General features: G+C 41.6%; 11 protein-coding genes across 20 annotated transcripts; 6 read left to right on the top strand and 5 right to left on the bottom strand.

Annotated features, from left to right (window-relative positions):
* Window positions 1-6,809: 6,809 nt before the first annotated feature.
* On the bottom strand, window positions 6,810-7,916 carry LOC127764977 (uncharacterized). Its single transcript, XM_052289755.1, has 2 exons — window positions 7,213-7,916; window positions 6,810-7,140 (listed from the first exon to the last, which is right to left on the bottom strand). The coding sequence occupies exons 1-2, from the start codon at window positions 7,314-7,316 to the stop codon at window positions 6,900-6,902; spliced, it is 345 nt and encodes a 114-aa protein (XP_052145715.1). The 5' UTR covers window positions 7,317-7,916; the 3' UTR covers window positions 6,810-6,899.
* Window positions 7,917-13,442: 5,526 nt separating this feature from the next.
* Window positions 13,443-15,147, top strand: LOC127768316 (protein TIFY 11g). 3 transcript variants are annotated; one of them, XM_052293872.1, is made up of 3 exons: window positions 13,443-14,037; window positions 14,131-14,466; window positions 14,804-15,147. In XM_052293872.1, the coding sequence occupies exons 1-3, from the start codon at window positions 13,766-13,768 to the stop codon at window positions 14,814-14,816; spliced, it is 621 nt and encodes a 206-aa protein (XP_052149832.1). In that variant the 5' UTR covers window positions 13,443-13,765; the 3' UTR covers window positions 14,817-15,147. The 3 variants fall into 3 exon arrangements, with proteins under 3 accessions (XP_052149832.1, XP_052149830.1, XP_052149833.1); XM_052293870.1 differs by having other exon boundaries at window positions 13,446-14,037; window positions 14,822-15,147; XM_052293873.1 differs by having other exon boundaries at window positions 13,446-14,037; window positions 14,813-15,147.
* A 5,662-nt stretch (window positions 15,148-20,809) lies between these two features.
* LOC127769037 (pentatricopeptide repeat-containing protein At4g33990) lies at window positions 20,810-26,688 on the top strand. Of its 3 annotated transcripts, XM_052294736.1 has the most exons (5): window positions 20,810-24,976; window positions 25,157-25,422; window positions 25,672-25,840; window positions 26,005-26,199; window positions 26,296-26,688. In XM_052294736.1, exon 1 carries the CDS (start codon window positions 20,952-20,954, stop codon window positions 23,196-23,198), a length of 2,247 nt encoding a protein of 748 aa, XP_052150696.1. In that variant the 5' UTR covers window positions 20,810-20,951; the 3' UTR covers window positions 23,199-24,976; window positions 25,157-25,422; window positions 25,672-25,840; window positions 26,005-26,199; window positions 26,296-26,688. The 3 variants fall into 3 exon arrangements, with proteins under 3 accessions (XP_052150696.1, XP_052150695.1, XP_052150694.1); XM_052294735.1 differs by having other exon boundaries at window positions 25,732-25,840; window positions 26,005-26,688; XM_052294734.1 differs by having other exon boundaries at window positions 26,005-26,688.
* A 2,210-nt stretch (window positions 26,689-28,898) lies between these two features.
* On the bottom strand, window positions 28,899-30,400 carry LOC127765545 (uncharacterized). Its single transcript, XM_052290461.1, has one exon. The coding sequence runs from the start codon at window positions 30,269-30,271 to the stop codon at window positions 29,096-29,098; it is 1,176 nt and encodes a 391-aa protein (XP_052146421.1). The 5' UTR covers window positions 30,272-30,400; the 3' UTR covers window positions 28,899-29,095.
* Window positions 30,401-36,876: 6,476 nt separating this feature from the next.
* LOC127765544 (uncharacterized) lies at window positions 36,877-43,209 on the bottom strand. Its single transcript, XM_052290460.1, has 13 exons — window positions 42,874-43,209; window positions 41,607-41,645; window positions 41,391-41,539; window positions 41,133-41,208; window positions 39,197-39,491; window positions 39,015-39,121; window positions 38,868-38,915; window positions 38,583-38,789; window positions 38,171-38,272; window positions 37,802-37,929; window positions 37,568-37,691; window positions 37,210-37,308; window positions 36,877-37,114 (listed from the first exon to the last, which is right to left on the bottom strand). Exons 1-13 carry the CDS (start codon window positions 43,068-43,070, stop codon window positions 37,090-37,092), a joined length of 1,596 nt encoding a protein of 531 aa, XP_052146420.1. The 5' UTR covers window positions 43,071-43,209; the 3' UTR covers window positions 36,877-37,089.
* A 14,911-nt stretch (window positions 43,210-58,120) lies between these two features.
* Window positions 58,121-59,701, top strand: LOC127767462 (uncharacterized). 3 transcript variants are annotated; one of them, XM_052292813.1, is made up of 5 exons: window positions 58,121-58,141; window positions 58,335-58,502; window positions 58,587-58,830; window positions 59,131-59,265; window positions 59,358-59,701. In XM_052292813.1, exons 1-5 carry the CDS (start codon window positions 58,139-58,141, stop codon window positions 59,507-59,509), a joined length of 702 nt encoding a protein of 233 aa, XP_052148773.1. In that variant the 5' UTR covers window positions 58,121-58,138; the 3' UTR covers window positions 59,510-59,701. The 3 variants fall into 3 exon arrangements, with proteins under 3 accessions (XP_052148773.1, XP_052148771.1, XP_052148774.1); XM_052292811.1 differs by having other exon boundaries at window positions 58,127-58,227; XM_052292814.1 differs by having other exon boundaries at window positions 58,127-58,227; window positions 59,165-59,265; window positions 59,358-59,700.
* Window positions 59,702-60,374: 673 nt separating this feature from the next.
* On the bottom strand, window positions 60,375-70,259 carry LOC127767461 (uncharacterized). Of its 2 annotated transcripts, none has more exons than XM_052292810.1 (7): window positions 65,445-70,259; window positions 65,117-65,358; window positions 64,901-65,042; window positions 63,399-63,582; window positions 62,975-63,316; window positions 62,221-62,888; window positions 60,375-61,476 (listed from the first exon to the last, which is right to left on the bottom strand). In XM_052292810.1, exons 1-7 carry the CDS (start codon window positions 70,035-70,037, stop codon window positions 60,784-60,786), a joined length of 6,864 nt encoding a protein of 2,287 aa, XP_052148770.1. In that variant the 5' UTR covers window positions 70,038-70,259; the 3' UTR covers window positions 60,375-60,783. The 2 variants fall into 2 exon arrangements, with proteins under 2 accessions (XP_052148770.1, XP_052148769.1); XM_052292809.1 differs by having other exon boundaries at window positions 62,975-63,322; window positions 65,445-70,258.
* A 9,975-nt stretch (window positions 70,260-80,234) lies between these two features.
* LOC127766642 (protein WEAK CHLOROPLAST MOVEMENT UNDER BLUE LIGHT 1-like) lies at window positions 80,235-84,562 on the top strand. Its single transcript, XM_052291751.1, has 3 exons — window positions 80,235-80,441; window positions 81,621-82,240; window positions 82,466-84,562. The coding sequence occupies exons 2-3, from the start codon at window positions 81,719-81,721 to the stop codon at window positions 84,272-84,274; spliced, it is 2,331 nt and encodes a 776-aa protein (XP_052147711.1). The 5' UTR covers window positions 80,235-80,441; window positions 81,621-81,718; the 3' UTR covers window positions 84,275-84,562.
* Window positions 84,563-84,679: 117 nt separating this feature from the next.
* LOC127766643 (probable protein phosphatase 2C 12) lies at window positions 84,680-91,746 on the bottom strand. 2 transcript variants are annotated; one of them, XM_052291752.1, is made up of 9 exons: window positions 91,031-91,746; window positions 90,121-90,292; window positions 89,786-89,939; window positions 89,645-89,708; window positions 89,355-89,462; window positions 89,054-89,179; window positions 88,727-88,959; window positions 88,229-88,431; window positions 84,680-87,882 (listed from the first exon to the last, which is right to left on the bottom strand). In XM_052291752.1, exons 1-9 carry the CDS (start codon window positions 91,268-91,270, stop codon window positions 87,839-87,841), a joined length of 1,344 nt encoding a protein of 447 aa, XP_052147712.1. In that variant the 5' UTR covers window positions 91,271-91,746; the 3' UTR covers window positions 84,680-87,838. The 2 variants fall into 2 exon arrangements, with proteins under 2 accessions (XP_052147712.1, XP_052147713.1); XM_052291753.1 differs by having other exon boundaries at window positions 84,680-88,143; window positions 91,031-91,744.
* A 5,141-nt stretch (window positions 91,747-96,887) lies between these two features.
* LOC127765082 (probable inactive heme oxygenase 2, chloroplastic) lies at window positions 96,888-100,479 on the top strand. 2 transcript variants are annotated; one of them, XM_052289885.1, is made up of 4 exons: window positions 96,888-97,465; window positions 98,298-98,521; window positions 99,365-99,472; window positions 99,564-100,479. In XM_052289885.1, the coding sequence occupies exons 1-4, from the start codon at window positions 96,904-96,906 to the stop codon at window positions 99,675-99,677; spliced, it is 1,008 nt and encodes a 335-aa protein (XP_052145845.1). In that variant the 5' UTR covers window positions 96,888-96,903; the 3' UTR covers window positions 99,678-100,479. The 2 variants fall into 2 exon arrangements, with proteins under 2 accessions (XP_052145845.1, XP_052145846.1); XM_052289886.1 differs by having other exon boundaries at window positions 96,889-97,465; window positions 99,585-100,479.
* A 12,231-nt stretch (window positions 100,480-112,710) lies between these two features.
* On the top strand, window positions 112,711-117,095 carry LOC127768905 (uncharacterized). Its single transcript, XM_052294577.1, has 6 exons — window positions 112,711-113,177; window positions 114,349-114,584; window positions 114,664-114,922; window positions 115,993-116,172; window positions 116,257-116,412; window positions 116,506-117,095. Exons 1-6 carry the CDS (start codon window positions 113,094-113,096, stop codon window positions 116,677-116,679), a joined length of 1,089 nt encoding a protein of 362 aa, XP_052150537.1. The 5' UTR covers window positions 112,711-113,093; the 3' UTR covers window positions 116,680-117,095.
* The last annotated feature ends 19,513 nt before the right edge of the window (window positions 117,096-136,608 follow it).

Below are 136,608 nucleotides of genomic sequence, written 5' to 3'. Positions count from 1 at the left end.
GGCCTCTTGCCTCCCTGAGCTGAAGTGTGCTTGCGGGCGACCGGCCGTTCTGGGCACATCGACGACCACGAGGAATCCGGGATGTCGATGGCTACAATGAGGAGCAAAGGTGAGGTTAATCGTGTTTTGGTGGTATTTTTTCAGTTGATTTGAGTTGGCTTTTGTCTGTTTTATCCCCAATCCCCATTTCTTTTGCTTCTTAAAGGTTGGGAGATGTTACTTATGGATCTGGGAGGACCTCCTCAACCGGTATGTCGAGGAGATGGTGGCATATTACCACGCCGGCGAGTATGATAGCCTACGTGAGACGTGTGATGCGCTATGATGGCAATTGGTAGATGAGAAGGCTCGGAACAACAAGTTCTATGGTGTTCTAGATCAAGAGGAGGTGAAATTGCTCATGTGTAGAGATGAGCTCAATCAGTCTAAGAGCAAGTATAATAGTAGGCTATAAGCCGGCTAAATGCTGAGGTGGAGGAGAGAAGAGAGGAGAGAGAGGAGAAGCTCTGTACACAAGAACCAAGAAACTCTGTGAGAGAGACAAGTGGGCCCTATATTAATTGTAAAGAGCTAACTATTATATGGGTAGGCTAAGAGAAGGCTACAAAGAACCTTATAGACAACAGGTTGGCTGTATTACTAGCTGTTGACAAAAAAATCGAACACACCGGCCTGGGAGATCTGCTTAACTCCTGTGCAGTTCCAAAGATTGATAAGATACAGGCGTGCCAGTCAGTTTGATTCTGCAACTGACAAGATATGCAAATAATAGACAAAACAGCCGATCGGCTGACAAGCCGATGGAGTAGTTCCAGCCGATAGCCGATAATAGCCGATACCGATACCAGCCGATAGCGATAGGGTTTAAGCAATCGGCTATATATCTAATGTAGATAATGATATAAAGGCAATCGGCTGATGATGATGTAATAAAATAACAATATAATCCAGTATAAACCAATCGGCAAATAATGATATGATAAATAAGCATCGATCTGAAGGTTAAAGCACACATCGGCTGGAGGTCCGATGTCATGGAATCCATAAGATTATATTAAACAGTGAAACCTTTGTTGTCATCGGCTAAATCCAACTTTTATGTATATGCAATCCTTATGAGCCGATGCAACGTCCAGATAACTCACCGGCTGAAACCCGATGAAACCCTTATTAGCAATCAAGAAGCAGGCTAGAGATTATGGTTGTAAGCATGACTTAGTAGATCAAACTTAACTGATGCAGCACTAAGTACGAAAAGAAATATAATATCTAGACAATCAAGCCGTTGACTGATTTTCAGGGTGGTAGATGCCTAGGCTAATCTAATCTAGCAAGGCGATTTAGCCGATACCGGCAGAAAACCTAAAGCGAGAGACAGCCGATAGAGCTAAATTAAGATGCTAGGACTAGATTAACATAGACATATGATAAAGAGCTAGGCAAATATATTATCCAAACCAGAGTAATCCAAGAGGTCGAATGTCCTGATGCAGCCTTGAACAACGCTGACGTAGACACAATTGCCTGGATCGGCGGAACATTGGACTTATCCCTTCACCGGAGATCGAAGACGATGCAGCCCCGCGTCGGGTGCCAAGTTCCGCTGGAACGTAAAAACAAAAGTAGAAGTAAAAAGGGTGGCGATGTGCCGAATTGTATTGATCGTAGAGATAGATTACATAGACCCCGGGTGTACATATTTATACCCATGGGTTGATACAAGTCCTTGTCGGACAAGAAAGAAACTTTCCTAAAGATAAAAGGAAAAGATAAAGTCCTTATGGGACACTAAACACACTTTTCTAAAAGATAAAAGGAAACTAACAAACTATTCCTAATTAATAGATAACTTGCCATGCCATATTCTCTTTGAACTCGGTCTCTTCTGGATAAGCTTCCTTTAGTAGATCAATTTCCTTAACCGAATATAGCAAGAATCCGACAATTGACGACTTGACAGCTCTTATCGGCTAATCTCAGGACTTCGAAGCCGATGCTGATTCTAAGCCGATGACTAGTCCGAGCCTACCAAATTTCACTGTTAACACTAGCCTTGCTCTAAGAGAGAACATACAGAGATGAAGAAAAATTTGGAAGTAGAGAAGTCCCTGCGGCAATGGGTTGTGTACATGCTATTGTTAATGTGTGTTGTCTGTGTGTCCATGGCTGGAGGGAAGAAGTACCTTGGGTGAAATGTGTTGGCTGTGAATTGTGACTTGTGTTGATGTAAGGAGGGAAGACTTTGCGTGTATGAATCAATGAAATTTGCTGAAGTTGTAACTTGTGTTTATGCCTCATGCATGAATGAATCTGACTTTGTAATGTCTTTATGCTAAAATTGAGCAGCAATATGTTTTTGAATTAAAAGTAGATAAAACTTAGCGGAAATATGAGAAATATGTTTCTGAATTGAAAGTAGCTAAAACTGAGCAAAATGCAATAGAATGGAAATGTGCGATCTGAATTTTCAGCAGCAATTGTGTGTATGAATTGAAAATTGCTATAATTCAGCAGAATTCAATAGAATGGAATGCTGAATTGAAATATGTCTAGAATTCAGCAGCAATCTATTTAAAACTGAGCAAAATGCAATAGAATGGACATATGTTTATAACTGAGCAGAATGCAATAGATAAGTAGCCAACTCCAGCCATCAGACATCAACCACATATGCTGCTGTGAATGCTTGTAGAACAAAAGTGCCATTACATCAGGGAGACATCAACCACATCACAAGTCAGCATTATTGTTGGAGACATCAACCACACAAGATCAGACATATGGAGCAAAAGAGTAATATTTGATTAGCTAAATAACCACATCACAAGTCAGAATTATTGCTGGAGATATCAACCACATCAACCACACAAGATCAGACATATATGGAGCAAAAGAGTAATATTTGGACATCTAAACAACCACATTACAATTCAGAATGCTTGCATAACCAATGTGCCATTAGACCATTCAGCTCCTAGGGCCATTCAGTAGTATTACACGGAGCAAGCTAGTTAATGCTTGCACAGTAAAAGAACAAGCAACCACATTACAAGTTCTTAGGGCTAAGTTACTAAGTGTTGGCGGTTGTTAAATGCCAAATCTATGTTGGATCTAGGTTTTGGTGTGGACGCTCCGGATGCTCTCCTGATGACGGTTGAGGGGCAGTTCAGACAATTCGCATTATTCCAACCGTCATACCTGTCATGTAAATAGACTTCACTTTCTTCACTTCTTCACACACTTCCAAGCTTGAGCTGAATTACAAGAGGCTCTATTATACTATTTGTAGAATTAGGAAGAGAGTAGAGTAGAAGAAGTCGGAGGAATTCCGGGGCTGTCGGTAATCCTCTCATGTTTCTTTTATTCTGTTTATTACTTTGATATTAATAGAATTATCTTCCTGAGTAATTTAGATTTACCTCGTGAGAATTATTTCTTGGTTAGTTCCTAATCAGCATACGGGATTATTGTTCACTATAATTATCTAAAGGAAAAAGTATGAATTACCCCCCTGAACTATCGCGGTCGTCCGAATTACCCCCCCTAAACTACAAAACCGGATATTCTTCACCCCCAACTATACAAACCGGACGAATTACCCCCCTCGACCCAATCCGCGGTGGTTTTGGTCTACGTGGTGTATACATGGCATCCTAGTCAGCGTTTTTTAATTAAAAACATGGTGGGACCCGCCTATCATACTCTACTACCTCTCTCTCCCGCACTTTCCTCTCAATCTCTCTCTCTTCCCCTCTTCCTCTCAATATCTCTCTCTCTCTCTGCAGGCGTGCACGGGGGCGTGGCGCGGCGCACGGGGTGGGCAGCGGACGGCGGTGTCGCGGCGACGGCCGAGCGGAGGCGACTGCGGTGGCGGCTGCAGGCGCAACACACGGGGACGGGTAGCGAACGGCGGCTGCGGGCGCGGAGCACAGGGGCGGGCGGCGGACGGCGGCGTCGCGGCAACGTCCAAGCGGAGGTGACTACGGCGGCGGCTGTGGGCGCGGCGCACGGGGGTCTTGTTGTTCTTCCCGAACTCCGGCGTGATCTCCCCCATAGTAGGTTCCTCGCCAGCGAGAGGCTCTCCAGCTCCTGGAACAGCGTGGCATTGCCCAAGTAGTTAGGGAAGCCACCGACGAAGTGGACGTTCACAGCGGAGAAGCTCCGCAGGCTGGGGCATGACGTCACGTCGTACGGGATCGATGGCTTCAAGGTCAACATCTCTTGTTGTTGTCGAGGTTGAAGGTCTCGAGCACCGGGAAGGCGGCGAAGAAGCTGTCGGTGATGGTGAAGAAGGAGTTGGAGCGGAGGTCGAGGGTGCGGAGGCCGCCGAGCGGCTACGGCAGCACGGGGAGGTCGTCGCGGAGGGCATTGAAGCTGAGGTCGAGTTCGGAGAGGGACGCGAGCATGCTGAGGTCGGCGCCGACGAGGTGGCTGGTGAGACCGCCGCGGCTGGCGTTGATGGCAGTGACGCGCCCCTCGCCATTGCAGGTCACGCTGACCCAGGTGCTGCTGCATGGGTCCGGCGAGCTCGCGCCTCCGCTCGGCCGTCGCTGCGACACCGCCGTCCGCCGCGCCCGTAGCCGCCGTCCGCCGCCCGCCCCCGTGCACGCCTACAAAGAGAGAGAGAGAGAGATTGAGAGGAAGAGGGGAAGAGAGAGATTGAGAGGAAAGTGGGGAAGAGAGAGAGGTGGGAGAGTATGACAAGCGGGTCCCACCATTTTTTTATTAAAAAAACGCTGACTGGGATGCCACGTGTACGCTACGTATACCAAAACCACCGTGGATTGGGTTGAGGGGGTTATTCGTCTGGTTTGTATAGTTGGGAGTGAAGAATGTCCGTTTTGTGGTTCAGGGGGTAATTCGGACGACCGCGATAAATCAGGGGGGTAATTCGTACTTTTTCATTATCTAAAGTATAGTGATTGCTTTCGTGAGTTATAAACACTAAAGTAGATATTAATTGCTTAGACATGGTGTTTAGGTAATTATTATCCAGTAATTGCAGCGTATCCCTGTTGATGACCAAATTTGGTAAGATATGAACCAAGTTCGATATTGGGATAGAGGCGGATTTGGTAAAGAGATTGATTCAAAGAACAGAGAATGTATCGATTGCGAAGGCATCGGCTGAGATGGATCGGACAGAAGACAGCCGATAAAGGTGATGCAGCCGATTCTGATGACGATGGTTTCAAGGATGTTTCTAGAGTCGATCAAAGTGCTTCACAAGGATTGCCACGATGGAGATAAAGCTCTCAGATAGGCAATTATACCTATTAATTAGGATATTTTGTGTAATTTCCTTAGAGATATGTTTGGACAAAAGTCTGCCGTAGAGACTTATGGTATCTTAGAGTTTGTTAGAGATAAGAGTCGTGTCCGGCAAGGACATATTTTGTAATCTCGGGTATAAATAGAACCCGAACCCATGTAATCAATTAACAATAGTTCAATACAATCTTGGCGCATCGCCACCCTTTTTTACTTTCGTTCTATTTCGACGAGTTATTGCTTTCGGGTTGAGCTGCATCGATTCGATCTTCAACTGGAGGTAAACTTGTCATGACAGCTTGCGTTGTCGGGATTAGTGCTTCCATCTTTATGACACTCTAATCATGATTATGTAATCCATCGAGCTATCATATACACTTTGCAATCTTTGTTAGTTGCGCCATAAAACTTGTCATCGGCTGGTTCTTATTGTTAGGAAGCAATCAGTAGAGTTATATTTTGTTATTAATCTGGATTGTATCGTATATCTACCATCTCTTGTAGGTTTTCATCATCTTGCCTAGATCTTATACTTGTTTTAATGCTTAATACTGCATCGGTTGAGTTCGATCTATTAAGCAATATCTATAATTATGGTATCTGGCTTGTTTTATGATTATCAAGAGAGATAGTATCGGGGTTTCAGCCGATCTTACCTGATTTAGCTACTTTTTATGTTATGTGCTTGATTGATATGCTAAGTCTGCCCTTTATATTAAGACCCTATTGCAATAAAGTATATTAGGCTCCTTGTTTGATATATTCTACTTGTTTTAATATCTTAATATAGAGTTGTATCGGAGTACTAGCCGATACATGCTAGATCTATCTGATCGGCTATGCTATAAGCGTTTATAATCTTTGAGTTAATGTATACTTCGATCTAAGTGATTTATACTGTCTCGGCATGGCGTCCGATCTATCCCAATCACTTGGTTTAAATATACATCGACAGAAGGATTACATAGCGGTAATATCTACAGCCGATCGAGTAGATTTAGTCTTATCTTGCTTATTTATAACTGCCGATCGATTCACATATGACATCAGCTTGAAGATAAATGATATTTCATCGGCGACTGGCCGATCGGCTATGGTTTATGGATTTAACCGCGATTTTTCCTGTCTTTCTTTCTTGTTGATTGCAGGATCAAATCAACTGGCACGCTCACGAACCTAAAAGCAAGATTTTGGACCTGCACTGAAGTTAAGCAGATCTTCTAGGCCAGTGTGTGTTTTTCGCATCAACAATCCCACAGTACGTTTGAGGTGGGTGTAGAGGTAGTGACAGTCCTCAAGAACACTTAAGTCCTCCCTGTCCGGGTACGGAGCAGAGCGACATCTGGGAACAATGGGTTGCCAATGCCTGAAGTGTTGCGTTAGGATTAAAATTAAGCTTTCCCTAGACACCGTTTCTCACCCGTAAATCATTTCTATCCTAGCCTACCTTTGCTTGGTGTCCTTGGATGAGCCGGGAGAAGAAATAATCACACTCGTTCCCTTGGACTCGATACCCTTGGAATACTCCGGAGGGGAAGTGCTACATCGGTATATCCGTGCGCTTGCGGATTCTATCTGTAATCGTAAGAATTACCAACACTAAGCAGTACTTAGGGCCAACTAGGCCATTATATTACAAAATGAGTAGTCTTGGCCATTATATTATAAACGGTGATGAGCATATGCATCTTGTTGGTTGGCTGAGCTAGACCAAGCAAATCTGACAACCTTGTAGCTACTCTTGCTGGTGGAGCACTGCAAGAAACAAGATTCCTCCTCTTATGTGGTGTTTTCTTCTTTTTTGGAGTCCTCTTCTTCTCGTTTGGTGCAGATGAGCTAGCTGCAGTAGCATCCACATTTACTAGTCTCCTGCAAATGTAAATAATTGAGGTTAGATCACTTAATAAAACATGGTGAAGAAACTGCAGAGTTGATACATACCTCTTTCTGGGTGTTGATTGGCTGGCCATGGCATCCTCATCAAGTGGTTCAGCTAGCTTGCAAGTTTTCTCGAAGTGCCGAAAACACTTGCATCTCTCTTGCATCTCACCTTCTTTCTCCCAGGCTCAAGGCAACCCCTAGTCCTCTGGACTCTGGGCTTGCCAGCTCCTCTTCTGAGTCTTGGAGGATGCACCTTGAAACCAAGATCAACTGAAGGCCATTGTGTCCTATCAGTCATTGTTGGGATCCTCCTTGCATATGCTGCTCTAAAGGATTGCATGGAGTAAAAATGGTTGACAAAATCCTGAATCTTGCCCCTATTGGTGCAAATCCAAGCCAAGGCATGCTTGCATGGCTTTCTTGTGACCTGCCATACTCTACAAGAGCAGTGCTGGCTATCCAAGTCCACAATATGTCTCTTAGTGCTGTTATCACTCTTAACCAGTGTAACTTCAGCAAATACATCATCATTTCTAGGCATCTTGATAACCTTCAGATTACCAGTTGAATTGTTTAACTCCTTCATCATATTTGGTAGGATACCATCTTCCATCTTTTTGCCACAATCTCTCCTAAGTGCAAATTTCTCCATTATCATCTCTCTAATTCCATCAACCATCTCATGTACCAACAATCCTTTCAGGCCCTTGGTCTTCATCTGGTTGTTGAAACTCTCTAATGCATTGTTGGTCACATAAGAGCATGTTTAATAAAGCTCCGATTGCTGGCGATAGCAGTTACACGTAGGATCAGATGATGACTCAGCAAAGAAAAAGCATGAGAGAGAGGGCAAGCCAGCGACTATTTAGCAGCCGGGCAGCACACAAGCCCCAAGAAAAGGTGGGGTCCGCTAACTGGGCTGGGAGAGGAGGTAATGGCGTCACATGCAGCTACTACTGTGAGAGAATTGAATAAACAAATAATAAAATATTACTATTGTGAAAAGTAGCACCGATACATTATTGGTAGCTTATTTTACATGTGGACTGTAAAACTAGCTAAGATGATGTGGAAACAGTTATAGTAAGCAATGGGTTATACTATTAAACTTGCTCTAATCACACTTGCTAACCTTTGAGAAGCCACATATGTACCAGATCCTAGTGTGGTGCTTCTCTAGGTACTCCATTGTATAAGGTCTTGCCTCCCATATGTGCTTCAAATGCCCTTGAAACCTATCCTCGGTGTAGCATCTAGCAGTTGGGTACAAATGGTCATTGAAGACTGGCCCTTAGTATTTCTTCATGAAATTAGCATAGAGATGTCTCATGCATTCCCTATGCTCAACCTTTTCAAAAGCAGCATCACATGCTTTCTTCAACCCCTTGCAAGCATCTGTTAAAATAACTAGACCTTCTGGGTTCCTATGTTTTTATTGAGTTGTCGCATAAACCAGAGCCAGTTGTTATTTGTCTCTGAGTCAAATATAGCATATGCTACATAGTACAGCCAGTTGTGACCATCTACACCAGTTGCAGAAGCTAACAGACCAGTATATTTACCAGTTAATCTAGTTGCATCTACACCTAAATATGGTCTACAGCCAGCCAAAAAACCATCCATGCAAGCCTTCAATGCAACATAAATCCTCTTAAAACACATTTTCGCTCCGCTACGGCAGAAGCTGGCCTTTATTAAGTGCAAATGAATTTGGATCACAACTCAACAAACTCCACCTTGAGACAAATTCCTTCTTGTAGCATGAATCAATCCTTCACCCTGAACACAACAAAGACAAAAACACTTTCGGCGCCAAATAGCCTCTTGGGCTAAACCACTATACCAACTAAGCTTGAGCAAAGCTCAAACTTAGCAACAGGAACATGCTTTGTCATCATATCAGCAGGATTATCATGAGTACTTATCTTGCATACCTTTAGCTTACCTCGCGCGACTACATCGCGAACATAATGGTACTTGATATCAATGTGCTTTGACCTCTCATGAAACATCTGATCTTTAGGGAGGCAGATAGCACTTTGACTGTCACAAAACAAGTTAATGCAAGAATCAACTCCACAAAGCTTAGCAAACAATCCTTTCAACCAAACTGATTCTTTACGTGCTTCAGCAATAGCCATGTATTCTGCTTCAGTGGTAGACTGGGCAACAACAGGCTGCAATGTTGCCTTCCAACTCACAACACAACTACCAATGGTAAACACATAACCTGTGAGTGACCTTCTCTTATCCAAATCTGCAGCAAAATCAGAATCCACATATCCAACAAGCCCCTTATCAGTCCTGCCAAACTTCAAGCAAGAATCAGCTGTGCCTCTGAGGTACCTGAAAATCCATTGAACAGCTTTCCAGTGTTCTTTACCAGGATTCGCCATGTATCTACTAACCAAACTCATAGCATGAGATAAATCTGGACGGGAACAAACCATGGAATACATCAAAGAACCAATGGCACTAGAATATGGAACTCTAGACATGTATTCTACATCCTCATCAGTACTAGCACATTGTAAAGCTGATAATTTAAAATGAGGTGCAATAGGAGTACTAACAGGCTTTGCATCATGCATGTTAAAACGCTGAAGAAACTTCTTAATGTAGCTTTGCTGACTAAGAAATAACAAACCAGAATTTCTGTCTCTAGTGATTTCCATACCTAGAATTTTCTTAGCAGCACCAAGATCCTTCATATCAAACTCACTACTCAACTGTTTCTTCAATGTAGTGATTTGTTCCTTGCTCTTGGCAGCAATCAGCATATCATCAACATATAACAGCAAGTATATAGGTGATCCATTAACAAATTTAATATACACACATCTATCAAATTCAGACCTCTTAAAGCCATGTGACAACATAAATGAATCAAACCTTTTATACCATTGACGAGGAGACTGTTTCAAACCATACAAAGATCTTTTCAACTTGCAAACATAATCCTCCTTGCCAGGTACTATGAACCCTTCTGGCTGGTCCATGTATATCTCCTCCTCAAGCTCTCCATGTAAAAATGCTGTCTTCACATCTAACTGCTCAAGCTCAAGATCATGCATAGCAACAATACTGAAGAATGTGCGAATTGAACTATGCTTTACAACTGGAGAGAACACATCATTATAATCAACACCAGCAATTTGACTGAAACCTTTTGCTACTAACCTTGCCTTAAACCTTGGAGGCTCACTAGAAGATAAGCCCTCCTTTCTCTTAAAGATCCATTTACAACGAACAGGCTTCTTCTGTTTTGGCAAGTGCACAAGCTCCCATGTGCCATTCTTCTCAAGAGACTGCATCTCCTCCTGCATAGCTGAGATCCACTTCTCACGGTCTCCAGAAACAACAGCTTCAGTATATGTGGCTGGCTCAAGAGTATTCCCCACCTGTTCAGCACAACTAAAAGCATAATAAACCATATCACATTCCTCAATAAGGCGGACTGGAGCTCCACAACTCCTCTTTGTTCTGCGATGTGCAATAGGTTCATCTTGTGGCTGCAAAACAGGAGGTGAGTGCTGAACAGTATCATTAACATCATTACCAACAATTTCAGTTTCCTGATCATCCACGTGCTCCACCTGCACGCTAACATATTGCTGCTCCTCATCAGAACCACCTGGTATGACATCTGTGGGCAAGCTGTCATTAAACATAACAGATTCATTGAAAACAACACTCCTTCTCATGAAGGTCTTATTAGTTTCAGGATTCCATAACTTATATCTTTTTACTCCTGAACCATAACCAAGAAACAGACACTTAATAGCTCTAGGCTCTAATTTTCCATTATCAACATGAGCATAAGCAGTGCATCCAAAAACTCTCAATTGTGAATAATCAGCAGGCATACCAGACCATACCTCAATGGAAGTTTTCTTATTAAGTGGGATAGAAGGCGACCTGTTGATCAAGTAACAGGCGGTGTTAGCAGCCTCTGCCCAAAAACGCTTGTTCATGCAAGCGTTGGACAGCATACAACGAGCCTTGGAGATGATGGTTCTGTTCATGCGCTCAGCCACACCATTCTGCTGTGGAGTATACGGGATGGTGTGATGCCTAACAATGCCTTCCTTCCTGCAATAATCATCAAAAGCATCCGAACAGAATTCACCACCATTGTCAGTGCGAAGTACTTTTACCTCCTTTTCAGTTTGCCTTTCTATCATGACTTTCCACTCTTTAAAAGCAGCAAATGTATCATCTTTATATTTCAGGAAATAAGGCCACACTTTTCTAGAGTAATCATCAATAATGGTAAGCATATAACGAGCACCATCAAGATAGGGCTTACGAGAAGGCCCCCACAAATCAGCATGTACATAATCAAGTATACCTTTGGTGCGATGAACTGAGGTATTGAATTTTACCCTCTTGTGCTTACCAAAAACACAGTGCTCATAGAACTTCATGTTACCCTGAGTGCAGCCATCCAGCAGGTTCCTCTTCATCAATTCTGCCATACCAAGTTCACTCATATGTCCAAGACGCATATGCCACAGGTTAGTCTTAATAGGTTCATCTTTAGAAACAGCAGCAGCGGTAACAGAACCATGTAATTTACTTCCTCTAAGGACATATAAGTTTGCAGAATTCATATCACCAATCATATAAACGAGAGAACCTTTCGATACCTTTACAACTCCACCTGAACTGGAGTATTTGTATCCTTCTGCATCAAGTGTGCTGAGAGAGATGAGATTTCTCGCCATCCATGGTATGTGTCTCACATCTTTCAGCGTGCGTGTCATGCCATCATGTGTCTTGATCTGTACGGAGCCAATGCCCACAATCTCACGTGGGTTATCATCTCCCATGCGCACAACATCTCCATTTTGCACAGACTTGTAAGAACTAAACCAATCTCTGTTAATGCAGATATGAAACGAACATGCAGTATCAAGAATCCATTCATCATGACTAGCAACACAACCAGCAAAAACGACAAGACAATCTCCTGAATCAGAGTTTTCAGCACTGGTAACAACAGAGGCCTTACCATCAGATTTCCTTTTCTCCTTATTCTGCAGCTTCCAACATTCTTCAATGAAGTGATTTTTCTTTTTGCAATACTTACAGAACTTTTTACCTCTGGACTTGGAATGGCCTCTACTCTGGCTTTTGTCACGATCATTGCTGTCGTTGTAGGTTCTCTGCTCAGATCTGCCTTTGACCTGCAATGTTTCGCCCTTAGAGGACGACGCATCAGACTGAACCATACCTTTCATCTTTTCCCTGTTTTGGAGCGCCTCATAAACTTCCGCTAGGGTTAGTTCATCACGGCTTAAAAATATGGTGTCACGAAAATTTGCATATGAACTAGGCAGTGAGCATAACAGTAAAAGACCTAAATCTTCATCATCAAACTGTACCTCCATCGACACTAGGTCGGCAACGATCTCCTTGAAGATCGATATGTGGTTCAACACAGAACCACTCTCCTGCAACTTGTGCGAGAACAACTTCATCTTGATATGCATCTTACTGGTTAGGTCTTTAGACATGCAGATCGATTCCAGTTTGAGCCAAAGTTCTGCAGCAGTCTTTTCCTGCAACACTTCTTGCAAAATATCATTAGATAGATGAAGTCTGATCAGCGACAGAGCCTTACGATCTTTCCGCTTCTCCTCAGCGGTCCATTCAGTCGATTTCTTCTTCCCGAAGCTTTCCAGCGCCTCATCAAGATCCGAAGTTTGCGCCAGAACAGCCCGCATCTTGACTTGCCACAGCGAGAATCTCGTCTTGTAGTCTAGCAGCGGTAGATCATACTTCATCGACGCCATCGCGAAACCCTAATATGGGAACAAGCTCTAATACCACTTGTTAGGAAACGATAAGCGAACAAACGATAAAGAACAATAGATCAATCACAGAAGACACGAGATTTAACGTGGAAAACCCTCCCAAAACAGGAGAGAAAAAAACCACGGGCGCTAGCCAGCAAAATATCTTCACTATATCTGAGGTGAGGTTACATCGCCGCACGGTGGCTTACCAGAGGTATATATATGGTGGAACCCTAAAAGGGAAGACGATATTAAGTGCAAATGAATTTGGATCACAACTCAACAGCGGAGACCGGCGGTTGAGGGATGACGACATGATGTGAGGAGAGAGGAACACCAAATTTAGCGTCTCTCTCCCAGATGAAGGATGTACTAAATTTAGAGGCTAGAATGGAGTATCCGCTGGATCGTGTTTTTCTTCTCCCAACCGTTATTTTATCGATGGAGGTACGGATAGGATAGCATATGAGCTTATCTGCTGGGAAACGTGAAGGATGTACTAAATTTAGAGGTTGGAATAGAGTATCCTTTGGATCGCGTTTTATCTCCCAACCGTTATTTTATCGATGGAGGTTCGGATAGGATAGCACTCTCACGTGCCCCCTGTGCGCGCGCATACATGCACGGCAAGGTTTAATCCGGACCGCGAGAGAGCCGCGCCAAAGAAAACAAAAGAAAAGAAAATCCACCCCCACACCGTACCGTACGTACAGTCGTCCCATCCTCGGAACCCACGCAGCTTCGCCAACACAAGAGATGGTAAGCTAGCTAGGTATAGTACGTTCAAGGAGGAGAAAGGCCGGACGCGAGAGATGGACGCCGTCGGCTCAGCTGGCGGTGGCGCCATGCTCCCCGCCGCCGCCAGGCGCGGCCAGCCGCCGCAGCCACCGTGCATGACGACGGCGCCGGAGCAGCAGGCCGCCGCCGGAGGCGCCGTGATCTGGCCGGCGGCGGCGGCGGCGGCGGAGGCCAAGGAGAAGATGGTCGTCGACGCCCGGACCATGCAGCTCTTCCCCACGCGATCCGCAGACGGCGTCGTCGTGTCGCCGGCTCCGGCGCCGGCGGCGGCCCAAGAACGACGACGGTGAACATATATTACAAATTAAAGGCCTCTTAATTTCCGGTATCGCCTAATGTACGATCATCTCTCTTAATTTGCTTGGTCGTGTACATGCAGGCCGGAAGTGCATGTGACGCCGTCGGTGCCGGCGACGGCGCCGACGGCGCCATTGACCATCGTCTACGGCGGCCAGGTGCTGGTGTTCGAGCACTACACGGCGGAGGCGGCCGAGAAGCTGGTGCAGCGCACGCAGCATCTGCTGGCTGCGGCCGCCGCCGGCGTCGGTGGGAACAAAAACAATAATGTCACCGTTGTGACTCCCCCGCCGGACGAGCCGCCCATGCTGCTGCCGCCGCCGCAGATGCCGGCTGCCTCGGGGGTCTCCGCCGGCGGCGTGATGCCGATCGCCAGGAAGGCGTCGCTGCAGCGATTCCTCCAAAAGAGGAAGCAAAAGTGAGCCTTCTGAGTTCTCACACGCATAAATATACTACTAATACGATCATGAATGCATGTAACATCAATTTCTTTTAGTTAATCGAGTTTATAGAAAAATTATAAAAATATTTCAACACAAAACAAACATATTGTTTTGATATACTCAATGGTACGTTTAATTAAACTAATTTAGTAGTACTGTAGATGTTATTATTATTTTCTATAAAATTGATGCGACCGAAATAAGTTTAACTATGAAAAAGATTTTACTAGCTTAATCAAACAAAAGATATAGAAAATTTTCATGCATGAAGAGAAGCTTAATAATTTTTCGATGATATATGACATGATTCAGATATATTAGTTGACACAGGATCAAAGAAAGATAGAGAGAGATATCCATGCAAAGCTAGGATGCTGATGTCGATGGAGGAGGACGGCGACGGCCCTCAAACGGTCGCAGGTGAAAGATTGACATCTATATGCATATATAAAATACGAGATGATTAAAGGGTACGTAGTTCCTGTTTGCGAATTATGTAATTTCTTCCAAATAATTCTTATTCTGCTGCTGCTGCTGCTGCTAATAATTACAAAGATGCCACCTAATTAAGCTAGTGTTCTAGCTTGAATAAGCACACATCATATGTGTTAATTATTGAATATATTATTATTGTTGTTGTTGTTTTCTTTTATCAAGGCTTATCTGTTTATTTGATGTGGTATCATTTAATTGTTTTCGAAAGCTCTATCCACATTGCGTATTGTTACGTACTCCTAAACGCACCAATAAAGATTTTTGTTTTTTTATGTAAATGATACTGTATATAAATATCACCATGATACATTATTTTAACTTTTTAGATAATTAATATACTGGCATTTTTCTTAAAAAATAATCTACAAACCACTTATTATAAAGTACATGATAAATCTTCACCTAAAGTTGGTAAAGATTTTCAGGACAGCTGTCTCCAAACTTTGGCGCATTCTCTAAATGAGTTTTTTTTTTCCATGTCAGACCTTTGTAACTAGGACTAAAACCGTAGCTAACATATTGCTTTAAAATAGCCACATATATATAATATTTAGTTGAAGTTTCATAAGAACCATATTATTCCTAGTAATGTATAAAGTCCAACATAAAACAGATGGCCATTCTAAAACATGCTCTTTTTTTTTAATCTTGAGTCAATGGCAATAATTGTCATAAATTATTTGGTGGTTCCAGTTGGAAAGAAACATGAACAATTCTCGATATAAATTTAGCAAAGTGAAAAATAAAAAAAAACAAATGTTGGATAGATTCATCATGTAAACAAAAGCAATATTTGTTTACTGATATTTCAATTACCTCATGCCAAATTATCCTTGTTTAACATCACAACCTTTAATAAATATCACGTAAAGATCTTTATTTTATTTTATTTTAAGAGGCATCTTCAGGTTTTTCTCTCTATATAAGCATTGTTTATCAAGGCTAAATATATATAACAAACCAAGAATGGTTTACCTAGATTCTGTCTAAATATATCTTTATCATTATTTAGAGTAATATGTACAATCTTTGCAACCAGGTTATTATGCCAAAGAACGAGATTCTGACCCATTAATAACATCCTTATCCATTTAGTGGCACAAACTCAAAATAGGTGTCACTACTACGAAAACCATCTTTCATGGCGGCCATTTTGGGTTTTCGTTGGCGGAAATCACAGCCGCCACAAAGTAAAGGCCAGTGAAAATGTAGATCTTCGCTACCGCCAGCAATAATTCATTTTCGCTAGCGGTTGTCTTAAGCCAGCCACCAGCAAAAATCCATTTTCGCTGGCGGGTGCCTTAAGACGGCCGCCAGCGAAAATGAATTATCGCTGGCGGGTTCCAGGTACCAGTCGCTAGTGTTAATACTGGCTAAGTTTAAAAAAAAAACGACGGACGGAGCAACATCACTCCGTCTGCCTCCATCAACGCTCCACCATTCAAAAATTTTACAGAAATTTACCCAAGCATTCAAAATTCCACACAAACTTACATTAAAGAACTTTCATTCACCCAAGCATTCAAGCATCACAAAAATCAACACAATAACAAAAAAAATTGAAGTCCCCTCGCCACCGCCGCTGCATCTCCTCCTTGGCTACATCGGCGAGCAGGACGCCTCGCCGGAGCTGGTCGTGCTGATGCCTGATGGCCTCTCACCGCCGCATCTTCTCGTTCTTCCTCACCCACAGCGCCTTCGTTACCTCTGCGCATCCACCACCACCACACACGGATTTCAGATTGCCGCGTCAACAAAAATGGCAAATCGAAGCGCAAGAACGGATGGGTGCTGACCTTGGAAGGTGATGAGGCGGTAGACCTGGACGAGGAGTAGCTCCACCGGCATTGGGCTTGTCCCCCGCGGTGGCGGCGGCCTTGTCCCCGCGGCGGATCCGGCCTCCCCGCGGCGCGGCGGCGGCGGATCATGCCTCCCCGTGGCCCGGCGGCACCGGATCTGGCCTCCCCGCCCGCGCCCGAGCGCCGCCAACCGCCGCGCTCGAGCTTCGCCCCCGCCCTCCCTGTTGCCCGCGCCCGAGCTCGCCACCGCCCTCCCTGTTGCCCGCGACCGAGCTCGCAGCCGCCCGCGCTAGCCCTCTCCTTCGCCCTCCCTTTCGCCCGCGCCCGAGCTCGCCGCTCACGCTTGTGGTTGGAGGGAGAGAGGGAGTGGAAAGAGGAGATAAGATAAGAATGGGTAGGTGGAGTGAACGGAGGAGGAGATAAGGATGGGTAGGTGGATTTTTAATGCCGTGATTTTTTTCAAGGGCCAGAGCGGCGCGGTCCCCGCCAGCGAAAATAGATTTTCGTTGGCGGTAGGATAAGTGGTCCGTCAGCAAAAATATGGATATTTTTGCATGCGGACTTCTAAACTCACTGCCAGCGAAAATAGATTTTCACTAGCGGTCCTAAACCCACTATCCCTCATTAGAATTTTGCAAGCGGATTTCTTATATAACCAACAACGAAAAAATATGATACTGCCATGAAAAATCATTTTTCTAGTAGTGTGCAACTAGTGTAATTTTTTTTACAAACAATATTATATTTTTTTTAAATGAACAATATGATAGTGCAAGGTTTCATATTGATATAGCAGGAAAAATATTACAAGAAAATAACTCTGAGAGGCTATAATTAGGAAACAAACAAAAGGCCAGCCAAGCCAAGCGCCTACGACACAAACACCCGTTACTGGGAGCAAACAAGAGCACGACACCCAACACACTCCTCTCTATCCACATCTAACAGTTGAAGGGGGGAGAGGGTGAGAGAGAAGAATGAATCCGCTCTTTCCCAATAGGAACGCCAACGTTGGCAACTTGAGGCAACTTATATGCCGCCATAAGAGGACAAAGTCTAGACAGGAGTTTGGCTGGAAAGACCTCCAAACGACGCATTCAATAAGGTTACGATGCTGATGGTGCCGCCATCCGCCACCCTGGAAACCAGGGTGTGGTTTTCACCTAAGGATTCCACCATGGACGGGAGAGGTGCCACGACAATGCCCCCAGCGGGGTTACGGTGGTGTTCCAGAGCATCCCCACTGTCGGCCCTGAAAGGACTTGGCTTCCTCCCGAAATCTCCCAACCCTCGCATGTCAAAACGTCACTGTAAAAACTAGCGGCCCCACCCTCCGAACACCTTCGGCGCACGGCAACCGACCAACACCCCACTGTCCCCCGGCAAGCAAGCAAGAGGTCACTTTGAAGGGCCGCCTCCACACTTCCTTCCACAAACCCCACTAACATAGCCGCCTCTCCACTGCCTCGGGAGACCCAGCCTCACCGGCAAGCAAGCACAAGAGGAAGGAGACAAATATCGATGGACACTCGGTCGTCGTCGAAGCCATTCCCTCCCAACTGCAGTGCAACCAACAACGTCATCCTCCCTTCGACGAGAGGAGAGGAGCAGCCACCACCATTGTGGCAAGTTGCCACAGTTGCTCCCACCGATCCCTCACCTTGATGGTGGTGGCCACGCCGTCTACGAACACCATTGCCATCAGTCACCACTCCACCATGCGCTAGGCCACGAGGATGCTGGATATGGCCTCGCTAGCACCAGATCTGGTGATGCTAGTGTCTGTCGTTGCAGCAGCCGCCGTCATCATCGCCGTCGTCGCCATTATTGTCGATCTCCCGCTAAGCGGATCTGAGTAGGTCCAGCCTGGATGACCTCAGCCACCGAATATGTGGTCCAACCTCGACGAGCATGTCGCGCCAGCCTTCCTCCACCGTCGGCCACATCCCTCACCCCGCCGCACCGCACGACCACCAACTCGCTACTATTGTCTCGATCCGCTGATGGAAGCAATCACGAGGGACCAGATGCGACCAAGCCGACGCTAGATCTAGACACCAGTGTCCCTGCCTGCTGCTAGTCCTAAAGCACCGGCCTTGTTGGTGCCCTGGCTGCCGTGACTATGAGCGAGGAGGGAGAGCCCTGCCGCCGCCATCCTTGCAACCGACTGGCTTTGCCGACGGCGAGGCGGATGAGAGGATGGGGAGGGAGGAGGTGGCATGGCTGCTTATATTTCGACTTGTATGGATATTGTGACTTGTAACTTATATTTTGCTTTTGTCTATGGATGTGTTTAGGCTTATGTGCGTGGATGGGTGTAATTATGAATCTTGTGATGCATGTGGATGTGATGGATGTGTATGTATTAGGATGGATGAATGTGTATGGACTTTGGATGCTACGGGAGGAGCTGGCTAGGATTATGGATTTTGGATGCAGGTGAAGACTGGGCAGAGAGCTAGCTGCGAGCTTTCTACCAGGGGCCATATCTCAACGCTAGCGCTGAGCTTTATGACCTTAGCATCAATACAGCTGGCGCTGACCTCTTAGCGCCAGAACAGTGCCCAACATAGGAGCGGTGGTGAGCAGCTAAGTCCCAAAGCTCAGCGCCATTACGCCTAGCGCTGAACTTAGCGTGTAAGCGCCAATTTATTTGGCGCTGAGCCCCTGCCATGTCAGCGAGGGGGATCAGACCTTGGCTCCACGTGAATAGAGGGTCAGCGCTAATGATGCTGGCGCTCGTACGTACTACCTTAGAGCATGCCCAGCAGCTCTTCTATCCGGCCATCCATCCTTTGTTTAGCGTATGGAGGGGATAAATCATGCTCTAGCAAACACTCCATCACATACGCCATTTTTAGACATCCTCCAAATAGAGCCCTCTCCATGCCAAATTTGGCGTTTCTCTCTCCTCACGCCATCCCCCCAACTGCCTAGCTCCAACGACTCGCGCCACCATTCGGATTGTACCATGGGGGAATAGAGATGATGGACATACCGGGTCTGCCATTGGAGATCGCCGGAGTGGAGGCCCCACCGTCCGCGCCGCCCCACCGCTCGCACCGCTGCTCCTCCGCCGCGTCGCCCTCATCGGGACTCCTCTGCGCGCAGCCTCCACGGCCACCGCGTGCCTCCTTCCTATCCAGATGCGCCCTCGCCGGTTGTCTGCCGCCGCCCCTCACCGCTCGACCGTCGCCGCTCGACCGTCGCCGCTCCTCGGCTGCATAGCCGCTGCCGCCCCTCGCCCGCCCAACCGCCGCCACCTCTCGGCTGCACAGCCGCTGCCGCCCCTCGCCCGCCCGACCACCGTCGCCCCTCGGCTGCATAGCCACCGCCGCCCCTCGGCTCGCCCACAAGCTCCTGAGCTCGATGTAGAGAAGTAGTACTAGTAGGAACAAAGAAGAAATAGTTGAGCTCGATGCAGAGTAGTACTAGTAGTAAAAAGAAGAAATAGTTGAACAGTAGTACTAGTAGACAATAAATATAATAGTACATGTTACTTGCATTGCTTTTATACTCATTTTAAATATATCAGTTAAAAATTACCATTAAAAATATATCAGTTAAAATTTATTCATTTCGAAATATTATCATGATAAATAACACCGTTAAATTAAGTCATTCAAAATATATCCCTTCAAATACAAATGTAAAGTTAGTTAGAAGATATTACTAAAATATAGAAGAATGTGATATGGAGGATGTAATTTGGATGATCTGCTGAAGTGAGAAGAGATATGGAAGAGGAATCTTTTTGGATGGCCATCCATATGGGAATATGGAGGATCAAATTTGGATGAGTTGCTGGGATGCTCTTAGCGTCAACGGCCTTAGCGCTGAGCCCGTGATCTATTTTTGACTGAAGTTTTTTATATGGTCTAGTTTCACAATAAGTTTTTTAAAAGGACCAATTTGTAAAAAATGGTTTTAATAGCCTACACGTTTTTTTAACCAAACAAATCGAGCTCCTTTGGTTAATTTGTACCACGTCAGATATAATCTCAGCGTCAATGATGGTGTCACGATGACGTCGAGGTTACGGATTATTTTTAAAATTAGTTTTCGACGCGGTTTATTTTTAAATAAGTTCTATAGAAGGACCAATTTGTCAAATTTTCGGCAAAAACGTCCCGCGCGGGGGGCGGGACCAACCACCCATTCCACCAATGCGGACACCGGCGCTCCTCCCCCGCGGCGTGGAAGCCGTCGTCGTCACCTCCGGCCACCTCCGCCGCCTCGACCCGCACGTCCATGCGCCGCTGCTCCTCGCCAACACCCTCATCTCCGCCTTCTCCCGCGCCTCCCTCCCCCGCCTCGCCCTCCCGCTCCTCCGCCACCTCCTCCTCTCCTCCCCGTTCCTCCCCCTCCGCCCCGACGCCTTCACCTTCCCGCCGCTCCTCCGCGCCGCCCAGGGCCCGGGCACCGCCGCGCAGCTCCACGCGTGCGCGCTCCGCCTCGGCCTCCTCCACGGCGACGCCTTCGCCTCGGGAGCACTCGTGCACGCCTACCTCCGCTTCAGCCGCGTCCGCGACGCCTACAGGGCGTTCGACGAAATGCGCCACCGTGACGTGCCCGCCTGGAACGCCATGCTGTCAGGGCTCTGCCGCAACGCGCGCGCGGCCGAGGCGGTGGGCCTGTTCGGGAGGATGGTCACGGAGGGCGTCGCCGGGGACGCGGTGACGGTCTCCAGCGTGCTGCCCATGTGCGTCCTGCTTGGGGACAGGGCGCTCGCCCTGGCCATGCACTTGTATGCGATGAAGCACGGGCTGGATGACGAGCTGTTCGTCTGTAACGCGATGATCGATGTGTATGGGAAGCTGGGGATGCTGGAGGAGGCACGGAAGGTGTTCGATGGAATGTCGTCGCGGGATCTTGTGACATGGAATTCAATCATTTCAGGGCATGAGCAGGGCGGGCAGGTTGCTTCTGCTGTCGAGATGTTCTGTGGTATGAGGGACAGTGGGGTCTCCCCTGATGTTCTAACGCTTTTGAGCCTGGCATCTGCTATTGCTCAATGTGGGGATATCTGTGGTGGGAGATCAGTGCATTGCTATATGGTAAGGCGGGGGTGGGATGTCGGTGACATCATTGCAGGAAACGCTATTGTTGATATGTATGCCAAGCTATCAAAGATTGAGGCTGCCCAGAGGATGTTTGACAGCATGCCAGTTCGAGATGCTGTATCCTGGAACACGCTGATCACAGGGTATATGCAGAATGGACTTGCCAGTGAGGCAATCCATGTATATGACCATATGCAGAAGCATGAGGGTCTGAAGCCGATTCAAGGAACCTTTGTCAGTGTTTTGCCTGCATACTCACATCTTGGTGCCTTGCAGCAGGGCACACAAATGCATGCACTCTCTATTAAGACTGGATTAAACCTAGATGTATATGTCGGCACTTGTGTGATAGACTTATATGCTAAATGTGGGAAATTGGATGAGGCAATGCTTTTGTTTGAACAAACGCCTAGGAGGAGTACAGGCCCCTGGAACGCCGTCATATCTGGCGTTGGAGTTCATGGACATGGTGCAAAGGCACTCAGTCTCTTCTCGCAAATGCAGCAGGAAGGAATCAGTCCTGATCATGTCACATTTGTTTCACTATTGGCTGCTTGTAGTCATGCTGGCTTAGTTGACCAAGGCCGGAATTTCTTTAATATGATGCAAACTGCATATGGTATTAAGCCAATTGCAAAACATTATGCTTGCATGGTAGACATGTTTGGAAGAGCTGGTCAGTTGGATGATGCTTTTGATTTCATTCGGAACATGCCAATTAAACCTGATTCTGCTATTTGGGGTGCTCTGCTGGGTGCTTGTAGGATCCATGGAAATGTTGAAATGGGAAAAGTGGCCTCACAAAACTTGTTTGAACTTGATCCAGAGAACGTTGGATATTACGTTCTAATGTCTAATATGTATGCAAAGGTTGGGAAGTGGGATGGAGTTGATGAAGTAAGATCTTTGGTCAGACGTCAGAATTTGCAAAAAACCCCTGGATGGAGTTCAATTGAGGTGAAAAGATCAGTGAACGTATTTTACAGTGGTAACCAGATGAACATCCACCCTCAACATGAAGAGATCCAGAGAGAGCTACTTGATCTGTTGGCAAAGATGAGAAGTCTAGGTTATGTTCCTGACTATAGTTTTGTTCTACAGGATGTGGAGGAGGATGAAAAGGAACAGATATTGAATAATCATAGTGAGAGATTGGCTATAGCCTTTGGCATTATAAATACTCCTCCTAGAACTCCGCTCCATATATACAAGAATTTGCGGGTGTGTGGTGATTGCCATAATGCTACCAAGTATATATCAAAAATAACTGAGAGGGAGATCATTGTCCGTGATTCAAATCGGTTTCACCACTTTAAAGATGGTTACTGTTCATGTGGGGATTTTTGGTAAAATTTTATACAATATTTCCCCTGTACAACATTTTTTTTCTAGTGCTCTAGCTGGAATTGATTGAAAAAGACACGCTTTGTCAAAAGGTAGAATTATTTAGTTCTTTAACTAGGCTGATATCCTTCCATTGCAAATACAGTATTTAATGTTTTTGAAAACGTTGTTGTTACTTAACAATAATAAGTCTGAACAATAAAATGCGCCATAAACTTCTCAGGGCAGGCTTGATTGCTGGGTCACTTATTGTCTTGAACATGAGAAATTAAATTACCTTTTTTTTTACAGCAAGTCTCAATAAAGGAGACTTCTCTTACCAGGTTTAATTGGGTCACTTCTGGTATTGAAACATGAAAAAATGAATTGCTTTTGTACACTAAGATTTTAATAGATAGTTGGAAGTAGATTACATATTTTCATCTTGCCTTATTATTTGTTACTCTCTTCGAAATTTTGTCACATTTTTTGTGCTTGGGATTATTTGTTCTTGAGATGATGCAGGTGATTGATTCAGGAGAATAGAAGAATCTTAACTTCTGCTGAATCAATATGTGTTTCTGGCTCTACATGGTATATGTTTGTGAAGGAATGCTTCAACAATTACTGCATAATTCTATTGCAAAAAAAAAATACTGCATAATTTTAACAAAATCAATCAATGAATTGACATGTCAGATGTGGAAAGCAACCCAATGGCAAATCTGTTCATTTATTAGGAACACAAAAAAGAGGATAGCAGCTTCACACCCAAGGTGTATCATTTCTTGACTGTTTGCTGCTTATGAATTGCACAAATCCCACTCAGATAGTCAGATTGCAACTCCATATATCACTTTCTATTGCTTTAAATATGAAATCATTGGTCAGATCAATTATATTTTCAATATGGCTTTGAATTCATTCTTATTATGGGTTACCCAATATCAAATTTATGTCAACCTTTCTATGTAAGTGGTGAAGTCTTAATGTTGTATTTACTTTCTAAGGATGCAAACTACAACAAGTGTACAAAAGCAACAAATATTACCTTTGGTATTCCACTGCAATTTCCGTTTTCCATGGCAACTTGCAGGTAGTTAATTATTCATTGGTTGAGGAAGTGCTAGTCTTAGAAAGAAGACAGAAAAAAAATAGAAAGAACTTTTTGCAACAATGCCATCCCCTCCTTAATCCTTATCGATGAGAACTGTTGCAGGACATCCAAATGCTGTATCGTGCATAGTTTGGTGATGTGACATGTTATAGAGAATTCTTGCAGTGGTAGAAGACAGGCCCAAATGGAGATGCTTCTGCTGCTTGCTTGTAATGGGACATTGATGACTATATGATATGCAACCAAGTGAGCTAGCTGCCACATTGATCTCGTATCCTGGATCTTAGCTATGTATTTTGAAATAGCAATGTCGAAGACCATGTTAGATGTTTTCAACTTTTCATGTTGAATTGTTCTAGAAGGCCCTACATTATAACACAATAGGACAAATGTGTCTGAGAAAGGACAATCCTGCTTTTAAAGGAGCACATTATGAAAAATTGTTACAAACTAGCACACACAAGTGCTTCTTTAAGGTGAAAGGTAAGTTCTAAAAACCCATGTTTATTGTCAGTCCCCTCAAGTATGATGGTAACTGTTTGTTTGCATTTGCAATGTGGAATGCTAAGTGTGCAGAACAGCAGAACTTCCCTCTTGGTGATTGTCTGAAGAAGATGTTGGAGTACCACATCCTTGTTATTATTATATCAAGAGTGTTGAAAAGAGGATTGCTTTACTACTAAATCTGGTAATCCACAACCTGACCTAAATATCAGAAGGATGAAAGTTATTTGTTATATTTGTTAATTTTTTATGAAGCGATGAACTCAAGCTTTGACAATTGTGATGAAACCTTTTACCGCATCGTCCTTGGCTACATTTATCGCAGGTGTAGCTACTAATGTCATTACATTTTTCATTTGCTCAGCTGCTCCCTGGATAAATAGCCATGGGAATAGAAGTATTACAGCTACCAGTTTCGTTGACCATACAAGCAGGGGATTCAATGAAAACAAAGGTAATACTACATCTCATAGTGCCTGAAGTATTAAACTGTATTACCGAACAGAGGATCATGCTTCTGGTGTTTTGTCGGTGATCTTGTGATTCTGGAGAGCTTCAAGAGAAAGCACTGGTCAGTGGTCATTGTCTTTGGGGACAGGGAGTTCGATGATCAGCTTCTTGTTGCTTGAGGTAAATACTACACTCTCTTTTCTGTTTACAAACTACCACCTTTTATTATAGTGTCCAGGGTAAGATATCATAGTGCCCATATATTTTTGACGCAAATAGTGTCCATATATCGTTGGAACAACTGTCGGCGTGTGTCTGATCGCCGTGTAAACTAGCCCTTTTTGGACCTGATGACCTCCTGGACTCACGCTCTCCTGATGAAGTAACGATGCTTACTCGATCGGCCCCGTTGTGATTTGCTCCCTGTAGGCTCGCCCAGTCTTATCCATGGTCGGCTGACGTGATGTTTCTTTGGTGAATTCTCCATAGAAGCAGCAGCAGCAGCAGCAGAAGGAACTCTGCATAGAAGAAGATGCTGGTACAAGGCAAAGCCGACAAGAGGCACGAGCACGAGGCACCTCCCCGTTTAGTAGGAAAGGTATGCAATGCATAGTGGTAAATCATTTGTTCATCGTCCTGGGGCTTGAATTACCAATGCATGTCTTCATTTTGAGACTATCAATCCAAGGAGTTTTTGGACGCCGGCCTTTGGTGGTTGTTACTACTGCATTGCGTTGAGTGAGTTGCTGCTTTTATTTACAGGGTGCCTGCTGTTACACGAGACAAGCCATGTCCGAGCGACCCAAAGATTGAAGAAGATTGTCAAGGTAGAGTGGAACAGTGGCACATGGCGCAGAGTATGTGCCTGATTACCTCTCTTGTCCGGAGACCCAGATTAAGGGGGGCCTACGCCGCAACAACCCATGTACGCTGCTGACCGAGATCGCAGCAACTTCGGTAGGAGATGTCTTTGGTTTTTTGCTGGGTTTCACTGGTGATAGTACAGCGTTGCCACTGTTTTGATCGTAGTGGTGATTATTGATTTCTTATTAGGTGGGTGGATTTGTTGCAAAGGTTCAGTGCTAAAATCGCTCATGTTACTGTTGCGAGCGCTGTGGCAAAGTGTCAGCACATGTTAGTAGTACTACGTGTCAAGAGCTGAGATAGAGAGGGTCAGAGGGTGCTGCACCAGGTCAGGTGCAGTGTTCTGAAAACACTCTCGTTCTCGTTATCCGGGCGTTTGTATTGGCCCAAGAGTCAAACCAAGTGCACTTTGTTACTTTGGCAGTTGACAGTTTGACACAACTTGCTGACCGGCTACCGTTTCTCCGTTTTAGTACTTGTGCTTGTGTAATATCAGCTTCTGTTTGTTTATTTATTTGTAGTACTAAGTTGCTGCATAAATTTGCCGTTTGTTAATATCACAAACTTATCTTTTTATGTTCAGAAAACCTAGACAATGGTATCCCATTGGAACGTGATATCCTTCTATAAGACAGTACCTGATACCTATTGTGGTACCAGTCGCATGGTACCTGATACCTGTGATACCTGTTACCCGGTACCTGTGATACCTAGAACCTGATACCTAGGGGTGGGCAGAATAAGACTGAACCGAAGAACCGAACCAAAAAGACCGAGACCGAGACCGAAAAGACTGAGACCGAGAAATTCGGTTAGTAATTCGGTCTCAGCCTGTCAAATACTGAAATTTATTCGGGTAATTCGGTCATTGGTCTCGGTTAACCGAAAAACCAAATTGTAGCCCAATATACTGAGGCCCAGAGGCCCAGTAAACCAAAACCCTAGAATCCAACCTAACTCCCACTCAGCCACTCCCTCACAGCCGCACGCCCGCACTCCCTCACGCCCGCACTCCCTCACACCCGCACAGCGCCGCCGCCGCACTCCCCACCAGCCACCATCGCACTAGCCACCTCCTGCCTCCACGACCACCGCGCCGGCGCCGCCTCCGCCCGTCCTCCGCCTCCTCCGCCGCCGACCAATCACTCTTCCCTCTTCAAGCCACTCCTCGCCCTCTCCTCCCTCCTCCGTTGCCGCCTTGCCGCCGCCTTTTGCCACCACCGCGGCCGGAACGCGCCGCCGGCAAGCAGCCACGTCGTCCCTCCTCCTCCGTCGCCCCCGCCGAACGGTGGTGGTGGACGTGGAAGCGTGGCTACTGCTGCGGCAGCCGATGGACGCATTCACCTTCTTCATGGTCGTCGCCGTCGAGGCCGGCGGGTTCCTCCGGGGTCTCCTGCTGCTCGTCTACCCGCTGTTGTCCCTCGTCGTCGGCGGCGCGCTGGGGAGGGCCTTGGCGACGGTGGCGCTCGTGGGGCTGGAGGAGAGGGAGGTGACGAAGGGTTGGCCGGGTTGAAATAATTCGGGGTCAGACCGAGACTGAAACCGAAAAGACCGAGACTGAATTTGCCGGTTCTGAGTTTTTTTTTTTTATGAAATTCGGTCCTGAGTTTTCAAAGACCGAAATAACCGAGACCGAATTTTTCGGTCTGACCGAACGCCCACCCCTACTGATACCTATGATACTCGTAGACACGAGATAAGTGGATAATGTTTTACTCTTATCCATTCCTTTTTTTTCTCTCTTCCCGATCCTTCGTTATCCTCCTCTATCGCCTCTCCTTATTCGCCCCTCCTTTTCATCTCCCCCTACTCTCCGCAAAAGAGCTTCTACGTAGACATGGCGATGGTAGAGCAACCCCGAAAAATGAATCTAGCGTACTATGCCCTTCTCACTGCTAGATCCAGAGCAAGTGCATGTTGGCAACAACGACGCGTAGGCAACACCAATCTCATGGCCTCCTCCGTCTCATGCTTTTGAGGCATGGTGTTACCCACTGTATCTAGCTCCCATGGCGGACGGGGGCAACTTAGAAGAAGCGAGGTCATCGGGAACTGGAAGAATGAGGCCCAATGCATGCTCCTCGGCCTCCTCCTTCTACATGCGTTGTCGATGGTGATGAAAGGGCAACGTGATGGTGAGCCATCATGCTCCTTGCCCGAGTGTGTGCAGGTATGTCTACAATGCATCATCAACAGCCAGTACTCATAAGTATCATGCCTGATACCTGTGGTATTACGTCTGATACCTAGACATCAGACTCGGTACCCCGTATCATGCTTGGTACCTGTGAATATCATGACTGATACCTAGGTATCAGACCTGGTACCCGTAGGTATCAGGCCTAGTACTTGGGTATCATGGTTAGGTATCAGACGTGGTACTCATAGGTATCAGGCCTGATACCTGGGTATGACGGTTGGTACCCACACGTATCAGACCTGGTACTTAGGTATCAGGGCTAGGGCTGGTACCTGCAAAGTTTCAAGTATCAACAATTCCTCTCCTCTTTTCCCTTCCTCTCGGCTCAAGCCTTGTTCCTTGCTGTTGTGACCAGTATCGTTATCCACGATACTGCGGACACTAGCTCGAGGAGAAGGGATGTGAGCACGTGGAAGTTGGAGGGAGGGATGACGCTAGACTTACAGGGAGAAAGCTGATATGCTAGCCTCTATAAAGTATCCCGTTTGAACGGTATCCCGTTCTCTAGCAGCCCTCTTATTGTAGCCTGAACAGCCTTCGAGAATCTCTTAGTTTTGGAAGTAAAATAATAAACACCCAGGATTATTTGGGACTTAGTAGTTTGTTGTATTAACATGGGAAATGGTGAGTACTGAGTACAAAGGCACATGCAAACAGTGCCTCCTGTACGATTACCACTAGTAGTACTATTCAAGTACACAGAGAACACAGCGCTAGCTACCGCTGTCTGCTAAACTACAGGGAGAAGAGAAAGGAAAAAAAAAAAAAAAAAAGGGGCTTTCCCGGATTTCAAAATGGCCTCTTGGCGGGTTCCGGGTTGCCGCCGGATCCGGACCCGGACCCGGTAAACACCGCCCGCGAGACGGCCTCGGCGAGCCTCCCCACCCGCGCCGCCACGTCCGGCGGCAGCGCCACCGCCGGCCTCTTCCTCGTCCTCGGCCCCAGCAGCGCCCCCAGCGCCTCCACCACCTCCTCCGCTCCCCACCCCGCCCGACCCAGCTCGCCGCAGCACCTGTCCACCGTCAGCGCCAACGCCACCGCCTCCTCGCCGCCGCCGCCGCTTCCCGTCGTCATCTCCTCCACCTCGCCGCCGCCCCACCCGCCGCGCCGCAGCACGGACCCCGCCCACTCCAGGTACGACCTCACCCACTGCGGCGCCGCGTTCGCGCGGGTGCTGGTGCACGTGCTGACCTCCACGAAGCGGTCGCCGGCGGCCGCGGCGTCGGTCCAGAACTCGATCCAGCGCGGGGCCTTCCCGGTGGCGGAGTCCAGGCTGCGGCGGGCGGTGGAGGGCGCGGGAGACGGCGCCGGCGGGGGCATCGGCGCGGAGAGCTGGCGGCGGAGGGGCGCGCCGCGGGGCGGCTCTGCGGCGAAGGCGCGGAGGAGGAACGCTGCGATGTTGGCGCCGGCGACGGCGACGCCGGTGTCCGAGACGTGGAACACCGGGTTCCCGGCGAGGCAGGGCACGGCCGGCACGTAATGCCGCCCGTATAGCGGGACGAGAGGCGGCGGGGAGGAGGAGCACCACCGCCCCCGCCCCCCCGCCCGGCGGCCGGGCAGCGCGGCGGCGACGGCGGCGGGGACCTCCTCGGCGGCGAAGCGGAGGAGGCGGAGGCCCGCCGGGGAGCGGTAGTCCGGGAAGCCGTCCCCGGACGGGACGCCGATCGCGAGGAGGTCGCGGAGGTCGGGAGGGAGCTGGAGGCCGCCGAGCGCGGCCTCGGCGTGGGCGAGCTCCGGGTCGGAGAGGCCCGGGAGGACGGAGACGCCGGCGGCGGCGAGGTGGGCGAGGAGGGCGGAAGGGGAGGGAGCGGCGGCGGCGGAGGAGGAGGGAGACGGCGTGGCGGGCGAGGCGCGCGGGGTGGTGGGGGCGGAGGCGCGGGTGGAGAGGCGGCGGAGGCCGGCGGCGTGGGAGGGCGGGCGCGGGAGGCCGTGCGGCAGCGGCGGGCGGCGGTCGACGTCGACCATCTGGCGAAGTCGGTGGCGAGGAAAGAGAGGTGGATCAAATGGATGTGGTCGTTGCGGAGGAAGCGCAAGGTGAACGTTAATAATAATAATACTAGTGTGTGGGGGGGGCCTCGAGTCTCTGAGCTTGTGGGGTCGCCCAGGGGTTAGGGGGTGGCCCACTATGATGCTGTTTTAGTACTACGTTGTATATTTCAGGACTGTTTACTGTAGCAAAAATAAATCTTGCCAAATTTTTAGTAAGATGGTAATATTATCAAAATATTAGTAGGATTTTTTATGTATTTACCAAATTTAGTAACAAAATAAACGTAAATAATTTTTTTTGACAACTTAAAAAAAATGGTATGGTTAAAAATAGCATCAAAATTCATCCTTCCCTCTACCATGGAGTTTGAACAACATAGTACACCAACACGAGAATATGCACGTTTTCTATGATTTGAGTCATTACTTTTGCACCCTAAAAATTAAAATAAGATAGCTACTACCTCTGTCTCAAATATGATAACTTTTAACTATGAATCTAATACATAAATTATTTAGATTCATAACTCAAAATATTTATATTTCGGAACGGAGATAGTACATTTAGCATAGATAATTTAATACAATATAGAGTAATTACTATATAATAACGCCTGAATTATCCCAATAACACAAACTACTACCTCCTACATTCTAAAATATTATTAACCTATAATGCAATTAGACTCGCGGTAGGACTATGAACATGAAAAGCTCTTAGATTGCAATATTTTGGTACGGAGGGAGTACTTTGAACATAGGAGTGTTTAGGCGTAATTTTCCCAATAACTCAACCACACCATAGTTTGAGTGAACTCTGGAAAAACACTAAAACCTGGTCATTAATTAAAACCTTACATTTGATTCGGCATCACCGCGCGAGAGAACTGACATTACCTGGCCGTTACCAACTGGCTGAGTGTACTAATGATAAACCCGATCCTGATCTAACTCTACTAAATGATTTAGATTAGTCAACGATAAAAGATTTGGCTTATTACCGAGGGTAGCCGTTGGGACTTGGAGATTCGGCATAGGCTGAATGGCAGGGTCGTCTGATCTACTCTCTCCGTTATAAAATAAATTAGACACTGTTAAACTCATGTACTAAATAATATCCCAACCTATAAATAGGAAATAATGGCAGAGCAGACTCTAGTCAAGAAAGCATAAAAACAAAAGGGTATTTTTCAAAAGAGGGATAAAGTGACTGTAAAAACAAAACGAAACGAAACAAAAAGGGGGCTTTTGATTCACCCCAAGCGAAGTGTCTGCTAGTGGCCTGTCTTTTATAGGAGTATTTTTACCCGTGCATTGACAGTCGGAACCCCATCTGCCCTGGGATTCCGTGATAATATGCTGTCAGCTCTGTGTTAAAACTACTCAAAGGCTGCCAAGGTACAAGCCTTTTGGGAGCACAAATTATTCTCAGGTTATTTATGGAAACATGGTGAATTTCTTTAATTTTACATGCTTGTAAAAAAAGAATTGTTTTGTGTGGAATTTATATATTGTTGGATTTATGCATTCAAAGAATTTTCAGTGCTTCCTCCATCTTAAATTAATTGTCGTTCTTCCTTTGTCTCAATTTCTAAAAACTCATATAGCCTTTATGTTTTTAGATTAGTCATGAGAAATATTTTCATGAAATATAATTCATGTGTTGCTCAGCTATACAAAATTTCAGAAATTTAATGGTCAAAGATATAAATGTTTGACTTATAAGAAGCTGTGTGGCACAGCTCTAACTCCCAATACCAACTTACCTAGAGCCGAAGCTATGCCAAACGGTCCAAATCCTATGTTTTTTTAGTGGAGTTTGTAGAGTTGCTCCTAAAAAATGATTTCTAAGTTCAGTGCCATACGATTTAGTGCTAAACAAAAGGGTCATTTTTAAAATAAGTTTTGCCCAAGGTTCATTTACGAAATTAGTTTTCGGGAAGGGTCGAATTGTCAAATTTTATGTGCGGAAGAGTGGAGGATATTGACTCAATCATGGGGATGATGACGCCCACTTAGCAATATAATATAAAAGATGAAGCGGAGGGAAGAAAGAAAAAATGGATAATAAATTCAATATTGCACAGATTGATTAAAAAGAAGATGGGCTAACACTTCGAGCCTTGGCACCGCTCGTCGACAGAACCAGTAACATAGCCAAAAAGATTTTTGAACTGGACAAACTAAAATATACATTTTACCTCGTATTTGCTACAAGGTTATCAACTTTAAATCCCTTTAACAAATAATTATTTAATGATGTATTCGATGCCAAGCCCGGGTGGCTGCCCGTGGTTAGGGGTGGATAGTGAGCCGGCTCGGCTCGGTCTAGCTCGTTAGGATAAAGAGCTGGCTCGGCTTGGCTCGTTACCTAACGAGCTAGAAACCCAGCTTAGCTCGGCTCGTTTGAAAACTCGAGCTAACTCGTTAGGCTCATGAGCCAAACCATCGGTGGGCGCCTGGGCAGTGGGCGGCGTGTGGCACGGGGTGGCGGCCCGCGGGGGCAGGGTAGGCGGCGGCTGGCAGGGGCGGGGTAGGCGGTGGCCGGTGGGGGCGGGGTAGGCGGTCGGTCTTTGGTGGAAGAAGACGGTCGACGGCGGCGCGGCGAGAGGTGAGGAGAGGAGAGCTTCTGGCGCTGGCTAGGGAAGTGCACGGCGGCCCTAGAAGCTGGCAGCAGCGAGGAGAGCTTCTTCGGTGGAAGAGGACGGCCGGGCAGCGTCGCGGCGAGAGGTGAGGAGAGGAGAGCGACTGGCGGCGGCACACTGCTCCACTGTGGAAGCCAGAGAGAGGGATCGAGGAATCGAGCGGAGCTAGAGACAGATGCGGTATGCGATCGTGTACTCGTGCGGTGCGGATGAGCCGCCGACGCCGATGCGATGAGGAGTGAAGAGAGAACTACGGTTTTGCTGTTGTCTTGGGCTTGGGCTTTTGCTGTTGTCTTGGGCTAGGCCTTTGCTGTTAGGCCTTTGCTGTTGTCTGTTGGAGTCCTGGCTCGTTAAGGCTCAGGAGCCAGCTCGAGCTAGCTCGTTATCTCTAACGAGCTAAAATGTTAGCTCAGCTCGTTAGGAAAATCAAACGAGCCGAGCCGAGCTAACGAGCCACAAGCTTCCTGTCCACTCTACCCATGATAGCCAGATGGTGGCTCCATCCCCGGATAGATCAATATAAAACCAGTCCCAACCCAAGACACTTGACATAATTTCCATAAACTACACATCATGAAGAACTAGTACTAGACACTACTCTTTCAATGCAAACATCATTGTTCCATACTTAAATTTAATGCTACTTATCTCACATGATGTATTGAATGTGCAGAAACCATGTCTCATGCAAGATCTGGTTTCCTTCTCTTGATTCTATGTGACAGCTTATTTAGGCCTTGTTTAGTTCCCAAAACAAAAACTGTTCACCCATCACATTGAATGTTTGGACACATGTATGAAGTATTAAATGTAGATAAAAAAAATTAATTACACAGTTTGCGTGTAAATTGCGAGACGAATATTTTAAACCTAATTGCGCCATGATTTGACAATGTGGTGCTACAGTAAACATTTACTAATGACGGATTAATTGGGCTTAATATATTCGCCTCGCAGTTTTCTGGTGGAATCTATAATATATTTTGTTATTAGACTACGTTTAATACTTCAAATGTGTGTCCGAATATCCGATGTGACAACTAAACCCAAAAATTTCCCAACTAAACAAGACCTTAATACTATTAACACCATTCTAGTCATTGGGTTAGGACCGACCTAACTAGAATAATCTTTTCTCATACATTATAAATATTAACTTAACCCCACCCGACGAAATATTTATTAACCTTGTTCACGCTTTTGCTAATTGATTTTAACTTGTGATTCCTTTAGTTTTCAAACACTATAAATGGTCTGACACTGTTTAAATATCTAATCAGGCCACTTTTATGCTACTATTCAGATATCTTAATATTATTATAGTATTTTATTGGATCAAGGTTACCAAGACAAAATGAAAGGAAACCGTCCGTACGATTCATTAATTTTTTGCTGTCTAGCTGCTACGAGCCAAGAGGATCCTACAAAACTAAGACAGGAGATTTGGATCTATGCAAGAAGTGCATAAGGGCTGTGGATATCATAGTTATATCATAGTTAAGTTAATGATTCCCTAGCTAATTATCTGTAATCTAAGTCCAGGACCACTCCTCTCGAGATCAACGGTCACAGCTCCCAACTCTCAGATAGAGATATGGATGGCACCAATAGAACAAGTTAATGAGGACAAACAAATATGGAGCAAGAGGAATGGCGTAGAGACAAAGGCACTCCCTGCTCGTACTACGGTGTGGTGTGTGCACTCCCATGTTTCCCTCGTGTTTTGAGTTTTCCCTCAAATTCCACACCCCTTGTTGATTTGTTTGTTTGCTTTAAGGGTGTACCATCACCATATATTATTTCAAGGCAAATTTTGCTCTATGATACTAGACATTGAAAAACATATCATGATTTAAGGAGGGCGACATTCCTCAAAGAGACGAGAATGCTCCTAGGACCACAAGCCTCTAAATTGACGCTAGCTAGAGTGAAGATGACATATGAGGTATGGATGTGCTTCGGATGATGAAAAATTAAGAGTTGTACAATTTCTAAATTTTCACTCCAACAGCCCCAAGGATACTCATCTTTTTGAAGAAGTTTTCTTTCCGATTGGGCCAAAAAATGTCTTCAAACAAATCACTAGCTTTTTAGTGTTATCTAGTCTCAGACATGTTTTTGCAATATCCATCAGCAAATTATACCAAATTTAAGTGCCATGTAGCAAAATTTATCTTATTTTGACATTGTTCTCTAGGAATTCTCAAACTTACTAGTACAAATTTGTAAAGTTTTCAAACTTAACTGAAATCCGTATGGTAAAGCAAACCTCATCTCAATCACCAGTGGATCCACCATCTAACCTTCGGTCGCCTTAATCCATCGGTTCCATATTGTAAGATGGCTAGTATCACGATGGATTAATTCATCAAAAGTACTTATCTATGTAATGGTAGAGCCAACAGCACCGTTAAGCTCGGGTGACTGAAAGTGTTTTTCCGATGATCGACTAGTTACGGTAAAGATGGTAGTAATGGAGCCTGAACGGTCGCCCGTCTGAAGACTAGTTATTATGGGAACCCATTTCAATCCGTTATACACTAATCCTCCAACTCCTCCATCTCGTTTTCCGCACACATATTTTTCAAACTAATAAACGGTGTGTTTTTTACAAAAAAGTTTCTATACGAAAGTTGCTTAAAAAATCATATTGATCCATTTTTTTTAAAAAAATAGCTAATACTTAATTAATCACGTGCTAATGGACCACTTCGTTTTCTGTGCGAAGAAGATAGGTTCTCATCCTCCAGTACCGAACACAGCCTTAGAGCAAGGATAATAATAGAGCTCACTTCCTACTATTAACCCATCATAAAGCCAACATATATAATGGATTAGCTATAAGGTTGGCTACAATTTTCTTTTCCTCTCTTACCTATACATTTAATGTATGTACCTAGGAGCTTGTGTTAAGCTAGCTCTTGCATGAGAGCCAACATCCTTGACCTTTTGTTATATCTTTCCTCCACATAAGCTTATAGTAGGCTTATAGCTCACTATTATACTTGCTCTTAGGCCTTGTTTAGATAAAAAAATTTTAGCCAAAAACATCACATCAAATGTTTGGGCACATGCATAGAGCATTAAATGTGAGGAAAAAAAAACAATTGCACGGTTTGCATGTGAATTGCGAGACGAATCTTTTGAGCCTAATTACACCATGATTTGACAATATGATGCTACAGTAAACATTTACTAATGACAGATTAATTAAGCTTAATAAATTCATCTCCCAGTTTACAGGCGGAATCTATAATTTGTTTTGTTATTAGTCTATGTTTAATACTTCAAATGTGTATCCATATACTTTAAAAACTTTAAACCCAAAGAAACAAAAAACACCCTTACTACTTCGTTATATGCTTGCTGATTCGCGAGTATGCATTTACTGTTATGTGAAATAGATATTTCCTATTTACTCTCCTCGTCTCTAATTGAGTGTGTCCGGTTCATAACTAAAAGACATTCCTGATCAATACAACGGCATAACCAACCTTTTTCTTTTTTGAGAAGACGCTACTCGCACTTAATAAATTTGGACTGTTAAGCTTTCAATCATCACCTAAAATTGAACTAATAAAACCTGGAGCAATGTAACCAATCTTTTTGGGTCCAAAGCATGGGTATCGAGCCTCTCTTTATTATATTCTTTTTTCTTAGAAAAAAAATATTAGGATGCATCAGGCAAAAAACATTTAGAGCACGCGGACAAACAGGCAATTGGGAAAGAGACATACCATGGCATGTAGTCTCGCCTATCGTACCACTTTTTTTTTTTTGATTGAAGGATGGCTACTCCATGAGAGCGAGCACCCTCTCTCGTTTATCAGTATCACTCTCCATCTATCTATGATATCAACTCCAAGTTGTAAAATTGTGCCTCGTGCTCAATAAAAAGCCGTACCCTAAAGCTGATAAGTGACAAGTGCATGCGTCTTGTAGCCAAGGGACCCTCTTATTTAAACCAAGAGATACAGCTACGTACACCAAGCAAGGTTGAAAGGGATACAGGGTGCTTCTAACAGTCAAGAAGAATTAAAACATAATAACGTGGAGAAGCAAAAGCAAATAAAATCTAAAAAACACCACAATGTGAATATATAGAGTACAGAGACGGGTTACTTCATTGGTGATTGGTGCAGCTGGTATTCAGTGCCTTGACCTGCTTCTGTACCTGCAGGGCCATATTTACTATTTCAGATGCTATCTAGTAACAAGTAGCAGGGATGTTCGGCATCTGATTCGAAATAACTACGCTTGCTAAATTACCTTGGAGAGCGAGAAGGCGAACGGGAATGAGACTGGGATCGTGAATGGTACCTCCTTGGACTTCTACTCCTACTACGGCTTCTGCTATAATGTCGCCTTCTGCACCAGGTACCATGATATTTTTTTCATGACAATGTATCAATCAGCATCAGGTGTTCTTGTCAAAATCATATTTTGTTAAGAAAATATAATGAATCTGTAGTATTCTAAAAATACAAATATCCTTTTGGCAAATTCGTCATTTCGTGAACTGTGAAACAGCTTGAATTATTTAGGAAGCAAGCAGATTCTATCACAGCCCTACAGTTTCATGCCCAAGATTGCATTGATGTGATGAATACTGATTCAATTCAATTACCTTGGTGGAGATCGGCTAAGGCTCCTGCTTCGACCCCTGTACCGACCTACCTCCGCAAGTTTTTCCTGCCTTTGGCGTTCCTGTTCTCGTTTCTTTGCTATCTCAGCAGCAGTGTCCTTTCGAACTGTACAGACAAACAAAAACTGAGTATGCTTCATTGCATGCATGGACTAAGAGATGGATAGCATTGTTCAAATTCGTTAGTGCATACAGAAGAATGGAATAAAAACATACTTTGCTTGTTAAGTTGTTTGCTCATTATTCTTTTAAGTCGTTCTTGTGGTGTTTCTTTCTTTTCAGTCTGGACGGTTTTGCCAGGCCCCCCAGCGGCACCCTTGCTTAGTTTGACTAGTGCTGATGTGCTGTCAACAGAAAATAGTTGACTAGTTAGTAAACACATTCGTAAATGATGAAGATACAGGACAATACCCTGGAATCAGGTACATGCTCAAGCTAAGACAGACTAGAGACAGTTGTATGATAACTCAGAGTAGTGTAAAACAATCGCAGAGAAATAAGGATAACATCTGTTAGAAACTCAGTGCTGTTAGAAATAAGGGATTCTCTCTTGTTTTTCATGGCATTGTAATCATGTTGACAAACCTGGTGGGCGCTTTCAAATTTTTTGTACTTTTTTCCTGCTCCACAGACAAAGAAGATGCAGGATCACTGTGAAGTGCCTCAAGAATTTGGCCACCTGATGACCTGCAGGAAAGAAATGGTATTATAGGCAAATCGAATTGGAAGAGTAAACAAACTTAGGCCAGAAGCTCCACACGAGCTAAATCATCTTCCTGCTCAGTAAACATATGCCACCTATTGCTTCACATGTCTACCTACAAATCCAATATCATTTTACAGTTTATAGCATATAAATGCCATCTTGACCCTGTCTTCAACTATCCTACTCTTTGACATGTTCAGCTTTTAGAATACCAGGACCATGACAATATGCTGCAGCAGAGAAAGATGGCCCAATGTATCTTTGCAAATATTAAAGGTCGAGTTCCCCGACCGGTTAGGTATGCCAACTCGTATTGGAGATGAAGGTGGAGATATCCCTGCAACTTTCAGGTCACTGGTGTCATCTGAACCTCCAAATTCAGTGATGTATTCAACCCTTGGAGTCTTTGGCTTGCTTCGGTAGTTGCTTTCAGCATGTGTACCACGGCCATGGCGTCTAGAATACGAAGGTGAACGAGATCTTGATCTTGACCTTGATCTGCCATCATGAAATAATTGCAGGTTAATCAACGCAAAGATTTTACATCTAAAAAATTAAAGTGAAAGTTGAGCACACCTTCTGCCCCTTGAATACGAATCATATGACGGACTTCTCCTTTGTTCCCTATAAATTTAATATGTTGAGCATATGAATATTGTAATAACAATACTTGTCATTCTGTTACTTCATCTTCCCAATTATAGAGCGAACAAGCAACATTACCTATAAGGATCACGATAAGATACCCTTCCAACAGAACGTGCTGCTTCCCGCTCTCTTTCCCTCTCAATTTGAGAAACTTTTCTTCTCTCTCTGCGGCTCAGCTTTTTCTGCATAGTGTATTTTGTCAGCTCTCACTACAGGCAAGCAACATACGCTATATTTAAAACTACAAATGTACTAACAATGGAAGGATCGCCTTTGATAATCTCTTTCTGGCGCTTTTCCTCTTCCTTGGCCTTCTTGTCCATGTAAACAAGCCAGTTATATCGTTTTACACCAAATTCCTTGGCTATACTTTCCATTCGTTCATCACTGCTGTCATCACTACTGAAGCCCTTTTCATCCTCTTCATCTTCTTCCTCTTCATCCTCATCATCACTGTTTAGATCTTCAGATTCTTCATTTCCATCCCCTTTATATGAGTAACCCACCTGTGAATATGTGCCTTTGCTAGCAGGGGTCTGTGAGGATTGAGGTCTGCCAGAAACAAGTGAAAAAAAATAGAATCAATCAAATAATGCAAGTCTAAAAAACTGCATCTATTAATGAAAATTGTAGGGATAAAAACATAAATTGTATGAAGGCCTACAAAAACAGAACCAATTGACAGAAATTCTGGGCCTCATAAAAATAAAATCTATCTAAAGCAGTGCATATAATCATAAGCTCGTTTACAATTCTTATGTGTAAACTTCTGAAAATTTCAGCATGAATTAGAAATGTTTGCCAGCTTTTGAGCCATGACTTGTAAGATAAACTTTCTGGCCTTTTTGCTGGCATGTGCACCTACTAATAATTGAGATTATTTGGTCCACCAAACTTTTTTCTATAACCAAAGCTTATAAGCGTAACCATTTTAAATCCCGCAGGAGTCAGGACATCTCAAAGGAACCCTCTACACAATGTGACACCTAAACTCAAGTTGTACCACAAAACAAGTGATTGCCTAGCTCCTAGCTTAAGCATGTTTTGCTGATTTGCCTATAGTTGATTTAGGCAGCGTTTGAATCAGCTCTTTGGCTGAGCTTATTGATGGCATGTGAAACGAGAAAGATCGTTAGCGCAAGATTAATTAAGCATTTGCTATTATAAATTTGGAAAATGGGTTTATTTGATTTTCTTTTTAAAGAAACTTCTGTATAAAAATTATTTGAAAGAAAAACATTGTTTAACAGTTTAGGAAGCATACTACTCCCTCCGTTTTGTAATATAAGACTTTCTAGCATTGCCCATATACATATAGATGTTAATGAATCTAAACACATACATATATCTAGATTCATTAACATCTAAATGAATGTGGGCAATGCTAGAAAGTCTTACATTGTGAAACGGAGGAAGTAACAAAAAACAGGGAAGTAGCTGCCCCAAAGAAGAACGGTGCCTTATGTTAGTCAGTAGTCAAGGCACCAGAAAATAAGCACCTACATATCTCCTTCCTTAAGTACGCTAAGAAATTTATGCAAATAAGGGGTCTCATACACACTATACATGTGAATGTCAACTTTAATTCCAAAAGTTGGACTAAACATACCAATGTTCCATTTTCAGGCAAACATGAATATACTTTGACAGGCAGGTAGTCACATATTAATTTAGAACTATATGAAATATTAATACCACTTTAATAAATTATTCAATATATACTAAGAAAAATATTAAAAGAAGGCGACTCTTTCATAGTTGGGCACTCTGCAGTAGGCACATGTTTGTACATCAAACCAAAACAGGTATCTGTGCATTTATTCGGCTGGTCCTGTGAGATGTGAAAAATATAGACAAAAATTACAGCTTTCACATTGTGGTTTCCAGAAATTTGCAAGGATATCACCATATATAATCATCAACTGCCAGTATATTTTGTTTGTAAGTTCACAACATGCCACACAAACATGCTCTTCCAGAACAAAAATTACTAACCAATATTTTTGTGTAAGGAATGATAATAAGCTTGACAAAGTACAAAAAGTAATTGTGGTCTGTTGGTCATCAAATATGTATGCTAGGATTTGCCGTCCTTTGCAGAAAGCACAAGCAGTCAACTTAACTTTTCCAATTATAGGTTATGAACCTTAAGAAACGCATGTAAGAAGTGAGGCATAGTAAAAGTAGACCTACTTCTCAAAGCTAAAAGGAAGAATAGCCTTTGCCTCCAACTCTTGCGAAACATGCTGCAAACCCGCCTCATCAGAAACTGCAGATGAAAACTAGGTAATGTAAATACTTAGGGAACCAAAATTAGGAGCTGACAAGGCCATGCAGAGAGAGAGAGAGAGATGCGCCAAGACAAACCAATAAACACAAAAGAAAATGAACAAAGACAGCAAACTCCTACAAATAATAGCAATATAGCAGAGAAACCAAAAAGGTACCGACATCCTCTACGTCGATGCTTAATCAAATCCCGGTAACGTTCAAAATTAACAAACTCCTCTAACTCTTCCTCTTCTTCAGACTTCTCTTGGACCCGGAAAGGCCGAGAGCTAGAGTCACGGATGAAGTCAAGTAGTGCGCGGCCATCAAATCTGCAATCATGAGGAATAATATCAATTGTATTGTTATGAAATATTTAGATGACTCAGGAAAAAGTACCTGTCAATCAAAACATCTTGTTTTCCATTCCATGGTATCCTGCAAGGTATAGAGTATAGTCAATAATTAGTACCATTCAGATGAAACAGTCATGGTAGTAAACTTCCTTTCTCATGATCAAAACACTTTCTTACTTATATATCACAAGTAGGAAGACAATATAAGCACCATAGAAACGTGTATAATGTTTCTTAGACCAATCAAATCACTAGCATCAACACATGGTGATAAAACACCAACACGGTGATGTTGCACTTTCAGACAATACCAACACAATCAAGGAAATGAAACAAGAAAAAAAATAGAGTTGTTAAACCATATGTATATTGTTCTGAATAATTTAACTGGTATGTCCAACATTGTATTGCAGTTATGTGCAAACTAATGTCAAACAAAACATTATCTCTTACACTCCTCCAAAACATGCCAATTGGAGTGTTAATGCCACGTTAGTGTGTTATGCTATAAATGTGCGAAACATGTACACTTCCAGAACTTCTGCAGCACCTGTCAATCCTGTGTTTGGATCGCAGTACATGCTGCAACGTATTTGCGACTCAATATGGTTTGGATGCGATGGTATCTAGGCAAATCTGGTCTACAAAACCAGTGATCCTCGAAGAACTATGTTAGATTCAACAGATATACATCCAAGATATTCTCCAAACCAAACAGACTGCATTGAACATCCATTTAAGCAATGAAGAAGATAAAGAAACTGTGCAGCGCGTAAGAAACTCAACCGTGGATCAACATCCAGGCTGTTGCTCCAACTATGCAATACATAAAACCTATAGCATTGTCCGAATAAGAAACTAATTGATGAAACCGTCGACAAAGGTACCAGACCGACTAACCCATCGCAGAAATAGAATCACTAGCAGTTAGCCTAACTACATCAGGAACAAGCACTCAATCACATCCAACTGAACCAAACAATTAGCTGCAAACTGGAACTGTCATTAACATGAACTAATCCCCATCCCTTCACACAATGGCGCGGCCCACACAAACAGATCCTACCCAAACCCAACAAATAGATGATCAGTTGTCACAGGAAGCATCAACGAGTTGAATTATCAGTAAACGAGATACGCAACTATCACACTGTATTGTCAATTCAATCAAATCCAGCGCACTGGTAAAACTATAAGCGAGCATCGCATTCGCATATACGGTGGCACCACATCAAAGACATCAAATCAAACTGGAGACTGGAGAGGCATATAAATATATATAGGGGGTGAGGGGAGAAGTAGCAACGCACAGTCCCTGCTGGTCCTCGGTGGCCTGGTAGAGCGCGTCGTCGCGGTGGACGCGGCAGCGCGCGCCGGAGACCTGGAGGGACTGGTGCGGGTCCCCGCGGCGGCGCGCGAGGTAGGCGGCCCGGCGCTGCGCCCGCCGCCGCGCGGCGTCCATGAGGTCGTGGACCTTCCGCTCCGACTTCCGCGCCTCGTGCCACATCGCGGCGGGGGTCGGTTGGTTTCCTTCTGGAAGGTTCTGGAAGGGCGAGAGGGTTGGGTTGGGCGTTGGGAGGGGGGGAACCTAACCCTAGACGAGACGAAGGTGCTGGAAGCTGCGGTGCGGGGGAATAATACCAACACGAAGCCAAAGGGAGGGAGGAAGATGACTCGGCTCGGCCTCTGCAACCGTGGGTCCACCCGCCTGTCGAACATGACTCAAGTTAGGCTGTGTTTAGTCGACGGGGTTGTTCGGTTTCCTCCCAAACATTGCCAAACCTTCTTCTCAAATCTAGCTAAATATGTGACTTATAAATTAACGGCCACACCTTAGGCATGGTTTGGCTAAAAAAGGTTGTATAACATGTGGGTCTTTGAATTTAAAAAGTTTGGAAGTGAAACAAACATATGTCTTAAAAAGTGTGGCAAAGTTTGGTAAAGTAAGGGAGTGAACCAAACAGCCCCGACAATTCTAATTCGCGCATGTGTTGCCGGGGCGCATTTCCTGCCCACAAGACCCATGCACGTGCGCGTTTGTACTTCTCTTTTTTTTTCTTTTTTTCGCTGATTGTTGTTCCTGCCCTGCCGTACGGATGGATAGGATAATTAGTTTAGAGTAGTTTCCTATTTTTTACAAGTAATTAGTTTACTAGTAATTTTTAAATCTTAACTTTAAAATTTTCAAATCGAGTTGAAAGTTTTCAAATCTCGAGTTGAAAATTTTTAAATATTAAGTTGAAAGTTTTCAAAATTTTCAAATCTGGACTTGAAAGTTTTCGAATCGAGTTGAAAGTTTTCAAATCTCGAATTGAAAATTTTCAAATCTCAAGTTAAAAGTTTTCAAATTTTTAAATCTAGACTTGAAAGTTTTCGACTCTCGAGTTGAAAATTTTCAAATCTGAGTTGAAAGTTTTCAAAATTTTCAAATCTGAACTTGAAAGTTTTCGAATCTGAGTTGAAAGTTTTCAAATCTCGAGTTGAAAGTTTTCAAATCTGAGTTGAATGTCTTCAAAATTTGACTTCAAAATTTAAATCTTAAATCGAAAGTTTCTAAATCTAACTTAATAAATTTTCAATCTGTTACTAAAAAATTCTCAAAAAAATCTTTAAAATCTTTCCTAATTACTGTCACTAGTTAACTAATAGTATAGATAGTTAGACGTGAGCGCTAGCGGCGCGTACACACTAGCTAGAAACCCCCGTGTTAAGTTCCTTTCAAACTTCCAAAAATTCTATCACATCAAATATTTGGATATATGCATGGAGCATTAAATTTGGATGAAAAAAATCAATTGCATAGTTTGCATGTAAATTGCAAGACGAATCTTTTGAGCCTAATTATGTCACGATTTGACAATGTGGTGCTACAGTAAACATTTACTAATGACGGATTAATTCGGCTTAATAAATTCGTCTCGCATTTTATAGACGAAATCTGTAATTTATTTTGTTATTAGTCTAGTTAAAACTTCAAATGTATGTCCGCATACTTAAAGAAAAAGTTGGCTGTGGAACTAAACACGGCCTTATTATACTTTTTTTTACTCCAAAGAAAAAACAGTATTAACTTTTATCTTATTTTAGAAATTTAAGTAAATATCTTTTATTTTATTATATAGCTTGATTTTAAGCATTACTTATATTTTTAAGATTTGTACAACTATTTTGAATAATACTAATTATCGAAGGGTTCTAAGAAAAGTCAACGGCATTGTATATTAACAAGCAGAGAGAATACAACCTTATAGGATAAGGAAAAACATAATTTTAGGCCTATAAATGAGAAAATTCGACTTCACAGGACAACTTTTAGTTGTGTTCGGGAGGAGTGTTGAAAAATTCTCCCTCGTGCACGAAGAACAATGTGCCTCGTTAGCGCGTAAATAGTAGTGGATCCATGCTACTACAAATATGTTATTTTAGATAAACATCACTACTATTCATGATATTGGGTACATGCTTCTGGAATTTGGGAAAATTGGAAACGTGCCACTCCGTCGCGTTTTCCGTCAGACCCTTAGACGTGGGACCCACATGTCAGTCCCATCTTCCTCCATCCCCCTCCTTTCTTCCCCACATACAACGTAGATTTTTGACGGAAAATATGACGGAGTGGCACGGTGCCAGTTTCCCTAAATGCCAGTAGCACGTAGTCGATACCGTAAATAGTAGTAGCATTTATCTAAAGTGACATATTTATAGTGGCATAGATCCAATTAGCCCTTAATTAAATGTTACTCCAGCTTAAAAGCTTAGAAAGTAGATTAATATTTTTTTACATCAACTTCCCTGTAAATTTTTTTAAAAAAAACATCATTTAGTAATTCACAAAACATACACATGAAAAATAATAGAGTATATGATGTCAAAGGTGAGTATAGAACACATGCCATTTAAAATAGTACTAGTGTACTACCCCATCCCATAATGTACGACATTGGTTACTTCAGGCCTTGTTTAGGGGGGTGTTTAGATTCATGAGTGTAAAGTTTTGGCGTGTCACATCAGATATACGGACACACATTTGAAATATTAAATGTAGACTAATAACAAAATAAATTATAGATTCCGCCTGTAAACTGCTTGACGAATTTATTAAGCCTAATTAATCCGTCATTAGTAAATGTTTACTGCAGCACCACATTGTCAAATCATGGAGCAATTAAGCTTAAAAGATTCGTCTCGCAATTTATACGCAATCTGTGTAATTAGTTGTTTTTCGGTTATATTTAATACTCTATGCACGTGTCCAAACATTCGATGTGACATGGTGAAAAATTTTGCCAGGAGATCTAAATAGGGCCTTATTCCCAAAACAAAAACTTTTCGCCCATCACATCGAGTGTTTGGACATATGCATAGAGTATTAAATGTGGACAAAATACCAATTACACAAATTGCGTGTAAATTGCAAGAAGAATCATTTAAGCCTATTTGCGCCATGATTTGACAATGTGGTGCTATGGTAAAATTTGCTAATGACAGATTAATTAGGTTTAATAAATTCGTCTCGCAGTTTCTTGGTGGAATCTGTAATTTGTTTTATTATTAGACTACGTTTAATAATTTAAATGTGTGTCTGTATATCTGATGTGATAACCAAACCCAACAATTTTCCTCAAATAAACAAGGCCTCAGTTTTCAACTAACTAACGACATAAAAAAGTAATGGAGGGAGTACTTCTCATTACCATGGACCTCCTTTTCGATCTGTGGCCGAGTTTAGTTTCAAAATTTTTCTTCAAACTTCCAACTTTTCCATCACATCAAAACTTTTAACTTTTCCATCACATCATTCCAATTTCAACAAAACTTCCAATTTTGGTGTGAACTAAACACACCCTGTACCGTACTTTCGTTCAGTGGCGGAGGCAGCATGGGGGCTAGGGGGTTAAGACCCCCCTACCCCTAATGAATCATTAGAGCCCCCATTAAGATCCCACTAAAATTTAAATCCCATGTATCTATTGCAAGGGGACTAAAATAGATTTTGTCTGTGATTGTTAGAAGGCCCAAAAGGCTGAGGAGCCCCCACTATAATTTTATTCAGCCACTGCTTTCGTTACTCTGTTTCAATTTTTATCACATCCGTTGAACCTCCCATATCCATCTCGTCAATCAAAGCGAAAGGGAAAAAGCAGTTGCGCCACCACTTCTTCAACAAGCAACATCTCCATCCTTCTCCTTCGTTCTTCGTCCTTCCAGCGCAAATATCTACATAAAGTTTTAAAGAACCTACCAAACACAATCTGGTGTTGCAACAAACCAAACCATAAATCTTTTTTGTTAAAAAAAAAGAAGCTTGCTTCTAAGTTTCTTTTAGCCCTTACGCCTATAGTACACTCGTTTTGAATCGTCCTTGATATACAACATGAATAACAACCTCCGGTTCACAATCCGAACATTTTATCAATGAAGAGGTAGGCCAATAGAGTGTTGTGTCCAGCTGAAGTGCTCTTGTTTTGACCCAGAGAGCCAATAAGTGGAGCTTGACGACGTATGAGGTTTGCAGCAGGAGAGGTTCGGGTGGATCAAGCGCCACGCGCGCGCCAACGATGAGGTATGAGATCCATATGCGGTGACGAGGAAGGAATTGCTCTTCGTGGCTGCATGCATGGCTAGATTGAAACGGAAGGGTAAGGGAGATCAGAGGGGAGATCGAGAAAGATGAATGGGAGTTTCTCCCTTCCACTTCAATTAGAGCCTGTTCGGTTGGGCCGGAAACGGCCGGGATCGGGGCCTAATCCCCGTGGATCACCTCGGCGAGAAAAAAATCCTGGCCTATGTGAAATTGTGCGTTCGATTAAGCTCTAGTATGGATTTTAGCATGGCCCACCACGGGGTTTCCCTCTTCTCTATGCCCGGGAATAAATCAGAGCAGGGGGGATCGAGAAAGATGAATGGGAGTTTCAGGGGCGTCTAATACGCGGACGTTCGCGGCCCGCGAACGTTGCAACAACCTATGTCTTGTACATCCGCATGTGGTAACTAGCGTGCATCGCTGCAAAGCTAGAAAAGCCAGCCTATGGGCTTCAACCTGTCTTTTATTTTTTTTCTACCAGGCTTTAGCCCAACAACGTGTTGATGAACTCTCTGTCAAAAAAAAAAAAAAACGTCTTGATCAACTCAAAATATATTTATGCCTAGAATATATTCATATATGTAAAATTTATACATAGAAAGTTTATACATGTAAATTTTGTACATACAAGGTGTGTAATCCCTTTCTAAAAAAATATTTATACGTGAAAAAAAATCTATACATATAAACTTTATACATATATATTTTATACATATAAACTTTATGCATAGAAAGTTTTTGCATATAAATTCTGCACCTATAAACTTTGCACATATAAATTTCAACCGAATTAACAATTTGTAGAGACTTTCTATTAGGATCATTAAGGTCCATTGGCCACTCCAGATAAAAATAACAAAGATCAGATTTGCCCATAGGCCCATAGGCCCATTTTCAGCGTGGGAGCATGCAGGTCGCGGGGTGAAAGGAAAAATACGTTCGCTGGTAGCGAACGTTCGCGCATTAGTCCCCCCGGGGAGTTTCTCCCTTCCACTTCAATTAACGAGATGCCAACTGACGTGGTAAAATTCGGAATGGGACGATGAAATTGTAGTATAGGCCAATATGTAGGATCGTGTAGTATTTTTAGGAATTGGCCTAGAGATGGAAGTACCAATTAAATTTTCTCACAAGAAATAATTACTCACGTAGACCCAAATTTTTAAGATTTTTTGTGTGGCTTTTCTTGAAAATTAGAGTTGGATAAAATTTTGGATACTCGTGGCACGTTTTTCAAATTGTTAAATGGTGTGTTTCGTACGAAAACTTTCTATATAAAAGTTGCTCTAAAATATCAGATTAATCCATTTTTTAAGTTTGTAATTAAAACTCAATTAATCGCACGTTACTACCGTCTCGTTTTGCATGAAACACTTAATCTTTATCTTCAGGAGATTCAAACACCACCTTAGACAGACTATAATATAGGATATTAGGCTACAATGTACAGCGTTACCTTGTAGCATGCCTGAGACTATTTTATTTGCTGTAAGAAATAGCCTGGTTGCATGATATCGCTGCACCAGGCAGTCGAATATGAGAAAGTTACGGTACTTACCACTATGCTATAAAAGAGAATTTATGTTTGAGCTTTGAATGTTGTGAGAGAGAAGACGAGCGCAACCATATTATTTTGAGAAGTTTTACAGTGTTTGCGAGATACGTAGAGGTATTGAGAGGTAGAGTTCTGTGGACCGTTGATCGAGAGAGGGGTAAGGTACGGAATAAAATTATTGTAACCGATAGCGGTGGAGTAATTAGCTAGTAAAAAATAGGCATTGATTGGAATTGGATCAGATTACACCAGACACAGAGCCAAATCACTCTACTTCGTCATATCACCAGATGTTTGATCACCGACGGAATCACACGCTGTACAATGTCGTCGTCATCGTGGCACTTAGGATATCCAGCCATGGATTGAACCGACTAACACCAAAGTAGATGTATGCAAATGCACCATGAGAAGCAAGTTACATATGACTAATCGAATATTTAATTTGCAGGTTTTACTTGTTTGCCGGCGCCGAGGAGGATGGCAAGGACGAGCTTGCAGAGCGCAGGGAGCCGCCATGCGAGGTCGGATAGCACAGCAAACAATGTAAATCTTCTCAACCATTGTATGCGTGCAAATAGCAGCCGATAAAATAGGCCTCAATTAGGGGGTTGTTTCCGTATTTATGTGCGGAAAGATGGCAAGATGGCTTTATTGAGGATTAAAACCGTGTCTTGCCGTCCAGCACAAAAATATTCTTATTTCAGTTTATTAATTATAGTTTTTTCAGAAGTGATATTTTATCAAGATTACACGTTCTTTGGATAAAATATAAATCTTCAAACAGCCATGCAAACATTCGGTGATATTTTAACCGATCATTTTTGTTATGAACAAAATGTAAATATAAGGGAAATATGCAAATAGCGTAAAACAGAATTAGAGATAGAGATAAACTACCGACATGGTACCTATGTACCTACAACTAACCGTAAAGACAATTCTATCCCTTTTCATCTCCTAGCAAAATTATCTATTTACCCTCTCTACCTAAGTACCTATGTGAATACTTAAATATCTTTTAGATAGTACCTTTTATTAAGAACCTATTTTTGAAATACAAACACCGTAAAACCTCTCTATGATTAATCAACTTTAACACATGTAAAAGTACATAAATGAGTATATATGTTGTTTACGTCATACAAATGAGTACACATGTAATTTCCGTCCTTTGGTAGATCAGTAAACAAGTCAATAATATGGATCCTAATTCCAACACTTCACTTGAAAGTTGAAACATTCGTAACCGACGGGCAGCTTAATAAGCTTGGTTTCCACCAATAAGAAATACAAAAGATAAAAGAGTTCTAAACAAATCAATTGCTACATACACTAGAAAAGATAAAGGATCATATTCTGTTCGAGCGTCCGGACCTGGCAAAGTATGCCACTACTCCCTCCTGTCATGTTACTCTCTCTACTACATGCATGTAGCGATCTTCAAAATATTTTTTCTTTTAAACTACTTATCAGGTCTATAATCCAATCACGACGGTGTATGTTGTAATTAAATCTCTCCAACAAAATATCACATAATTATATCCTGATGAAAGAAAAATATATGTTTCATCCATTAAAACTCAATGTTTCATACAAAACAGCATTGTGTTTCAACGTGTGTTTTACTATGTGTCATAAAATTTTTAAATATTTAGTGACTAAATTTTTTTACAACGTATAACTTAATTAATGTTTCACCGTGGTCAACTGAAACATTTAACTGTCCGTTTTTTTTTAAGAACCGGACACCCGTTTTGTAGTTTCCTCCAAAGATATATAAATCCTATACTATCTTATAGATATAATAAGTGAAAAAAAGTCTAAATACCCATATAAATCACTTCTCTTTCCACTCTCCTCTACAACTCGCCTTTGCGTAAAACACTCTCATAAGTTCAGTTTCTCTTATATTTTTTCCCATGCCACTAGTTGCGAGTGTTCTCTATTTCTTGTGCCGTGTAGGTGACTAATATGCACAGATGGAGTTACTACCCCCATGCCCATCTTGGCGAGGGCAGGTTCCTACATTCACCTTCTTCGGGGAATGCAGTAGCGGGAGATGTCAAACCTCAACGTAAAACACAACAATCTGTCAATCGGTCACTTGCTTGCACGGTCACCCCACCGCGTCTATATCGCTACGATTGAAAAGTGCAACAAGAAAAATGATATCTCTCTTACTTTCTCGATCTACCCTTTATCCTTCTCTCTCTCTCTCTTCCTTTTAGCAATTTGGCAGGACACATCCAGTGTTGTACTACATGGCATGCAGGAGTCATCCGAGCAACGAAGCACCAAAAGAATAGGATGATGTTAACATCAAACTTATAGCACAGTACTGTCATGCGTGAAAGCTCTATGTAACAAACAGATAGCCTCGATCACGGCCGTATGTGCATATTTTATTGCCATGCGATTTGGGCCTAACAAGAAAAAAGGGAGAATATTTTGACATGCATATATACCACTCCTGCATTTTCCCCCTTTTTGCCTAGAAAAGAAAACTGACAACGGATCATATATACACTTGTGCAAATGCTAATATAGGCTGGGTTTACCGGCTCATCATCTAATTAATTAATTAATTAATAATCTCAACCAAATCGTTTTTCTGTGCGTGTGCCATTCTTCTTCTCTCCTTTCCCTTTTGTGTATTTTTGTGTACCGGCTCTATAGAAGACTAAGATACGTATGTCGATAAGACTATGAGTCAAATATAAATCATTACTCGTTATACTATGTTAATTAGCTGGTGTAACTTAGGACCTTCGTTAATTAGTAGATTAGCTTGTAGTGAGTGAGTTTTAAGACAGATCAGTTTATATACCCAAAATATACGTTTGATAACATTGGATAATGAAAATTTATGAGTTTAGAAGAGAGGGTTGATAGGGATTGGTCACATCAGTTCTACTTTTATTCTTGCCAATATAAGAATCATGTTAAGTTCTAGCGGCTATTAGGTTTCAAATGATGATAGAAGATCAGATTTAGTGGATGAGAATTCTCTCTCATAACTCACACCCCTCACCTAGGTATTAAAAATAGAAAAATTGTATGAATTGCCCCTATGAACTATTGCGGTCATTTGAATTACCCCCTAAACTCAAATACCATATATTTAATACCTGAACTTCTAAAACTAGATGAATTATCCCCCCTAGTTCAATCTGAAATGATTTCGGTACAACGTGAGATACATGTGACAGTACAGTCAACAAAATAATAACTAAAAATCTATTAGCCCTACCCCTCCGTCCTTAAAAAAAAAAAGTCCAATCCCAGCTACAAATCTGGACGCATGCGTCCAGATTCATAGCTAGAGTTTGCCTTCTTTTTTTTTGACATAGTACCTATTAGCGATTCTTCATTTTTTTTTCTCTTCCACGGCTTGAGTACAGTAGGTAGGGATGAAACTGATACTTTCCGACCGTTCGGATATTTTTTTTTTTGGAATCAGATAGGTTCAGATATTTTCGAACTAAGAAACTAATTCAGATTTTTTTTCTCAGAATTGGAAACGAATATAGGAAGGACACTATCCATCAGAATGGGAAAATAGTCAGAAACTATCTTAGCATCTTTCTCGGATATCCGCAGACAGGGATCGATTTTTAGAAAAAAAAAACACATATGTATATACTTAACTTTTTCATATGAAGGTAGATGAAGACAAACTATATATCACAATTGTAGAGCTCAATAAGATCTATAACTTTGTTGCTGGTAATTTTATTACTTTGTTGTTGGCACAATTAATTAAGTATTATAAAAGAACTTGAAAAATATATTAATATGGTTTTTTTACAGTAATTTTCCTGCAATTTTTTTGAAAAAAATAATCATTTAGTAGTTTGCAAACGTGCATGTAAAAGATGAGAGTAGAAGTTATAAAAGGTGAGTATAGAACACATTAGTCCAGTTAAATAATACTACGTACCCGATCCCTTCATGTACGGCATTGGTTAGTTCGATTCTCAAACTAACCAACGTCGTAAAAAAAATAGGGGGAGTACAACTCATGTCCAGGGGTCTCCTTTTCGATCATACATAGGCTGCGTTCGAGAGTTGAGGTTGGGAACTCACCTCCCGCGCACGTAAAATGGAGCAACTTATTTTCTTATGATTAATTAAGTATTAATAATTATTTTTTAAAAAATGAATTAATATGATTTTTTTAACTCTTGTATAGAAACCTTTTATTAAAAAACACGTTGTTCAGCAGTTTAAAAAGCATGCGTGTAGAGAGAGCGATTTCTCGGACACGGGGCTTGTTTAGTTGGGGAAAAAAATTGGGTTTGGTTGTCACATTGGATATACGAACACACATTTGTAGTATTAAACGTAGTATAATAAGAAAACAAATTACAAATTCCGCCTGTAAACTGCGAGACGAATTTATTAAGCCTAATTAATCTGTCATTAGCAAATATTTACTGTAGCACCACATTGTTAAATCATGGTGTAATTAAGTTTAAAAGATTCGTCTCGCAATTAACACGCAAACTGTGGAATTTATTTTTTTCCACAATTAATATTTTATGTATATGTCCAAACATTCATGTGATGGGTGAAAAATTTTTGTTTTGGGAACTCAACAAGGCCTAAGGCGAATTGCTACGCTCACCCAAGCTTGTGTACCTTCAGATTGTCGCTTCGTGCACATACCAAGGAAATTAATCACATGCATTGCTTTGGTTCTGTTTGGTTAAATCAAATTTGGATTCAGCTTTTGCTATGCTCACATGCCAGTTTACTAGGAGGATTTTATAAAGATCAAAATGCTTTGTTTTTACACCCAGTGTATCGTGTCTCTGCTAGGTTCATACAGGCCAATAGATTCAGGATTTATTTCCAATGATGTGTTTGAAGTATACCTCTTATTGATTAAGAGTGTTACGGTTTTATAACCCAAGTGACTATTGGACACACAATGATTTTGTCACATCATGAGGTTCTTGGAAGATTGAAGATTTTTATACTACAAGAGCAAATTCGTCTCAAGATGGAGTTGTAAAATATGTGATCCAAATTTCAGTATACAATATATTTGGGTTAGTTACCTAATAGGACTTTGTATTACATGATTAGTTTTCTAATAGGATTTCGAGTCTTTGCATATTAGGACTCATAAATTTCCACTTTATATATCTCTTGCATGCCACACAGGAAAGGTGCGACACCCAATGTATCCTCTACGATTGTATCCCACTTCTCTATACTGATCATTACCGGTCGGCGCCCATTATTTTTTTCCCATAAGGATTTTCCATATAAAATTCATTTATCCGTTATTTATTTATTTTCATAACAAGGAAGACTTAACTGTTTAACCGGCTATTATAAAGCATTTATTTTCATAACAAGGAAGACTTAACTGTCTAACTGACTATTATAATTGAATTCTTGCGTGTAGGTTGTGCATGGATGCAAAAATCATAGCAGGGCTCCTATTTTCATCGAGCAAATAATCACCAGCTCTTTTTATCAACCTTGAGCTTCCTTTATAGAGTAGAATATCCTGCGGATGTGGACTTAAGCAATATGTAAGATTAAAATTCCCTTAACCCGTTGCAACGTACATGCATTTTCTCTAATGAGGATATATGTTGTTTATGTCATACAAATCAGTACACATGTAATTTCCGCCCTTTGATAGATCAGCAATTCGACATCACTAAACAAGTCAATATGGATCCTAATCCCAACACTTCAGTTGAAGCATTGATAACCGACGGACAACTTGTAAGCTTGGCTTCGGCCAGTAAGAAATAGAAAAATTAAAGAGCTCTAATCTAATCAATTGCTATGAGCACTATAAAAGATAAAGGATCATATTTTGTCGAGCGTCCAACCCTGGCAAAGTATGCTACTACTCTCCTGTCGTACTGCTCTCTCTATTTCATGCATGCATGCATATAGTAATTTTCAAAATAATTTTTCTTCTAAACATTGGTGGAGAAACCATCTTTGGTCGGTCGGCCAAAATCCACAATAGTCCCGCGGTTCCACTAAAAACCGGGACTAAAAATAATCTTTAGTCCCGGTTGGTGGCTACAACGGGCATATGTGATCTTTAGTCCCGGTTCTAAAGATCATACCCATGGTTACTTATCCAGTCTGCGATCAGATCATACCCATGTTGTAATTAAATCTTTACAATAAAACATCGTACATTCTAATGGAAGAAAAATATATGTTTCAATAATTAAAACTTAATGTTTCGTACAAAACAATATCATATTTCAATGTGTGCTTTACTATGTGTCACAAAATTTATAGATATTATAATGACTAAATTGTTTTTACTATGACTTTTAACTGTCCATTTCTTTAGAAAACCGGACACCCTATTTCATTTTCTTAGAAAACCGGACACCCTATTTGTAGTTTTCTCCAAAGATAAATCCTATAGATATAATAAGTGAAAAAAAGTCTAAATACCCATATAAATAACTTCTCTTTCCACTCTCCTTTACAACTCGCTTTTGTGTAAAATCCTATCATAAGTTCAATATCTCTTCTAATTTTTCACTTGCCACTAGTTTTGAGTGCTCTATCGCTATTCCCTCAAATTCCTGTATTGTGTAGGTGTCCAATATGCACAGATGCAGTTACGCACTTACGCCCGAGATGTCAAACCTCAATGCAAAACACAACAATCGGCCACTTGCTCGCACAGTCACACCACCGTGTCCATATCACTACGATTAATTAATTAATATCATTGTCGCCCCGTAACTCGTTGAAAAGTACGATTAGTTAATATCTCTTACTTTCTGGATCTTCTCTTTTCCTTCTCTCTCTCTCTTAGTCTCTTCCTTTTGGTAATTTGGCAGGAGACATCCAGTGTTGTACATGGCATCCAGGAGTCATCCGAGCAACGAAGCACCAAAAGAACAGAACGATATATGTTAACATCAAGCTTGTAGCACAGTGTCATGCATGAAAGCTCTATGTAACAAACAGATAGCTCGATCACCATATGTGCTTATTTATTGCCATGCGCTTTGGGCCTAACAAAAAGAGGAGGATAGTACACATGTGCAAATGCTGGGTTTACCGATTCATCGTCTAATGATAATCTCAACCAAATGGCAAAATCTAAATCAAGAGGCCTCTCGTTTTAGTGCTAATGAGAGACCCTATCTAGATGCCTTAACTGTAGTACTAGTCCTATCAAGTAAGTAGAAAATATATTCCTACCATCTATGTTCGTAAGAATTAAATCTTTATAACAAGATCTCACATGATTATATTTTGATGAAAAATTACAAATTACTTTTATAGTATATCTAAATTAGTTTTAGATTTCACTAAATTACTTCTTAGACATATAAAAATAATTTCAGTAAAGCTTAAAAGTAATTTACATAATATTATAGAAGTAACTTAAGAAAAAAAGGAAGTAACTTTGTCGTGACATTAAAAGTAGATCCGTTATGAAGGTAAAAACATGAGTCTATCTAAAAATTAAATTTAATCACACAAATTATGGAATTGACTAAAAAGATAATAAAATAAACAACTCACAACATTATGATTGTATAATAAGTAATTTAATCAAATCGAAAAGTAATTTATATATATGATAAAAGTAACTTACATATATAATAAAAGTAATTTACAACATAGATATTTCTTTTATCAAAATATAGTCATGTAAGATCTTGTTGTAAAGATTTAATTGCAACGAACACAATGGTATAATCGGATTATAAATCGGATAAATAATTTAAAAGAAAAATTTATAAGAAGAAAAAAAAACATGTATCATTTGGTGTACTAGTATACAATCAGGTCTAAGAGGAGTCTCTGGTTAAGACAATATAGGGTGCGGTCTCTATCTAGTCATGTCCCAACCAAATCGTTTTTTTCTATGCGTGTGCCATTCTTTCTCCTTTCCCTTTTCCAGTACCAAACCAGCACAATCACAATCACAAGTATGCAATTGTCTGAGAAATCTCTCAAACAAAATTTCTCCCAGTATATATAAGGCCGTTAATTTACAAATATAAATATAATTCGATTTTTTTAGCAACTCTTACATAGTGGGGAAGTCTGGGTTATATGGTGTCTTAGGCAAGTGTGTATACTAATAAGCATCGAGGCGTGGTTAGATCTTTGTAGCTATCTTGAAATCAAGCAAACAACACGACCACTTTTGGGTATCGGCTCTATATAGAAGACAATGAGTCAAATATAAATCATTACTTATTATCCTATATATGTTAGCTGGTGTTAAACTGATTAGGACCTTCGTTAATTAGTAGATTAGCTTGTATTGAGTTTTAAGCTAAATCAGTTTACCCAAAAGATACGTTTGATAACATTGGATAATGAAAATTTATGAGTTTAGAAGCGAGGGTTGATAGGGATTGGTCACATCAGTTTTCTTTTTATTCTTGTCAATATAAGAATCACGTTAGCGAAGTGAGTGTAGTTCAACCGATTAGATTTCTTGTGGTGGAACCAACCCACCCGGGTTCAAATCTTTAGAAATTGGATTTGTGTATTTTCATTTCTTTTCCTTTGGCTATTTTTCTTATGAATATTTTTTTAGATTTATCTCAAAATTAAGCACCTCCATGTGGCCCAATAAGATGCCTCGAGACAAGCCAGCTTTAGAAAGATAGATGAGCTTAGGGGATAATTAATGGTTTGCGAGTGTAGACATGAACATCGATAAATAAGATGGCTCGAGACAAGCCAGCTTTAGAAAGATAGATGAGCTTAGGGGATGATTAATGGTTTGCGAGTGTGGACATGAACATCGATAAATAACCAATTAAGTGTGATGAGAAATAGGGATATTATATCCGAGTGGAATTTAACAAATGATGTTATAATTTAGATTTTATTATACGTGCTCCATTGTTCCATATTTCCCTTCAATTTTCTTTTCTTTTTTTTTTGCTGGAATGGACGTAGAAAAATGGCCATCCATCCAAATGTATCCCAAAATTATTCATTCTGACTGTTCACTTTCTCATTCCTTCAGTCTTGGAAATTTTTCATCTAGCAACGTTACGAGAGTCGTGCCTTCTATTAGGCACGGTTGGCTTTTGGCATTAACTTGCCATCTTGATATTGCATTATTTCTTAATACTACTACAGGACTTGATCATCTTAGTGATGGCACCATATGTGGATCATCTTGCTTTCGTAGTAAAATCTCTTCATTCCAAAAACTGTAGTTTAGCCTCTTCACCAAGGCATGACTTCAATGCCGATCATCAGGAAAGTTTGCAAACTGGGGGTGAAAGGGGCAGGTGTGATATGTTCCTGTGAGCTGTCCCTCATCTAATTACCCTTGTAAAATCTTGGCTACTGAAGCTTCTGACAATGACATTGCTTTCTCATTTACCTATATAAATCCTGACATGATTTCAGTCGAAGAATCAAATAGATGTGTGCCTACATCTCTTAGATCATGGTGGGCTTGTATTGTCCTGCAGTCCTGCTTGTTTTACTATCTTATGTATTACGTTTATGTGTGCTCCTTTTCAATCTCAAAAAAGGGTATTAATATTACGGAGAAGAATGATGGGAACAAAATACCGTTCAGTACTTCAGTTTTTTAGGGATCAATTTAATTGTTGTATTCCTATTTCTTTTTCTTCCTCCAGGACATAATGGGAGATGGTTCATCAACTGGATGGACAGACGAAAAGCACATGCTGTATATTAACTCATTGGAGGAATCATTTGTTACTCAACTAAATGATGGTAAAGTCAGCTCAAAAGGGGGCCACGATATTTGTGAAGGAAATCGTACAGATACAATAGTTGCTCAGGTATGGGCAATGCTGAGCTTTACTCTATAGCAATATCTGCAATGTGTGAAATTTTCTCTTGTTCCAAACTGGCACATCGATCAGGTATACTTGGGGATGGATGAGGTTGGTGGAGCTGCATCCAGAGCATCACAAGCTGAGTTCTGTATTGGATCAGCTTCATGTTATCGGCATCAGGAAGATAGCAAATCCTATTTTATGGGTGGTGATGCATCAACTACTGAGCCAATACAAGAAAGAATCAGTTACCATGCAAAACAAAAGAGCCATGGAGCCTCTTCTGCCTCCAGTTTCCACTGGCACGGGCAATCTCCTTCTTGGACAACAGGTAGGTTACCACCTCCAGGATGTTTCTGCGAAAAATGGTTTTAATTGTTTTCAGTAAAAGAAAAAAAAAGAAAGAGTATTTTCATATGAAGAACTGCCATGGTAGTGTTTTTTTTTTTCAGAAGTCTCATCAGTGGGTTGTCTTAGATAGCCACCACCATTAGATTCATGGTAGTGTTGTAACACCATTGCTGGCTCAGTTTCGATAAATAATACCGTTGTATGTTGAACAGTAGTAATACCTGTATGAGCCATCCCAACACACGATTTCACTCTCTCATTTGATATTTCTCACCAGCAGCTTACCAGAGATGTGTGCCCTTGTCTTTCTTCAGAGTTACCAGAGCAAAACTTGGATACAGAAGTTCGAAGGGAACAAAGCGTAGCATGTGGCAACAAGCGACTGAAACATGCTGCTACTACAAACAGTGGCCTGGTAATTTGAACATCTGTATCCAAGTATTTTTCTTCCTGTTGCTGCCCTCAAGTGTACAAGTGCTAACCTGTCAAGATATATGGTGTGATTAGGTTGTATCACCTGGAAACGCAAATTTGGAAGGATATTACAGTGGCAGCTCATCAGATTGCGACATTGGATTACTGAAGGCAGATACTGCTTCACCCTCGTGGAAAGCCCAGGCACTGAGAACTTGGTCCGAGTGAGGTTTAGGATTGAGTAGATAGCTGCACAAATTTGTAGAAAAAAAAATAGCAGCTTGCTTCAGGGTAAATGCAGTAGAGTCTTTTGTGTAGAAATAAAAAATTACTCCCTCCGTTTCAAGTTATAAGACGTTTTGACTTCGGTAAAAAATTTGACTAAATTTATAGAAAAAATTAAAAACATTTTCAACTCAAGACAAATTTATTATAAAAATATATTCAATTTTGATTTGATGAAACTATTTAGTATTATAAATATTACTATATTTGTCTATAAACTTAGTCAAACTTAAAATTAGTTGACTTTGACTAAAATCAAAATGTCTTATTACCTAAAACTTATAATCTGAAACGGAGGGAGTATGTAGCTTGTTCGACAATCGACACAGCTTGGTAAGCTCTGGTGAAAGGCAACGCATTGATTTGCTATATCCAACAAAACAAAAAACTAAATCGCCATATCCAACAAAATATGGACCGCCATATCCCATCCAACCTTGACCGTGAACCAAACACATCCTTACACATCGCTTCCAACAAGCACAACCAGGATTACAACACATCGATTCCAGATTTTTCACTGACTACACTAAAGCAGCAGCTGGGGCCCTGGACTCGTCAATGTTGTTCTATATATACTTGTATCCTGTGCCGTAAAAGAAATTGCTTCAGGATGTTAATTTTACCTCATAACCTGTGCTGTGAAAGAACCTGTTTCGTAAAGTTAACTATCATCATGGAGAATGGATTAACCGAACAACAGCAAGCAAAAATGACATCTGAAGGAAGATTTAACATCTCTCATCCCAGTGTGGTTAAAACAGGCTAGTACCATGTAAGTGCATGATTAAAATATAAAAAAGCATCGAATGGAATATGGACACATTCACAAGGCATGTTTTCATCCCTATTATAGCAATCTCCGAGGCTGTTTAAACCTCCAGAGTCCGGAAAAATAATAATGATAATGATAATAGTATTAACAATTCAGACGGCACACCATCGACTTACACAACAGCATATTTTGAAGGTTGCAAATTTTATCCAGGCATGTCACGATATCACTATAAAGTTTTGACACTGCAACCACACTCCCTTTTTCTTTTCTCTATGCAAGACAATGAACCAAAAATAGATAAATGATCAGCACAGGCTATAATCGCCAAAGAAAACAAAAAGGATAGACAGACATGGAGTGAAAACACATTTCGCATGTGTCTGGTGCAAATATGCTCGAGTCGAGCTGTTGCGGCCTCCTGATTGACGCAGGCTTTGCAAAAGAGCATTTGTGCTTCTAACCAGATGGGGCATGGCCACTTGCTGATGATGATTTTGCAACATAGATCTGCTTCATCCTACCAGTGCCCAAGTTCTTGTCAGAACCGGAATTTTGATTCCTTCCCTGGTATCCTGAACGGCGTTGCCATTCATTGACAGCTCCAGTCTTTTGGGTCACCCGAGACCGACGATCTTGATTATTAACTTGATGTTGGTACTGTTGACCCGATGATGATGAAGATTGGTGGGGCTTGGAAGGCATGCTGGCAACCTGACTTCCATTTGAGTTGCTGACCCCTGTAGCAATCCCAGGGTTAACATTTGGTGTGTTCGACGACCTACCCATAACTTTGGCACTGTTTGGGACTTCATTGCTGATCATGCCTACCCGGGCAAACGAAGGCTGAACAGTTTGAGCATTTGAACTTGTGGAGGCTGGCTGTTCAACAAGGCCTAAATCATCTGTGAACTGAGTAGCAGATGCATTTGGAATGTTCTTGCTGTTATCTGCTGGAACAACAGAAGCAGAGGGCTCCTGGAACCGGTTATTCGAACTCGCTTTGTTGTCCACTTGGATGTTATGAACAAACTGCGCTGCAGCTGTGCCGTCCATTGGATGCTGCTGTAGTGGCACTGATAATGGGACGGTGTGTAGTGGTGCTACAGGCATATGTGGCCAACAAGGCTGCATCTGTATATCTGTAGATGACTGGAATGGCAATGTGTTGAGGTTAGTTCAAAATGCAAATGGAAAAAGTCATGCTGTCACATTATCTTATCTCTACTATCATAAAAATTGAAGATGTTTTTGCCGTTACTTTAGAACGTCATTCGTGTATGAGTTGGTTTTTAATTTCGTTTGCTTTTGGAAATACATATCCGTATTTACGTCGGTTTTTAAGTTCGTTTGTTTTTGGAAATACAGAAAGGACACCTAATTGCAGCTCATGATTTTCTAAATATATATATATATATATATATATCCAATCGAATTCTCACAGTGAATTTCATATTAATAAACCATATAACAATAATAAGATTAAAATAACCTTCATCTGTTGCAACGCACGGGCATTTTTTCTAGTATATATATAAAGAAAGAATCGTGAATTTGACCATCTGTACCTATATACAAACTCAAGTAGGATAGCAATTTCCATTTTTCAAATTTATTGATAATGACTATGTGAATTGTTTAACCATCAAACTGATAGATATAAAACTTCAATTTTCTTGCCATAAAGAAAAGCAGAGAGAGAGAGAGAGAGAGGGAGGAGGAAAATTAAAATAGAAGGGTGACAATAAATATTCAACTCTCAATAATGTAGCACACTTTCAGATCTCAGTAATGTATCTTTTACTTATGCGTAAATAACAATGTAACGTACAAGCATAAAGCATGAATCAACTCAGCTCTATATGTATGGCACGATGTGGGACCATTATGTCATACCTGGAATGGAGCAATATCAAACATGGTCAGTGGAGATGGAATTGGCATGATGGAGGTTGGGCGTAGATGCTGTACTGGAGTAGGAACACTGGGCGAGCTTACTTGACCAGGTACCATATTTTGGTTGTTTGGATCACTCTGGCTAACACCAACAACCGGAGGTCCTTGGTTTTGCTTCCAGTCAGGCTGCTTGTCACCAGGAATATAAGTGGTTCCCATGAAACCAAGTCCCATTTGACTAAACTGCCCTACAGGAGCAAAGTGATTGTAGACCACCATATGTGGAGGACCTTGTACGCCTGGTATCCCTCCAGGGCTAATGAAAGGACCAGCAAACCCAGTGGGAGGACGATAAAATGACTCAACCCCAGAGTGGCATTGTGGCCAAGCTCCCAATGGTGCTGAAGGTAAAGCATTGCTTCTTTGAGGCTGCTGACCCTGAGAACCAGCACATTCATCACTTGGTCCAAATGCAAAAATCTGCCCTCCTAACATTGTGTTCATCTCAAAGCAGGAAAAGTGGGATGGCTGTGCACCAGGAAATTGAGAAAGCATCGGTCCTGATGCCTGTGGACTTGGCAGAGGGTGCCACAGGGACATTGGTGGAGTATCAACTGACAAGTCTGCTGGAAGAGCGACGCTGAGTGGTTCATCTGTGGATGATTGACCTGCAATTGCTTCAGTGTTATCAAATACATCTGCATGCACAGAGGCTAAATTTTCAATTCAAATAACTAAAGCCGAAAGATCATACCTCCTGATGCTAATCCAGCAAGATTCTTATTGCCGAAACTTTTGTTGTCTGAAGCAGAAGCTGCCGTTGCATCAGCTCCAGATCCAACTATCTCATCACTACTAATAGCTGCAACAGCCACAGCAGAGGCAGCTGCTTCAGCCTCAGCTTCAGCTTCAACATCATCGGAGTTTGGTGATGGTTCCTTTGTTGTAGACGTCTCCTTATCAAACAAAATGGCAGTACTATTGCTATCACCAGGCAAGTTGCGATCAATCTTCATATCAGGCCTAGATGAACCTGGAGGACCAAGCCCACTTGTAATAGTTCGGCTGACTGGAGGCAGTACAGTTGGTGAGGTAACTGCTCCTGAATATTGTTTTTAATTTCATTATCATCAGTCAAGCAACAGGAAACATTCTACAAGCTAATACAAAGTGCTTACCAAACTGAATCTTCTCCCCGGCAAGAAGAGAATTAATAGGGCTAGCAGATGAAGGGAATGCTTTTTCAGAACCTAGTGTGGGAGACAGAGCATTGTTGGGCTCCAAAGAAAAGCCAGAACCAGCTTGTTCAAACTTCCCTGGTTTCATAGCTTCTTCAAGTTGAGTTTGAGTTAATGGCATAACCTAGAATACACAAGTGGCCAAAAAATCATATTGCATGCAATATAATTATAAAATATCCACATTTTAGTAAGAACAGATAATGCAAGTATGCAAAAGACAAACAAATTTTTTTTTCCAAAGTTTCTTTTACCATCACTTCTCTAGTGCAGTTTTCTTTTTTGCTAGTTCCACTGAATCCCATTGAGCTCATGCACATTTACCAGATTTAAGATGTAGTTTTTTTTTGAAAGGCAACTATATCCCCAGTTTGCTGTGGCATCACCACTCTGATTCTCTACATGTTTCCATCATCATCATCTGTTCATATGTGTAATGCCTTTTCTTGGTGCAAGGTGTCATAGTTCAGCTCTGGCCACCCTCGATCAAGACGGAAAGCTTCATTTGCCTCCTCTCCACATCCATGGAGAACAAGAAAAGAAACAAAACCAATAGCAAGGCCAATAGGTCATGTGGGAGTTTTAAGGGATACATCAGCATGTGGCATCATTGAGGAAAGAAGTGGGGCAGGAGGGCAGACAGTATTCTGGTACTGACACTGTCATCACAGAGCACGCTAACTGAGATCCCAGGGATCAGTCAAACTGGCAAAAATAATAATCTCTCTACAGATGGATGGACAAAGGATGATAATGCTATCTCTTAGAGACGAAAACAATTTTCACAAACCAAGATGCAGAGTGTCTGTATTTATAGATAAATCAATATTTGTTAGAAAACTTTGCAGCTCCATGTCTTCAACACATGGCAGAAGGCAAAATAATTTTGATGGTAGAGACCAAAGCTGGTGCATTTTATTTTACAACTAGAAGTAAGAGTAGTACAACTATCATGGCTATAAATCGAACACTGAGACTGAAAAAATGATAAAGCTATTCAATTAAGCTTTCACTTTTCAGAGAGTATTTTTCCTCTAGCTCTACTGCTGTAAGCAAAGTAGTTAAGTTGCCATCATTTGTACAGAAAATACGAAGATGGTCTAGCTTGCATCCATGTACACAAATTTAAGCATCAGGAGGTTTTAGAAGGGAATAAAATGTATTGGTCTCACATAACATACAGATAGAGTAGTGTTGTCTGAACATTATTTTGCGTATGAAAATTGAAGCCAGTGCAAACAACAAAATATAGGTTCCTAAAGGCAATCTATACACTATGTAGAACTATTTGTTTGCATAAAAGTACTGTTATCATTTCAACTCTCAAAAGAGATTAATGGGAACAAATGAAGTGATGATCAACAACTGGAAGCAATGTTTGTCCCAATAAAAGAATAACGGCATGCACCATATGAACATGAATACGATTGTAAAAAAAATACCTGCTGGTTTAATTGTGAATTATCCCAGGTGCCTATGTTAAATGGAGTGCTAATGGGCATCGTTTTATTGTTTTCTTCAGATAGGCTTGTCACGAGCTTTCCTGAATTGACCGCATCTGAGGATGGCTGGCTATGGATAGGCCTGTATAGGTTTTGTGAATAAAAACCTCAAGAATCCTGACAAATAAATAGCATAGACATGATTAAGAGACATACTTCTTTGCGTAGTAGTTTGTATGAGATTCTGCGTTGACCAAAGGTTGCCCTATGGGTGTCATGGAAGCTTTATCACCCTTCAGTGCAACAGATGATTCAGCAGGGTCAATGACTCTGCTTTCAACAGCCATGACAGAATCCAAAGAAGCTTTCTTTGCAGGTTCTGCCAAAGAAACAGTTCCCTTGTTCAAATTTGGACTACTAGAACTGTGCAGAGAAACTTGATGCTGTTTGCGGGGAGCCTGGTTCAGCCAATACCAAAGCATTAGTTTAAGGAAGACAAGAATATTATAAGGTTTCAAGTATGTAAAAGATAAAAATTGGGCACCTTTGCTATCCTCATCTTGGATCTATTTTCTTTCTCCCTCAGTTCTCTCCTGACACTCATGATCTGCCTCTTAGACCTTACTTCAATAAAACCATCTGCATCAACAGGGATTTCGATGCCCTGCTGCCTAACAACACGTGCAACTGCAGCCTGTGATGAAGCATTAACATCTCCTTCAGGGATAGCACCACCTGCTCTCGATTTCTTGTTCCCACTATGAGATCTCTCGTAAGATGGAGCCTTGTGTGTACTTCTCTCTGTCTTGCTGTAATAATTAGCACATGTAGATGGACCTGCACTAAGATCGATTGCTTCATTAGCCCTAAATGACTTATCACCTTCCCTTCTGTTTGGATTTTTCAAAGGAATTTCTCTTGCTGTTCCATTGGAATATGGCTTCTCGTTCTGCTCACTGTGACTAAATGACTCATCTTGAATGTGGTTCTTTTCGACATTTTCCCGAACTCTAAATTCAGTTCTTCTTATGTTCCTACGAGACCTCCTCTGTAATCCTCTTGAATCTTTATTAGAATGGTCAACTGAACTTGTTGACCTTATATTAGATTCCTTGACAGCATAACCGTATTTTCTCCCTCTTCCACCAGGTACAGCACCTGGAGCCTTTGGACCACTCACAATTTTTGCATCTGAATTAACTTGAGAAGATTCTCTGTTGTTAGAAGTAGGTCTGTAATTCCTCTTCAGAGAGATATCATGATTCCTGTGACTTTCAGGTTTTGAAACTCTGCACATGTTTTCCCCCAGGGAAGATCTATCCAGCAGGTTGTGAAATCCCTCTGCATCAACCATCTGGTTGATTGCAGGTGCACCAAGCTTCTGAGAATCTGAATGCTGCAACATAAAGGAAAGATTGGCTGCAGACACCACAGATTTCTCAATAGAGCTGGACTGAGCTGCCTCTCTTGGGATATTCTGGTGAGTGTGTTGATTAATTTCATTTGGGAGACCACTTGAACCATACTGGTTCAATATATAAGGAGCTGGTGCAGATGAATGAATTGAAGGCATCGCCTGAGAAACCGACTGAACATTCTGGGCAATAGGGCGCACATACCTCAACTGGCCAAACTGGAACAATGGAGCTGGTGAAGGGTGTACTTGAGATAGGGATGGATTAATCTGGTTGTGGAGATTTATAGGCATTTGAATGGAACCAATCTGAATGGCTGGAACAGGAGTTGGTATCAAAGAAGGCCCAGAAAATAAACCAAACTGGAGATTGACAGGGACTTCACTCCGGCCACTAACTGCTGAAGCTGGTGGCATAATAGGATCAGTGGAAGGTGCTTGATGTAACTTGGAGCCTGGCGCAGATGCTACTAAGCTATTGGATGGCTCATTGTTAGTTTCATCTGTCAAAGCATTTATTTGATCAAGAGCCAAATTCCGCAGTGCCTTCTCTGCTTCAGTAACCAAGTCAGAAGGACAAACTGAACTACTGCCCACCTGCTGCTCCATGACACCTGAGTGTGTGTTCTTCATGGATACTAACTCAACCTCAGGATTTGGGGGGATTTCAACCTGTACACCCTCATCAAATCCAAGTATAACCGGTTCCATTTCTATATGTGTACTATGCCCCTCTGCAAACTCATCATCCAAGTCAAGATTTTCATCGTCACCTTCATTGATTTCATCTTCCTGGTAGCTATTGCTTTCTTCGTCATACTCATCTTGCTTTTGACGATTTTCATTATTTTCACTTGGCCATTCATCATCCTCCAAGTGAGAAACTGTGCTTGAGGTATTGATTCTGCTTGTGTTGGCTGCATCTAAGGTTGAAGCCGCATGGTCAATGTCAGACATCACAGTTCGATCACCATCAGCAGAAGTTGGCAACGCAGGTGAATCACCAGAAACATCCATCTCATCATGTGAAACATGTGGAGGTGAACTAGGAGGGCTCGAAACAGACACAGAAGATTGTGAGCCCAATATAGGGTTTTCCCTATCCCCATTTTGCTGTTCATCGAGACCAATGCCTTCAGCTGATGTCCCATGCTGGTGAGATGCCTCTTGGTATACACGTCCATATTCGGTCTGCATAGTATGCTCTTCCCTACTAGAACTCTCTCTCAACCCACTTTCCACAAAAGAAGAATTCGCATGTTGAGTGGAAGGACCAACCGTACTTCTGGCCACAGCTGGGGGTGGGGGTACACGTGGTTGCCGCATCGAGTAACGGGGCCTTGTAAAAGGGAACTCATTATCCTCAGAGCTATGAAACATCTTCTCTCCTTGGTGACGATTGGGGCCCTCATGTGAACTACTGGGCAGCCAAGCTGGATCTCCAAATCTGTCGCTACTAAAAAACTCAGTGTCGAAGTCAGATTGCTTGTCAAACCTATCGTTCTCCCTTGGTGCATCCCACCTTGGAGCCCTTCCATGATGGTACTCTTCTGATGCCCAAGGTGAATCGTTAGTCCGGCCTCTCGAAGATGGCCTGACTGTCACAGTCGCAAAACCATCATAAGAATCTTTCTTAGGGTAATTTCCCCTCCTTGCAGTGAAAGTTTCACGCCGTGGACTGTAGTGAGCACTTTCCTGGTCTTGAAATGATGTCCTTCCACTAAAATGTGCATGTTCTCTATCAACAAGCGATGAGTGTCCATCTCTCAAAGTGTGCACTCTTGGAACTGTATCATTGTACCTGTTGTTACTAGAGGACTCCGATGATGCAGAGGTATTGATGCGCTCACCCATTCTATCAAAATCATGTCTGTCGTCAGTATTAGCAGATTGTGGCACATCTTTATCCTTCACGGCTCCAGGCAAAAGTTCATCATTGATACATGAAGCAAGATCCCCATCCCTAATGTTCGATTCTGCTTGTCGTCTAGCAATCCTTGCCTCCAACTCTTGGAGTTTTTTGCGTGCACCTTCTTTACGCCGCTCCTCCTCAATAGCGGCCTTCCTTTTCTCCTCCTCCCTAGCAATTCTCTGCTCCTCAGCTCTTTTAGCAGCTTCCAATCTTTCTTGCTCCGCAAGCCACGCAGCATGTCTTGCCTCTTCTTCCACCAACCGTTGCCTCTCTTCCTCCTCTCTTATTAGTCTCTCCCTCTCCTCCTCTTGTTTCCGAACAATTTCTCTGGCCCTTGCCTGTTCTTCCAGTACACGTTGCCTTTCTTGCTCCTGTAACCTCAAGATTCTATCAAGCTCTGCCTCAAACGATTCCCTTACTGGGTCGTGGAAATCAGCTGGTTTGGCCGCCTCCTTTTTCTTCTTTATTGCACTTAAATTAACAGCTGTAATACTATCGAAACCTCCATCCTCAATTAAAGGCTTCGCAGGGGTTCCGGTGAGACGCTTCTCCCTGCCAAAATTTGCAGGTGGCTCATTATTTAAAGGCCCTTTATTACCAGGGAATGGTTGCACCTTGGAAACAAAACTATTCTGGAAAGGATTCCCTCTGTACCAGTTATTTGAAATGTTGCCATAACGTTCACCAGGAGTCTCCCCCACACGTGCATTCCTATACGGTTCTGCCCCATTCTGTCCATATACACGCACACCTGGCTCCCTACTTGTATTCCAGGAATCCTTGGAAGCATCACCATTCATGCTTTCACGATAAGATGATTGCGCACTGCTTCCTCTCCCTGCGCTGTATGGCCGTCCGTCTGTCCGTTCTCTATCTTGTTGGCTCGACATAGGAGATCGCCACGCCGCATCCTGGCCACCCTCTTTGCTGCTAGCAATCAAATCTTTTACAAAGGGCTCTTTTTTGAAGGGATCCCTCATGCCCCCATAAATGTCACGGCCTGCAACCGCAGGCTCGCTCCTACCGAATCCCCTCTCCCTACTGTCACGCTCTGGGAGGGTCAACCCCGTATCACGCTCATCATCAGCCCAGTCGGAATCGTACCTAAGCCGGACAAGTGGAAGTGGCCCCAAATCATTCCTTTGCGCCTTCTCCGCAGATACATGATCACCAGTGCCGGTGCCACCAGTAGAGGACAAGGGCTCAGCGGCACGAGACGGCGTCACCTGCGGTCGCATGCCCAGCGGCGGCCGTGTCTCCGGAGTGGCGACCCGCACCCCATCAGCGTCCTTGTGACGTTGCGCGGGCGGCGGAGGCGGCGGCGCGACGGCCGCTTTCAGGGAAGGGAAGTCCTCCCCACGCAAGACGACGGCGGCGGCGGCAGCCTTCTCCGGGAATCCATAGGGCGGGGGCCTGGGGCGGCCGCCAGGGAGCGGCACGGAAGCGGGAGGCAGCGGCTTCTCGACGGCCGGGGCGGGCTTGGTCCAGCCGGCCGTGGGCGCCCCGGATCGGACGGGCGCGGAGGCGGCCCCGCCGCCCGCGGCCGCGGCGGCGCCATCGAACCGCTCGTGCTCCTTGCGGAGCGAGGGGAGGTTCAGCGGCGGCGGGACGGAGAGCTTGGGCGGCTGGGGCTTGGACACGGAGGAGCCACGGGAGCGGGAGAGCACGACCATGCCGCCACCCCCACCCCCGCCGCCGCCGCCACCGGATGAGGCGGAGGGGCGCGAGGGGCGGGCTCCATGGTGCGAGGGCGCGGGCTGGCCGTAGGATCGGTTGAGGTTAACGGAGACGAACTTGCCGGGGTGCGACATCGGAGGCGGGGGCGCGCCCGCATGAAACCCTAGCCAGCCGCAGCCAAGGTCCGGCGCGCGCCCGCGTGGGCCCCCTGGGAGTGGGGGTGGTATTATTACTACCCACGCGGCCGCGAGGTGCGGAAGGTGGCGGCGGCGGCGGAGGTGGGGGGGGACACGCCGCCGACGAGGAGGCGGCGACGGCGCGGCGGTGGCGTGGGGGATTTGGGGGGGAGGAGTTTGGTGTCGGGCCCGAGGAGGAAAGGGAGGGGAAGGGAGCCCTAGAGAGTAGAGAGAGAGAGGAGGAGCACGGTGGCACGAATCTCAAAGTCGCTGGTTCGGTTCGGTTCGGTTCGGTTCGGTGCGCGCTGTGCTGTTGGATGCCGGACGAGGCCAGGTCGGCAAGGAGGAGTGGTGGCCTACAACTGAATCAGGAAAGAGAGAAGAAACCTCAACCCACTACCAAAGAGGTAAAATTAGATTTACGACCCTGGCTGCGCCCACTATCAATCTTCATGGAACATGAACAATACTATATAGTGAGCCCAAGCAATCCAAATAGATATACTCCCTCCTTCCCTAAATATTTGACGCTGTTGACTTTTTTAAACATGTTTAACCATTCTTCTTATTCAAAAACTTTTATAAAATGTGTAAAACTATATGTATACATAAAAGTATATTTAACAATAAATCAAATGATAGGAAAAGAATTAATAATTACTTAAATTTTTTGAATAAGACGAACAGTCAAACATTTTTAAAAAAGTCAACGGCGTCAAACATTTTAGGATGAAGGGAGTATTATATAGTAGATGGTATTAGTTGTGGCAAACACTAGGGTGTAGGGCAAACGCCCAGCCGACCGGCCATTAGAGCGGCGAGCGCGCAGCAATATATGGCTAGCTAGGGAATAGCAACGTAAACATGTTTTAAGATGGTGTTGATGTAAAAAACATGAGGCCTGGGAGATCTGCTTAACTCTAATGCATGTCCAAAAATGTTGCCTTTTAGATTCATGAGCATGCCAGATGATTTGATCCTGCAATCAACAAGAAATAAAGACAAAGAAACCTTGGTTAAATCCATAAATGATAGCCGATCGGCTAGGTGCCGATGACATATCATTTATCTCTGAGCCGATGTCATATGTGAATCGATTGGCAGATATAAATAAATAAGAAAGGACTAAACCTACTCGATCGGCTGTAGATATTAACAATATATAATCCTTATGTCAATATATACTTAAATCAAGTAATTAGGATAGATCGGTCACCATGCCAAGACAATATAAATCACTTAGATCGAAGTATATATTAATAGTGAGATTATAGATGTTCATAGCATAGCCGATTAGGTAGATCTAGCATGTATAGGCTAATACTCCGATACCACTCCATATTAAGATATTAAGGCAAGTAAAATATATCAAACAAAAGCCTAATATACCTAAATGCAACAAGATCTTAACATAGAGGGCAGATCTAGCATGTCAATTAAGCACATACGATATAAAACTAAATCAGGTAAGATCGGCTGAAATCCCAATACTATTCTAATCAACAACCAAAAGCAGGCTAGAGATTGAGATTCTAATCATGACTTATAAGGTCAAACTCAACTGATGCAATTATAAGTATGAAAAAAAGAACAATATCGAGACAATCAAGCCGTTGGATGTTTCATAGAGTGGTGGATATCCTGTATAATCTAAGCTAACATAGATATTTAACCTAATCGGCTGCCTTCTAATAATAGATGTTAGCTGGTTGGAGGTTAGATAACGATATTGTCGAAGATTATACAGAATATATGATAACTCGACGAATTACATAAACAAGATTAGAGTATCATGAAGATGGAAGCACTAATCCCGAGAACACAAGCCACCATAACAAGTTTTACCTCTAGTTGAAGATTGAAACCGATGCAGCTCAACCCGAAAGCAAGAACTTGTCGAAACAAAACGAAAGTAAAAGAGTGGCGATGGGCCGAGATTATATTGAACGTGTGTTGTTGTATTACATGGGGCTCGGGGTCTATTTATACTCAAAAATATGTCCGTGTCAGACACGACTCTTATCTCTAACAAACTCTAAGATACCATAAGTCTTTACGGCAGACTTTTGCCCAAACATATCTCTAAGGAAATTACATGAAATATCCTAATTAATAGATACAATTGCCTTTTGAGGACTCAATCCGTGCATGGCAATCCTCATGAAGCACATTAACTCAACCCGACAACGTGTACCGAGTCACTTTGTCGGAATCGGCTTAATCGACCGACCTTGTCCGACTCGAACTCTGCCGATCCTGATCGTAGCCGATTCGGACTTTTAGCCTATTCTTGCTCTGTTTCCGGAACGATCTCTATCTTGGATTCCGCCTCGATTTAACTCCATCTCCGATACTTGAATTACCAAATTTGGTTGTTAACAGATGGATGGTTACTTTCTTCTTTGTGAAGAATCCTAGTACTAAAGCACTCAATAATAATACTAAGCGACGAACCCGCAACGATGGGAATGTATCTCACTTAAGCAAGTAAATTAAATACCAAAAGGGAAATCACGAATACTTAGGGTGTGTTTGAGGAGATTGGGGAGATACGCAAAACGAGGTGAGCCATTAGCTCATGATTAATTGAGTATTAACTATTTTAAATTTCAAAAATAGATTAATATGATTTTTTAAAGCAACTTTCCTATAGATTTTTTTTTGCAAAAAACGCACCGTTTAGTAGTTTGAAAAGCGTGCACGCGGAAAACGAGAATCAATCTCCCCTATCTCCCCAGAACGAATAGAGCCTTACTTTATTAAAGAAGCATCCGTTGAGGTAAAAGAGAGAAGAGAGTGACGATAGCTCTGGCACTCCTCTAGACCTTCTCCTCACTCTTTACCTATTTCCTCCACACTACTAAAGTTATGTCTAAGATATGAACTTAAGTTGTACTCCATTTTGTTGTGTATTTTGGAAATGAGTGAGCTCCTTCTTTTATAGCCTCCAATGACGGTTGTGGAGGTCGGAGCACCACAATTGTCATTGGGAGGTGATCCAGAGCCTACACGTGGAAGGTGGTGATGGATGGAGGCAAGGTCTGTTCAGTCGACCTGTGGGCCCCACCTCCTAGTTGCTTCTTCAACTGGAGGTTGATTGGTGGGCCCCTATGCCGGTGCACTACGGTTGGGCTCATATTTTAAGTTGGTTTTGACTGTCATGTGGGCCCTTCGATCCTTGTGCTCGCGTATGATTGGTCGGAGGTATATTTCGTCGCATGGCAGTGTGTTTTCGTCCGTAATTCACCTGCATAGCAATATTTACCAATACTAGTGAAAATGGTTAGTAATAAACCCCTACCACTAAGTTTGATATTATATTTTGTATTCTTTTATTTAGGAGTTGACAGTTAAAGTTTGCACTTAACACCGTCAACAGAGCTCAAGCCAACAAGCAGTTGACAGTTGCCATCCAACGGATCAATGCGGCCATGCACCAACTGTTTTCAGTTTCATATTCATTTCTAATTAGTGAATTTAAAATGTAATATGTTCTACTGTCTTGTGGCCAACACATATGGTTATGGACTATTTTAGTAATTAATGCTATAAGGACTACCTTCATAGTGTATAGAGTCAGCCCATATGGCTTCATATATTGCACAATAGCCACTTTTGTAATACATCGTGGATGCCCTTATAAGATTGCAATGTTTACAAATTTGCAATGCCATCACTTTCCATCATCGTTTTCATATTTGTTCATGTCGTTCTCCAAATGTGAAATGTTTGCATTGTCCTATGCTCCTTCCTCTAAGCTCGATCTAATATTTCCCTAGCACCTCTTCTCTTGGTCATCTCGCACCTGACTTCTCACACGCCACCTCCACCAAGGAGGACTGCCTGCCATCCCACTCTCTTTACTACTATACGCTGAAACCCACCGTTGTTATTGTTCTATTCTGAATCCCACCGCTACCACACTGTCTCCTTGACCAATTATTGCTTGTTCATTGGACTAGAACATCAAGACTATTATAAAAGTTAGTTGATATAGCGGAAAGACGACTAACCCTCCTGATCGCTTCAATCATTGATCACCCAAGACATGCCAGATGACGACACAGGAACGCACGATATTTGTTAACGAGCTTTAGCCGAAGCCTACATCCCCGGGGCTCTGATTATGGGCGCTCCTCCCCAACCAATATAGCTCCTAGCCGCTACGAGTCCATGGCCACGCCGCCATCCTCTCCCTGCGTGTCTATGCTACATTGTAGTCGCCATGGTTACATTGTGGTGCCCCCCTCTCTATTTAAGAGAGATGACGGGTTACAAAGTCCGACTCTAACTCCACCCCCTAACACCTATTACAACTTCAAGTCCAACTGTAACCAAATAGGACTAGTATATTCGACACCTAATCTAACAAAGACATTTTGCCATGTCATGTTATATGATGGTTATAGCTGCAACAAATTCTAGACACCTTTTTCACATTGTTCCAGCCAGTCGTGTAGCAGATCAACAAGATTAAAGCAGTGCGTTGGCATGAATCAACGTGTGGCGGTGGGAATTGACATGCAGTAGTAGCCGTTGACAGTGGTGGGAATCAACATGCATGCCGTAGTTAGAATCAACCTCGGATAGCATAGGTTGGCCTAATCAGTGTCAGGTGAAAGCAGTGAAAATCAACGTTGTCAACTGGTGGGAATTGACGATAAAAGGTTGGAATCAAGGGTAGGAGGTGGAAATCATAAAGGAGGTGGATATGGCGGCATAGGCCAAGGGGAGAGGAATAGAGCTTAGCACAAAGGTGAGGGAAATATATTGAGTCAATAAAAGGCAATGAAGATATTTTGCATTCGTAAGAACGAGAAAAATTCCAATGCAGGAAAACATGGAAAGAAGGTGACAAAATGTTAAATTTCTAAACGCTGAAGTATTTAGATGGTATCATTGTGTACTGAATGAAGCTTTTTTTTTCTATATTTCTAAAAACATATTATTTCCATATCGCCAATCCAATTGCCCTCCAAAAAAAGAGATATATAAAGTTTGTCTTGAAAAACTTTGAAATTATGGCATTTCTTGGTTAACTAAGTTTGAGATGAGATCACAAGTGACAGAAATATTATATTACAATAAAGGGAAATGACGTCATTTGTGCCTATTGTATATTCGTTTTTAATATTTCCTTTTTAAAAAAACCTGACCATCAATCTAAATTACTCCTCAAAACATAAAGTGTGTAACTCAATTGGTTAGCTTTCTTATGGTGGAACCTATTTACCAAGGTTCAAATTTGGACTTAGTACAAGTGCTTTTGTATTTAAGGTTAATTATTCTTTCAGTGATAGGCGACGTATCCGTGATCACTTCGTTAATTTTAAGATATGTCGGTACAACCTCTTGGAGGTGGTTTGAGGGATACGGGTGGATCCAAAATGTTCCGAGTAAACGCGTGCATAAAAGAATGCAAAACCTATCATAATCATCTCTGTATCAGTTGGTTCAGTAAGTAAGAAGGGTGCAAGAGCTCTTTTGTGCTCTTGGCAGCCGCACACGCCCGTGGAAGCATGCTGTCAATTCGATATGATTTAATTTGCTTTGTCACATTTTTGCAGAAGGTGATATTCGATGGTATAAGGGCAACCATAGTGTGCTAAAAGTAACCTTAATGAATAAATATATTGTTGAGGTGTACCTTATATATTGTGCAAGTTAGCAATAGGAAAAAAAAATTTTGGTGCACCTCAAGATTACAATTAGCCACAGTGAATAAACCAATATTTTTTTCTCCACTACTTACTCTCTCTCTCCCCCACTATCTCAAAGAAGTTGGCAGCTATCTTATACCTTTATTTTATATAGTGGGGCCCATGTTAAAGACCATGGATCTGTAAGTATCAATGTAACGTGCGGCTGCTGTAGCCGCAGCCGCAAACCGACCTTCCAAACACACCCCATATACATTGTGCATCATACCATAATAATGGCTACTATTTATAGGTCCCACCTTAAAATGTGTATCCATATTATATATTGCCCTTGCCCTAAGGTCATGATCCGTATTTTTCCCTTGGCCACCCTTGCTTCTAAGACTAAGTTCTAGGCAACTATATTCGAAACAACTATTTCATCGTTCTCCGCGATCACATTTTTTTAACAGTTAAACGGTATGTCCCATGTAAAAAAAATTTATAAATAAGTTTCTTAAAAATAATAAATCCATTCTTAAAATTTTTAGTAATTGATACTCGATTAACCATATACTAATGTCCTATCTCGTTTTGTATGCCGTCAAAAAATCCCAGCAGAACAGTTGGTTCGAACGAAGCCTAATTGTGGTAGTGGTAAAACCACGCACCTCCCATCTAGCTTAATTTTGATTTTATGGGTTGATTTTATAGAAATCACCCAACAAATTAAAAGGCATTGTTTCAAGAATATGGTTTATGGTTAAACTTGAGAAGGAACTAATATTACACATTGTTTGACACTTGGTCGCAAATTTCTATCTTAAAAATATCAATTAATCGATTAATAACAAATTTTGAAATCCTACTTTAGTGTACTATATATAGATTTTCATGAGAATAACGTATAACTATGATACCAGTCCACATCTACACTACTTTAAATGGTGGTAGTAATGGTGGCAGTGAATCTGTCACCACCACTCTGACACGTGGATCCCTTGTCTATCCTATTTTAAATAAATGTTGGTAGTGGTCCACCACTCCTATCACTAACATATGGACCCCTATTTGTCAGTGAAAAAAAATCAAACTTTCCTCCTGCTGTGAGAGCTTGAGAGATAGAGAGCAGACTTGGGCTAGCTAGCTGAGAGACAGAGAGCAGACTTGGCTAGCTGTCACACTCTCTCCGTCCCATAATATAAGGGATTTGGAGAGGATATGACATATCCTAGTACAATGAATCTGGGCAAACTGTCAGCCCAGATTCATTGTCCTAGGATGTGTCACATCCACCCAAAATCTCTTATATTATGGGACGGAAGGAGTAACTGCTTTTTAATTGTAGGTAGATAGACTGAGCTTTTCTTTTTTCCACTGTAGCAAGATGAACTTGGGTCTTTGGAGTGGATGGGAATGATTAAAATAAACAATGGTCACAGCCCACAATGAAGTCACGGTGATTATTTTTTGCAGCATGCACATCCAATTAATACTGATATACTCTATATTCAATTTAAAAAATACAATGATAAGCAATATACACATCATTTGATTCTTTTTAATCCCATAACAAAGCACGGACATTCTGCTAGTTTTATTTAAGATTCATATAGACTAGCTTGATTTAATTCTAGTTATATTGCTTCATCAATCTTGTGTGGATATCCACGGTAAATTTCCTGGCTTCACCACTACCCTACACATATTGAATCCCAAGATTTGCCATTTTAGCTATGGAAGTCAAGCCTCAAGCCCACACGCATCCCCCGCGCGTTGTAGTAAGCTAAATATCATTTAAGTTCCCTTTAAGGTTGTATAACTTTGTTAGACGATTTTCTTGGAGTCATGCCAATCATGAAACTATAGTAATAATAAAGATAGTAGTAATATATACAAAGTCAAATTAATTGAAAGAATATTGAAGTTATCTAAGGTCTATGGAGAAAAGTACATCATATCCAATCCATGCACATCAAACTAAACCAACTTATCAATATTGTTTCATCAATCCGAAGTCTTATATAGACAAGGCAGGTATGCAACTTTTTGAAAAGGTAAGACAAGACACCTAAATCCAAACCACAACGAGAAAGCAAATCAGCAATGAGCCTAGAGCACACTACTAGAGAAATGATTTTTCTGGACGCCGGCCCCGGTAGATTCCAGACGGGCCGTAAGTAGCGTTGTCTGGAAAAACCGGGCGACCGGTGCCAGGCTATCGCCCGCATAGGAAAATGCATTATCCCGTGCAGGCGTCTTAATCCGACCGTACGGGATAATCCTTGTTATCTTGTGCGGTCGACTTAAGAGGACCGCACGGGAAAATACCTCTCCCTCTTTTCCCTCTTACCCACTTCAAAATTTTCACATCATCACTCTTCCTTTTCCCTCTCACCTACTTCAAAATTTTTCACATCCTCTCTCTTCCTTTTACCTTTTATTCTCCCTCACTCACTCCTCTCTCTCTCCCTTTCCTCTCCTCTCCCCCTCCCATCTCTCTCTACCTCTTTCTTCTCCTCCCCTCCCCACTGAGCGCACGGGGCGTCGCCACCGCCGCCGCCGGTGGCGCAGGAAGCGGCAACGGCTGCTGGTGGAGGCGGCGCAGCGGTGACGGCGGACGGTCGTGGCGGAGGCCGAGAGCGGCGATGGCGCGACGACGGCGACCACGAGCGGCGGCAGTGCGGCAACGGTGACAACGACAGGAGCAGCGGCAGCGCAACGACGGTGGCCATGAGCGGCGGTGGGGAGCGGCGGCTGCGCGACGACGGGAGCGGTAGCGGTGCAACGACGGCGACGACGAGGACGATGGCGACCATGAGCGGCGGCTGCGCGACCACGGCGACGACGGGATTTTTTTGATTTTATTTTTTTTCGGTTTTTTTTCGTGCGGGTGGTATAATTTGACCGCACAGGATAGTCGACTTAACACAACCGCACAGGATAATCAATTATCCCATACGGTTGGGCCGCCTGCATGCAAAAAATATTGATTTTCACAGACCCTGGATGCAGACGGGCGCTACTTATGTACGGAAAAATGGATAGTAACAACATGAAAAAATGGATTCTGTACCAGTGGCAGTACTAACAAACCATACTGCCGTTAGTATTAATATTAATATTAATGATACCAATGGTCCATCGAGTTTGTTTTTCAACTCCCTTATCTACCTTGACAATATAACTTATTTTTAAATATAACTTTTAGACAAAGGCCGACCAGCGGTGAAGTTTAAGTTTAAATAATTTTAATAACAATTATTAAAAACCGAGCACGCGATTACTCTCTAATGCGCGCTCTAACAAAATGAAAAATTCTACGGGATGTTTTTCCTCCGTATGATAAAAGCATATTCCGCTGCTGCCTGCTGGCACGTAAAAGTGGAAAAAGAAAAGAAGAAAGAAAAAGTAAGTGGTCGCCAACTGCAGCGGGGCTCACGTACGCAGGCATCACAGGCAGCGACGGTGTCTCCCTAAAAAGTCAGCGGGACTAGCTTGTCACAGTCCACATTCCAACCCCTTGTCCTGCACAGTAAACGCCGTCCTCTTGTGGAATTTTTCCACCCGCTCTGCATCCGCTATAGGAGGGTAAACATGCGGTACGAACCCTAACCTATGTAAAAATTTGTGTAAACTCCCGATCAAAAAGTCATGTAAATTCGTTAACCAAATCACACATGTTAGATATATAAGGGGATGTTACACCACCACATAGAATTTCTTATTCAAGTCAACTTCATTTAATGTGAGATATAAAAATAATAAATTTTGAACTGCTACTTCTTTTGGTAAATATAAATGACTTTTTTTTATCAAGGTTTACACGAGTTTTTATCTAGATAGGTTAGAGCTTACGCTATATATTGGGCTGGGATAAAATGGTTTCTGGATAATAACCGAAGTCTGTCTCTTCATGGCGTTTTTTCGCACTACTCCTTTTATACTTGCTTACAATTATGCATACTGTATAATGATAAACTGTTGGGCGAATTATTAGTGTAGATTACCTGCTTGAATATAACGATAAATAAATATTACAAGTAGTAGTTGAAGGTTATTTTTGGAGTGTGGAGTAGCGCCCACACTCCAAAATATAATACTTCTCGGTATCTTTTTATGATGGTAAAATTACCCTTTCGTTTATATATATATATATATATATATATATATCCATTATAAATTTAGTGCTAAAATAGTTTTTTTTTTGCTAACAAAAATTGGCCCATCAGAATTTCATTAAGATTGTGAGGGGGTTGTTACACAGATTGGTTACGTTTCGTGTTAAACTGTCGAGTTGGGGGATTGTTTAGTGCAATTTACCCTTTCCTTTTTCTTTTCCAGCAAAATAAAAGACCAAGCACCTTGTACATACATTTTCATTAAACCAAGGGGCGTTTACGCAAAACCCCCCATAATAATAACAAACAAAACCTAATCCTCCACGGTTTACCGCTAATCCGGAGCTGAGGGCGGCGCGCGGTGACGCGAGCCGAGCCCAAGCAAAGCAACAAAACCAACAAGGACACGGACACACACACCCACTCCTCCATCTTCCTCTTCCTCTTCTAGAAACACGACGCGCACAGGCAGACAAAGAGGAGAAGAAGAAAAGCGGCAAAAGCCGGAAAAGAATCTCCTAATCGGCGGAAAATAAAAAAGAGAGAGTAGTTCTTGCAATCTTGCTTCGCCTGCAAGGAATCCTCTCCGGCTCTCCGCCCTGGTAAGAATCCCTCTCTCTCTCTCTGCAATCGATGCTTGATTTTGGTCTGTTTTTATCCAAGAAGGTCAAGCAGAGCTGGTCTTGCTGTGTTGTGTTGGACTTGGATAGATGAGATGAGCGGTTTCTTGATTTCTTTGCCTGGGATGGGGTAGGGAGCGTTGTGTTCTTGGGGGGGAATTGGGAGGGTTTTGGGTCTAATTGGTGTCACTTTCCTGATCACCGAGTCGTCGTCCGCGGAGAAGACTGACCTGGTATTCGACTGTTCATTCATCCTGTGGTCTGAGATGAGACAAGTAACTTGTTTTTTCTTTTTTTTAAAAAAAAAAATCTGTGTGTTATTCAGAAACCGGATTGTTCAATCTGATATCCACGCGATTAATCATCTGTAGACGGTACAGTAGTAATCTGATAGTCATGTGATTAATCATCTGTAGATGATGAAGATAATATCAATTGCGAAATCCTGTGCTTTAGCAGTTACTAGTACATCTGGTGCATTCAGTCTTTGTGTCATTTATCGATTAGGAATTGATTGGAGGTACTTCTGCTAAGCTGTTTGCTTGCTTTGCAATGCCCTTATGAAAATTCCAGTACTAAAGTTATGCCGAAAACTTAAAGAAACTTCAGGACATGCAATGCTCGATAGTTTCTTCAGTTCTTGGTGGGCAAATTAAGAAGATGTCTGTACAATAACTTGAGCTAGCTGGCTCAGCCTTACTTAATCATGATGTTTTTCTTTTCTTAAAATAAGAAGGAAGGAAAGTTAGCAATTTTGTTAATTTTGTTTAATTTTTGGGCAAATATGATTTATATTATGGAAGTAGTACTTGGTAGGGCGGCTGCTCAATAGCTGCAGCCATGAAAAGTGGGTTCATGACTTCAATCAGTGGCAATGATTAATGAATACATGCACAGGTCATAGTTCCCTTGAGCTTGCTGTTATGCCTACATCCCTATTGACTAATGCAAGCTTTAGTCTCTTCATATTATACTGGGAAAAAAAAAAAGGCTAATTCCTTAGTTTCTTCATATTATACTGAAAAAAAGGGCTAAGTCCTCATCACGGATAGGCCTGTCAAATGTAATTCTATAGGCGAAAGTTCTGCTTAATTTTATTTATATCTGTGATTAGTCTTTAATTTGTCTGAGCCGATCCCTTCCTCGTTTTTTTTTTTGTAGGAGGAAGTACAGTGATCAAATTAAGCTTTGGGGGTGGAGTAGACTAATCCTGCTGAACAAAATAGCCCAGGAGGAAAAAAACGGTTTATTCTGCTACCATGGAAGTTCTTAATACCAATGATCATGGGACTGCAAGAACACGGGATGGTGAAGAGACAGCATCTGTTCCAGTTGAGAATCCTGATTCATCGCATGAAATGGAGAAGAAGTTAACCCACAATTTGACAGAAAATGGGCAGGCTCCTACAGGTCATACTGTACCTTCATTACCGGATACGGTCTCTAAATTGAAACCAGCTCAGGAATCTGATGATTCTTTGAAAGATAAGACAGACCTTCCTACTTCAACAAGTAAGACCGAAGTGAACAATATATCTGAAAATGGTTCGACCAACCAGAGCACTATGCTATCAGATGAATCGAGAACAAAAGAAGACAAGATGAATCATCACGAGAACATTGCTGCCACCACAAACAAAAAGGCAGAAACAGATGCGAGACCTGAAAGTCCATACAGAGGTCTCATTGACACTGCTGCGCCATTTGAGTCAGTTAGAGAGGCTGTCACCAAGTTCGGAGGAATTGTTGATTGGAAAGCATACAGATCTCAGACACTAGAGGTAATACTGATTTGTTTAAAACTGCAAATGGATCAGATCATGGTTAAAGATGCAACTTTGTTGTGTTTCATATTAATTTCCTTGCCATTACAGAAATACACTTTGTTTTTATGAGAAACAATAGAGCACATATTATACTTCTGCTCACTGCTGTTCAATCAATAACACGGTCAAAAATTTTCATCATATAGACTGCTGTTGTTAAGGAATTTGCTTTTTATGCAGAGGCGCAGGGTCATGCAGCTTGAACTTGAAAAGGCTCAACAAGAGATTCCACAATTCAAACAAGATTCAGAAGCTTGTGAGATGGCCAAGTTACAAGTGGTTGAGGAGCTAGGGAGAACTAGGAGACTTGTAGAGGAGCTGAAACACAAACTGGAGAGAGCAGAGATTGATGTGGACCAGGCAAAGCAGGATTCCGAACTTGCGCAGCTGCGGGCACAAGAAATGGAGCAGGGGATTGACGATGAAGCTAGCGTAATAGCCCAAACACAATTGGCAGTTGCTAAAGAGAGACATCAGAAGGCTGTTGATGAACTGAAGTTGGTCAAGGAGGAGATGAGATCAACACACGAAAAGCATACCGTTTTAGCTAGCGAAAGGGACATAGCAGCCAAAAGAGCCGAGCAAGCTATTTCTGCTGCAAAGGAGACTGAGAAGAGAGTTGAGGAACTCACTTTAGAACTTATCGCAATCAAAGAGTCTCTCGAGTCAGCCCATGCCGCGCATCATGAAGCAGAAGAACACAAGCTCGGGGCGGCTTTGGCAAAAGAGCAGGATTGCCTGGCTTGGGAGAAGGAACTGCAGCAAGCACAGGAGGAGTTGCAGCAACTCAACATGCAACTTGTATCAAAAACTGATGCAAAGTCCAAAATTGATGAAAATACGCACATGCTACAAATCCTCAGTAAGGAGCTGGCTGCCTATACAGAAAACAAAATGAGTGAAGAAGCTGGAGTGATCGAGGAGGATGGTTCTGATGAGGCTAAAGAAATTAGCAGGTCAATCAAGCGAGCCCTTGCTTCAACAAGAAAGGAGCTTGAAGGGGTTAGAGGAAATATTGAAAAGGCAAAAGACGAAACCAATTTAATAAGAGCTATTGCAGAATCAATTAAGTCAGAGGTGGATAAAGAGAAAGCTTCACTTGTTACATTGCAGCAGCGAGAAGGTATGGCATCCATAGCCGTCTCTTCTCTGGAAGCTGAGCTCAATAGGACAAAAGAAGAGATAGAAATGGTGTACATCAAGGAAGCGGAAACCCGTGAAAAAATGGCAGAGCTTCCAAAGATGCTGCAGCAAGCCGCTCAGGAAGCAGAAGACGCCAAGGTGGCAGCTCATTCTGCACAGGAAGAACTTCGAAAGGCGAAAGAAGAAGCCGAGCAAACCAAGGCCGCTGCTGCGACTGCAGAGATCAGGTTACGCGCCGTTCTGAAAGAAATAGAGGCCTCTAAAGCATCCGAGAAGCTTGCCCTTGTGGCGGCTCAAGCATTGCAAGAGAGCGAGGAGACAAGTAGTGTTGAGGATTCCCCTAGAACCATTACACTTCCTATAAGTGAATATCATTCTCTGAGCAAGAGGGTCTACGAAGCTGAAGAGCTTGCGAATGAGAGGGTGGCCGCGGCATTGGCGCAAATAGAGCTAGCAAAAGAGTCTGAAACAAGGACCCTGGAGAGATTGCAACAAGAAACCAAAGAGATGCACAAGAAGAAGGATGCTCTTCAAATCGCACTGCAGAGGGCTGACAGGGCAAAGGAAGGAAAGCTTGGTGCTGAGCAGGAACTGAGGAAATGGAGAGCAGAGCTTGAGCAGCGTCGGAAAGCCGCAAAACATGTTGCTAATCCTTGGACTGCTCCACCTATAAGATCACCTGAACAGAAGGGCTCTTACAAGGAAGACGATGCAGTTCTTACTGAACCAAATTCACCCATGTCAAATAGTAGCACGGATGACTTTGTTGTGGACCAGAAGTTGAGGAAAAAGAAAACATTCTTCCCACAAATGTCAAGCATTTTGTCTAGAAAGGCACAGACGTAGACCTATAAGATTAGTCCTGTACAGGCATATCTTACTGTACATTGTACACTGCAAAAATGTAAATGGTGTGTTTGAGTACATAAGTTTATTTTCCACAACCCTGTCACTTGGTGTGGATACGTGAGGGCATACTTTTGTATGATAATTTTGGATATTTTTTTATACTATAGTTCCTTTGTTTCCAAAACTCAGAGGCAATATGTATGTCTGTTTCTGATGTTAGTCATGAAAGCAAGAATTTTCTGTAACAAAAATTGTCAATTATGAAAACAGATTGAAGTTTGAATACGTGATTCAAGTCATTCAACCTATAGGGCACTACAATACCAGATCAGCAGAATGCCTCTTTATGTATTTGTCCAAGTCAAAGCAAGCTTCGGATCTTCAAGTTTGATTATGTTTGATCAACTTTGATTCTGGTTCTTTATTGTACAGACATTTTAGAGGTCTTTTGAATTTTACTTGTCCAGGTGAGCTCTCTGTCAGCAGAAGAAACACTGCTGTAGAAAGGAACACAGTTGTGCACAGTACTTGTACAGACAAATAGGATCTGGATAAAGAACCAAGATCATCCAGATTCAAGAATTGTTTCCTGCGATTCTGCAACATTTCTATCCATTTTAGAAGAAACACAGCTGGACTGGAAGTCTGCTGTAAAGAATGAACCAAGATGTGTCCATATTTTTGGGAAAGTCAGTCAAGACGAATCTGCTACCCTACCAAAATGGTGATTATCAGACAAGCATCAGTACACTTTCTGTGGTACCATTCTTATCTGCGACACACAGCATAATACTAATGACACCAAAGTGCAAAAGGGAACACAATAATATGATGCAGACTAGGCAGATCAAGGTAAAAGGCACAGCATCGGGTCAGAGGCATATCTGCAAAGTTAATCCATCACAATAGGAGAGAAGAACAAAAGGAACATTCTTGGTTATATCCTTTGCCTGGAACAGCAGGACATGAGTTATCCCAGTAAAAAAAAGCAAACACATAATAACAGGACAAAATTGGCCTAGTCCAATATATTTGAATATTTACATTAGAGTAAACTGTTAGGAGACTATTATATCAAGCACATGTCATTCAGAAAAGTTCAGACGATCTGCATTAGCACAATTTTCAGGAACTCTGTGATTATTATTCAGAAAAGAATGAAGTAATTGTTATGGACAGGCAAATGTGTCTATCTGAAACTGGATAAAGAAAAATTGCCACAAAATAAAACCAATCTGCTGCACCATAAACTTTTTTACCCAGTTACCTTTCTGGATAGTCAGGAAAGAATTTGCATACTTGAGCATGTGTGTGTGTTAATCTTAACTATAACAGGCTGGAAACCAATAATTGCAATGCGTGAACTGTTTTGTCAAGCACAATACCAAAGGAAACAAATCTACTATGAAGTAAATACACTGTCATAATAACACACATAACTTTGTATAGCACTGATAATGAAGAGATGGATCATAAATAACTTTGTTTTTTTAAAAAAAATACTCATAAAAAAACTATGCATAATATGGGTATCTGGTTGATATATATGAGAATTGAATTGATTCCCAAAATAAAATCATGTAACTGAACTATAGTAAACTAGTGTGTCAAAGCCTCTGAGCAAATGAACTGTCATTCTATCTTCAGAATTAACATGTTTGGTCTCAGCTCTATCAAGACTAGAAGAGAATCTACCATAAATAAAATATCACCAGAAAGGAAATATTCTTTTGGTATGCTATTTCAGCGAAATCGTACCAGTTTTTGTTGCATTGTACAACCTTTGTAATTAAATTATGGACTATGGACAATAATTTGGACAAGTCAAGCAATAAATTAGTGTCCTGGGAGTTCTAAAACCCTATTTCTATATGCAAAAAAACATATTAGAACTCAACATATGATATAATGCAAGGTTTTGGTGGTTGAGGTCATTGGTTAATATCCTCATTCTCATTGAAATAAGAAAAAACAGTTAAAACTGAAGACCAAAACTTTTCACTTTAAGACTACTGAATTATAAAACCAGGATTGAGTCCCATAGCAGATAAAAACGAGATGGTGTGAGTTAATCACCTCGGAAGGTAAGATATACAGAATGCTCAAGTTGATAACATGTGCTGCTTTATGCAAGCATAAGAATCAAATGACTCAAAACTGCCAGGTGACTTCACTCCAGGTCAGGAAAATATGATAACATTATCCTTCAGATGATTCAGGTGAACAAAGGGATGCAATAATATGCAATGAACACATGTACATTTGAAGGAGTTTCTCAAGATAGACAGGATATGGATAACCAGAAGCAAAGCATTTTTCTCTCTTGATACATGGACTAAACCAGTATAAAAGGAGCCATTGCAACCCTCAATCAGCACTCCATGGTGCTACCAAGTATAACTCTAAAAATACCAGCTATGAGATGCAGAGCAATTATCAGTTCCCCTCCTCCTATGACACTTGAAGAATTCAAGAAGTGGTTCATGAAGTTCGACACCAACAATGATGGTCGGATAAGTGGAGCGGAGCTCCGTGAGGCCATCCGCAGCAAAGATTTTGGGTTTAGCGCCTGGTGGAAGAGTATTGTGGTTCTTCATCAGGCTGATAAGGATAGAAATGGCTACATAGATGAATTCGAGATTGAGAATCTTGTTACCTTTGCCCAGAAAGTGCTGGGCATCAAAATTACTACCTGGTAATTTCATAGACTCATTATGTACTACTGACATACAGAGTTACTACTTTCATATTGTAGCTTCAACTTGGCAGGCAGCAGCATTTGGATAATGTGCAAAAAGCAGTAAAAGGTGTACTTGCAGTTACCAGTGTTTCTGTGCTGGCAGTTCATTTTGATAATTATAATGAACAGAAGTTGAAACTAAATCCCTTCATGTTTTTTGGTCAGTATTTTTTTATTGCCTATTGGTGACAGCTGCTCTTTTCTTTTCCATTTGAGCATGCCCATTCTGCAGAGAAGTTTGATTGCATTTTGTTGTTCACCACATTTAGGCTATATATAGGGACATTGGAAAAAAAAATCTTCCTGTTCAATTTCCTGGATTTATTTTAAGAACATATGCAGGAGAACTGCATGCTGTTCATTAATTAAGGAGGTAAATGTCAAAATGATCAGTGCAGACTTCAGAATTATATTAGAATTCAATAGTAATAGTTAAAGTACAAAAAGGAAGGCAAAACTTCCCAAAAAAAGGAATGGATACGTGTTAGAAACTTTTGAATACAGTGATACAGCTATAACATTGTGGTATGAATACAATAAGTATGTTAGCTATGAGCCTCATGGCTATACACAGGGCAAAGAACTGGATGTACAATTCCATTTAAAAAGGGGAAAGAAGGAAAGAAATGGACATATTAAAAGAATCAAACCGGGGGAAGGGGGAAGCAGTCTTATGGTCACTTACCATATGGCATGACCTGTAAAATTAAGCTTGAACTAAAAGGGATTCATGACTGTATTTGCCGAATGAAGCAAGTCTGAGCTCATGTGGGGTCTAATCAATGGCATGAACCAGCACACCTTTAGGCCACTGGTTCATTTTAGGGACGTCTTGTTGTTTCTTCAAATAAACTGCCTGCACCTCCTGCAGAATAAGTCTGGTGCTTCAAATAAACGACACCATATATCTTTATCATCCGTACCAACGACCATTTAATAGAAGTTAGTGGTGAAAAATCTTGAATCTGACTACCAATGATTGGTAAATGGCAATAGATCAACATGCAGAGTCTGGTTCATTTGCTAGAGGTGTTGTTAGTGTCTTAGCGATATTAGCATGTATTCACTGAAGTATCGAACACCGTTGAAGGCTACTTGAGAACAGGTTGGACTGTCGGTTGAGAATCTGGAAATTAAAAATGAAAAAGCATTCAACAACTATTGTCCTAATGCAAAGAGAAAAAAAAATCTTTAGATGAAGGCATTCATACTTGTCAAATGTTGCTTCCCTTCCATAGCCTCCTTTTTCAATTGGCAGGATGAACATAGAAAAGGGCCACCCCAAGGATCAACCCTTGAATTCCTCGGAATGCTACCATGAACAGAGATGCCCTCACCAGGTTTCATCACCAATTGGCAGACAGCACAATCATGCAGTTTGAACATATTTCCTGTCGGATAATTTATTTTTAATCTGTGAACAAGTTATAAGAGTTTAGTCAACATTTCATGAAATTATATTCATATACATTCGTTGGAAAATCTTAAGAGGCAAAAAATTAGGACAAATCTATAGTCAAATTTGGGGAAGACTGATGAACTTGACTATATAAGTTATTTTTTGGGCAAGTGTAAGTGCGTAACTATTTCAAGTAAGGGGAAGAGGAAACCTTTTCACTATCGGAAGTAAAACTCATAGGTAGGCATAATGGCAAGTAAAAGTGATATGTCTAAGAAATATGCACTTCATGTATCAAATGAAATCAAACCTTTGAGCAAGCATAGCAGAGCCCTCCTCATATATTTCCTCCACGACATCAGGTTCTAGACATCCTCTGTCCATCTGATCTTCAGTCAATTCATCAGATGGCCTCCGACGGAACAAAGCTTTGATGCCTCCTTTCCCATGCTTCTTTAATGGAGGGCTCAACTTTTCTGGAGGTAATATGTCAACTACGATGCAAGTAGTATCATCTCGTAGTCCCTTTGAACTCACAGATTCCTATATAAGAAGATCATGACCGGTAAGCTTAACTTAAACATGCATTACAAGGAATCCAGAATAATACAACTGAAGTGTAAATATATTTCAATACTTTAACAATTCGACTAGCAGCAGCTTCAGCTGGCAGTCCTCTGGTATAGTTCAGAGCTTCCTGAAAGCGCAGTGCATCCCAAACACCATCGCTAGCAATGACAAGCCGTCCTCCAGCATTAGACAACTGCAATAAGTTTTGATGCATAAGTTCCAAATCTATTATGATCAATAGGTACACGGTTTTATGAAATTAGCCTGAGATACTGCAGTTCTTAATTACTGGTATCAGCTATTACATAAGTAACATGGCATAATCTTTCCACAACTGTGGCTGGCACAGGAATATATAAATCACATACCTTTACTTGCTTCACATGTGGGACAGGAACTATAAACTCTCCAACGTCGATATCACCAATTGACCTTGATAAACACAATCCGCCTGGCCAGCATCTAAGTGGACCAATCTGAAATGTGTGCAGAGGAAAACAAAGTGAATTCAAAACTAACCTTGAATTATCATGTTTTTACTTGCAGAAATACAGCAGAAGATATTGAATGGGAAAACAGAAAAAGAAATAAACTGAATGTCCTAGCAGATGATTGTTCACTTAGTAACTGATAAACGTCATATACAAAAAGAACATACCCCAGCCCCTCCAGCAATATTTATTCTCCCAACATCACCTCCACTTGCTGTTACACGCTCTACCCTGCAATTGTATAACTAGGTTAACAATAAGCCTGAGGATATTATAGACATAGAACAAAGCGTGGTTTTATGACTTACTCCTCCTCATTGGTATCTAGGCGATGATCAGCTGACAAAAAATATACTGAACCTTCAGCAGATTCTAGGATACAGCGGGAATCGCCAACTGATGCTACAGTGACAACCCATCCATCTATTATAACAAAAGTCACAGTGGTCCCTGAGCGCGCCGCTGAAAACATGGTAACAATCAATTTACACCGCAGTGCAAGTGTATAACAACACTGATCATGTATTCATAAATCAGAAAGATATTTGTCCAAAAGGGGGAGAATATGAACAAAGAAAACTAAAAGCCTCTAAATTACATGCACATCCTCTAAATCGTTATCAGCTTAGTGAAAGAATAATACCTTTTGTTTGGAACTCTTTATCTGTCTTAACAAAACCTGCAACTAGTGCCCTCGGTAATGCAGTTGTCCACTCCTCACTTGTAAGATTTGGGGGAATAGCAGCCAACACATTGTTCAAGAGGTTCTCCCTGGTGTATATGGCAGCCGCAGATCCATTGTGGCCATCGAAGATCTGAAGAGAAGACAGGATAAATAATTCAAGATCAGTGGCCACTTCAGTTGTTATAACACACAAGTTTAAAAATCGAAACAAAATAGTGAGACTCATAGTTCAGCACTATCACACAGTATTGCATTGTGGCCTGAATATTACCATTTACACTGCAATGATTTATTTAAAAATGCCATGTTAAGTTGATAGACAAGTTAGTAGAACCGAATATATAATGCTAACTGTTGGAGGTCTGAAAGATCTATCATCTATGCACATTAAAACTCCCTTTGAATATTCCTAAACCACTGGTCTTCTGACCACCGAAATAATTGACACAGAGACAGTTAAGGCAAGTAAAATATTAGCTGACATATGTCCCCCATGTGACTTGATGCAAACACACCGCAAAATCAGGCTGACATATCAATCATGCTACTCTATGCAAGGGACAAACAACAAACAAACGCACCATGTTAGGCACAGAGATTGACGATGGGAAAAAAAAAACCAAACATTTTATTTTGCAGGAGGAAAAAAAAAAGAAAGCTTAACAAGATAATGCGATAACTAACTATCCTAGTTAGAAATTATAAACACTGACTTCCAACCGAATTTTCAGTTTATAGGTCTCAAATCAATGGCATTATCGCAACAAACACGCAACAACAACAACAACAACAACAAACTGGACTACTGGTCTCAGAGACAGTAATAACGGGAAAAGAAAAAAGAGCACGCAGGCCATTGAGGCATTACCGCAAACACCGAGATGGTGTCGTCGTCGCCGGCGCCTCCTGCATCCTCCCCGTCAGCCTGGGCTTGACCTGGACGGCGGCTGCACTTGGGCAAGAGGAACGTGAAGTCCTCCCCTTTCTTGCTCTTGCTCGCCTCGCCGAACAGCATGTCCGGCCTCTCCACCTTCTGGTTGCACAGCTCTCGCTTCAGGAGCACCGCCAGGGGCACCCCCGATCCATCCACCTCTCCCTGCACCTCCATGGATCGACCTCTCTCTCTCTCTCACCTCCAATTACAAGAAATCGCAAGGGCACGGATCTGATACAAGGCCCAAGAAACGCAAAAGAACTGAAGAGCTTCGACAATGGCGGGAGCTACCCAGAAATTTAGCCCAACTGGGCACCCCAGAAGAAACCTCTCCTTCCCACGCGGCGCCCGAATCCCACCCAAATCGATGGCACAAGAACTGCAATCCACCACCAAAACTGGGACGGGGGGGGGGGGGGGGGGGGATCGATTTTGCTGCAATCCAAGAAACGCAGAGGAAAGAAAGCCGCTGCTGCTTTAATCTCTCTGAGGGGAGGCGAGGCGAGCACGGAGTGGGCGGCAGCGAATGCGATCGGGGGGGAAGGGAGGAGATGGAGATGGAGATGGAGATTTGGAAAAAAAAAACAAAATGGATTAAGAGGGGGGATCGATTAGCTGGAGAAGACGAAGAGAGAGAATTAGTTAAAGCCGTTATTGGAAGCGCGGGGAGGGGGAAGCTAAAGCTTAACGTGCGCGCCAGAAAGAGCAGAGGCAGGATCGAGCTGTCAGATTAACACTAGCTTATTATCCCCCTCAGGATTATTATGTATTAATTAATAGCAATAGTATATATCTCTTTAAAAGGAAAAAAATGGCTTTAAAAAAGATTTAGGCTGTGTTCCATAATGCTTCCTCCGTCCCATTTTAAGTGCACCTATAGGTTTCCGCGTCTTATTTTGATCATCCATCTTATTTGGAAATATTTTATAATTAGTATTTTTGTTGTTATGAGATAATAAAACATGAATTGGACTTTACTCGTAACTTATGTTTTATTTGTTTTAAATAAGACGGACGGTCAAAGTTGGATACGAAAATCCATGGCTGCACTTAAAATGGGACAAAGGAAATATAAGAGATTTTGGGTGGATGTGACGGTCTGTCCAGATTCATTGTACAAGTATGTGTCACATCTATTTAAAATCCCTTATATTATGTGATGGAGGGAGTATTTAGCACGCAAAACAGAGCGATGGATTAACATATGATTAGTATAAAGTATTAGATGAAAAAGTCTTGAAAAATAAATTAATATGATTTTTTTAAAAACAACATTCTTTTATACTCCCACCGTTTCACAATGTAAGACTTTCTAGCATTGCTCACATATATATAGATGCTAATGAATCTAAACACATACATACGTCTAGATTCATTAACATCTAAATGAATGTGAACAATGCTAAAAAGTCTTACATTGTAGAATGGAGGAAGTAAAATTTAAGACGCGTCGTTTAGCAATTCGGGAATCGTTTTCGTGTAGAAAAGGAGGGAATACAAGTTAAAAGGGACGTGACGATGTCTGCTGACATGTTGAAAATTAAGAAGAGGCACAAATGTTAGCTAGGAATATAGCTGTGTGTGTCCCCGAATTAAAAAAGAAATGTTAGCTGTGTGTGTTGTTCCACACAGCATTGTGCGTATCTTGGATCAATAGATCATGAGTGGTTTTTGATTTGGTGGGAGGTTTCGTATTTTGCATCGGGACTTATAATGTCGGTGACTTGGTGTCATCCAATTTCCTATGTTTGAGATTGAATTTGTCTATTTTGCATGTATTTGACACTGCAACTGGGAAAGACCGGGTTGATGTTAATCTCATCCATCTTCTCTTTCCCCCTAATAAACTCCTCTTGTCAATAAAGAAAAGGAGAGAAAACGCATCTTGTGAAAAAAAAAAATTCTTCCCGTCTATCCCCTCTCTATTAAAAATTTGATTGCTCTAACGACATAGCCAGCAATAAAACAACAAATGTTTGTGGAGTATATAACAACTCAAGTGAGATATTGAGATCTTTGTCATTCTATTTGCGTAGATGCCTCTACTTTTGAGTTCATCTCTAATTACCCGTTTAGATTTTACCGTATTCTCGTTCCGGGCCTTCTAACTCTCACGGACTCGCACCGTGAGTAGGCGTTTAAACTAGGCAACACTTAAACGATTTTGCTATATATTTGTCGATAAATTTTCTCCCAAAAATTTGACAGATGTAATTATAGTACAATCGTAGTGTAATTACACTGTAACTTGCATGTAATTACACTGTAAATATAGTGTAACTTGTATGTAACTTTCAAAAATCTCTATGTGATATGTTATTTCGGTAAAATAGAGGTTGTGGGAACAAATCCTTACACATATATATGTGCTGTGATTTTATTTTTCTTCCTCACCAAAACAAATCTTGTAATAGATCTAAAGATTCAAAATTACATAAAACTTATATACAAGTTACACTGTAGTTACGTGCAAGTTACAGTGTAATTATACTACGATTGTACTATAATTATATCTGTCAAATTTTTAGGAGAAAATTTATCGACAAATGTATAGATAGTCCCACACTTAAATATAAAGCTACTGTTGTGTGACAAGCTTCTAAAAATAAAACTTAGCTAGTTTAGGCCAACTGTTACTCGTGAGTCGGCTCATGCCCAGGTTAACTTAGGCTGAGTTCTTATCTCTACTTTCCTAACTTACCCTCCTCGTTTTTCATGAGCACACTTTTCAAACTGCTAAACGGTGTGTTTTTTTGCAAAAGTTTTCTATATAAAAATTAATTTAAAAAATCATATTAATATATTTTTCAAATTTATTTTAGCTAATACTTGATTAATCATGCGCTAAACGCTGTTTCGTTTTGCGTGCTAGGGAGTAAAGGTTCCCGAACACTGCCTTAACCTGTGGATACCCTGCAACAGGTTTTGGGATTTCAGAAATCATTCTAAAGCACTTGAAAAATAACATTGAATTAAAAAAGAGAAATAAAAAGCTTAAGGTATAATTAATATTGAACGGTTAGCATACTGCATACTCAATATTTTTATGATTGCGATTAAGCGTAGAAATGATCCAACGGCTATGATTAAGAACGATAGTTCCAATGGTCCTTTTTTTCTTGATGATATGGCTCACTGTATTTGAGTTGGGTCCAACTATATAGAAGTAGATTAACAAATTAAGATAGGGAGATTGGTGGGGGCTTCGTAGGAATGCGCCTAGTGTTTTTCTTTTATTAAAAGCTAGCATTGGTATTGAAATTGGAAAATTATAATGGCATGCACAATTGCTTTGAGATGATCGAGCCTTACTCAATTACTTTGACATATTTGGATATAACTAAATGAGATGTATACATTCAATTTAATTTCATTATTTATTTTGACGCAAACCAACCAAATCCATTTCTTCCGAACACAATGATTGCAACAAAATTTGTCAAATTGTCACCATCTAAGCTATTACTCCCTCCGTCCCTTAATATAAGGGATTTTGACATTTTGCTTGCACTGTTTTACAATTCGTCTTATTAAAGAAAAAGATTTATTATTTATTTTTTTTGTCTTACTTTATTATCTAAAGTACTTTAAGTACAACTTTTTATTTTTTATATTTGCACAAATTTTTTAATAAGACGAGTGGTCAAACAGTGCCAGCAAAATATCAAAATCCCTTATATTATGGGACGGAGGGAGTACATGACATTGTAAAAAGGCGACAATCACAAATCATTTTGTGCTATAAAATACGCACGTTAAAGTGCTGTGCACAGGCAAATATTTCTATTTTGCATGCTATGTAAGTATATATAGACCACTTTGAGAGGGCAAAGAGGAATACAAACCAAAAAACAATATATAATTAAATAGACTAATAAAGTAATATAATCACTGTTTGCACATTCATTAGAATCTATCTGATTATAGTGTTGATTTGCCCATCATCTAGGATCTTGTATAACTTTGGCAGCATTGCAGACTATAGCAAACTGCCGTTTGTCTCTCAATCAAATAATGTGTACAAGCATCCAAAATTATACATGTGATGATGTCCCATTGACACAACTGTTATTACTCCTATGTTTAATATTATAAGTCGTTTGACTTTTCTGCTAGTTAAATTTCATTAAATTTAATCAAATTTGTAGAAAAAATGGTAACATCTAAATTATCAAATTAGTTCACTAAATCTAAAATTGAATATATTTTGATAATATGTTTTTTTATTGAAAGTGCTACTGTATTTTTCTATAAACTTGATTAAATTTAAAGAAGCTTGACTAGGAAAAAAAGTCAAATGACTTATTACACATTGGAACTTGTAATTTCTTAAAGAAGCGAGAAAAAGATACACAAGGAAAAACAAAAAACTAGATTTGAGGCTGATATACAAATTTCCTCCGGAATTGGTACTACATAGGAAAGCATTCTAAAAGAAAAGTTATGAACCTATATTCCTATATGTTCCAAAAAGCCTAGTTAGAAAAAGTTTCCAAAGGATCCGAAGCTTCCAAATTCTCGTGGAAATCATTCAATCCTGTAAAGCCTGAGATAGCTTAAAAAATGTTTCCTTTCAATATGTTTTACTAGACTATATGGGATTTATTTGGCAGGATTTCAACTCCTAAATAACTCCACGAGTGGAGTCAGTAGAGCTACGGAGCGGTCCGAACTCTTGTGCACCACTCCAGTTTATTTTTTCACATCACTCCAACCCATTTTATCTCTCTTTTAGGTTGAGTTGAAATTGTTTGGTTGAGCTTCAGCTCTAGAAGAGTGTGCCAAACAGGCAATCGTTGTTTAATCTTTAATATATACATGGGCTTCAAATCGGGTCTTTGGGACAGAGCGTATTAAAACCATTATATCTTTTTTGAGAGGAAAAAGCCCATTTGCCTCCCTCAACTATAGGGCAAGTCTACATTTCATCCCCCAATCTTAGAGCAAACATACAACCTCCTTCAATTAGGAGGATGGGGCGGTGGTCGGCAAGCCGGTGGAGGGAGCTTTTCCAAGCAAGCTTGAGCTCGCCTCCACACGTATCAGCATATGTAATACTGGCTATGGAGACAAATAAGGGTGTGTTCGGTGGTGGGTGTTGGGAACCTATCACCCACGCACGAAAAACGGAACGGTCCATTAGCGCGTGATTAATTAAGTATTAGCTAATTTTTTTTCAAAAATAGATCAATTTGTTTTTTTAAGCAACTTTCATATAAAATTTTTTTTGCAAAAAACACACCGTTTAGCAGTTTGAAAAGCGTGCGTGCGGAAAACGAGGGAGAAGGGTTGGGAAAAGGGGTTGCAAACACAGCCTTAGGCGCGGTAAAGGTGGAAGAAGAAAGCCAATGTGTCGATTGTGATATGGGACACGCTGCATTTTTTTACACTTTTTTGGGTTGATGTAATACCGTGTAGGATAAAAACCGCTATCAAAACTACTTGGAATTCCAAGATAAATTGAACAGGTATTACTAGTTGGAGGAGGCAAAATATTATTACTAGTCGCAAGATATTGCGGTTAGCACTATAGTTGTGGGAGACGAAATGAACTTATTCCTCTTGAGAAAGGAAAACTAAAAATGGCCAAGCCCAAAACATATTGGCCCATCATATCTCTTGGATTCCCCAATCTGCATTCCCCCTGGAGCGCGTAGAACCCGTTACGCTTTCGCGTACCAGAAGTAGTGCAACAGTCGACATACGTAAACGTCACGCGAAGGCGGAAAACCGATAATCCGCTTTCGCAGCTAACACAACACAGTGCCGTGCAGGATGCCCGAGTGGATAACCCGTTAAACCCCCCGATGCCGCTCGCCGCCGCCGTCGCCGCCTCGGCGGTCGTGCCGCCGCGGCCGCCTCCTCCGCCGCCGCGGAGAGCGCGGCCCTTGCGCTCCTTTACTGGACTAATACTAACGAGGGACCTAGCAGCCCTAACGGTGGCCCGCTGCGCTCCCTCCCCTCCTGCCCCCGCGGCGGAGGCGGAGGCGGAGGCGGTGGCGGTGGATGAGGCGCCGCCAGCGAAGCCGCGGCCGCGGCGGTACCCGAGGCAGTACCCCGGCGAGGCGGTGGGCGTCGCCGAGGAGATGCGGTTCGTCGCCATGCGCCTCCGGAACCCCAAGCGGACCACCCTCAAGATGGACGATACGGGGGCCGAGGAGGAGGTGGGCGATGGCGTCAGTGAGGATGCGTCGGCGTCAGAGGAGGAGGAGGAGGACGACGACGACGTGGTTGAGGAGGAGGAGGAGGGAGCGGGGTTGGAGGGGGAGTGGATGCCGAGCATGGAGGGGTTCGTCAAGTACCTGGTGGACAGCAAGCTCGTCTTCGACACCGTCGAGCGGATCGTAGCCGAGTCCACCGACGTCGCCTGTGAGTTGCGATTCCTACTCTCCAAATCCCCGCCTTCCCAATGCAATTAGAATATCCTAATTCAATGTTGTTCCTTAATCAGCTTAGTCTTCAGTTTCCAATGCAATTGGAATCTCCTAATTTTTCAGGAATTATAGATTTAGAATATGACATATTGACTTGTTGGTAGGATGGTAAAATGTGTCGGTAAGAACATGTTTGGGGGATACAAGTTAGGTGGTAGTAATTCCATTTTTAGTGCTCACTTGGGTATGCGGCGAAGGTTGCAATTATTTTGGCAATATGCAAGGTTGAAATTTAAGGTTGTGATTATTTTGATGGAACTTGATGCATGGTGTGAAGTCGTGGCGTGAAATGAAAATTGTATGGATTACAATTTTGGAAGGCATTTACTGCCAAATGGTGGAAGATGCACTTTAGCACAATACATGTTCTGCGTGTGCAGCAATCATCCTACGGCTGAATCTCCTTTAGTGGTGCACCGTGAAAGAAATGATCTTTTGGGATGTTCTGGAGTATAGATGGCAGACCATATTGGTAATGAAGCACATTGCTGGCATCATGCATCATAGTGTACTTGAGCATCTCCGCGAAGATCTCCGCATCGATTTTTGTCAGTGATATTGTTTTCTAACAACTTAATTAGTGTGAGACACCAACCATGTTACCTAGAATGCTTGCCAAATTGAATTGTTCAGCACTCGGTAGTATATGCTACATACTTTTACGTATGGCTCTTTAGGGGCATTCAGTACCTCTGTTTGGAACTTTGTTCAATCACTGCAACAGAAACTGCAGTTACTTACATATCATTTATGCAATTTTCATTCAGATGTTTACTTCAGGAAAAGTGGTCTGGAACGCTCAGCTAGAATTACAAAAGATTTGGAGTGGTTTGGAGGGCAAGGAATTGCAGTACCAGAGCCAAGTACTGCTGGATCAACATATGCAACTTATCTGACTGAACTTGCTGAGAGCAATGCCCCAGCCTTCCTTTCCCACTATTACAATATTTATTTTGCACATACAACTGGAGGGGTGGCTATAGGTAACAAGGTAATGCTATTCCCATATTGGATTTAAGTCCCCATTAAGTTGTGTAATGAACTGTTGATATATATACTCACGTTTCATACCTAACCTGATTAAATATCCATTATATGTCTATTAAACTATAAACAAAATATAAACCAGCAGATTTAAATGAAATACTGAGTTCAACGCTACTTTCTTATCAGATGAGATGATACATTGTGATTTCATTGTTTCATGTCTCAACATGTTTCTCATTAAATGGATTGGCAGCACGGAGCTTTTTGTATGGAGTTGACAAAAGAGTGTAAAGCTGAATATCTAGACTGATACATTTCTATTCTGGGTATCAGATATTCATATATAAAGTTCCTCTGTTAGCTGGTGATACAGGGCTATTTAAACATTTGGTTTCTATTTTCCTTTGATGTAGCAGCTTGTGGCCAAAATTGCTACCAAATCCACCAAAATATGGCATTGCCAAAGTTTAGTGATGGATTTGCGAATCAACATTTTGGCTAGACATTGACATCCATTGGCTCCAACCAAACAGCCTTATAATAGCAAAGAATCTTCTTAAACAAGAATAGAGAGATAGTTGCTTTGTTCTCCCCATCTCTTTTGTGATTTTGAGCTCACCTGCATGCCCTCTTAACCTTTTTGAGCGAAATACAAGTTCTGTTTAAGCTTTCATATTTCCCCTAAATTCTCTTCACACTTGCACCATCATAGTAATGATGCTAGATAATTTGTTCAGTATAAAGGCAAGTTTACTTTGTAGTTTGTATTACTACAACTCTGTAAGTTCTTTGAAAACAAAATTTATTTAATTGCTCTCTGAAGAAGTATTAGTTTGAAATGTAACAGATATCCAAGAAAATTTTGGAAGGAAGGGAGCTAGAGTTTTACAAATGGGATTCTGATGTAGAACTTTTGCTAAAAGATACCAGGGAGAAGCTTAACGAACTTAGCAAGGTAACCGCCTCAAGATCACTTTCTTTTATTTTCTTGTAAGCTCGAAACTGGAATTTGCCACAGAAGTTATATGCTTATGTAACCTGATTAGTCTATCTGTCATGCTGTCCAGCATTGGTCTCGGAAGGACAGGAACTTGTGCTTGAAAGAAGCTGCAAAATGTTTCCAGCATTTGGGGCGGATTGTTCGCTTAATCATCTTATAGTTCCTCATAGATGAGCAACTGATCAAATCAACCTATAATCTATTCCTGAAGACAGGAAAGCTAGAGATATATTAAACTTGAGGCTTAGTGCAGTCATTTTTGTCGAAGACTACACGTCTTAACTATGTTGAAGTCTGGTACAGAAGGATCTTCTGGTGTGAGACTGAAGCTGATCAGCGAGCACTATCCTGGAGATTGAAAACACCAGGCCACAACAATAGCCTCTTTTCTGGCGTGCATGGTGGAGCTGCTCGTTGGAGTGAGCTCTTGCTTTCAGCAACTTCGAACTGTGCAAAGTTGAAGATGCTTGCTGCTGTCGATCAGGATCTCACGCGTTCAATCGCAATGATGCCAGCCTGACACAATTCACTTAGCAGCAGAACACCATGCTAGCCAGCCAGGATCCCCCCATGCCTGCCAAAGCTTCGTCTCCTCTTGTACCTCACCACATTATCCATTTATCCTTGCAATGAATTCGCTTTGCTTGTACCAATCCTAGCTACTACTACTACTACCATCTTACATTATCCTTGCAATCAATATTTTGCTTTTGCCTGTACCAACCCCTGGTGGAGTTTCTGCTGGACTGGAAATTGATGTACAAGTACTGTGTGTATATGCGTTTAAATGTACGACGCATATATCAATACATCATCATCACGGGGGTGAATGGTATTGATATATACCCGTGTTGTGGTTGTTGGAACTCAAGTCACGAGTGAGTGAGCCAGGTATATCCATCTAATGTTATCTGTGTATCTGCCAAGATCCAAAATGCTAGCAGTAATTGTTTCTTGCTGCCGATTCAGCTTGTTTCTCCAGAGCTGCAGCTGAGCATTTGTCGCAGGAGGCTCCCACACAAGAGAGGAGATGAGATGGTCTCTCGCTTGATGATTGGTCCCCGCCATGTGGGATTGGCTCTGCTCCCAATAGCAATGGCAATGGCAGCAGAGGCCTGGGGGCTGGGGCCATAGAGAATTATTGAAACGAATGGCTTGTCTGTTTAAATTTGAAGTAGTGGCCTTGAAACGTGTGAGTTTGTCTCTGATTTGATGAAATTGTTGCAAAAATCTACCTATAGATTGCTCGAACCTGGGGTCTTCAGCTAGCACCATAAGGTGTGAGAGCAAGTTTAATATTATAGCCAACTACCGGCTCCAAATCATTTATAGTTAATTTAATAGCCGATTCATATAATAGTTAGCTATAAATATATACTACACAATTTATAGTTGGTCCCACCTATCATACATACATGTATCTTGGAGCCTATACTGCAGCTGGCTACGAATCTATAGCCCGTTGCTCTTCTCTCTCCTATTTTATCTTCTCGAAATGTGTTTATAGCTGGCTTATAGTCTGCTATTGTACCCGCTCTGAGCTAACTGACTTACTACCTCCGTCCCTAAAAAACGAATCTAGGATATGATGTGACATGTTCTAGTACTAATCTTGATGGATGTATTTTCAAATTTGTAATACTAGGATATGTCACATCTGGTACTAGATTGATTTTTTTAGAGACGGAGGGAGTAGCTTAGAGTCTGACCACCCTCTTAATAAATTTTGATATGAGAACCCTTCCTCTTAAATCAGCGTTACATAGTTATAATAAAAATGTAGTTTAAGAAATCTGTCTCTGAAATTCGGTTTTCATAAGTGACTTTAAACTATAAATGCACTACCGCCATTATCATAAACGGATTTTATTATAATCAGTGTTTATGAAAATAGTTTTTAATTAGTGCAATGAGCAACATTTTGACAAGGAAGAGAAAAAAATATAATGTGTCAATAAATAATACCCCCCTCCATCCTATAATATGAGGTATTATGTCTTTCAAATTTATTCCAAATTATAAGGGATTTTACAATCTCAAGACATCACTTTATTTCTCACATACAACCTTTTATACTAATTTATTTATCATCTATAATACATTTTGTACTATTTTATTCTCTTAATAAGCACCTTTTTTTTTATCATGCATTGTACTTTCATCAGTTTCTTAATTTTTTTAAAAAATGCACAATCTCTTATTTATATATTATTGGATGGAGGGAGTAGGAGAAAAATAACAATGGCGAAGTGTCTACCTGTTCTTGGCTTGCTGCTTCTTGGGCCTTGTTTAGTTGGAAAAAAATTTTGGGCTTGGTTATTACATCGGATATACGGATACATATTTAAAGTATTAAACATAGTCTAATAACAAAACAAACTATAGATTCCGTCAGGAAACTACGAGACGAATTTATTAATTCTAATTAATCTGTCATTAGTAAATATTTAGTGTAGCACCACATTGTTAAATCATGGTGCAATTAAGCTTAAAAAAGATTTGTCTCGCAATTTATATGTAATTGTTTTTTTCCTACATTTAATACTCTATGTATGTGTCCAAACATTCGATGTCACAGCGTGAAAATTTTTGTTATGGGAACTAAACAGGGTCTTAGTGGTCTTAGTGGTTGTCGAGGTTAAATACTCTAAAGCTCCTATACTGCTTTGTGCACGTTTCCATTATCCTATACCCTTTTAGTTTCGTTATATATACTAGTTTATAACGAAACGCATCATCGCACTTTTGCTATGTGAGTGTATGGGATCTACTTGAGAATTACGCAAAGTCGTGGAGAAAAAGCACCAGCGCACACATCGAATTGATGTCAAATGATATCAGTGAAACACATCATCTGAATTTTTCATCTTTGATCAGCTACTAGGGTAATATTCTTCTCAGCTTTCTGGCATGCACTTTCTGCTAGCTACTCCATGAGACCATGACATTACCACCAGCTCTTTGTTGCCGACCAACTTGTTAATTATATTCATCCAGTTCACACAAAATATCCCAATTGATGTGGAATTTCTCTGGTTTAATTAACTAGGACGGATGCGTCAGAGTTGAGTTTTCCTTTCCCCTTACGCGTACTACCAACCTCTATTCCTTTTTTCTCTTTAAAGAAAGGGAGTATCTGCCTCAAGTTTTTTAAGTCAAAATTAAAACTTATTTCTAATTAATTATACACCCGGACAAGTTAAAATAATTATTTTTTATCATTGATCGGCTGCTTAGATAACACACCTTTCTCTCATGCCCATACGGGTTTTATAGAGATCGAGAGGGGAAGAGGCATCATGATATTCATGAACCATGAGAAAGGACTCCATGGCGTATAAGGACTCCATGTACGAGTAAAATTGACAAAACATCTTAATAATAAGTTGTAGAGCTAGCGGTGTCGTTGAGTCAAGATGAATAGTAGTGTTATCCAATGATTAACCTTTTTTTTTACAGATATTAATAATAGCATAGGTGTTAGTAGCTAGGATGTGGCCACAAGATCACAAGACAAAACTCGCCCAAAGTCAAAGTCGAGGGTGACCTATATTTTGTTATGTGACGGATTCACCATGATCAAAATTTGCTGTGGTTTACGGGCTTTCAATCCTAGGCTCAACCAATATAAAGTTCGCCTATGTCTGACTAGTCTAGAAGTTGGTTACAATTTTATTTGTCTCTCACGGTTATACGGGATCTATATTTCTCTAAAAAAAAAGGATCTATATTATTATGAAATATATAATGTGCATGTAAGTTAGTTTCTGGTGCACACTTCATCACAACAATTAACAAACATTACCAAAATTTAGTTAAAAATTATACATGTATTTTAAATACTATTATACATATGTGTAAAATCTCATTTTTAAATTTATTAATTTTTTGAGGTAAAAAAATATAAGATTATATTTACACTCCCTAGACACTACCTAATAAATGTTACCAAAAAAATTAGTAAAAGTTTTACACGTAGTTCCAATAATATTATATCCATGTATATAATCTTATCTTTGGATTCATTATGTTTTCACCGTAAAAGAAGATAAACTTTTGACGGATTTATACTCTTAAATTCTGACAGTAAAATCGCACGTAAGTGAAAAACCATGTTAATTACGTATACCGGCAGCGAACCTGCGCGCGTGTAGGCTATTTAAACGAGCCAGTCTTGGTGGGCTGACCCGCTTAATTATGTCCTCACTCCGTACGGTACTAGCTAGGCTAAGCTACAGGTAACAATTATACTAATTAATTAATTATAAACATGGTGGATGTGTGTCGACTGATCGAGCCCTTTCTGATCATGTCTACTCCCTCCGTCAAAAAAAAAAAAAAAAGGCAAACCCTGGTTTCCGTGCCAACGTTTGACTGTTCATCTTATATGAAATTTTTTTATAATTAGTATTTTCATTGTTGTTAGATGGTAAAACATGATTAATACTTTATGCGTGACTTATCTTTTTAATTTTTATCATAATTTTTTCAAATAAGACGGACGGTCAAACGTTGGACACGGAAACCAGGGTTTGTCTTTTTTTTTGACAGAGGGAGTATATACTTTCCGTTTTACAATGTAAAATTTTCGAGCATTATATATCTATATTCATTAACATTTATATGAATATAGGTAATACTAGAAAGTCTTACATTATAAAATAGAATGAGTATACCTTTTTGGAAGAAGCTTTTGAGGGCTTGTTCGAATCAAAGGATTTACATAGGATTTTTACTTTTTAGGATTCATGATTTCTTTTATTTTGCTACTGTTCATGTGTTCGTATTGTAAGAATTACAAAAAGTGAATTTTGGAGGAATACTGTAGCATTCCTGTAAAAACACATGAAATCCAAATGATTCGAAACATTTACTGCAACCATTTTTCTTTTATCAACATTGGTTGCCATAAGGTGGAAGAATCCTCCACTTAATTTCTATTCCTGTGTTCCGAATTCAATTCTACAAAATTTCTCTGTTTTCTAATCCTTCATTTTTCATATTTCCTGCGTTTTCTTTCTTCTGTGTTTTTTCTATCCCGTGTTCCGAAGGAGCCCGAAAAGGTTGTCTATGGATTAGTTCTTGAGTTAGGTGACACACACCCGTATGGCCGATATATGTTGGCGGCAGTTGTCCCAAGCTGGTAGTAATTAAGCAGAGCTAGCATACATATAGTGTGTTCTTCACTAGAGAGACCACTATTTAGGCTGTGTTTACTTCATGTTAAAATTGAAAGTTTAGTTGAAATTGGAACGGTGTGTCAGAAAAATTTAAAGTTCATATGTGTAGAAAAATTTTGATGTGGTGAAAAAATTGAAAGTTTAAAGAAAAACTTTGTATCTTAACGCGGCCTCCAAGCTTAGCTAGTGCTGGTCAGCACCCAAGATCCACATGTGATCCATCGGCCTAACGCGAGCCAACTACGCCACGTTCCACGGAAAGGTTCTTCACCCCATGCATCCCTAATTAGTGTGTTCCAGTTAGTTCTCTTGTTTCTCTGTTAATTCACAGTCGTTCTAAACTATAAGTTTGTAATAATTAGCTATAATTCTTTGAAGTAAAGGGTAGAATAAATTTTATTATTAAAAAAATAGTACCTTTAATAAATAGGTAAATATCTAACCACCTTGATAACTCTCCTCATTTCCTATTTAAGCATAACCACTTTTTAAGTAAAGGGTCAAACTTATTATTTTAACCTAGACGTAATATAAATTTATATGGTTCATATTTTTTTAAAAATAAAATATAACAAGTTAATATTCAAACTTGTATCAAACAAAGCAAATCCACACCCATTAACAAAATTATAGTAAAAATAAACTAAAGTTACACCCACTAGTGGAGAAACCATCTTTGTCCGGTTGACCAAAAACCACAATAGTCCCGGTTGCAGTAAAAACCGGGACTAAAGATGGTTTTTAGTCCCGGTTTATAAGCAGAACGGGACTACGTGATCTTTAGTCCCAGTTGGTCTTTAGTCCCGGTTCACATGCTGTCAGGTGTTGTCAGACCCCTCTAGGATCTTTAGTCCCGGTTGGAGTTACCAACTGGGAGTAAAGATCGGATCTTTAATCCCGGTTCGTAACACCAACTGGGACTAAAGATCACGTGATCTTTAGTCCTGGTTGGTGTTACGAATTTTTAGTTCCGGTTGGTATTACGAACCAGGATTAAAGATCAAAACGCACTATATAATCCGTATTACTTATCCTCTTTTCTTATCCACACAAACTCCTCTCTCGCTTCATCTCTAATCCTTATCTCATCCCTTCTTCCCTTCCTCCTTATCTCTTTTCCTTCTTATCCCTTCCCGACTCCGGTGTGCGCAGCAGGAGGGGGTGGGCGGGCCGGCCGGCGGAGGGCGGCGCGGCGGCGGCCGAGGAGGAGGGGAGGCGGCAGCCGGCTCAGCCGGCCGGCGGCTTTGCTTCTTTTTTTTTCTTTTTTTTGAAGAATTTGTGATTCATGTATATATTGAGATGAAGAATTTGTGATTCATTGTATGGATTGAGATGTATAATTTCTTTTTTAGAATCTCATTGCATGGATCTGAGATGTACATGATTTGTGTATTTGGGATGTTTCTTTGATTTGGGGTTTGATTTGGGATGTATAATCTGTGGTGTATATGATTGATTTGTGTATTTGGGATGTTACTGTGATTTTGGGGTTTGATTTAGGAATATGCATCCCACCTAATTTGGGAGAAAATAAATTAGAGATTTAAGTAGTAAGTAGCAATAAATGAAAAAAAAACTAACCGTGACTACCCGCTCCCATCTTTAGTGGACTAAAAATCGATTTTAGTCCCGGGTATTTGAACCGGGACTAAAGATAGGGATCTTTAGTCCCTTATTTCTAGTCCCGGTTTAAAAACCGGGACTATAGGGGGTTACGAACCGGTACTAAAAACGATTTCTCCACCAGTGACCGTGTAGTCTCGCAATTTTAGATGTAACATACATTGTGTAATTTTAGGTAACTAGAAATTTATTATCTTCAGGAAATTAAAATCTGACAAGAACTTTGATTGAAAAAATAAAACACATGGTTAGGATATTGCTGATGTCCTACAAACAAAATGACTGTGAAAATAAACATGAATTATAATGGAAGTAACGTGTGCATGGTACTCGCTTCTCATTTTTTAATGTATGACATCGCTTATTTTCTTAATAAAAAATATGAAATCATTTATTTTGTTGTGATTTTTTTATTAAAGGTACTTAAAATGGTTTATATTTTTTCATATTTATATAATTTTTTAAATAAGATAAATCGTAAAACATATATTAAAAGTCTTTTTTTATAAACTCATAAATTTATTTATATTTAAGTGGACTACAGATAGAGTTGAAGGGAAATGTCATCTCTAGTACATCGTCATACAAGATAAAACATGCATGCATAACAAAACCATCTATTCAGAAGATAATGCCAGCTGAACTGAGAAAAACTTCCTCCAAGATAATCCAAACAGCCACCGTCGTACACTAAAATCCTAGAGGGGGTACTAATTAAGTTCATGATGTTTGACTTTTGATCCATATGATCGATATGATGACGTTGGCCGTTGCTAGCACTAGTGCACTACAGATCGCCTTCCATGGTGGATCATATCGATCGATCGATCGTGGTCCTTTTGTTAGTTCATTAATTTAACTGCTGGTGTTGGATCGTGATCTATAGTTTGTTACTAATATGGAGCAACTTAACGACGACCACGAAAATAAACAAAACTAGATGGATCAATCGATCTCCGTTGATAATTAATCCAACTGATAAAGCTATCTAGACGCCCCTGGGATTCGCTCAAGTTTTTGACTCGATATCGATCATCAGCTGATCCATGCATGCTAGCTATCTTGCAGTTTGGTACGACTCCATAATTAACCTTGCGTGATCACGAAACACGCATGGGTACGTAATTAAAACAAATTAGCCTATGGATGGTACATGCAGTGGCCGGCCATCATCCATTTGGAACTCTGGCCATAATCAGACTCCACGACCATGATATATTTAATTTAACAAATTATTAGAGGAGGAGGATTAAATGCGGAACAACTCACCACCACGTGACCTGCTCGCAACGTTCTACACTAGCTATTCCTTGTTTAATTTGAACAACTATATTGGTGAATTAACTTTTGAGGCCAAAAAACCACTCTCCTTTCTGTTTCTAAGCATCGTAATAACATTCATTTCTGTTTCTAAGCATCGTAAAAAATGTTATGCTTGTATGTGAATTAATTCCTTTCTTTCTTTTCTTGCTTGCTGCCCTTGTTTGCTGCATAGTTTCTCCTCAAAACACATAAATTAACTACTCCCCCCTACATTTTCAATGTATTTATTTAACATAAATAGCAAGGTTATTAATGAGTGAATTGCATTGGTTATTAATTAGCATTACACAAACTTATTAGACGGTGCATTTCAGTACATAAACATGCAAAAACTCATTGTGATACACAAACTAACAAAGACCAAAAGAGCACGACACGACTAATCTTACCAAGCTATGGATGCTGGTTAATAATATATATAGAATCTATTATATGACACTGAGTTTGTCACAAGTCTACGATTTACCACTGACTTTGTCACGTTCTACAATATGCCATCGAATTTTACTTAACCTCTACGATTTACCATCGTCATCCGGTTAGCCTACGTTAGTATTGTACAATTTTGTCCAAATAACCAAAATACCTCTAGGACAAAAATTCCAAAATATCATATTATAAACATCAGATTGTAAACATCCATCCAAAACTTGGCCAAAAACTTAAAATATGATATTTCGGAATTTTTGTCCAAATTTTAAAAGTTTTTGTCATATCCAAATTACATGTAAACTTTCAAAATTTGTATTAAGTTGGTCATTTTGGTCATTTGGAGAAAGTTCAAAAATTTGGACAAAAATTCTGAAATAGCAAAATTTAAGTTTTTGATTTACATGTATTTTGGTCATTTGGATAAAGTTGTATAGTACTAACGGAGGCTAATCAGGCGGCGATGACAAACCATAGAAGTTAAGCAAAAGTTGATGGCATACTGTAGAACGTGACAAAGCCAATAGTAAATTGTAGATCTGTGACAAAATCAGTGGCATATAATGGATTCTCTCTTAATAATATGTTGTGCACATATGAGGAGGGTACGGGGCATGCTATATTAATTTGTATATTGCACTCTCTTGGTCTTGGTTTGTATGAAAAAAAAGAGTTTGTGCATGCAAGTTCATGTACCACTTACCCATCTAACAATTTTGTGTACCGCCAATACAATCCACTATTATTAATTTTTCTTATATTTTCCTTGATTTCATACTCTTCTCGTAGTACACATATAGTAGAATATGTTTGAGGAGGTGGATTCTCATCCCTCGAGGGGATATCCCCTCATTTCATGCATGTCATCTAAAAAGTCATGTAAAAATTTGTAAAAATTGATAAAATAGGTTGGTATTTCAGGTTGCCAAGTCGACAACGGTTAGATAGGTTATCCCAAATATTGTACCGGTGTGATTATGATGAATAAGAGCAACACCGGCTTCGGCCAATAGGAGTAGCGCTATTACCTATCAGATAAGGGGCCCAAACCTGTATAAAAATCCTTGCCTCCATCTCTTTTACTTCAATCTCGCATATACCCTGGTACCAACGATCCCCATACTATACAAAATACTGTAGTCGCGATCTCAAACGTTGACACTATTCACAATCAAATTTATTAATCTTTTTAAGGGAAAACACATCACGAGACTGTGCCTTTTCATTAAATAAAGCGGGAGAAAAATACAGCCCCTATGGGCAAGAAAAGGGAAAAAAAAACTCTGTACACTATACAGTGTGAGGCGAAAAGTCACGTAAGCGCTTTGCTCCTGTCATTGCCCATGTTTGCGCCTCTTCATTTATTTTGGCAAAAAGGAAAGACGTCGTGGCCTCATCATGCTTGAAGATTCGTTGGTTACTCTCCTTCAAATCTCCAAAACAACAAGGAAGATGAGAGTGCGCAGTCCATTTCTGTAACTCCCGCTGTGTTTGCTAGAGATTCCCACCAGTCTGGGTCGCCTCCCATTCTCTAGGGTCAAGCTGTTGGTAAGCCACCCAGACAGCTAGCATGCTCCATATTCTTTTTGTGTATCTACAACTGACAACAAGATGTAGAGCCGTTTCGCCTTCTCTACGGCAGAGGGGACAAGGCCTATTATTTTGCCATCCTCTAATCGCGAGCCAGTCGAAGGTCCAAACCCTGTTTTGGATGACAAGCCATGCGCGGAATTTACATTTCCCCGGTGCCAAACTTTCCAAATGAGCGAGTCGAAAATCGTTTTTGGTGCCCCAAGGCACTATGCTGACGACGCCGAGTATTAGCCAAAATTTATTAATTTTGTTTCTACTTATTGAATTTGAATTTGTATGTTGGTGAATGTCATATCTCATATTGATTTATCATGTGATTTTTTAACAACTATTTAAATATCATATAAAAATAGAGGGGATAAAAAAGTTCCTCTATATGATGAACATGTAAGTTGGAGTATGTAAATTGCAAATCAACTGGTGGTTCAAGTTGTCCTTGAAAAAAAACAAAAACAAAACGGATCGGATGTCAGCATTGACACTCCTCCAATCCTTGGTGGCTGGACGGAATAGATCGATCCAGCTAGTATATGTTTTTGCAAGTTGGTGACAAACGCTGACTAGTCCTAGCCAAATGGACACTCGCAGTGGAGTGTACAGTATTACAACCGTAACCTGTACTACGTACGTACGTGTACCGTACGCATCGTCCTATATATCCGTGGCACGTGACATACGACCGACATGTGTGCACTGGCTGTGTGTACTCCGTACGCGCATTGACCGACTTGTTGGGTTTGGGTTCGATATATGAGAAAAAAAAAAAAAAGAAGCATGGAACCGATCGAGCTGCAGCGGGCGGCCGACGCTGCTGCCATCGATCTCGTCGCGTCGGTAACCGTGACTGCATGTTCCTCACCGTACGTTACGCCAACGTTAGCAAACGAGAAAAAAACGGCCGCCTCCCTCCTCTGTCGCATCGCCCGATCACTATCAACAAAGGAAAATGTCGTGTCTCGGGGTAACTTCTCTTCTGCGTGCGTAGCTAAAACATAATCGGAGCCAAGCGAAACGACATATGGTATATTTGTAAAAAAATAATAATTTATAATAAAATTTTTATATACGTGTTCTTAATGATCTAAAAGCAAATGCTGAGAAATAAACTTCGATAAAAAAAAACCTAAAAATCAGCTCCAAATTTAAGGTCGAAATTAAATTTTGGCTGATAAGCATAAGTATAAACGAAAAGATGATACCCAATGGCTTATCAGTACATAATTAATTAAATATTATTTTCTCCGTTTCACAATGTAAGTCATTCTAACATTTTCCACATTCATATGTCTAGATTCATTAACAACAATATGAATGTGGAAAATGCTAGAATGACTTACATTGTGAAACGGAGGAAGTATTGTTTAGTTTAACAAATTTTAAAAATAAATTAATATGAATTTTTAAAACAACTTTTTTTTAGATTTTTTTATAAAAATCATAATGCTTAATGATTCGGAAAACGTGCTTTCAGATAACGATGGAATAGAAGTTGGTAAACAAGAGTGAAAACAAGCTCTTACGAAATGACCCTATTTAGAAAAACGCAAAATCTAAACCGAGAGCGCTCTCGATTTAGTGTTAAAGAGCGAAGTACTCATTCGTGAGAGAAGGTCAAAGTGCTAATAGTGCGTGAGAGAAGGTCATGTGCTGCTAGTACAGCTACATGAGAAAAGGTCCACTTGTTACTAGTGCACACAATGCATGTCTATTTTTTTTCTTTTTATAGAATTTTCTCTCAAATTACTTATCCGATCTACAATCTGATTACACCATTACGTTTGTTGCAATTAAATCTTTACAACAAAATCTTACATGATTATATTATGATGAAAAACTATTTATATTTATAAATTACTTTTATTATATACATAAGTTACTTTTATCATATATATAAGTTACTTTGAGATTTGACTAAATTACTTCTATACATTCATAATGCTCTAAGTTGATTATGTTTATTATTGTTTTTAGTTAATTTTATATTTTGTGGACTTTATAAATCTTCTCTACATTTTACTTGCGAATTTACTCTACATAGTTTCTTATTTCAGCTCACTCAAAATATAATTATTTCTACTACAGAGAGTTACTCCCCCCGTTTCATAATGTAAGTTATTTTAGCATTGCCCACATTCATATAGATGTTAATGAATCTAGATATAGTTCTAAATTAAAGTTACTTTCTTTTTGTTATAAGTTACTTCTATAATATATGTAAATTAGTAAATTACTTTTAAGCTTTATTGAATTTACTTTTATATATCTAAGAAGTAACTTACTGAAATCTAGAAGTAATTTAGACATATCATAAAAGTAATTTTTGATTTTTCATCAAAATATAATCATGTGAGATCTTGTTGTAAAGATTTAATTGTTACGAATACAACGGCGTAATCGGATTATAAATCGGATGAGTAATTTAAGAGAAACTTCTATAAGAAGAAAAAAAATACATAGATATTGAGTGTACTAGTAGTTTTTTTTGGAAAGAAGGGTGTCTCTCTTTAGCACTATTCAGCTAGCACTCTCGGTGTAGTTGTGTACTTATAAAAACCACTGAAAGGACCTCAGTTAGAAAATGCTAATAACACGAGGACCGAAGTGCACACAATTAATTCTTTTCTGAAAGCTCATAAAATTGATTCAAAAATTTAAGCAAAGAGTACATATAGAAGGAAAAAATATTCCCAGAACATTGCCTTACAAAAGGATATAGAGTTCCAGCGTTTCGTTTCGTTTCGCTTAGCGTATCCTTATTCTTACGGTTTATTCGCAACGAAAAGTTTTTTATAACTGTAATTTTTATATGAGTCAGTAAAAAATAAGCTTTGATAAACTTAAAATACCACAAAATATTTCAAAATTATAAGGAGAAGTAAAAACGAAACGAGATAAGTTTGAGTAGCACTTGCAATCCCAAAGCTGATGCTGCTGACCTAGTTAGAAAATGCTATTTGCACAAGGACCCGAATGCACAAAACGGACTAGAGAACTCTTTTAAAGCGAAGTCAGCAGCAGTAGTCAGTTCCACTCCTACTAGTACTTCTCTCCACCGTACGCGAGCCTGAGCCGAGCCGAGGAGCTAAAGCCTCCAAAACTCGCCCAGTCTCCAAAGCGAGAGACAGCTCATCGCCCATTCGCCCTCGCGCCGCGCCGCGCCGCCCGCCGCCGCCTCGCCTTGCCTCCTCCGCCGCCACCGGCGCTAGAGCCGACGCTGCTGCAGCGGAGAGTGCGGTGCCCTCCTCCTCCTCCTCCCCCGCGCGCGCGGCGGCGGCGGCGGGGGTTTCCGGAGTTAATGCGCCCGTGAAGAGGTGGCCGCGTCGGCGTCGGCGGAGAGAGGGAGAGGGAGAGCGAGTCTTTTGTGCGGGTGGTTGGGGCGTGGGCGGTGGCGTGTTCAAGGCGGGGAGCTACGTTTCCTGCCGGAGGAGATGGGGGGTTCCAAGGCGGAGGAGAAGCCCGCCGGCGGCGGCGGCGGCGGCGAGGATTGGTGGTGCTACCAGTTCGGCAACAAGGTGAGATTTTCTTTTTTCTTTTTATTTTTCTCATTTTTTTCTCCACTGTTTTTTGCTTCAGTTCCAGTGTTCCACCCACCTTCCCTTGCTAGCTTCAAGGACGAATCCTTGCAAACTTTATCCTTTGTTGTCATTTCTGCCTGCATTCGCCGCTGCCTTGTAGTTAAGTTCATCGTTTTCTCCTTCGTTTCAAGAAACTTAAAACTTCGGCCAAATTTTTGGTGAGAGCCGCGTGAGGAGAGTAAAGAGGATAATAAATTCCTCTTGGGTGTTGCTTTAATGCGGAGCGGTTTCGATTTGTCGGCCGTCTGATCTAAATCTTTAATTATCTTGTTTAAATCTTTTTTTTCCGTTTCTGTCTCTCATCTTAGTACAGTACCGGTTTGTACCTAAAATGTTCTTCAGACCGGGGATGAGCACGATTTCTTGCATTTCTTCTTCTTCTTCTTCTTTTGGGCTTAAGTTTTCTAGCCCTGTGTTTCTATTGGTGGACACGTTTGGAATCTCTTTTCATTTCTGGTATCCTGCTAGCTATACGTAATCGTGCAATTTATCATTCATGCCCCGTTTGATGTGCAATTTTTTGTTTTTGTTGGGTTAAATGTATGTTTTTATTTTCTCTATTTTCCAATTGGTCAAGTATTTTGTATTTCGCCTGTCAATTCTTGCATTTCTTCCATCCCAGTCAAAGACTAGTGGGGATAAATCTTGGGGGTACAGTAAGTGAGTAATAATACAGTTAGGAGAAGGAACACTTAAAGATTGGTAGTTTGGTAGTACTGCACAGTACACAGAAAAAGGGGATTTTTGATTCTTTGGCTTGTGATCCATTATTGATTAAGGAATATGATGTTGGACAGGTACATGGGCCATTTGCCCTCTTTTGGAGGTAACACCTGGGTTAGTTCAGTTTATGAATGAAGGACCAGTTACCTTTCAAAATCTGATCTTTCCTGTTTGTTTCCCTGTCATGCCAACATAGATGCTTCTAACTTCATATGCTTGAAAAATGATTATGTAATCGCTCTTGATTATATCTATGGATTATAACTTGTAGGTCTGGAGCAGAAAGCTAAAATAAATCAAGTGTTAGTTGTGATGTGCCTATAGATCTGAGTAGCTCTGTTTTGTTTCTACTGATTAACTTGTATTGATTGGACCTTCTTCGCAGGACGCATTGATTGTGAAGTCCTCTAAGAAATCACCCCTCGCATTGAGAATGGTTGTTTTCGCTATGACTATGATCTGCGGGATATTTATCTGCACGATGTGTATGAAGCAACTAGGAAGTGATAGCTTGTCTAGAATAGTGAAGATCGAGGTTGCAGAACAGCTATGCAATAAGTCTGCAATCCTGCATTCAGAGGTTCACTTTGTGCATTACCCACAACCGATAACTTATAGCAGGTGAGAGTTGTGCTGCAGTGGTTTATGCTATGCTATATACTTTGATTGTGTAATGTTTGATATGATTTTTTTTTCTTAGGAGTGAATGCAAGTGTACACCTGTCCGGTTCTTCGCGATTATCTCGTCGCAACGTTCTGGAAGTGGCTGGTTTGAAACTCTTCTTAACAGCCATATGAATGTTAGCTCCAATGGTGAAATTTTCTCTTCAAAAGAAAGGAGAAGTAACATTTCATCTATAACAAAGACACTGGATAAGGTGTACAATTTGGATTGGAATAGTAGTGCTTCTAAGAATGAATGCACTGCTGCTGTTGGCTTAAAATGGATGCTTAATCAGGTGAGAAGAAGAGTGAAATCTAGATTAACATTTTGTTTTTTTTAATTCACCCTCCTTGCCCTTCCTCGAAGTTTGTTATTTTTTTTACTTGATAAGCAAAAGTATACCCCAAGTAAACTAAATATTAGACCACATTTTACTCAATTTATGAAACTATGGAATAGTTTCATGTGGCCCTGTTCGGTTCAGTTGTATCTCAATGATCATGACTGGGCAAGAATCTCTTCCAGTACTGTTGGCTGCTGCTGACACACATGCATGTTCCATTCTAGATGCTTGTGATTTAGGTATGCTTTATTGAATATCATGTAGCGAGTACGGCCTTGCTTGTAATTTAGGAACTGCCGGCTTGTTTGCCATGAATTGACTCTTTTGTGCAATCATGAACACGATCGATCTCTTGATTTATGCATCCTGTTGTTCTCAAGGAGATTGAGTATAGGTGTTATGGCTTGGTCCCCCCCTTAGTAATAACTCTCATTCCCAATGTAGTGACATCTGTTGTGTGCACAATACAATTACAATCCTGCTTCTACTATCCATAACTATGCTTGATGGAGCATATGGAAATACAACCCATTCTTGTGGTAGAGCATTTTCCAGTCATGGCTAGAAAATGACATCCTTCTACACCAGCCAGAGTAGTACCCTTTTTTCTGATATGGTTACCTGTTAATGCATTCAAATATTACTCCTTTTTATGTGCTTAACTCTGGATGAGATCACACATGAATATGATTGTTAGGGTGTCATGCTCTCTGTTATTATCCTGAAAACACCGTCATTATTGAAACTGAGGTAGTCAAGACCCTGCTGGTTTAAACAAAGTGCGGTGTGCATGGTGTTATGTGATAGTTTCGAATTATAACTTTTTAATTAAGTAGATCTGGACACACATAGACTTACAATCTCCATAATGGCTATAATCCTTTGTAGAAGTACCTTCTATTCCAGGTTTCACCATATCAGTATAAATGCTTTATGCATAGACAAATCAAACTAACTAATCATGCACATGGTTAAAATGATGGCAAAGCAGAATAAGCATTCCTCTGATATTATGTCTTCAGGGTCTTGTGGCAAATCATGCTGATATAGCTGACTACTTCAATCGAAGAGGAGTCTCTGCAATATTTCTCTTCAGGCGGAACCTCCTCCGTCAGTTGGTATCTCAACTTGCGAATAATCATGACAGATACCTCAAGCAGTTGAATGGAACGCACAAGGCCCATGTTCACACGGCATATGAGGTAGTACTTGCCCAATTATGGCTTGCAAATTTCTGTACTACCCCTGGTCAGAATTTGATCTGTATTTTCTACCTTGTTATGCAGGCCAGTATACTTGCAAGATATAAGCCCAGACTCAACACAACATCATTAATACGGAGTCTGAAACAAGTAGATGATTACACCCATGATGCTCTTGAAAATCTAAAGAGTATCAACCACATTACTATCTACTATGAGGATCTCATCCGAAATAGAACAGTTGAGTTTTGCGGATAATCTGTCGAGTGATAATGTGTAGCTGTTGCATTTCATCATGCTGCTTACATGTATTGCCTTGTCTTGCACCTGCAGAAACTTCTTGATGTCCTGGATTTCCTCAAAGTGCCAAGGAGCAAACTAGTCAGCCGACACGTGAAGATACACACCAAACCACTTTCGGAGCAAATTGAAAATTGGGATGAAGTCTACAATGCTCTAAATGGCACTCAGTATGAGAGCTTCTTGAATGCTGACTACAGAATATGACAGTGTGCCTTCACACTCCCTGTATAGATATATCCTTTTTCTTGTTACATTTCTTTTTAAAATAGCTGGCCTTGATGTGCCTGGCGAAAATTTTGATGGTGCATTGCCACGGTTGCCCACGAGTGTTCTTTGATAGGTTCACTAATTGTCATAGCAGGGTTTTGTTTTTTGTTTTATGTTTTCTGTAACTGATATGCTCAGGATTCTAATCTTGTGTATTGCAGTGCTTATTCTTCTCCCATGTTAATGATATGCATGTTTCCAGCTCAAAAATAAGAACTATCCATCCATCATCCATGTTAGCTCTGACTTGGATCTTTCCTGCTCAGGTTAATGCTACCGAGTTATCTGATGTTAATAGGCTATTGTGCTCTTGACGATTCAGAACTGTAACAGTATGGTACTACAAGACTAAATTTCGCGTTACTTCGTAGTGGTGTTGTTTCTCTCTCTCTCTCTCTCTCTCTCTCTTTTTTTTTTATTTTTTTTTTTGAGAACCGTAGTGGTGTTGTTTCGATTTTGGCATCAGCACCTTCTGCAGAGGCGTTTGAGCTGTTTGATTACTGAAGCTTGACATTTCCAACATAAATTCAATTTAACAGTGAAACGGAATCTTCTCTTGCAAAAATCAGGAAACTATCCCGTGTTCCAACTGTTCCTACATATATATATTTCAGGAATACCATTATACCGTCCCAAATTCATACCAGTAACTATCATTGGACAGAGACTTTCACCCTGCATCTCGCGTAGATGTCACTGCTAGTAGGTTAGTACTGAAAAACTGGCAAGAAACTTCCAGCTTTCCTGCTTGAAGTTTCTGAAGATTATGCAGTCTCTTTCAGATTCAGTCATTTTCTGCGAGTACCCTTAAAACAACCTGGACATTTCGTCGTTCGGTATTCCCAAACAAACAAAATTATATTGAAGCTGCTTGGTGTTGACTGACTTCTCTTGAGTTGACCTGACGTCAATTCCTATTTTGAGTGCCTGTATTTTCAGAGAACACGGAAAAATGACTTGCGTTGGGATCACGGTACAACAGTATGCTCTGAATTTTCAGCAGAGTTATCACTGTCCAAGGGGGTAGATAAACTGGACTTTGTAGTTTGTAGATAGTGTTTTTAAGCTGAATTTAGAGGACAGACATTTATACAGTAGTATGTCATCTACAAAAGTTTGGAATGCATTTTTTTTTTCTAGATTGATAATACAACATTTTGCGTTCGGCAGAAGTTCCCAACTTCTATCACCTTATCACCTTATTTTCTGGACGCATGCTTCTCGAACTTCTAAACGGTGTTTTTTAGAAAAAAAAATAGGAAAAATGCTTTAAAATATCATATTAATCCATTTACAAGTTTTTTTAATATTTAATTAATCACGCACTAATGAGTCATTTGTTTTACATGGTGGGCCAAAAAGTTTTCAACCCATACATTCGAACTCAGGCCCCAGGCTTGTTTCCAGTGAAAATATTCTGTACTGGATAATGCCAACCAGGTTGAGGAAAAAAGTACACCGAAGGTCCTTCAACTTGTTAGTTAGATACAAAATCGTCCCCAACTACAAAACCGGACATCCGGCGTCCCTCAACTTACAAAACCAGTCACAATAGATCCCTCGGCGGTTTTGATCCCGGTTTTATCCCACGTGGTGGCTGACTCAGCGTGGGACCCAGATGTCAGGATGCCACGTCATCCCTCCCTTCCTCCTCTCTTTCCCTCTCTCACTTCTCTCCTCATGGGCAGGTCATGCCGTGACGCGCGTCGAGTGCCGCGGCCACCACCACTGTGACCTGCGGCAGCGAGGGGCAGGCGCAGCGGAGCGGGACGGTGAGGTTGTCACCGGCAACGAAGCCGATGGCTGGTGCTGCTGCTCGTCGTCGTCTTCTTCGTCCACAACTTACCGGAGCACGCCAGGTTCGACGGGGTGCCCGCGAGCACCATTGCCATGAGCTCAACCGCAAGGTGCTCGAGCTTGCCCCGTGCACCGTTGGCGCCAGCTTCCAGCTGCCGACCAAGATATCAACAAGCGAAGAGACGACGGCGGCGAGGAACTGCCAAGGCGACCAGAAGGTGGGGACCCAGATCGCCGCCATCTTCCTCGGCGGCCCCGACGACCGGGAGTCGGTGGCGTTCGCATGCCACCTCGCCAAGAACGACGGCGCCATCAGGCTGACCGTCATCCGCCTTGTGCTATTGGCGTCGTCACTCATGACGGCATCGCCAACGCTGCATACATAGTTAGCTAAGGCTTTGTGCTATGCTAGTACGTGCATGTGTTGCATGAGCTAGTGGAGCAAGTCTATCGGTTGGTTAGCTTAATTTGTGCATGCATGCAGCTGGTAGTGGATCGACTGGAGCATGCATGTGTGGCACGACCTCCGCTGCCAGCTCCAAGCCAAGGAGAATCTCGCCGTCGCAAGCAAGTGCAGAAACTCACACCATCACCCCTCCAAGCACAGACGAAACTCACTGCCGAAACTCGCCGGGCACCTCCTCCAGCTCATGCACGCGGCTGGGCGGCGGCCGGAGATCGAACTCATCGCCATCGTCATCGTGAGGCGGCGGTGAAGGCGTGGCTCTCCTTGTTCGCGGCTGCACAAGTTGGCCAGGGAGCCGTTGCACGTGTGGCTCCAGCTCCGCCACCGCGGTCTCCCGCAGCTCCGCCCCGCCAAACGGCAGCCACATCGGCGGCGCCGTCATCTTCGATCTCCCCTTCCTCTGCCGCCTCTCCCGGACCGGCTACTGGCAGTGGGAGAACTGTTGAGAATATAGGCATATAATGATTTAATATATTCCATAAATAAATCATGACATTACAGATGTATACTAGCATTAACGCATCATTAGATCTACACATGTAAACTAAGCAGTAAAACATGAACATATCAAATATGCGCAATATATCGAACATGTACCGAGGTGGCGGAAAGACCGGTTGCTCGGCAGGAACTACTTGCAGTTGCGAGCGTCGACGAAGGCGCGCAGCACTCGAGCGGAGAGGAAGGCGAGCCGTCGCGGACAAACAGGAAGCAGTCGCGCGAAGTGCTTCCCAAAAACCTTATTGCCACCTTCTCCCGGTGCAGGACGTCGAAGGCAGAGGTTCCGGCGACCTGCTCTCCCGATCGCCGGTGCACGCTGGCGAGCGGGATGGAGTAGTCTACGAGCGACGGCGCAACACAGAGGAGGAGGCAAACCCTAGATTGATTTCGCGTGTGTTGCGTGAAGGCGGTGGCACGGTTTATATAGAGATAGGTCGCTTGATCAGGGCGCCCGCACGATCTCCACTTTGCGTAACCGAGCCGGATAAGTCGCGCGTAACTTATCCGGACTCCACGCCGTTTTCACGCACCGGATTTTTTGGAATGTTTCCAACAACAAAACAAATCTGAATTTTCTTGCAGCAAAACAAAACTGCAAAAGGAGGCTGCATCTGCGCAAGGGTGAGGAGCCAATTTTGCGGACCATTCGACGCGTACGTCGTGCACGCGCGCCGCCTGCCCTGCCTTGCAGGGCCGAGCTAGGCCTGCCCTGCGAGGCGAGCGAGCGCGTGCGTGTTCCCCCTCTTCTCTCCACCACACATGCTTCAAGTGGCTAGGAGGACATCCTCCCTTTTAAGGAGGTCCCCCTCTTCTAGAATAAGCAAGGTGGTACTAACATCCATATGCATGCCATCCCATGAGGTGGGCTTTTGTAATTTTCCAAAGAATTAATCTTCGAATGGGCCTTAGCCCATCTATTAATTCCAACAAGAACCACCACCGCCGGCCGAAGCTAGCCAAGGGCACCAGCGGTGGCCGCCTCGCCATCTCCATCAGCAGCTACGGCGACAGCTAGATCTCCACTCTGCCGTCGGCCGCGTCGACCCTCTTCCCTACCGCGCCGATGGAGCCGCCGCCGCTGCATTGGCCCTCGGACCTCCTCTCCATCGCGCTCCTCCTTCGCCAGCCGCCGGCCGTGCCGGCGTCGCCGCCTCACCCCGACGACGACCGCCGCGCTCCTCCCCGTGCGACGGCAGCCATCGGCGGCGCCGCCCGTCCCATCGGCCCTCCTCTCCGCGCCGCTCCTTCCCCGTCAGCCGCCGGCCACGCCAGCCCTCCTCCACGCGACGCTGCCGTCATCCACGCCCAAAGGAAAGAGGAAGAGAGAGAAGAGGGGAAAAAGAGAAAGGGTGATGACGTGATCTATCTGACATGTGGGGCCCACATGGGTCCCATGCTGAGTCAACCGCCTCGTGGGATAAAACAGGGGTCAAAACAGCCAATGGACCTTTTCTGACCGGTTTTGTAAGTTGGGGGACGCCGGATGTTCGGTTTTACGGTTGGGGGACGATTTTGTATCTGGCTAACAAGTCGAGGGACCTTCAGTGTACTTTTTCCGCCAGATTGATGCACTGGTACTATAGCTACTACTTGAAGGCCCAACGCACAAATACATTTGGGTCTAAATAGGTTTCAAATTCGATTCATGGGCCAATTTTATAGTCTGGAATGTCAGCCTTACACGGTTGTTGTTGCACGTACAGGTCTAACACTACAGATGTTTATTTATATGTTGTGTGATGACTAAATTCTGTTGGGTCGTTAAGTTTTATGCTTGTAAATGACTAAAAAGGTATCTCTTCGTCATTTGCACTGTCATAGAACGGGGAATTTTGCTACTGAAAAGCATGTCATGTCCAAATCTTGGAACTGAATTAAGCAGGAATTTTTTTTTCAGAAATGCCCCACCAACCCGCATAAAGGATATACCACCTTTTTTGCGCACAGCGAGTTTTGTAAGGAGCTATAGTAATAGAACTTTTAACATGCGGTATTATCAATTGATCACTAATTAATATACACAATAATACAGTCATGGATTGGTTGTTAGACAGAATGATGACGAGCTAAAAGTATTGTAAAAAATGTTTAGTAATGTATGACCACATTCCTTCACTGTTTCTGCCAAAGAGAGTAGAAAGTTCAGTTATATCGTTGAGCTAATTTCTCAACCACCTACTTATGTTTTAGGATCCCAGCACTGTACAAATAATTTGAGATCACAGTACTATACTCCCTCAGTCGTAAAATTAACATAAAGGATTTTAGTTAGATGAGACACATTCTAATATCACGAATCTGAACAAAGATCATATCCAGATTTATATATGTCTTATCTAACCAAAATCTCTCGAAGCAAAAGAGCACATTGCTTGTGTTGCTGTCAAAATCCTCCAGCTGCCTCATGGGCTCATGGCGGTCCTCAGGAAAAAAATAATAATTTGAAGAAATAAAATGATATTGTGTCCCTATGACTTCTTAAATTTGTAGTTGGCTTGCTAGCTAAACAAGTATAGATCGAACGAACCGAAACATGCGAGAAAACTAACCAAATGAACAAACTGAACTACTACTCTATTTTTTAATAATATATGACGTTGTTAGCTTTTGACAATTAAACGTTTGATCAGCTATCTTATTCAATCTTTTCTAAATATAAGAAAAATTTAAGTCATGCATAAAAAGAACTTTTGACGATATATCAAGTCTTAATAACATAAATGATAATTATATTTTTTTCGAACAATATGAATAATCAAACATATTTTTCAAAAGTCCACACTGTTATATATATCAAAAGACGAATAGTTTCGTTAGGCTAACCACAATCAGAGCCACGCTATGTCATGCCTCAATCAACCATTTCAGTCTAGGAACCTGTCAATCCATTCATGCCATAGTGCAGCATGACCTTGAATTAGACCTTGGCAGCACAGGGCCCATCATTTACTGTCCTGACAGCACCAGGAAAGCATAACTTCGTCAGGCTGTGTTTAGTTCATACTGAAGTTTAGAAGTTTAATTGAAATTGGTACGATGTGATAGAAAAGTTGTGTATGAAAGATTTGATGTGATGGAAAGTTAAAAATTTGAAAAAAAAACTTTGGAACTAAACAGGACATGAGATCCACGGCTCTTCACAGGGGACCAAGTTATGCAGATGTGGGTACGAATCTTTGAGCTGGCGTATCGAAGTAACTCGTCACATATTCGCACTGTGAAGGCCCTTCATTAAGGACACATTTCAAACTGATTGAAGAAAAAATGCATTCATTCTCATTCATTTTTGTTCTTTTGGGGGGAAAAGGACACATTTCAGGGACTAATTAAATTAAAGTTAGATAAACTGAAACCAACTACTAGTTGGTAATTAATTAAATCAAAGTACTTATAGTTACTACAAGCAGCCTCCTGCCAACCCCATTTTTGTTGGTGAAGGCGTGGCCGGCGCCGGGACTGTGCCCGGGCGCCGTCGGCCGGGCGTCCTCGACGATCCCGACGCCGCCGCCGCCGCCGCCGCTCTCGGCGGCGTCGGGCGAGAGCGTGCCCTGGGTCATCGCCGTCGTCGTCCCCTTGCCGCCGCCGGCGGCAGCTTCTTCGACGTCGCCGCCGGAACGCGGTGCCGACGACGACGACGATAGCAGGTGTCTCTGCTGCTGCGCCGCCGCCGCCGCCGCCGCCTCCGCAATGAGAGGTCTTCCCTGTGAGCACACGATGATCATGTCGGAGGAAAGGAAGAAGATGATCCCAAGGACGAAGATGAGATTCAGCTTAGAGGAGGACATTTTTTTGGCAAGGTTAGCTAGTATTAGCTCTGAAGCAAATCACAGTGCAAGTTAAGCTAAGCTACCTAGTGATGAGCTTAATGAGGAGTGTTATACTAGCTAGCTAGTGTGGGGATTGCTATGAGGTAATCACACCCACTAATCCTTTGCTATTTATAGCATATGTTATGCATAACTAGGATATATTTAATGGAGTTAAGATAAGCTTAGATTGGGAGCATGTACGGAGAAGGAATCTTTGTGCATAATTAAATAGGGCTGCATATGCATTAGCTTAGCTATGCCGAGGAAAGGTGCTAGTACTATACGGCTTATAGCTAAAGTCGAACACAAACTCTCCTTTTTTTGCATGCTGCATGGTAGGTATTTATGGAACTGGCCACAAGTGTTCATCAGCAATGCACTAACCGCGCACCATGCATGTGGCACCGTTACGTTGCAAAATCTAGCTAGTGTTATACTGTACTTATATAGAACTTGATGTATATTTTTGCCAAGTGTTCAAAAAGTAAATAAGAGAGAATGAACTAATGGATTCTAGTATACTACTCCCTCCGTTTCTAAATATTTGACGCGGTTGACTTATTTTTAAATATGTTTGACCGTTCGTCTTATTCAAAAAGTTTAATTAATTATTAATTTTTTTATCATTTGATTCATTGTTAAATATACTTATATGTATACATATAGTTTTACATATTTTATAAAATTTTTTTGAATAAAACAAACGGTCAAACATATGCTAAAGAGTTAACGGTGTCAAATATTTAGAAACGGATGGAGTAATATTCAACACTACTGTTTCCTTCTGTGATCAGCTAGGCAGACTCGTTAACGGTGCCAGCGGTCTAATGGTTAGATCAGGTACATTTCTAGTGAACAAGGCGACTACAATTAGGATCGAGTTGGGCTGGTTGGCGGTGCCGATGGCAGCTGAGGTATTTCTGGTGAGCAAGGCGACAACAATTGGGAGCGGCAAAGGCAGAGGCGTGACGTTGGATTTATGGCCAAAGTGCCGCTAGATCTAAGGTGTCCGTGCCTAAAACTACTCGTGCAGTGGCAAACAGCTTTGACGGGCTGTCCTGGGCTTCTTCTTCTCTACCTCCATTAGATGATGTCGGCAAGCGAAGGCACTAAGGGTCGGGAGCTGCTTGATTTGGATGATGGTAGGGGATGATGAGCTAAAAAAAAAATACAAATATTAGGGAACAATTTAATATCAAATAATTAGAAGGTGAGGTTTCGAACCCAGGTCGTCTAGCCCACCATCTTGTGGAGCTAGCCGGAAGACCCCTGAGCGTTTCTCAGGGGGATGATGAGCTAGTCAGAGGTGGATGCATGGAACGCGGATAACAGGATGAATGATATACTTCCTCCGTTTCATATTATAAGACTTTCTAGCATTGCCCACATTCATATATATGTTAATGAATCTATATATATACTTAGATTCATTAACATCTATATAAATGTGGGCAATGCTAGAAAGTCTTATAACCTGAAACGGAGGGAGTATGTAGAAGTCTAGGCTGCATATCAAGATCGTTTAACTACGGTTTTTTTTTTTAGCGTGGGAGAGCTCGTCAAGAGAGGATGATAAGCTTAGTCGTCTTCTGTTTTTTCCTCGGTTATGAAACTTGGAGTCTAGGAATTCTATAACTTCTACGTATGCCCATATGTGCATATATAGAAGCTGGATTTCTGTGTATTACTTAAAAAAAAAAGAAAGAGAGAAATAGGGTCGTGCAGTATATATATATATATATATATATATATATATATATATATATATATATATATATATATATGCCTGACTGAACGGACTATAATTAGAGAGATGTTTAATTAGTAACACAAAATAACCCATAAATATGTACCGTACATAAGTGCCGACCTAATATGCCTGGGGATGATTAATTAACTAAATGGTGTCGACCGCGCGCAAACCCAGATCCAGCTTGACAAGAGAGTTTGATGTTTTTAATTAGTTAGTTAAAGTGACATCTGGACTATTCTGTTATATATAAGCTGCAAAGCATATAACGACCAAACAGTTAAGCACATGAATGCCTGGTCTCTGTGCACCATGCATGCATGTATGGTTTGTCGTTAGACATGGCACTATACATATATGTTTGCATGCTTGCCTAGACAGACCCACCACATGATGAGTAGCGCTGATCACTATGCTTAATTATTAGATAATATTAGTCGACAAAAGCTGCCTATCAATTATTTATATATATGTAGAGTGTACTAAATAACTTATACATGCATAGTATTTATTTTATCTTAAAAACTTAATTAGTAGTATGTATGCATGGGCTATGCAGACATTTAGAAAATAAACATGGTGGGCACACACACATAGTTAGAAAAAGAAAACGGTACCATTTGTATAAGGACTTAAGTTTACAAATAAGATTGGCCAACCTAGCTAGTGGAAATACACACACACACACCCCCCCCTCATATACCATATATTTGTAACCTCTCGCTAATGGAAAGTAGAGATAATATTTGCTAACTAGCTAATGGACTTATCATCATGCATGTTGTTATTGGTCCCATATATATATACATTGTAAATATATGTATCTATATTATTGCATAATCAACTAATTAATTAGACTTTTCAAATGATTAACACCTTCGAATATGTAAGATCAGAGTTGGGCATATATATATGGCTAGGCCGGTTGTGTTGAGATACATGAGCTAATAATGGCTATGGCTTTTAATCATGTTGAGTAAAATAAAGGGTTATTAAGTTTAGCGGAAATGTATATATTTAAGTCAGGTTCTTTTGCATGCATGGTTTGTATATCCATATACATGGTCATGTTCATGCATGCATGGTTTAAAAACTAATTAATGGCATTAATTGGCATCCTTTCATCATATTGATTCGATCGGTCAGTTTAAAATGAATTAATCTACACAATGTATGTACTTTCAAGCTAGTTTTGACCCGATTCACCCAAAGAACACCAAACATATAAAAATGGCCTACTTCAGTTAAAAACTGGTGTCGACTTGATCAGTTATAATAATACTTAAATAGATCGTAAAGAGTTTTCACCTTAATAGTCCTGTTAGCAAGCACACGTACGCACACAATGTATCAGCTGGCAAAAAGCTGGTATCAGCTAGCAGCTGGCAAGAGAACCAAAGCACTAACAGAGATTAAATTATATTAGTATGAATCAAAGTGAGCAGAAGGCTACTTAACTACATATATACGAATGATATGTCGGCTGAATATTCCATCAGGACCGCATATAAATCCTACATCCTCAGTTTTTAATATATATGACGTTGTACGTTTGATCATTCTTCTTATTTCGAAAATTTATATAATTATTATTTATTTTATTAGAACTTTATTTGTTGTTAAATATTTTTTAAGCTTAATTAAGTATCACTTAAAACTTTTTATATTTGCAACAAATTTTAAATAAGATGAATGGTCAAATGTTTGTCAATAAGTCGACAATGTTATATATTAAAAAAGACGGTAGTTGTCAACGGGAGATATCCGCCTACGGTATTTGTAGAGTATGGGGATCGTTGGTGCTAGGGTATATGCGATATTGAGATAAAAGAGACGGGAGATATGGATTTTTATATAGGTTCGGATCCCTTAACTGATAGGTACGTAATAGCCTTACTACTATTGGCCGAAGCCGGTATTGCTTTTATATATTAGTATCGCACGAGTACAATATTTAGGATGACCTAATCTAATCAATGCTTCCTCGAACATGAACTCTGCGAGATTGGAGATGTTTCTAGATCCCTCATGTCTGCCTCTATGACTCCTACATTGGGTTTGTCTAGATTTGTATTATCTTGTATTCACCTCTTATTGGCGTGTCCCCTCTCCTCTTGGGATCTTGTATTTATACTTTGGGTGACCCCTAGTCCAAATAGAACTAGGCAACGTATGGATACAATACGAGTAGTCCTTGTCCTGCTCAAGGAGGATTTTGCTTCTCTTTCCTTATCCAGAACACCTTCCATATATGAGACTTGATTTCATGCAAGATTTGGCATATGGTGGATCTCACTGAGGCTAACGCAAAAGTATTAGGTATGTCTTATCTATAACACTGATATTAGTACCTGACATCCGTCCGTCTCACTGGTGGAGAAACCATCTTTCGTCAGTCGGCCGAATTCTACAATAGTCGTGGATGCAATAAAAACCGGGGCTAAAGATGATCTTTAGTCCCGGTTCAAAAGGGTAACGGGCATATTTAATCTTTAGTCCCGGTTGGTAACACCAACCGGGACTAAAGATCATTTTTAGTCCCGGTTCAAATGCTGTCAGGGCCTGTCAAGCCCCCCGGGATCTTTAGTCCCGGTTGGTATCGTAACTTTAGTCCCGGTTGGTAATACCAACCGGGACTAAAGTCCCACCCCTATATATATGTCTTCTTCCTCCTCCAGTTGCCCGAGCAAGCTTCAAAATTTCTTCAAAAAAGAGGGGAGGTCATGCTAAAATTTCTAGTGAATTTATTTTGGTGATTACATACAAATCGGAGGAGCCTAAAAGGTTGGCAACTTCATCCTCCAATGTTTTTTTTTGTCATATTACATTTGCAGCTATGTTTTGCACACTTTTTTGTCTCCAAAATTTAGTTGTAAGTTGATGAGAGAGAAAATTTGTGTGGGGAAGAAAGAATATATAGAAATTTAGTTGATTTGGTAAATAAGGTTTTATAAAATAGTTGAGAAGGAAAACTATAGTGAAAATTAATCTTGAATACTAGAAAACAAACTAAAATGAAAATTAAAAGAAGTAAAACACATTAAAATTAGTTTAAAACTTTAGAAATAGTAAATAAGAATTATTTGGTGTAATATTTTATGATTTTTGTATGAATAAAGATATGTCATTATTGTATGACTGTTGAAACAGTTTGTAATTATCTTATAGTTATTGTATGACTGTCATTATTGTAACAATAATTATTTGTGTACGATTTTTTTTCGACTTATGTAGATGGATCAGCAATGGATGTACGCTGACTGGCGGTCCAAAGAGTTTATTGACGGCGTGCACTGTTTTTTTGAGAGTGGCCGAAGCTAACAGGCAAAGGGGTTTTATTTGTTGTCCATGCAATAAGTGTAAGAATCAGAAGGAGTATTCTGCATCCAGAACTATTCATTTCCACTTGTTTGAGTCAGGGTTCATGCCAAGCTATAATTGTTGGACATCCCATGGAGAGCAAGGTGTTGAAATGGAAGAAGATGAAGTGGAAGACGACAATATTCCGGACTTTGCTCAGTACGTTGGATTTGAAGGAAATCAAACGGGCGAGGAGGAAAGGGATGCTGATGGTAACGATGTTGCGGATGATCTTGGTCAGATGTTGCAGGACGCCAAAGAGGACTGTGAAAGTGAAAAGGGGGCCCATAAATTGGACAAGATGTTAGAGGACCACAGAACTTCGTTGTACCCAGGTTGCGAGCAGGGGCACAAAAAGTTGGATTCCACTCTGGAGTTCTTGCAATGGAAGGCAAAAAATGGGGTTAGTGACAAGGCATTTGGCGATTTATTGAAACTCGTCAAGAACATTCTTCCGGAGGGAAACAAATTGCCCAAGACAACGTACGAGGCTAAGAAGATAGTCTGCCCGCTAGGACTGGAAGTTCAGAAGATTCACGCATGTCCGAATGATTGTATCCTATATCGCGGTGAGGAGTATGAGAACCTAGAAGCATGCCTTGTTTGCAAAGCACTACGATACAAGATTAGACAAGACGATCCAGGAGAAGTTGACAGGCAGCTAACAAAGAAGAGAATTCCTGCTAAGGTGATGTGGTATTTCCCTATAATACCACGGCTAAGGCGTTTATTCAGGAACAAGGGGAATGCTAGAATGATGCGATGGCACGCTGAAGAGCGTCAACAGGACGGGATGCTGAGACACCCCGCCGATGGTTCGCAGTGGCGAAACATCGACAGAAAATTTAAAGAATTTGGAAAGGACGCACGAAACATATGGTTTGGTTTGAGTACGGATGGCATGAATCCTTTTGGAGAGATGAGCAGCGGCCATAGCACTTGGCCCGTTACGATGTGTATCTACAACCTCCCCCTTGGCTATGCATGAAGAGGAAGTACATAATGATGCCGATTATTATTCAAGGCCTCAAGCAACCTGGTAACGACATCGATGTGTACCTAAGACCACTGGTCGAAGATCTTAAACTGTTGTGGAAGAAGGAAGGTGTCGCCGTGTGGGACGAGGACAAACAGGAGGAGTTTAACCTACGAGCGCTGCTGTTCGTAACCATCAACGATTGGCCTGCACTTAGCAACCTATCCGGATAGTCCAACAAGGGGTACAAGGCTTGCACTCACTGTATGGATGAAACAGAAAGTACGTATCTTAAGCACTGTAGGAAGGTTGTATACATGGGTCATCGTCGATTCCTTGTAGCAAACCACCCGGTACGGAAGAAAGGCAAGCACTTCGAACATAAGGCTGACCACCGTACGAAGCCTAAACATCGCAGCGGGAAAACAGTGTTTGCTATGGTTAAAGATCTTCAAGTAGTGTTCGGAAAGGGGCCTGGAAGCCAGCCTATAGAGAGCGAAGATGGTCACGCGGCGATGTGGAAAAAGAACTCTATATTTTGGGAGTTACCCTATTGGGAATTCTTGGACGTACGCCACGCAATCGACGTGATGCACCTCACTAAGAACCTTTGCGTAAACCTTCTTGGCTTCCTAGGTGTATACGGAAAGTCGAAAGATACACTGGAAGCACGTAATGATCTGAAGCATATGGAACAACGCGGCGACCTTCACTCGGAACCAAAGGAGAAAGGAAGCCATTACTTGAGTCCAGCCAGCTACACTCTTAGCAAGGCAGAGAAGGAAAGTATGTTTGAATGCTTGGAGAGTATAAAGGTACCGTCTGGATACTCCACGAATATCAAGCGAATAATAAGCACGAAGGAGAAGAAGTTCACAAACCTAAAGTCTCATGACTGTCACGTGTTGATGACACAACTGCTACTAGTTGTAATAAGGGTTATCCTTCCAGACAATGTCCGGGCAACAATAACAAAGCTATGTGCATTCATGAACGCAATTTCGCAGAAGGTCATCGATCCGGATAGATTAGAAGCCCTTCAGAATGATGTGGTGCAATGTCTCGTCAGTTTTGAGTTGATATTTCCACCTTCATTTTTCAATATGATGACGCATCTGCTTTGTCACCTTGTGAAAGAGATCAGTATTCTCGGGCCTGTGTACCTACACAACATGTTTCCTTTCGAGAGGTACATGGGCGTTCTGAAGAAGTATGTTCATAACCGTGCTCGTCCAGAGGCAAGCATCGCCAAGGGTTATGGAACAGAGGAGGTCATCGAATTTTGCGTAGAATTTATCGAAGATCTTCGCCCAATCGGGGTACCTGAATCACGCCATGAAGGGAGACTACGGGGAAAGGGAACTCTCGAAAGGAAAGCAATAATGACGGTAGACAACAATTTATTCCGTAAAGCCCATTTCATGGTTCTGCAACAATCTTCATTGGTAGCTCCTTACATCGAGGAGCACTTGGCTCTAGTTTGCGCCAGGAACATCGGTAAGTCCGATGCATGGATTACACGACATCACATTGATACTTTCCCCGCGTGGCTACAACAACATCTCATGGGTAACAAGTCGATCAACCAACAACTTGCCTTCCTGGCAAGGGTACCGTCTGGGTCGATCGCAACATTCCAGGGATATGAGATCAATGAGTACACATTCTACACGAGAGCCCAAGACATGAAGAGCATGAACCAAAACAGCGCTGTTCGTGTCGATGTCATGGGACACGATGGAACAACTGGCACGTATTACGGTGCCATCGAGGACATATGGGAACTTGACTATGGTCCTCTCAAGGTCCCTCTGTTCCGGTGCCAATGGGTTAGGTTGACTGGTGGAGGCGTAATGATTGATGACAGTGGGATGACAACGGTTGACCTTAATAAGGTTGGATACTTGGACGAACCTTTTGTCATTGCCAATGATGTAACGCAAGTCTTTTTCGTGAAGGACATGTCTAGCAAAGGAAAGAAGGGCAGAGGGCCTGACGAGCCTAAGCGTCACGTGGTTCTCCCAGGCAAAAGAAAAATCGTCGGAGTTGAGGACAAGACTGACGAGGATTACGATCAGTTGGATGGGCAACCCCCTTTCACGGTGACGATTGACCCTAGCATCCTCCTATCAAATGAAGACACCCCTTACTCACGTAGCGATCATAAGGAGAGAACAATAGTGAGGAGAAAGTACGTGCGGTCAACCGTCACCGCCGATGTATTGCCGTAATTATTGTATACACGATGTAAACTATTTTGGATGTATTGATTACCCATATAAATCAATTGATGTATGGCATATGTTAATTACGCATGATTATTAGAGGTTTTAACAAGTTTAAATCTTGTATATGCTAGTTATATGCGATACTTACAATTTTTAAAAGTTTTAAATCACACAGGTGGCAATTTCATATGTTAATTAGAGTTTTTAACATTTAATTTACTATCATTCATATGCTAATTATATATGACTATTCGAATTTTTAAAATTTTTAAATCATGCATGTGGCATTTACATATGTTAATAAGAATTTTTAACAATTAATTTAATATAATTCCTATGCTAAGTATATATGATGATTACAATTTTTATTAATTTTAAATCATGCCGTATGTATATACATATGTTAATTAGAGTTTTTACCAATTTAATAATATCATTCATATGCTAAGTATATATGATTATTAGAATTTTTATTAATTTTAAATTATATATTTGCTTATTACGTTTTATCCACTTAATTTATTACAGACAGCAATAATTTTTCGAAGTAATTGTCATTAATCTTTGTACTTTAAATAATTGTAATGCATTATCTTCTATTTTAGAAACACATATGTAATGGAAAATAATATTCAGTGCGCTTATCAGTAGTCCCGGTTCTTAACCCTAACCGGGTTTAAAAAGAATTTGGAAATAGCGGGAAAAGATCTACTAAAGATCTTTTCTTTACTCCTGGTTGTTCTCAACAACTGGGACTAAAGATATCTTTACTCCCGGTTGTTCTCATCAACCGGGACTAAAGATCTAGGGGTATATATATTCCCGATGCGCGCCCTCGTCTTCTCCACCAACACTTAGAAGTTTTTGCCCGATCGATCTCTCTCGGCTTCTCCTCGCCACCACTGCCTAGGGCATCCCCGCGCCGACGCCGCCGCCGTATCTCGCCGTCGTCTCGCGCTCGTTGTCGTCGCCGCCGCCTCCACCTCCTCCGCCGCTGCCGCATCTCTGGGGTGAGAGCCGCCGCCGCCTCCCTCGATCTCTCTCTCCGATCTCGATCTCTCTCTCCCTCTCGGTTGCCACCGGCCGCCGAGTTTCAGACGCCGACGCCGACCTCGTCACGACATGACGCGGCCGCCGCGCCACCGCCGATGCCGCGCGCGGCGCCACGCCGCCGCGCCACGCGCCGGCCCGATGCCGCGCGTGGCGCCGCCCCGCCGCCGCTCCGCTGCCGCCACACCGAGAACGTGAACGAGCGAACGAACGTGAACGAGAACGAGCGAACGAACGTGAACGAGCCAATGAACGTGAATGAGAACGAGCGAACGAACGTGAACGATAACGTGAACGAGCGAACGAACGTGAACGAACGTGAACGTGAAATGCAATTATAGGCAGGTGAATGAACGTGAACGAACAAACGTAGGTGAATGAAACGTGACCTTAACGAGAACGCGAACGTGAACGATATCGTGAACGAAACGTGAACGTCAAATGCAATATATGTTACTTCGCGTTTATCCTAATACATCTTTTTGTATCTTGCAGAAAAGACGTTGTCGGAGTCGTCCCTCAAGCCAGAGTGGTAGAGTTTTAATATAAGATTATTAGATTTGTAATTAGACTTAGCATATAAGATTGTGTAGTGTTCTAATATACGACAGTTACACTTAGAATACATGACTATTTGAGTTTTAGTATAAGATTATTGGAGTTTTAATATAAGATTATTATATTTGTAATTAGACTTAGTATATAATTATTGACTAGCTAGGGTCCTATAATATATGTCACCTAGACTTAGCATATATCACTATTTGAGTTTTAGTATAAGATCATTACATTTGCAATTAGACTTAGCATGTAAGATTGTGTAGGGTTCTAATATACGACAGTTACACTTAGCATACATGACTATTTTAGTCTTAGCATATAAGATTATTTGAGTTTTAATATAAGATTATTATATTTGTAATTAGACTTAGTATATAATTATTGACTAGCTAGGGTCCTATAATATACGTCACCTAGACTTAGCATATATCACTATTTGAGTTTTAGTATAGGATTATTAGATTTTTAATTAGACTTAGCTTCTAAGATTGTGTCGGGTTCTAATATACGACAGTTACACTTAGCATACATGACTATTTTAGTCTTAGCATATAAGATTATTTGAGTTTTAATATAAGATTGTTAAAACATAAATGTCTCATGACTTAGCAGATGTTTCCTGTATGAACAGATGGCTGATCGCGATGAGAAACAGATATTGTACGATACAATCGCGGAGGGAAGCAGCCAGTACTGGAACGAAGAAGAGGGGAACGAGGATCCAAACCAGTATTTGAACGAGGAAGGGAACGTGGAGAGGGATGCGGAGGGGAACCAGGAGGGGCACGTGGAAAGGGATGTGGAGGGGAACCAGGAGGAGGAGGCTAGTGGAAGTCAACCCTCCGTTGGACAGAAGAGGGCACGCGGGCAACGAGGTGCCGCGAAGAAGCTTGAGGGTCGGCACATCATGACGGAAGTGGAAGAAGATCGACGACCTAGTGCCCCGGCAGAAGCCGCCAAGAACTATGTACGTCACAGCGGTTGGGTTGTGCGAGATAACGTGCCTGTCAGTACGGTGTACTGGCGAAGAACAAGGGCACGCGGAGATCATGAGAGCTTTGTCCCAGATTCGGAGAAAGAGATGCTGTGGACCACAATGCTCAAGACATTAACCCTTCCCACAGGTACAGAGGACAAAGTGAAAAGGTGGACTCTGAAGAAAATGGCAGAACAGTTTCAGAGCTTCAAGGGAGATCTGTACCAGAAATATATCCTGAAGGGGTAGACACTGAACTTCGACACATTCCCAAAACTAAGGGATCACTCGGACGAGTTCGTTGCATATAAGACAGGTGAACAAGGGCATGCGATGATGGAAAGAAACAAAGAAAATGCCGCCAAGAAGAAGTACCATCACCACTTGGGGTCAGGCGGCTATAGCGTCGCGATGCCGAAGTGGGAGGAGATGGAGGCTAGCTTGCTTGAGAGTGGTATCGAACCGGCCACCGGTAATTGGCCGGAACGATCGAAGTTCTGGTACTATGCTCATGGTGGAACGCTCAACCCAGCTAATGGCTCACTGGTCTTCGGCGATCAGATACGAGAGGCTGCGCGTCGACTAACAGACGCAGTGGAAGCCTCTTCTCAGGGCACGTTCCGACCGGACAGAGAGAGGGACGAGCTGTCACTCGCGCTGCAGACTCTAGAGCATCCAGGACGAACACGAGGGAAAGGGGTGATTCCTTGGAAGATTGGGTTCAAGGAGGACATCCACACGTACAGGAGTCGGATGAGGAGCAAGAGAGATACCGAGGTGAAGATTGCAGATCTAGAGTTCAGGGTATCGAGCTACGAGCGCAGCATGCAAGAGGAGGTGGCAAGGAAGGTTGATGAACATATGGCCGCACATCGATCCCATCATCCCCAGTCGACCATTCCTCCTGCAATGGTGAGCCCGTCAGGAAACCGTAGCGGCTGCGCCTCAACGGGGCAGGTAGGATCACAGAGCATGGACGCCATGCAAACCCAGGACGAATCCACCTGCCCCGTTGATGACATCACTCAGCGGACACCATGTAAGCTGCATATTCCTTTCAAGAACTTATCAATAAAGGTAAGCTCGTAGTTTATATATTTTAGATTTGGCCATTCCGCTAGTTGCTGCTTATATATGTTGATTACTAATAAATAACCTCTCACCACATGAAGGTGGCGTCGGGCATGGCCATCCCAACGGACCCTTCAGGTACTTACCACTGCAGGCCGATTCCAGCAGGATACTCCAAGGTCGAAGTTGAGTTGGTCGAAGGCGTGTACGAGGACCTCGAGCTGGATTACCCTGGAGGAGACGGTGAGACGCATCTATGAGACACAAGCCATGCCATTATTCTATGGTGCAGGCGGTACATCATCCTCCCTGGGCGATAAGCGGCGTCTCTTGCACCATCTCCTCCAGCTTCGCTATCTCTTCCTCAGGATCCTGCACCGTCTCCTCCTCATGCTCCAGCACCGTCTCCACCTTAGGCTCCTGCACCGACTCCTCCTCAGGCTCCTGCACCGACTCCTCCGCAAGCTCCTCTTCCGGCACCTTCAAAGTCAAGGGCCCCCCAAGCTCCACCGCCTGCCCACACAAGGGCAACGAAGAAGGCGAAAATTGACGCCGCCAAGAATAAGGACCCGGGGTACGATTGCACGCAAGAGGAGCTTGACGCTTACGTGGCATCAGAAGTCAAGAGACAATTCATGCCTCGAAGTCCAGAAAAGAAGATTTCTATAGACCCGAGTGTCAGGAACTTCTTCAGGGGTATGTCTGCACCTGCCAAGGAGGCCATTAAGCTATCGGACTATGAGCGAACACTGAAGAAAGCATCTTCTGGAAAGTCCAAACCAATCCCTCAGCTTGGAGAGTAACCAAACTAGGAGATCGAGCCGTTGGTGACCGGTGAAGAAATGACGATAGAAGAATTTATTACTGACACCGGTCTAACTACGGATCAATTGCTAGTTGTCGCACCAATCGAAAAGGCGGAAGTGAAATACATGTACGAACTCGGTAAACCGCTTGTCAAGCCTGAGCTGGTGCAGTCCCTACCCACACAAATGTACAAGTTCCATCAGCTGTACATGGAGATGAGCGCAACCGGTAGAGAGATGATCGGAGCGAGGATTAGGGACACGGACTTCTTGCAAGGAGATGACATTCTCTGGATCGATTTCAAGGGAATCTACGAACTATACCAGCTGGACGCCCTCGACGTCTCTATTATGAGTTGCTGGATTTTTTAAGTATATCATTAAGTTAGATTTCTTACTATGTCTCCTTTAATTAATTAGGTCCTTGTATATAAGTAGACTATAGAAAATAATATACTCCCTTTTATCGTTGTAGAATGGAGATTCAAAGGGCCCGACGGCGGGGGGTTTTCGAT

The sequence above is a fragment of the Oryza glaberrima genome, chromosome 3, assembly GCF_000147395.1.
Source record: "Oryza glaberrima chromosome 3, OglaRS2, whole genome shotgun sequence".
Taxonomy (NCBI): domain Eukaryota; kingdom Viridiplantae; phylum Streptophyta; class Magnoliopsida; order Poales; family Poaceae; genus Oryza; species Oryza glaberrima.
Note: the sequence above shows the minus strand (reverse complement) of the source record. Positions and strands in the feature narration are given on the sequence as shown.

Bases quoted from the DNA above. Each gene is read 5' to 3' on its own strand.
- LOC127764977 (XM_052289755.1), bottom strand. From the start codon at position 7,316: ATGCAAGAGAGATGCAAGTGTTTTCGGCACTTCGAGAAAACTTGCAAG. The intron at 7,141-7,212 runs GTATGTATCAAC...TTACATTTGCAG, and splicing joins CAATCAACACCCAGAAAGAG to GAGACTAGTAAATGTGGATG.
- LOC127768316 (XM_052293870.1), top strand. From the start codon at position 13,766: ATGGACGCCGTCGGCTCAGCTGGCGGTGGCGCCATGCTCCCCGCCGCC. The intron at 14,038-14,130 runs GTGAACATATAT...GTGTACATGCAG, and splicing joins GCGGCCCAAGAACGACGACG to GCCGGAAGTGCATGTGACGC.
- LOC127769037 (XM_052294735.1), top strand. From the start codon at position 20,952: ATGCGGACACCGGCGCTCCTCCCCCGCGGCGTGGAAGCCGTCGTCGTC.
- LOC127765545 (XM_052290461.1), bottom strand. From the start codon at position 30,271: ATGGTCGACGTCGACCGCCGCCCGCCGCTGCCGCACGGCCTCCCGCGC.
- LOC127765544 (XM_052290460.1), bottom strand. From the start codon at position 43,070: ATGTGGCACGAGGCGCGGAAGTCGGAGCGGAAGGTCCACGACCTCATG. The intron at 39,122-39,196 runs GTTAGTACATTT...TACACTATGCAG, and splicing joins TCAAAGGCGATCCTTCCATT to AAAAAGCTGAGCCGCAGAGA. The intron at 37,692-37,801 runs GTATGTTTTTAT...TTGTCTGTACAG, and splicing joins CAAACAACTTAACAAGCAAA to TTCGAAAGGACACTGCTGCT.
- LOC127767462 (XM_052292811.1), top strand. From the start codon at position 58,198: ATGTGTGCTCCTTTTCAATCTCAAAAAAGG. The intron at 58,228-58,334 runs GTATTAATATTA...TTCTTCCTCCAG, and splicing joins CTTTTCAATCTCAAAAAAGG to GACATAATGGGAGATGGTTC. The intron at 58,503-58,586 runs GTATGGGCAATG...CACATCGATCAG, and splicing joins CAGATACAATAGTTGCTCAG to GTATACTTGGGGATGGATGA.
- LOC127767461 (XM_052292809.1), bottom strand. From the start codon at position 70,037: ATGTCGCACCCCGGCAAGTTCGTCTCCGTTAACCTCAACCGATCCTAC. The intron at 65,043-65,116 runs GTATGTCTCTTA...AAACCTATACAG, and splicing joins ACAAACTACTACGCAAAGAA to GCCTATCCATAGCCAGCCAT. The intron at 63,323-63,398 runs GTAAGCACTTTG...AACAATATTCAG, and splicing joins CGGGGAGAAGATTCAGTTTG to GAGCAGTTACCTCACCAACT.
- LOC127766642 (XM_052291751.1), top strand. From the start codon at position 81,719: ATGGAAGTTCTTAATACCAATGATCATGGGACTGCAAGAACACGGGAT. The intron at 82,241-82,465 runs GTAATACTGATT...CTTTTTATGCAG, and splicing joins ACAGATCTCAGACACTAGAG to AGGCGCAGGGTCATGCAGCT.
- LOC127766643 (XM_052291752.1), bottom strand. From the start codon at position 91,270: ATGGAGGTGCAGGGAGAGGTGGATGGATCGGGGGTGCCCCTGGCGGTG. The intron at 90,293-91,030 runs GTAATGCCTCAA...TCTTCTCTTCAG, and splicing joins ACACCATCTCGGTGTTTGCG to ATCTTCGATGGCCACAATGG. The intron at 88,960-89,053 runs GTATTGAAATAT...CTTCTTATATAG, and splicing joins CTGCTAGTCGAATTGTTAAA to GAATCTGTGAGTTCAAAGGG.
- LOC127765082 (XM_052289885.1), top strand. From the start codon at position 96,904: ATGCCGCTCGCCGCCGCCGTCGCCGCCTCGGCGGTCGTGCCGCCGCGG. The intron at 98,522-99,364 runs GTAATGCTATTC...GAAATGTAACAG, and splicing joins GGGTGGCTATAGGTAACAAG to ATATCCAAGAAAATTTTGGA. The intron at 99,473-99,563 runs GTAACCGCCTCA...TAACCTGATTAG, and splicing joins AGCTTAACGAACTTAGCAAG to TCTATCTGTCATGCTGTCCA.
- LOC127768905 (XM_052294577.1), top strand. From the start codon at position 113,094: ATGGGGGGTTCCAAGGCGGAGGAGAAGCCCGCCGGCGGCGGCGGCGGC. The intron at 114,923-115,992 runs GTGAGAAGAAGA...TTATGTCTTCAG, and splicing joins TAAAATGGATGCTTAATCAG to GGTCTTGTGGCAAATCATGC. The intron at 116,173-116,256 runs GTAGTACTTGCC...CTTGTTATGCAG, and splicing joins ATGTTCACACGGCATATGAG to GCCAGTATACTTGCAAGATA.